Genomic DNA, 144,179 nt, shown 5'->3' with positions numbered 1-144,179 from the left:
TGTTCTCAGCTGTAAGGGGCTAAGCTTTAAAGTTGCAATGAAGTGATGGCAGGAACTGGCGTGTGGATGAAGACAGGACACATTCAACTGGACAGAGACTCTGGAAATTTGAATGGACCAGGAAAATGTGTCCGATGTGTGGTCTTGCTCAACTGAAGTCAGAGAGTATAAACAAGGAAAACAGTGAGTAGAAGGGAGCAAACCCTCTCAGTAACTGTAACAGTGCATCTGTTACAGAATTCCCATTCTTTGGGGGTGGTGGTGGTGGGAATTAAATGAGATTTCTTCCTGGCAGAATTCTTTTATTGTTTTGGAGGGGGGATTAGTTTCAGAGGACATCAGATGGATTCATTTGTGGGTATGGTTTTAAGCTTTAGAAATAGGTACTACTTTGTGATAAATAGACAGGGAACTATTATTGAGGAGACATGATGCTGTTACAGGCTAACACAATGCTATGCAGGCATTAAATAATCCGAAGATGATTAACAAATAAACAGGGAACTTGCAGTTCCCCTGTAGCGTTGACGGTTTTCTTAAGACATTTGTGGTATTGAGTGAGGAGGACATTTAGGTGCAGACCAGGAGATGTCCATGTGAGGTTTCACAGTTTCATTCTGTTTTCAAGTAGGCTTTGATTGTTCCCTAAGCAAGGATAACAAATAGTAGCAGAGAAGATGGTGTGTCTCAATCTGGCAGTGTGTGCTTCAAACATCCTCAGCCAAATTCTTAACAAAAAACAAGTTCCAAACATGATCAGTTAGCTGTTTCAGACCTTGGCTTATGGTTAGCATTTTGAGGAGTACTGCCTAGTCTTTGCAAAATGAGTTATATAAAAATGTTTGTAGATCAACTGTAAATCTGCAAGTTGCTCAGTCAAGAAGCAAAAACCTGTCTCTTGCTGAAGCTAGTTTGCTCTGGTAGAATACCCACGAGAAGGGATCTGTTTGGAGGGAATGGTAGTGGTGATAAGGATTTAGAATCAAGCATGCCTTAAAGGTAAGGGAGGTGTTCGAGGGAAAGGTGTGCAAATGCTTGAAGGCTGATGACATGAGCAAAGCAGAGGTGGGCAGTTGAAAAGCGCATGTAGGTAGGTGTAAACCCTAGTCTAGGGTTCAGCTGTCCAAGGCTTGGTTATGAAGCACAGATGCAAGTCCTTTGCTTAGATTTGTTGAAGAAATTGTTGAGCTGAGAGTACGTCTCATAAAGCCATGTAACAATTCAACTGTTTTTGTTTTTTCGAAGATAGTAATGACAACTCACAGAGATGAGAAGTTCAAATTGAGGCATGAGGGGGAAAGATTTTTTTGGAGAGTTAGAAGATAGCAATTAGAAAAAATACTGAATATCAGTCTGTTCCAAGGAATAATGGGAGGCAGCCTTGCTCCATGTGTCTCGTGACTGTCAAGCCAGCAGAGATGTGTGACATCAAGGCAGGTAAGTATATAAATTCTCAGCTTGGCAATGCGTTAGTTCTGTCTATATGCTGGTCACATGATTAGCTAATAGGTAATGGTTGTATATGGTACTTGCAGAGTGACTATGGTAGAAACTATTAAAACAAAGGATCTGGTAGAGAGGAAGGGAGACCAGAGAGGTGAGAGAAATATGCAAAGAGTATTGAAGCTGAGGACTAGATTATTACCCAGGAAAAAAGAGGAGTAAGTAGATGAAAGGATTTAGTAGAGCTGGTGACTTAGAGAGGTGGCATAGGAAGATAATCGTAGCAAGCTGTATTTTTATAGAGATTAGGGATGCTCTGAATGTTACAAAAGTTAGGAAAGTTTAGAAACTTTAGAGAGCAATTTTGGGAATGGGACAGCATCTAAATGCACAGAGCAAAAAGCTGGGAAGAGTGAAAGCTGCCGTTTTGGAGCTCCTCCGAGTGGATGAAAGTGGTGGAATGAGCAGGAGTGCTGACAGGGTGAGGAGGAGACAGCATTGGGAGCACTGTCTGTTGCATCAGACTTACCTGGTGAGAACAGGAGGATGTTTTCCTGAAACAGCAGAAAAAGGAAGATGAGAATAATGTCTGTCTTCATCCTTGTTAACAGACTACGTTTCATGTTTGTTTAAAGGTTTTCAAAGGAGAACCTGCTTTGAAAACCTGTAGCTTTATGTTGTAGATGAATTCTGATTAACAGCAGTGTTCTAAAATTTATATCTTTCTGAGACAAAGGGATTTAATGCAAAAACACAACAGGGGGTTAGGTTGTATATGTTTCTTCAGAAACATTCACATAACAATTTTATTTCTGTCTATACTGAAAATCCTGCTTTGACACCTCAAAACTGGTTTCCAGGAGTCTTGCTGGAAATTGAAGCCATTGGTAGCTTCCTCTGTGGAAGCTCCAGTGAAGTTGATGGATTATGAAGTTATTTTAAACGTTTGTGGTGCTTTGAGATGAGAAAGAATCCATGCTATTAATATTTAGTTAATAATTTATTGCAAGCGGCTCTGGTTCCTCAACACTGTGAAAATGTGAAGTCCTGCTCAAATGTTATGGAGATTTTCTCTAATACTGTAATAGATTCTGATTTCAGTTACTATCTCCAGTGCTGCTATTAGGATGTGATACTGTCTTTACCAGCTTCTGATTTCTGCTGCTTGCACGGGTATTGTTTCCTGTTTCTGTGTTTTGTTCTGTCTTGCCAAAAGCGACGATTCTTTTCTTACTGACTTGTCTGTAAGCAGCTGCAGTGATTAGAGCTGCTTCATCCAGATTTCATTTTATAGAGGCATGAAAATGTCTGTTTCAAAAATGATGCTTAAGTATTTATGATGCTTGCATTTAAAAAAAAAAAAAAAAATCACACTGGAGTAAATTAGTTTTTAAGGCACTCCTTGACCTGATGCAACTGCAGGTGAAGTTTAGTGCGTTTCCTCAGATTGAGCAGAACTAATGGTGAAATAGGTGCTTACCTTGAATTCAGCAACCGATCTGTAACCCTGTAATAGGAACATCTGGAGGAATAAATAAGGAGTGTAGTAGTCTGCTCTCCTCCAGAGTCACATACTGTCTTATTATGAGAGTTTAACCCCCCAAAACTTTTCAGCTGCATCAGTGCAACAAAACACGGTCAATCAAAAGCAGTAAAACCTGGTTCCTTTCATTCCTAGAAGTAAAGACTAGCAGTCCTGCAAGTCAAGCGGAGATGCCATCTGGTTTGCTGCAAAAGTGCTGTCCTACAAGACAGGATTGGTTTTGTGAAGGTTTAAGGATATTTGCACATAACATATACATTCATAAAAGGCTTCTAGAAATTTAGTGGAGATAGAAACAAACTTCTAGAAATTGCATCTGTAGATGCAAACAAACATCTAGAAACAAACTTCTAGAAATTGCACCCCTGTAGGGTGCTTAAAGCTCAACCAAGACTTGAAAGATGTCTGCTGCCTGAAAAATGTTACCTGAATTTTGTTGACAGATCAGCCTCCTATGGAATACAGATGTCCTTTGATTAAGCATCTGGATAGAAACATGTAATTAAGATCAACTGCTGAAGACTAAGTCTGTCTTGATTTCAAAAATCTTGTTCACATTCAGAAAGCCTTAACCTGTTTCTTATACACACTGACCAAAACTTTCCCCTTCTCATCCAAAATAAATCCCTGCAGCTACATATCACACTGGCCTATAACCTTTTTGGTCCCATTGCACAGTGGCCTTACCATGTTTTCTTTGATTTTTTTTTTTTTGTTGTTGTCTGATATAATCCAAGTTAGCCTCCTATAGTTTAGATGTTTGTACTGTCACTGTTCAAGCAGTTCTTTTGGGAGAGATGTTTTTTTCCTAGTTGTTACTAGGAAATTAGTACATGACTGAAAATGTCATATTTTGGAATTTTTTACTGTTGTGAATTTATGTATATTTCTCTTTGTATGATGGTAACAGTGAAAATTAAAGTTAAACACAAAGTTAGCGTGAAGCAATCATATTTAAAATATTGTATCACCATCTTCTGATACAATCTTACATGGTGCCTCTAAGGTTTGCTTGGGAATATGTGTAAGCAGCGTAGTTCAGTTGCTGTTTGTGGAATATGGTCAGTTGATGAAAAGGACTCGAACCTAAAATGAGATAATATTTTGCTTATATTGAAAGACTTTTTTAGATTAGCACTCCTTTCTTAGACAAAAAATAATTTTTTTAAGTTTCTGGTTGAAATCTCTTTATAACTTTCTAGTTTTTGTTTGCTCTTTCCAATGGCAGCACTCATTTTTTCTAAATTATTCACACCAAGGTTTCTTGGGAGTCTCTCTTGTCAGGTAAGTTTACTGTTCCATTGGTTATGGTCCTTCTCTATCTCTAATCTTTTCCAAACATGCATGATTATATTGTATGCAATGTTTCAGCTGAGGCTTTAACAGTGCCTCAGGGAATAAGTATTAGTCTTTCCCAATAGCTCTATCTTTGTTTGCTCCGTTTGCCAGAATGCAAGTGCCTTTGGATGCTTAACTTTCTCCTTGTACAGAATTCACAGTGTGTGAGTGTAAACATGCACTTTCATGCCTCTTTATAAACTGAAAATTCTGGTTTTCAGACTTAAGATAATTTTTCCTATATCTTAAACTTACAGCTTTAATCACATTCAATTTCTTAATTTAGACCATCTTTTCCCCCCTGTCCCAGAACAAAGCCTTAATTAAGTAATTTAAAATTTGAGGCGAGGTGTCCATAATTCTCTTATTATGTCTTGGAAATATGTGAGAACGATTTTGGGCTTTTTCAGTGCACTTGTAGCTGATTTGTAAATCCATTTCACTTTCCCATCTGAAATAGGTGTCCTTGCTACTTGTATTTATGCCACCTTGATAAGCGTTCTAATGTATGTACATATAACTGTTGCAGGATCAGACATAGTTTTCCAGTAGTATCACAAGTGCACTGTTTTAATTTAACTTTCTGCTTCAACAGTTTGTTCAAGCAAAAATTCTACAAGATTGAACTGTATTTTCCAGCACTGAAGAATGAATTCTTGACTGAATAAATAAAGCAGAAGTATATTGACTTACACATGCACCCCACTCGAGGGGGAAAAGAGTTTCAATTGCTGCTGGTTTTTTTTTAATGTTGTGCAAGCCAGTCTTTTTGCAAGCAGGTATTTGCTGATGAAGTTACAACAGTAATAATTTGTGAATAGTATTCACTGTTCACAAACAGTCAGTAGTTACAATACAAAATAAAAATAAATAAATAGTTACAGTACAAAATAAAAATAAATCTATTTGCAAAAGAAAAAGGTCAATAGATTTTTTTTTTAATTTTTTTTTTTAACATAACCTTGCTTCTTAATTACCTTTTTAGGCTGTACTCATTTGGGACTCTTCCTGATTGACTCCCTGAAGCTGTGAGTCCAGCTGGCAAGTTGGTCTTGGTCATACTGTGGTGAACCTCTTTATATTGTGAATACTGAAGGTATTTTGTGCTTTGCTCATACCTCCAAGAACTTAATGATTTAAATCCTCATTGCAGTGATTATCATAAATAAGAAGTGTTTGCCTCAGAGGTCAAGTTTGAGAGAGTGAGAAAGGGGCCTGAAGCCTTCTTAGATTTTTACGACAATTTGCAAACTTATGCCTCTGCTTACCAATACCCAGACAACTAAGCCCCTGGTGGTGGACAAAGTCAGGACCAAAATTCCTGCTGATTTCAGAGCAAGAAGTAGAGTTTATGAATAACAGAAACTCCAGTATAAAACAAACCTGAATGACTACTATTTGCAGCACAGTCTGAAGTAAAGCGTTCAACAGAGGTGCAATGAAAGGCTAGCAGTAGGAATACTGGGAAGGTTATTGGTTGGGTTGGAGCTTATATGCTTTCTGCTGTGGAGCAGATCAGATTTCAAGATAGGTGGAGGAGGGGATACAACTGTGGTAAGATAATTGTCGTAATGAGTATATACTGAGTTGGGATCTAGATGGAGCGTTGTCTTTGCGTGGAAACGTGTACCCATAATGAAATATCTGAGTAGATAACAGAATTGGGTAATGAATTAAAAAAAAAAATGCAAACAAAATAAACTACCGTGAAAGATCTGCTCTACAAATCAGCTCTAACAAGCTTGTGAATTGCCTGCTCTTCATTTTAGATGTCTTTCCCTATGTCCACATTCTGCTGCGAAGGGTGAGAAAGCTGCTAACTGGACTGTGTTGGGTTCACTCAGTGAAGAGGCTGAATTATAGTTCTCAATTTGCATGAGGGTTCTTTCTGTACTCTGCTTTTTGATATTCCAGTGACATCCCTGGGAACCTTCTGCTTTCATAGAGTCACTGAAATCTGTAGTTGTCTTATTGCTTAAGATCAGTCTTTCCCAACAATTAAACCTTCTTTTAGTGGGAAGTCGAGATTTGACTTCTGCGTTTTGCCTTGCTCCTTTTCTTTTTCTCACCTCATGAGTTTCGTTTTACTTTTTCACTTAGTTTCTGTCCTTTTTTTTTTTTTCCCCTGTTGCTTTCCCTGAAGCAATTCCTTGAGTTCCCTGTGACCCCCTAATCTCTTTTATACAGATTAGAATAACCGAGCAATGAATTTTGATGATGAAGTAAAGCAGTCCTGTGTTTTAGAACTTGTATTCCATCAAGGCTGACTATCAGATGTATGAACTGCATTTCCAGTCCTTATTTCAGGCTGTCTGCACTCTTGGGAAGACCTTGCCCACCGTACTGGTTACATTTGGCTTGCATGTGGTAATAAAACTTGCAAGTATTGAGACACCTGCACTTATCTAACAAAAGGTCTGCATGTCTTCGGGGAGCTGGAGATCCACTAAGAGGAGTGCACGCAGCTGTCAGGCAGACACTTGGCATCAGGCCTGGGTGCGCTGTAATGACAGTGAAGGTGGTGAGATGGGGCAGCATGGGGAGGTGTGCAGGGATGCGTGATGTGGGCTGAGCCAGGCAGCACTGGTAGAGTTGTGAAGGCCCCTGTGGGGAAATAGATCAGCTCTACTTGACATTGTTGGCATAAACAAGAGATGTTTTCTGCCTTTCCATCTGGCCCACTGAATGCATGAAGAAAATGTGACTTGCATCAGCTCAAGCTTCCAGGTGCTTATTGATGCTCTCTTCCTGGTAGCTTGTGTATGGTATATATCGTTACTTCTGAATTTGACTTTATACATTGACATTCTATTTCTAATGCTACATATTGACATATATCTATTTACATATTCTATTTCTTTGACTTTGCATATTTCTGATTCCTAGGGAGTAAGACTTCTCCATGATGTGCCACCTGCACTGGGAAAGTTGATTTTTCTTGCTTCAAATAACAAGCATGGTTGTCAGTCTTGATTGTACTGATGACAGCTGGACTATGGCTTATAAAAAGGTCCAGTAACTTTCTTCTGGGAGTCTGTAAAATATGCTCTGTGTAGTGTCTTGTGTGTGTGTGACAACAGAAGTGTAATGTTCTTCTGCTTCTTGCCTCTAACATATGGTTTCCATAGACACATCTGTTAAGCACTCAACTTAGCTATTATTGGGTTTGGTCCATAGCTGAAGAGTCTTTTAAGACCATGCAATCTGAGAACAAATAGCTAGAAAATATATAGCATCTCCATGGGTAAAGTATAAAAGTATATCCTACTAAATATCATATTAAAGCTGCATCCTCAGTCAGACTTGAATTTTGAAGAGCAAATTTGTAGCAAAAATGTCTGAAAAATCTCTGCCTCCTGTAACTCCGTATGGTTGTGTCATGGCCTCGCTCAGGCTGTAGATGGCACCGTTGCTGCACACGAAAAGCCGTCTTGGGCTTGCTCTTCCAGTCGCCTAACTCCTAAGAGAACTGTGATCCTGCAGGCTTTTGAAAGCATGTATTGATGATAGGATTTGGTAAGGGTTTGATGAAGCACCCCTCTCCCTAAAATTAGTATTTGGAAAAAGCATGGAGAGAGGTGTTGAATTTTTTATTTGTTGTTCCTTTGTGCGATGGTGCCTTGAAATGCATTGGTTACACAGCTCTTTTTCTCTGATAGTACTGATAAAGACTGGGTCTCTTATTTTGGTTTCCAGTGACAGCTGCATGTGACAAGGAATTTCTTAAAGATATCCTTATCTTCATCTTTCGAGTTTCTGTGATATTTTCTGTGATACTGCTAACAAGGCTACTATAGCCATGATGTATTTTGGAGGATACTGAAGTTGAAAGCCCACACTTTTCTGATTTTTGTCGGCTTAAACATCTAAATCCACTCTTGGAACTTTAAAATTATTTTTTTCCCTGCAGAATGAGGATGTCACTGGCAGGAAGGGGAATGGGTCTGCTCTGATGTGGGAGAGGGTGCAGTATGAGGTCCTTCGGGCTTAGCCACAGCCTGAAACAGTGGAAGGACAAAAACCTGAGCTAAGGAGTTAGAGCTGATAAGTGACCAAGGATCAGCAGTATAAATCAAATAGAAACTGGTTTCATTGTTTTTTTTTCAAGTCTTACCTGAGATGTTTTAAGTTTTCCTTTCTGAGAAGAACATCTGAAAGTCATCCCCTTTGCTTTGGAAAACTTCTGTTTTCCAAAACAAACAAATACCACACTTAGGTCTGTCTGTCTTGTTTTTGAAATTGAGTACTTGAAACATAAATTAGTGAATAGATCTACAAAGAAATGGAGATCAAGGCTCTCTGAAATCCTTCAGACAACTCATTTCGAAACTCCCTGGGGTGTACTAAAAGGCCCATAGCTGTAGACATCCTGCTTCCCAAATCTGGTGATATAGTGGGGGGAAGCCAAAGGGGAAATGGAGGTGGGGGGAAATAAAGAGTTATTTATTAGCAAACAGAAGAAATCTTAGTTCTGCAATGGTGAACTTACAAATGTAAAGGGTCTCAAAAAGTGATCTGTTTTTATTACAGTCTCCACAGATTTTCATTAAAACATGTTATGACCAAAAAAGGCCTCTAAAATCTCAAAGGCACTGGGGGAGCATTGCTATTAAAGTTAAAAAAGCAAAAAATACTTTTGTATAGGGAAACAAACATCAGTTTGTCAAGATCGGCTGTAAAATATGAGTCTTGCCATAGTGATGTAAGTTAAAACTCCACAAATACTAGGGCAAATGAACAAATTATTATTTGAACCTGTTAAAAGTGTAAATGGACGATAAGATTCATGGCTATCCAAGGTAATGCAAACCATGAGAAAAAGTGGGAAGTCTTTGTCATAATTTACACCATGCTCCTGAAATGATAAGAGTTGTTGATGTATGTTTATAAAGTCTGAAGTGGAATAAAACCGCTTTACTGATGAGGGGGGAGGAGCACAGAAGGACACAGCTACAGAAGTGGTTTGTTTTCTTTGTTTGCAGAGTAACCTGAAGAGGCAAAGGATCTTGCTGAGTTTACAGTAATTAGCTGTTTGGAATGGAAATAGTTGATAATCACATGAAAAACACTGGGTTTTGGGGTGTTTTTTTTAAGGAACATATTAAGAACATGTTACTTTTCTTAGCATGAGGTATTTTCCTCTCCAAAGTAAACTTAATACAGTTTTGAGGTGAAAGAGAAAAATATCAAGAAAGCCATTAATTCTTTCATCACCTATAAAGAGGATCCAAAACAGCCAGCAGTAAAGGAAACTTTAGTCCTACTGGTTTATCTTGGGTCAGATGTTCTTGGAAAGCAATGATATCTCAGTTGCTTGTTCCAGTCAATGGTTATGGGCCATGCTGGTTTGCTTCCACTGCTTTTGCAGTAGCCATCTTACTACTTCCTGTTTCTTAATATATTTGAGATCGCAAATGCTCCTAGAGCTTTTGTTTCTAGAAGCTGTGCTGCAGTTGTTGGTATCTGGCTCATTTATGTCTGACAGATGACTGAGCTACTGAGAAACTACCTCTGCATAAAATACATGAAGCCTTATGCTAAATAGTCTTATTTTTACTCATCTCTGCAGAATAACTTAGTTGCTTATTCTAGGAAGTGTAAAATAACTGCCTCTTAGTGATTGTATTTGGACATGTTATAGGCTGTTACTACTGCTATCATGGCTGTAATGTACAAATGAATCAGATAAAACACTTTAAGTCCACCTAAGACCACAGTCACATTTTGTATTAACTGTGTGCTAGGTAAATAGACCTGATATATGTGCTATACTTTTTATTAAATAGCCTCTATATTATACTGATGTGTGTGTATGTATATTATATATCCTAAACTTTTTGTCCCATAAAGCCAATATTTGGCCTATAAGAAAGATGGCACACAAAGCCCTCATATTTCCCATATATAAGCTAGTTACAGCTATATTCCCAAGTTAAGTGGAGACACTTTAAATTTGGTTTTTTTTTTCTATTGGCAGCAGAGGTCGTTTCTATGTAAAATTTCTAATGGCATTTAAAATTATTTGAATTCAAAGGCTATGCATAAATATAGATTTACTTATTTCTTTCTTTTTTTCCTTTGGTCATATGCATGGGACTTGGTGTCAGCCAGCATGGCTGTTCCTTGGAGTGGAACCGCCCATAGCGAGTGAGCAGCCTCCCTGCAGGAGTGCTCAGAAGTCTTTTTTCAGCTGGCCTGAACTCTTTCCTCGTATCTGGAAAGTCTCTTCAGTCTCAGAAATCATCATGGGAAGCTCTGGGAGTGTCTGTCCTCTTTCTAGCTTTCCTCCTAATCTTTTATTCAGCAGCACGTAAATCTTCTAGTTCTGTCATATAATTGTTAGCTTTTTGTGGGTGGCCAGCAGCTAAGCACCCACACAGCCACTTGATCACTTCCCCCCAACATGCTCCCCCCAGTCTTTATTGCTGAGATGTTTCTGGGAAGCTTTGGTAAGTTTTCTACCCAGAAACATCTCGATATGCCATGAAGACCCTTACCTTCTGCTGTTTCTTCAAGCTCTTGGCTGTTCAGATATGACCTTTTAGAGATGTTTTCCTGGCACAATCTTTTATTTCAGGGTCTGTAAGGACAGAATACAATATTTAGTAGACTTAAGCCTGAAGCATGAATCCACAGCCCTCATTCTTATTTTAGGTGTGTGATTTAATGTGGTTTTGTGATGACAAAATGGCCAAAACTCTCCTATGTGTTTTCATGCTTAAAGTCTCTTTGTCCAGGCTGGATTGTGTAGTGAGGACAAGGTTCATTAGCAGTTACATTGCCTGATATTGCTTTGCAAAGATTTGATGGATTGTCTTGGCCTTCCTGCTTCTTGTGAAAAATGAAATAAGGGGAAAGTGATCATTTAAGGGATTCTATCACACAAGTAAAGAACAGTCCCTAAAAGCTAAAAATGAATCAACTGAGGTCAGTGCTGTGGATCACAGCATGGGCACACAGGACTTGGCTGTTTGCATCATGTGGCATGCTCTTTGGAAGCTGACATGTAGCACAGGGGTGGGGTGAGTTGAATTCTGCAGCAATTAATTATAGTGCACTGGCTGATAGGCAATAAGCTGTGTAAGTCATTACACCTGGTGTACTTGAGTTGTCTTGGATCAGGTGAGTGCTAGGTCAGTGATATGCCTCTGCACTGTTCATCTGTGAGTAAATATGTCCTCTACTAAGGCTGTAAATCATACTGATTTTTTCAGAGAATAGGAAAAATTAAGCACTGAAATGTAAGCTCTACTTGAGAGCTCTGTGTCTAAGATGGTTCTCAAATGTCAGTTAACCCTTATCTCAAGTGAGATGTGATTTTTTTTTTTCTTTTTTTTTTTCCAAGAAAGGGAAATATGGGGGAAGGTGGAAGGGGTGGTAATTTTTTTTTATCCAACACAGTAGTTTTGAATTCAATTTTGTTCATAAACTGTTCAGTAGAAAGGGCCTTATGCAATAACTGTAAATGAGGATACTAGCATGCCATCATATCTGACGATAACAGATATCTGCAGAACATCTGTGTAGCTTTCAGGGATAGGTGAGATTGGTAAAAGATGGATATAAAACTGTGAATGATGAAAATGAGACAAAACATCTGTCCTGGTATTAGCATGGAACTGAGGCAGAGCTCATGATTGATTTTGTTCCTCTTTCTGTATTAGGAGTCTGAAAAGGGGGGCAGTGCATCTTCTGCTGACTCCCACTATGTAAAACATAAAATCCATAGCAAATTTTTTGAGCTACATCATTAAATGTTGATACCTAAAGTTGACTTGCATTTCCCATTGATCTATACGTACTTGCGTCATTCACTCTTCAAATCATTGCCTAGCTGCTTAATGCGCCACAACTTGAAGTATAGGTCTGCCCAAAGCACGCTTATGCTCAGACAGTAATTCTTTTTCATATTTTCGAAGCTGTTTGTAACATGCTTCATAAGAAGAGGAAGCAAAGATAGGGCAGGGTTTGAGGAGGGTTTTGGCTGATGCATCTCTAGTGACACCTTGTGGGATGTTTCACAGAACTGTCTAACTTGTTTTTGAGGAAGAAATAAACTGAAAGGCTTGTTGGGCAAACAGTTACCCAAATACTCCGCGTGGGATATGGTTAAACTTCTGCACTCGTCTATAGTTTTTCAGGATTGTCTTGTAACTTGTAGTTAGTAGACAGGATGAAATACACAACATCAAAGATGCTGTTTGGCAACTAAGGACAACAGAGAACTGAAAGATGATGCTTTCATTGTCAGATTGTATGGTGACTGCTGATTTTCCTTCAGTGCAGTTTCTAGAATTGCTAATTTATAAGCCAAATATTCAGGTTTTAAATTGAGATTTCAGAACTGATAAAGCAAGTTATTTGAGTAAGTAGTTAATCAAATCAGCTAAGCAGAAATCTAGCAATTCTTAGGATTTTCATTGCTATAGAAATTTATACATTATAAGCAAAAAATGTTAGACTGTTTTTCCTAATCTTAATTGATTTCATTGTTGTTAATATTCTCTACTGATGTCTCTTGGAATAATTTATGCTCTAACTCCAGCATAAAGTCTCATTTTATACCTTTTTAATTAGAATGCGGGAAGAAGACAGCCATGCAAACTTGTCTTTGGGTGAAAAAAAAGCTGAAATATTTGCATGTTGCTTTTTTTTTTTAACCTGTTCAGTTTAAAGTTAGGGGCTACCTCCTCAAGACATCCATCCTTAAACATCATCAAAGTGATTTCTTCACTTTCTTCAACGTATAATATTACTTAGATCAAAAAGTTCATGCTCAGTCCCACAGTCCAGAAGTGGATTTGAGTTTTCTCAGGTACTGGTCAGGACTGTGCAATTTATTATGCACTGACAATGTCTGTACAGGCATCTAACAACTTGCTTCTCTCTTGAATTGTCTGATCTTGTACTCAGGCCTTCCAACAGACTTAGAGGGTTGGCATACTCCGTGAGTGTGCTGGGTACATTGCCTTGTAAGAAACATTTTGCTGTTGCTACAGAGGCAGTTGGGATGGAGACTCTGTAGCCTGGTAAATAGGGCTTTTGCCATTAGTAGTAAAAGACTATAGGCATTGTACTGGCCTAACAATGCAGTGTCTCAGGGCTTATCTGGCCTTTAGCTAGCTTTTGTGTGGATGTTGCTTAATAGCTAGGCAACTGTTTATTCCTAACGTATCTGAGTTTTGCTCTGTAAAAACTATTTATATAAATATCTGAGAACATTGATGTAATCAGTTAATAAACAGTAATCCTTATGTTAGTTGGGGTTGGGGTGGGCTGTGTTGTAATTTGAAACTTAAACTCATAGCTGAGTACGAGAGAGCTGTCTGTGTTAAAAAAAACATCAACATAACCCACAGGGACCCCCAGCACCAGTGATGAACTCCTCCCAGTGAAGAACTTGGGATGTTGCTGATAAGCTGCCATACCCCCTTGGTGTTTTGGCATGAAGAAGACTGGTGCTGTTGCCTTCAGGACCCAGAGGGACACTGAAAGAGCAAGTATAATGCCAGAGGAAAAAAAAGAGTAGGTACTAGGAAGCTTGTGTATGTAAATCTAAACTGTATTATTAACCATAAGTGAACTAATAAGTGAACTAAAACTTCTGTTTTAGTTAGACTGCTAAGATTTTAAGTGGATGAAATGTTTCCCTGGATTTTTAGACTGATAGCATGTACATCACTCTTTATAGAACGGCTGAAAATAATTACTGTTCTTACTGAATTCTTTGGTTATACAATCAGACCCCAGTCCTGCTTCCTGGAACAAAAAAATACCAAAACATTTAACTGATCTTCAACAAACAGGAGTTAAAGTAGAAACTCTATAAATAGCCTCCTGGCTTTTGATTTTTGACAGAGACTCACACACACATCCCACCCCCCCCCGCAAGGTGAGAGGATAAAGTAATTTGAAGCAACTTTGCAGTGTGGACCCAGCCACTAATTCAACAAGACTTCAAATTAGACTCATCTTCTAATGACACCTTCTCAGTAATGAGCAATAGAGGTAATGCATCTGAAATAAGCAGGTTCTTATAACTGACACTGAAACTTATTTTTTTCTTGAAACATTAAACACAGTGCAGACCAGCACCAAAAAAGAAAAAGAGTTGATGAAGACATATTTGACTGTTCAAAGCACTTTGGCATGCTTCTTCAACTTAGTTTCCTTGTTTTCTACTGCACCAAGGAAGAGTAACTTCCTTTTCATTTCTTCAGCTATGAAATCTAGTAACTCAGCAGCTTTAAAAATAACAACTATCATGGTTTCATCGTCACTGGCTATATGCCACTAATGTTCTTCCTAGATTTTGGGGACTAGCAGTAGTCTTAAATCCATAAGAAGGCTGTAGGTTGAAAGTTGACTTTTTTTCTCTGCAGGGCACTTGAGTGATATGAAAAACAACAGTTAGATGCTTGTTTCTGTTCCAGTGAGGGTAATAGTGAACTTTACCTCCCAGTTCAGTGGGTTCAGGACCATGCTGTAGCTGCAGGACAGATGCAGGATAGAAGAGGGCTGGAGAAGGCAATTCTTAAAGGTGATGAAAATCCAAATGTGCACAGCTGATGAGGCAAGCCTGAGCAGTGGAGAGTGGTAAAAGGTGAGTGGTAAAACCAGTTTTTATTTCTTTTGCAGGCTAATATTTGAGAAAATGAATGTTTTGCTGAGCCAAGTCTGTTGAACCCCAGAAATAGCAGTCCTGTGTGCATGTGGCATACCTATTTATAGCAAGAAAATATGTTATAAGACCTTCTTTAAAATAAAAAATAACTGTTAGTAAAGAATAAGATTAATTATGGTAATAAATAATAGGAGAAATACTGTGGCTGCACTAAACATGCCTTCCAAATTTCTGCTTCATTTGCTTTTCTGTATATAGAGAGCGTTCTTCTGCTCTCTGCTGTTATTTCTGGGTAATTTGGTACTAAATTTTGTTTGTGTTTTTTTTTTTTCTTCACAATGTGTTGGCCTCTTCTTTGGCATAACAAGACTTAGCTTCGTTATGTAAAATGCACTGAGTTTTAAGTCAGCCAACTCAAATATCTGGCTCAGTTAATATCACAGAAAAGCTTAGTGATATAAGTGGTGCAAGGCCTACATGAAATGGTGTCACTGAGCTTATTTTTACATATTATCTCCTTAATAAATGCTAACATTTTCTGTGAAGGAAAAAATATCTTTCCTAACAAATTTTATTTTCGTGTGGTGCTTTGAGGATAACTTGGATGTTGTCTTCAGTACAGCTCTGAAAACCGCTGCAAACCCTGAAAACATGAATGTCAACCTGTTAAATGGTTGATCCCTCCAGTTATTTTTTTACATGCTAAGTACATTAAAAATGTCTTTTAAATGCCTGCTGGTGATGCTAAATGAGGGTATGAGAAAAATAGCACAATAGGGGAATTGAAGAATAGCAGAATTCCTTTTTAACACTTGAATCAATATATGACATCACTGGGGTGATTAGTGTAACTAATGCAAAGGGGCAAAATTATATTGATTTTCATAGTGAATGGTATATTTTATATTTAGGTGTTAAATACACACACTCATGCTCTTTCTAGTGAATGTATATCTATCTGGTATTCAGTCAATTCAGTTTGCTGGTTTGATGATAAGCTTTTTCTGAGAGACAGCCTGATGAATGGCATGAATAGGAATTCATTGCTTCCCAGAAACATGTTAAATATAAGCTACAGATGTATACTTTCTCATGTTGAATTTGCTGTTCCTTGAGGTGCTACACATTTTACTCTGTGTATGCGTAGACATATAGTATTATTTAGAAATAAATTTTCTCTTTTTAAAAAAATACATTTAGATTCACCTTAGAGTGAAACATTCAGAAATAGAAATTATGAGAATCAGTTGCTGCTGACATGATTTAGATGGACTCAGTACATAGCTCATTGTCCTGTCCAGTAAATGTTTGCTGTTCTGAGAAAAAACTGCTAGGGGAAAAAAACCCCAAACAATTAAAAATTTTTTTTCTGTTCAAGACCAAGTATTTAAAAAACTTTAATCAACATCTCACTATCCAAGAATGCATTTTTTAGAGCCTTCTGGTGATTTCCACCTACTGATTTTAGGGACCTTTTTCCCTATTTAGTGGTACTGGAGTAACTGTTTTGGCTAGATGTGTGGAAGACCTGTTTTCTGTCTCTTGCTCTCATTTTGTGAAAAGTGTAAAGCCTGGGGATATCTGAAGTCTGTACAGCACCACTTATGAAATGGATCTATTTTCTGTCCTCGGACTTATACACTGATTGCAGCTTCACCCATCTGGCATCTCAGCCTGCTGCCTTGCCCCAGTCAGAAGAACATGAATCCCAGCTAACCATGGGGGAACAGAGCAGGCAAGACTGAGCAGGCTAAAAGAGGCCAAAACAAGTTCTTACACTAGCAAGAGCCTGATCTCCAGCAGCTCACCTCTTTGCAAAGGGCTCTTGATGTGAATTCTCACAGTGGAGCTTTTTGCTGGCAGAAGGTCCTCACTTGGCATGAGCTTTACCATTTTGTGGGGCACCACAGAAGAATACTGCGGAACAGACCTCAGCAGCTCTGATCCCAGAACGGCTTGCAATCAACTGTGTTTTGGATGTATGGCTAGTTGGTTTCAGCTGAATTTTGAAGCCAATTACAATGGTTTTCCAGAAGTGAAGCAGTAACACTGGAGGAGAATGACCAAGCAGAGGCTATGCTGCATGAGCACTCAGAGCAGGTAGACAACTGGGGGAATGCAAAATGAGATGCTGCCTGGCAGGCAGGCAGGCATTTAAGCCGTGGATGCGATCAGAGCCCAACATAACAAAGTCTGTTCTACTTTGGCGGGGGAAAAGTGGTTGTCTTTATCTGGAGTGCATGATTTAACACAATTGTAGTAACAGTTAGGACCTTCTTCAGGGAATATTTTTGCAGAAAAATGCTGACTTGGTGAAATTGAAGCTAGTCCCACTGTCCCTTGCCATGAAGAAAGGTAACGAGATGTAACGAGGAATGAGGGATGACTGGACCACTGCTGCAGGAGGGATGGAGGTGAGGAGGATGCTGTCCCCAGGTGCTGCTCTGCAGGGATTCAGCAGCTGGTTGAGACACTAATGCAGCAAGGGCAGCAACAAATTCGGAGCGAGGCTGTTACTTCCCAACACTTGCCTTTTGTCATGCTTGGGGTAGGGAGGTGAGAGCATCTGGCTGTGCAGGGGGCTGGAAAGGGGGCAGATGGGTGGGCAGCAGGTTCCAGTGTCTTCCTGTGCCTCACCTCACCTGAAGGCAGAAGCGCTGGTCTCGGTGTACTTCTCTGCAAGGGGCTGGGGGCTGCAGTACTTGTCCCGTGTGTGTGAAGAGTGGCAAAGGAAAGGCTAGCTGTTCTCTGAGCTAGAGTGCCCAAAGCATGCATATTGATTGGTCTGAGGCCAGTGGTTAGATGGCCTTCTCCTCCCCTTTTTCACTAGAAAATTAATTCTGCACCTAATAAAACTTCTGTTGTAATTACTATGTTTCTGCAGAAGAGTTGTGGTTTTAATGAATTATAATTTTCAAACACACCAGTCTTTAGAAAATTTTTGACCAGCTCTATTGCTGGGCCTACAAGTGAGGAGACTATACTAGGGGAGATATAGCAACATGAATTGCTTGAAGAAGAGAAATTGGAAGAGAAGACTGAAGAGAGATTTAAAAAAGATTTACTATTTCTTTCTTGCCCAGCAGAATATTTATCTGCCTGTGTATAAGTATAATGAATGTAAATTTAGCTTGGTCCTTTACTGACTGAGAAGGAAGAATCAGAGACTTCTAGAAAATGCTGTGGATTTTCTTCCGGGATAGCTGTACTGTTTGTGGTTTGGTTTTTTTTTTTTTTTTTTTTACTTTGAACACACAGCCTTTACTTCCCTTGCATGCCTTGTGCCTCTGGCATTCTTCCCTCCCCTTCCTTAACTACCCCAGGCCTCTTTGCTCCTATGGGGCTGTGTGAGTAGTCCTTTATTTGATGCCCTTGTTTCCATTATTAGTTTTCTTTGTTTCCATGTCTTTCTCTAGATGCAAGCACTGGGCCATCTGAGCCTGAGAAAAGTAAAAAGGGGTCTCTAATACCTGAATCTAGAACTCAGTCCAGTTCTATTAAAAAGCCATCCACAAAATGCTGCTATGAAAGAATAACAGTTTTACAAAAGGGTGAGTTTGACCTCTTAAAATTTATACAGTCATTAAGATTTCATAAACAAGTTGGTGGAAGTGTTGGCCAGTTCTCCTGCAGCAGCTGCTGTGGTGAAATGAAGCTGTTTGATAGCCCTCGTATTGCTTCCTTTTAATTAACATATATTCGCGCTGTCTGCTTACATCTCTCTGTCTGGCATTTGAAAGTGAGATATTTGAATTGTTGCTAAATTTCATGGTGTTTTGGTTTTGTGCTAACAGCACAGGTAGATAGCAGAGGCAGAAGACAGATTGACTTTCTGGTATTGCCTCCTGTTCCTATCTCTCTGTAGTGAAGCAGTAGAATTTCCATAGCTAAGCTCAGTGCCAAGATGACACCTAAGTACAACTATACTCAGTCAGCAGTAATATCTTTTGTTGGAGGGTCGAGTACAGCAGGAATATTAAGCTGTGCAATTTTCTTACACCTCCTGGATGGAAGGAGTCAGGAGACACATGATGTGACTTGTCGAGGCAGCACTGTGGTTCTGTGGCAGAACAACCCTCAGTTTATCCTCTGCCTGCTGATCTTCCCCCCAGTAACATGACACCACTGCAAACGTACTGATGTGCCAGTGCTCAGTGAGAACCTCATGCCCTGGGCAGTCACCCAGTTACTAAAAATCCTAATTGCTGGCATTTGTATTCAAGTCAGAAGGCGTCCCCTGTTTTGTACAGCCTACGTATGAAACATCCCACGTAGTTTGTAACCATCCTCCTGCTTTCACTGTGTGTGGGAGTTTATCTTTACTAGAAACAGTAATTGCAAAAATGCCCTTCGTACTTACTGAAAGCAGTAGACTGCTCCGCTCTGACTCATGGAGCGAGCCCAGGTATTGGGTAGCGGCTTGTTGCTTGATAACATGTTTCTCTATTGTCTTGTGCAATAGAAGCCTAGCTCTGTGTCAGATACAATATTGTAGGTGGTGCGTATGACAGTTCTGTCTCTACCAGAATCTAGAATGAAGCAAAAACTACAAAACTGCTGCTGGCTGATGAAAGCAGCCTTTCATTGGCTCAGCTGGGTTTCAGAGTGAAGGCTCACATTTCAGCATGTCTTCTAGTTTCAGTTTTAGAATAACAAATCCAGTTTGGATCATGCACCTCTAGCTGAAATAAGCGCCATCATTTTTGTTCTGTAATCATATTGCTTCCCTACTGGATCCTTAGGCTCCTTCTTTGCTGTCATTTTAGCTGATTTTTGTTTTCTCTAATGTTCATTGGTGTTTTACTTCAGTAGGAAATCCCCTTTTTAAAATGCCTTGTAATGAGTCACTGCTGCTGTTTGCTTCAAACTGAAGGGGATTCCAACTATAAAATTGTATTATTGCTAAAATATAATCCTGTTCCATTGCGTAGGTTGTAGTTTAAAGCAGCAAAAGGTTTGCGAGAGTTGTAGGGTAACCAAGCAATGTGGTTGCTAGTTTTGTGTATTAAATTGGGGATTAATGGCAATTCCAGTAAGAAGTAAGCAGCTTAGAAAATTAATAGATCAAAACCAATCTCAAACTGAAAATATTATTCAGCACTTATGTATCTCTGAAGTTCTGTACAAAAACCAACCCCAAGCCATAACAGTTTATGTGTTCCCAGTAATGAATACTAAGATTTCTTCAGCAAGAAGCACAGTTTGGTTTGGTCTTTTTTTTTGGTGTGTGTGTATATGTTCATTATGGATTAAAAATTAAATAGCTTTAAAAATCTTCCTTTAGAGTATGGAAGATTGCTTTGAGTTTCCATCTTTCATTGTAAATCTGATTATCCTCGTCTCTATATTACTGTTGGTTTAGCCCCTGTTGCTTTAAGCTGCAGTCTTCTGAAACCAATCGTCTGTCACTTTCTTTTGTCTGGAGTAACTGCTGCAACTCTGTCATGCTGGAGTTTTGGTGACATTTCAAATCTGTGTGTGCCTGTGCATGCACAGAGGCAATGGAAACTTCAATTTGCCGTAGTCTTTGGTCCTGCCCTCCTCATGTCCGCAGAGATACGCAGGCAATCCAGGTGTATTCTCTGAATGCTTTCTTGGCCCTCCCTTTCAGCTCTGGATTTCCTTCCTTATTTTTAGAGTTTACCTGAGAGCCTCTACAGGCTATAATCTAGACTCCCCCATTCTGCTGGTGGCAGCTACCTCCACACTCAGCACTAGGTGAGACAACTTGTTGTCTGCTGCTTTTGGACTCTGAAAGTCCTCCCAGCAATTTTTTCTTTTTCCTTGTCTCTTTCTAGTTTTATCTGTCACTTAAACAGAACTCAGCAGTTCCAATTTTACTCTAGGCTGTCTAGGAATGCAAAAAAACCCCAAAACAACAACCCCACTAAAGGCACCACTTAAAAGCAAATTGTATCAATGTCTTCAATATTAAGATATAGAAGGTGGTTATATATTGAGATATGGTGTTTACTGAGCATTGAAAAGGACCATGAGGTTGCTGAAGGCCCCACAGTAACACTCGAGGAGTCTCACTACTGTTTTTACAGCATATTGCTGTAAAGGAAATAAGTTAATAAAAGCCCCAAAGATGTACAATTTCCCATAGCCTTTGACTAATGCTTTGAGAGAAAGAACATTTCAAAAAATATTCTTAACCGAAGGTGAGGGGATTTCCTTAGGAAGAATGCTTTTAAGGGGCCTGGCTCTGAACCTGTGACCTCAGGAGGCAGTTGTTTCCTAACAGCGTGAGGAGTGTCTGTACTGGTGAACGGGAGGACATAGACAGCTCCATCCCTCAAACCCCAAAATGTTTTTGGGTTTACCTGTGTTCAAAGGTATTTAAGTGCTAAAGACTCAGAATCTTATACCAATGCCCTAAATCGCCTGATTTGCTTAGCAGCCACCCTCGTTAGGGTAACAGGGCTGCCCCACTCAAGTGGGTCCCAGTGGAGACGCTCTGGGTCTGGAAGCTGACAGGCTTGGCTGGTGCAGGTCAGGCTTCTCCCGTGAAGGTAACTGGTGTGTAAAGCTGGACTTACCCATTACCCCATGCAGGTGAGGGTGTCTCAGGGTCCGGCAGTGCAGAGTTGTCTTACATTATGCTGAGCAGAAACCGTTGAGTCCCATTAGTGCAACACCCACATGGGTCTGGGGGGCCAAAACCAGGTTTGGGCAGAGTGATTTGTCTGTGTCTCCAGGGTCCAGAGGCCTGACTGCAGAACTGAGACATTTATTTGAACTGGCAGCATGGCGGCCCAAGCTGAGTTCAGAGGAGTCCAGTTAGGAATCTGCATCTGTGGTCTGGCTCGGATTCAAGCCTGGATAAAATGTGGCTACTGGGAGCTGACTGGTTGAGTGCACTCTTGACAGTTCCATATGGTGTTTAGGTGCATAGCACAGGGTCTGGCTTGTTTGGAAAATTTGGACCTGAGTGCTTTTGTCACTTTCGAAAAGGGAAAAAATTCCATACATTTGAAAGTAGCACCCCATTTATGTAGTGAGATCTCTACATAGACAATTAAGGTCACCCTTGCACTTTGATTAGGCTATGAACTGCTAATAGTCAGATATTTTCTTTTCATTTCCATGACCATTACTATTTTTATCCTGTGGTAGAATGTCTCATCTGAATAATCTTCTCGTATGTATTCAGTTGCTTTTCAATGTCCATCTTCGGTTTGCAAATGCTGAATACGCTTTTTTTAGGAAATTAGGTTGAACTAAACTTGAATGCTTGCAAACATTTGGAACATTTATGGGTAGTAATGGGATATTTATCAGATTCACTGTCTCTGTGCAGTGGTTTAAGGCTTCCTTAAAAGTAGGATGCACAGAAAGGTACTGCAAAATTTTAGAGAAAGGTTATAATTAATAGGTAGATATCTATCCCTACTCTATAAAATAATCAGTAATTAATCTTTTTCTAGGTTGTAATTGCCAGGAAAGTACATAAGGGAAGTAAAACTGTATGTTTGTTACAGCATCCTAGTGCTCCAAGCACTTGTCTTTTTTTTTTTTTTTCCCTTTTTAAGGGAAAAAAGAAAAGAAATAAAAAAAGGATCTTATCTCCACTAGAGAAAATGGCTTTTCCTTACATCATTTATAAAAATTAATCATTTTAACAACATTTTTCTTTACTGTTCAAAGAATTTTTACATTTTTCTTGATTGTTCCCCAATGCCTATGCACTGCCTCTGTTTTATGAGTAAAATCTGAATAACACAAGGGTACAGTTTCCATAAAATTAAGGTCAGATGAGGTGGAAATAACAGCCTAAGATCAGGAGTTCCTTCATTTTTACAGTCCTTTCTTTTGGTAACAGGAAACAGCTCTAAGGCAGTTTTCTTGTACGACGATATGTAGGAATGTTTGCCTTTATAGGTTATTTGTGTGTGTGTGTCTGCATGCCTATGTGATGGAGACCTGCATTAGAAATATTTGGGTCTGGCTTCTAACAAGAGAGCTCTCTCTCTAATGTGGTTATTAGTTTTACCACACACTTGTATGTATTGCACAACCATATAGCAAAGTTGTAAGCAGATATTACTCTTGATTTCACAAAAAGGGAAAATTAGATTCATATGCTCTAGTGGGGGGGAAACTTCTGCTTCAGCGTTATGATGAATATTACTGGTTGTGACAAGGCCACCAGATTCTCTAGATAAGCTGAGAAAGAGTCCAATTCTCATCTGAAATGCAGTAGATGTATCACTTCTCATCACTTCCCCCTCCTCCAATGTGCCTTTCTTCCTGTCCACCAACCACCAGGATACCTGCTATGAGATGCCTTCACTTCCCCTGTTTGCCCTTGATCAGCTGCAAACCCAGGCAAAGGCATCTTCCTCTATTCAGCCACCTATACTGATGATAAACACGAGCTCTTGCTGGGTACGTCAGGTCTTACTTCCTTTTTCCTTTCATTTTTAGCCCAGACTCTTGTAGCTTCTGTTGCTCAGCTGACAATTTACAACCTGTAATACTGGTGGTGGCTGACAAAGGCAGGCTAAGCTGATTGTTCAAGGGAGCATCTTTTCTGTACAATACTGGTTTATATTATTGTGTATTACCTTATTTAGTATAATTCTAGTTATTCTTTACCATGATCATCAACTTCCAATGGTACTTTAGTTACTATGACGAAAACATCCTCTGTACTTGAATTCCACAGAGCTCTATAATGAGGGACAGGCAAAGATAGTGAAGGGAGTGGCTAGGAGGGGACACATTTTTGTACAGTCTATCTTAGAAGAACAGGTTAGCATCAAGAGTGACCACCTTACGCTTAGGATGGGCAGTTGATGGGGTTTCTGGTAATCCTTCATTCTTTTCATGATCTTGAACTCTACTTTGAACATCTTTCATTCTATCCTTGGCCCTTTCTGTAGAGGTATCCACTGTTCCAGGTGAACAGAGTAACTCACTGCACTCCCTTGCTGCTGAGAAGAAAATCAGACACCTGGAACTTTAGTTTTGTGGTAGATCATCTTGTTGAGAAAATTATCTGTACTATTTTGTAGTAGTATAAGGTATGTAAGTCCTCCAGGCTCTATGCTATTTCTTGGCTGAACCACAACAATAAGATTAAGCAAAGGCAGAAAAGTATCTGCAACTTGCAGTTTTCAGCAGTCCCTGAATCTTGGTGAAAATGCTTTGCCTCATTCAAAAAAAGACTATCTCCATGAGGTAAAGGTCACGTTTCTGTCAAACCACCGGATGTTGCTTTAAAATTTCACTGACATACAGAGTAGGTGAAGTGCTAAGGCTTGGACAACAGGCCCAAGCCAGAGTTGACCTACAGATGAATCCTGTATATTTTATAACTGATAACCATTGTGCTAGTAGGTATTGTACTAAGTTATAACAACCCACTTATGCTGATATAAAAAGTGCTAAAGCATTGAAATACTGAAGCCTGAACAACAGGCCCCAAGCCAAAGCTGCTAACTTAGTATGTAATCATTAACAAAGTATGTAAGCTCACTAGTGAAAGATGCAGCTTAGAATATAATCAGTAGTGAGGACGAAATGCTGAGAGAATGTATCCAACTTCCCTTGTTTAGCCTTGTTCAAGGCTGAGAACCCACGTATTTGGCCTTGTTAGAAACTCCCTTGGTCTCCCTCCCCGAGCCCTGGCCAGGCTTTGGGTGGAATCCAACAGGAGAATGAAACCAGAAATTTTCTGCTCAAAACAAAGGTGCCAGCTATTCTGGCTTGCCGATCTCAAGTATATAAGGCTGGACCCGCTCACGGCGACCTTGGATGCTTCACCTATGGGTGGACGCACCACGTAGGATTTCCCACTTGCCGGGATGGGCTCTCCAAATCCTCGCTGTAACCGGGGCTGCCCAGCGACTGTGGATCTGGATGATGGTAACATATGCAAGTGGTGATGTATCTTTCTTAATCACTGTTCTCTCTCTCAGGTAGTAATGATTTGATGCATTACCCTGTATTTTCCTGTTTGTTGCTTTAGGTGCATTATTCTGCCTTTTTTTTACTGCATGTTTTACTCTGTTACATTATTTGGTTATCACTAGTAAAATACGCCTACTCTTTTCACTCTGGTGTCCGAGTTTAATTGGTATTCTTAATCAGCAAAACATAAATTGGTGTCAGAAGTGGGATCCGGCAAAAAATGCCATTATTTAAATTCAAAGGTAATTTGTCAAGTCCACCAAATACTCCTGGTTGGGAAAATCCTTACTATAGTTCACGGGCCTAGGAGTGGGTTCAGGTCAGAGGACTGTGTGAACAATGGGAGAGCTGGTTGAAAGAAGCCAAACCATTAGATGTTCTAAACTATATGAGAAGGATACCTATTGAAAAGGAAAAGAGACTACAAATTCAAGTAAATGAGGATGGATTTTGTTAACTGCATGTAGAAAACAACACCAGAGTAAAGAGAAGCTGTTGTTAGAGCTCTCCCAGATGGAGTGACAGATATGTGATTTACGGAGTCAAATAGTGATGTTGTAATGCTAGAATAAGTTGCTTGCTGATAAGTTGGATACTTATCAGACAGTGGCAGAGAAAGCCACAGTGCGAGTAGCACAATATAGGTATAGGAAAAGGAGAGGGCTGGATTTGTTGTGTAATTTGACCATTGGCACCGATATTGACTCTGAGACTTGGAACTTGTATATTGTACGTATGGTGTTAAATTTGGATTTGTCGTTTGTCATAACTGTCCTAGTGGTACTTGTGGTTATAATTGTAATTCTGTGGTGTTTGTGTAAATGGTGTAAGGGAGCTCATTGTGTGGTAATATAAGATCGATCTGTTTAATCTAGGAGTGTGTGTGAGTGTGAGACACGGTACTACTGTAAAAATGATATCATGACTCTTTTGATTACTGAGATAGGAAATCTCCTTTGTGATGCGATAGAAAAATACAGCAGCTGGATGACCTTGGGGAGTGGGACCCCCAAAAGAGTGCAGGGAATCGAGATACTCAAGACAGCCCTAAAGACAGTGAAAATAGGACTTGCGTAAGGAAATATTTATGGTTTTGCTAAAAGACGGCATGTCTCGTGAAAAAAAATTGACAGTGTTCCAACTAACGAACTGTGGTGAATATATACACAGAGAGGGCTGAATAAACCTACAAGAGAGTGCAGAGTTCTAAAACTAAGAATCCAGGGACAACTCAGCCTACGGCACCCCTTCTCGAACCTCAACGGGACCCTCCATCTGCCCACAGAAGGCCCCCCCCCCACCCCGTAAGTGGATCACTGCTTCCGGGGGTGAAAGACGATTAGGCACCATTTTCTGAGTTGTACCCTTTGCACGAGGCAAAGGAAGTGAATCAATATTATGATCAGTACGAATGAATTAATGGCCGAGCTCCAGGGCAGTGGGTGCAGAAGGACCGACGACCCCCTGTGAAGCTTAAATTTTTTTTTTATTTATTTATTTTTTTTTTTAGAACAAGCAGTCCCCGCAAACTGTAAATACACTGATTGACACTGGAGCGGAGGCCTCCTTAATGTATTGGAATCACAAGAAATTTAAAGGACAACTTGTAATTATTACAGTTTTAGGAGGAAAATAAATTAAAACTGTACAAACACAAATAGAAATGAAAATAAGAAACCTCCCAAAATGATTATATTCAATCATGATTGTCCCTGTTCCTGGATATATAAAAGGTATAGACATTCTAAAAAGATTGACTTTAAATCTTTCTGATGGTCAGTATCAATTTGGAGTTAAACCCTGTATTAGTGCCTGAGCTATTACAGTTGGTAAAGTAAAAATGCCTCCTGCGCAGATCCCGGCTGCAACTAAGTTAGTCATAATGAAGCAATATAGAATTCCGGGACGACATGAAGAGATACCACAGACAATTAGAGATTTGTTAGATGTAGGAGCTTTAAAGCCAACCACAACAGCATGGAACAATCTGATATGGCCTGTCAAGAAAAGTGATGGATCCTGGAGAATGATGGTGGATTGTAGAGAACTAAACAAACGTACTCCACCGCTTGCAGCAGCTGTGCCAGACACTGTCACTTTTAATAGAAAAAGTTCAGAAACATCTGGGTACACTGTAATAGATTTGGCTAATGCCTTTTTTACCATTTCAATTGCAGAAGAGCATTGGGACCAATTCACCTTGACTTGGCAGGGCTGGCAATACACTTTCACTAGATTACCACAAGGATGGTTGCATAGCCCCACTATCTGTCATAGAATTGTAGCTGAACATTTAGATGAAATACAGCTGCCTCCTCACACACAATGAAGTCACTATATAGATGATATTTTGATTCAAAGAAATGATGAGGAGGAGGTACAACACGTTCTTGAATTAGTGGTAGAGCACATGAAACAGAAGGGTTGGGAAATTAACCCTGCAAAAATCCAAGGACCGTCTCAGGTGGTGAAGTTTCTAGGAATTCAGTGGCATTGTGGGCATCGAGAAATACTGCCTAAAGCCCAACAAAATGTTTTTGATTTTGCTGTACCGCAAGACTGGGGGGGGGCGGGGGGAAGAAGCTCAAAGATTTATTGGGCTATTCGGCTTCTGGAGGCAACATATTCCCCATTTGGGATAAATTTTAACCCCTTTGTATAAGGTGACAAGGAAAAAATATGAATTTGAATGGGGAAATGAACAGCAAGCTGCTTTTGAATTAGCTAAAGAAACCATTCAAAAGGCTTTAGATTTATGGCCTCTGCAGAGAGGAGAAGTGGAGTTAAATGTGTCACTGAATGGATGCCCAAAGATCACAGCATTCTGTCCAAAGGCTCCAACAATCATGCCAGCCCCACGTGGCCCTGACCACCCCAGAAGTCCATCTCCTTTTCCAGGACAACCTGTCGTAGTCAAAACTCCCCATGGTGGGAACAGTACCGTTGGTATTGGATACCCCAATAAACAAGTATACCTGGAAATCCAAAGATGCTCATGGAAAGGAGCACAAAATTAATACAAGGTAGATTATCCCATCTTTCGAATTATAACGCAATTCTGGTTCTCAAAATGAACTGAGAAGCTTTTCTTTCATTTTTCTTGCAGGTAAAACCCCCCGGAGACAGATATCCTGAATCACGGCAGGGGATCCTTATGTAAATTTAAATTTTTGAATAGTGTTGGTGTTCATTGTCTTATTAATGTTTTTAGGATGTATTGTCTATCATTACAAAATTGCTTTGGGTGACCATTCTCCTCTCCCTTGGTTCTGGGGGAAGCTCCGGCTTCCTAAGTATTAACCAAGAATGGGAGGAAAACGAATTTGTGGTTTTAGGTCATTCTGTTGCCAGTATTATGAGCAAACAATAGACACCATATCAGGGGAAGGTCCCTTGGCTAATGGGGCCTGGACTTTAGAAGGTCATTACTGAGCCCATGAAGGTGAGATGGAAATACCAAGGCCTAAACTATACATGCACTCTGGGCTGGAGCGTGGGAATACATTTTCCTGCTGCGTAGGTGTCCTGGTTTAGCCAGGATAGGGTTAAGTTTCCCCAGCAGTGGGGGGGGAGCTCTAGCTGGGTTATTCAGATACCACGTGGACATCACATCCTGGCGCCGAAGCGAGATGGGTTGGTTAACGTGTGTTATGCCATTGCGCTTCTCACTGCTGTATTGGTAGATATTTTGCTCTGTCCATTGTTATTACTGTTATTCTTACTGTTATTGTTTGTTGTGTTGCTGTTGCACTGTTGTATTAAACCTCTCCTTATCTCAGCCCCGGGGCTTTGTATTTCACTCCCTTTGTGGGGGCGGGGCAGCAGCTGCATGGTCTCAGACCCCGGCAGGGACTAAACCACCACAGTAGGCAGACCCCAGCTCCAGCGAGCCAGACCACCATCTTCAGCCCTGCAATTGACAACAACAACCAGAATTTATCCCCTTTTGATACTTAATTTTGTGGCAGTTGCTCTGTTAGCTCTTGCTGTATTTTCTCTTGTGGTATGTATGTGTTCGTCTTGTCAGTGTCCATGTAAACTGTCTTATAATTGTACTTATTCATGTAGACAACCACCTTCTTCCCCCAATTCCCAAGGACCGGGAGCACATCCTTAGGCCCAGCCTCACACACATTTTAGTTAAAAATGTTTAGTTAAAATATTATTGATTGACATGTTTATTGTTACTGTTACCTTTATTATATGTTTGGTTAAAATGTTAACCATTGTTAGTGTTAATATTGTTTTATTTGTTATTTGTAGTGTTATTACTCATTTACCTTTGTTTAAATCCGGGATAGAAGTTTCTAGGCCCAGATGACGCATGTGCTTTAGGATAAGGGGGCGTGGAAACTGATTTTCCCTCTGCGTATGCTGACCCCAACTTCAGCAAACCAGGGCAGCAGACCGCGTAGACTGCCAGGGCCGCAAACACTCAGTGGTACATTGCCAGAACCGTGGAAAAATAATGGATCACATGTTAGTGGTGATTCCAATTTACTATATAGCCTTAACTTTGTTAGCTATTATCTTAATTACTCTTCTAATAGTTATTTCTTGTCCTTATAAATGTCCACCATGTAAACTGCTGTTGTGTTCTACTAATTTCTCCCAACCTTAAAATCGGTTTATAGAATGTTTTGGTTTTGTAGAGTTAGTTAATTTTGAGCTTGACATATTTGTTAGAGATGTTGTTAGCTATATGCTTGTTAACTGAAGATACTCATATTTGTTAAAGATATTATTAATTACATGTTTATTAATGGAAAATTTATATATCTGTTACAAATGTTATTAGTTATACGTTAGCCAAAAATGTTATTAGTTATCATGTTGTGTGCTATTTCTATCCTTTTTCTCTTTATATATCTATCCTTTGGACCACCACGAGGACAGCAATGTCGAGCCACAGGGTAGTGTAAAAAAACTAATGTCACTAACCATAGAAATGGTTTGAGAGCCATGATTCACCTGTAGGTCAAAGGACCGAATGAAGTGCTAAGGCTTGGACAACAGGCCCAAGCCAGAGTTGACCTACAGATGAATCCTGTATATTTTATAACTGATAACCATTGTGCTAGTAGGTATTGTACTAAGTTATAACAACCCACTTATGCTGATATAAAAAGTGCTAAAGCATTGAAATACTGAAGCCTGAACAACAGGCCCCAAGCCAAAGCTGCTAACTTAGTATGTAATCATTAACAAAGTATGTAAGCTCACTAGTGAAAGATGCAGCTTAGAATATAATCAGTAGTGAGGACGAAATGCTGAGAGAATGTATCCAACTTCCCTTGTTTAGCCTTGTTCAAGGCTGAGAACCCACGTATTTGGCCTTGTTAGAAACTCCCTTGGTCTCCCTCCCCGAGCCCTGGCCAGGCTTTGGGTGGAATCCAACAGGAGAATGAAACCAGAAATTTTCTGCTCAAAACAAAGGTGCCAGCTATTCTGGCTTGCCGATCTCAAGTATATAAGGCTGGACCCGCTCACGGCGACCTTGGATGCTTCACCTATGGGTGGACGCACCGCGTAGGATTTCCCACTTGCCGGGATGGGCTCTCCAAATCCTCGCTGTAACCGGGGCTGCCCAGCGACTGTGGATCTGGATGATGGTAACATATGCAAGTGGTGATGTATCTTTCTTAATCACTGTTCTCTCTCTCAGGTAGTAATGATTTGATGCATTACCCTGTATTTTCCTGTTTGTTGCTTTAGGTGCATTATTCTGCCTTTTTTTACTGCATGTTTTACTCTGTTACATTATTTGGTTATCACTAGTAAAATACGCCTACTCTTTTCACTCTGGTGTCCGAGTTTAATTGGTATTCTTAATCAGCAAAACGGTAGGAAATTCAGTATGGCTTCAGGGTTGGCTTTTCTCTCTTGTTAATTGGCAAGCAGGTTAAACTATGTATGGATAGGAAAGAAATCTTTCTGAAGCTTATGCAGAAAGAGAAATCCCTTTCATGGAGGATTCAGGCATTGCCTAAAATTAAATTTAATTCCAGTTTGGACCAGATTTTAAACACTGCAGTGTTTCAGTAAAAAAAGTAGTGGTAGAAACCAATGGGTGGGCAACCAGCTGGAGAACAAGGTGGCCTTATTGGACAGAAAAATGGTCTGTAGTCAAATTTCCTTGACTCTAAGCTGTGTGGAATTGACAAATGTGATGGAAGTGATGTTCTGCTGGAACCTGCAGCTTTACAGGCCTGCTGTAAAGCCTGTTTTCATACTTGCTATTGTATCAACTTCATGAGCATCTTCAAGAAAATCCAGTGAAATAGCATAAGAATATATGTGAGTAATAATAAAGAATTGATTAAATTGCCATCTAAGACCTCATAAAGGAGCTGTGGCATTTCTAATTTTTCTGTAAGGAGGGGAGAATTTATTGTGGGTGGTCTTTCATTCGTGGCTAAGCAGTAAGCCACACAGGAAGCACAAAAACAATGGGTGGGAAGTGCCTTGACTTTTAGTACATCTCAGGCAAAAACTGTCTGAGTCCAAATTACAATCAAAGTGCTTCACTAAAACTTAGGGTAGAACTGGGTATCAGTATCTTCTTCCCTGGGAAAGTCACTTCTGTGAGCACAAAAATGTATTTCAGTTCTGTATGAAGTGTGCGTAAGAGGCACCCTCACCTTTAACTCTTTAGTTTAACTCAAAAACATGACAGCTGGCACTGACTATCTCATATTGCCACTTCTTGATCTGGGGCATCGGGACCTGGTTAAGAAACATATAAATAAAAATGAGGATAGCAGCCAACCTATTTCTGTGTGAAGCAGTAGAGAGTATTTTAGCTTGACAAAAATGTGTGTGGGAGCAGTTCTCATTCATGCACCGAAAAGAGAGGACAACAGCTGTAGACAGCCAGCGAGTAATGCTCGTGTTGAGAACAGCAGGCTGCCTTGTTTCAGCAGAATGAATTCCTAATGCCCTAAGTGTGGTATCAAAGTATAAACTTAAAACTAAATCTCAGAAACTTCCTGGACAGCAAATCTGTCTTCCTCTCCAGAATACTGGAGTCCCAAGCTGTTTTGAGCACTTTCAAAATTGCTTTTTTTCAGTCTCCTTTATTCCTTGTCATGATCTTTTCTCCCCTGAATAATACTTACACAGCAATTAAGCCCTTTACAAGTCACCTAGGATCCGGTACTTTAAGCTGCTGTCTTTGCATTTTATTAAATTTTCTCTAACTCATTTCCTTATTTTTCCCCTATGGAAAGCCCCTAAACAAACAGTTCTTCAGTGGACAATAAAATAATTTGAATGGCTGCCATCCAATCTGGACTTTCTCTAGATAAGTGGCTTGGGTATGCATAAGAAGCAATGAAATTTTTATTATTCAGTTATGTGTGGAGTAGCCAAAGGGGTTTTCCTTTTCTGAATGGGGGGAGTGGGGAGGTCAGATAAAAAGATGCATATGTGATTTCTGCTGTACCCCCACAATTTTCCACTGGAGGTTAAGAGAAAGGGTTCCCCCTTCAATTTTTCCATTGACAACTTTTCTCTGCCTCCACAAAACATTTTGTTGTGCCTGCTTTGCTGTGATGAAAATGTCATTACTTTCATATCACTAACATTTACAGGATCTAAAAATGAAACAATGTAATTGTTTGAGTCAAGGTGGCTGTTAAGCTGTTGTTAACAGGAAAGGAAGAGCCCATGTCTTCATCTCCATTTCTCTGGAAGCAGCAAGGATGCTGTTCCCTATCAGTATCTGCAGAAGGCAGCTGTTGCTGCAGCAGACAGAAGAGTGCATCCCTTCCCATGTGTGCTTTGGACGTGGCTGTTGAGAGGTGCTACAAGTAGCCCAGCACGGCAGTATATGTGTGTGGCTCAGAATAACTCCATTTAAAAGGTTTGTAAGCATTTTGTGTTTTATTTAGGGAATGCTTCCCAGAATAAATTGGCATCTTTGGTCACTTCTTATCTGAAAGGCTGCACACCATCCCATGAGTTAAGAGAAGGCACCTGACCTTAAAGGCTTAACAGTCCTGGCTTTGCCTGGACCTGGATGAGGAGAAAGCTGATTATTCCTGGCCTCCCTGGCAGAAACCAGTCATGCAGCTGAACGGGTGATGGATATTAAACCCAGGAACAGTACAGATGGAAAGTTTAATTTAGCCCCATCATTGTTGCTGAGCTGACAGATGATGACAAAATAACAACAACAACCCCCTGAACTATTTCCAGTCCTGTGGAAATTAAGCATGTTGGTCAGCTGAAAGTCAAAAGCTGTGTTTGAGGGCAGTGAAAGCCAAAAACGTAGACGGCTGAATTAACCATACTCTATGTGAATGCATTGGAAGAAGTAATGCTATGCCCTTTTTAGTCAGTCAACTGGTGGAAAAAGCATTTCCCCTCAGAGGTGTATCTCTTGGCTTTGATTTCTTTTGCTGCTTGGAAGGATTTGAGCACATGCCACTTGCCTCCTGAGACAGTGCTCTAAAAGTTTGCTACTGAGCTTTTGCTGGTGGGTTGCTTTCAAACCTCCCCTGTGGAGGCTGTTCTGCTTTTTATGAATGCTTATATAAAACTAAACTAGAGATCAGAGTAAGAAAATGACCCATGTGGAGCTGAGTGAATAGAATGCTGTTCTGAGAAGTGGAAGATAGTGGTGCCATTGGTGTTTTTTGTTTTGTTTTGTTTTTTTCATTTTATTTATTTTAACCAAGTAGACAGTAAATCTGAACTCTGTTGGTAAGTGGGTGAACCATCAAACTAAAGTCATTAACCTTTTCTTCGACAAAGTAACAGTAAATACTTCATATGTAGTGGAAGGCTATTATTGCAAAAGACTGGAGAAATCACCTTGCAACTCCAGCAGTTAAAACATTTATCCAGGAGGTGCAAACACAATTAAATTCCCTTCAGGGAAAGATGGGGAAAGAGTTGAACCTTGGTCTCCCACATCCTGACCCTGGCCTGTTTCCTCTGCTATAGTTGCAAATGCCTCCAGAATAGGATTTTTTCAACAAAACTGCAGTGAGTTGAACATGAATTTGCAAATGATTACTGTCTGGGTGCATGTGAGAAGCAGAGTGTAAATGATTTGACAGAAGAAGATCCACCCTGCTCTACTGAGCAGCTGTGATATTTCTGCTAGGAGGATGAAAATGCTCTCAGGGCTGTTAGATCACTAGTATTTCCAACCCAGAAGACAACAGGAGTCTCCTAAAAATGTCAGAATGGTTTTTACTCCTTGGTGCAAAACTGCACAGGTTTTGTTGTCATCAAAACCAAAACTAATACAAGAATCAGGCTTAAAGATGAAGCTTTTTCTGAACATACTGATCATGAATCTTTCACTTCTAGGTAACAGTGTGACAATGTTAATTTTTATCATCTGTGAAACTTGATTATCAACTCCTGTGTGCAGTGGACTGTAGCCTGAAATGAATAGTATACTCTTGAAAATGCTGCATCACTTCTTGTTCGGGTGAAGGGAAGACGTTTCTGCAGTCTCCACCTCTATACGCCCTCTTCCTCAGACAGAAAATCAGATATGATAATCTAGTGTTTCTGTTTGGGGCAGAGCTGAATGTCACTTCTGATGAGGAGACTGTAGCTGGTTGAACTGAGCTCCGATTCTGTAGGGAAACCTTTAGAATAAATTCTAATTAAAAATCATTCCTAGAAATGGGTCCCTGACCTATCTGCCCCTTACAGTAAATTATTCTACTAGATTAATACTTGTGTTCTATACCTTTTGAGTTGATGCAACTTTTCCACCATGCTAGACCGCCGCTTTTCCCACAGAGCAGCTTTTGCTGGTGTGTGGGTGTACCATTGTGTCACTGTTCCATGGTAATCTGAAGAACGAGAGGGAATCCTCTGTGGTCTCTTACAAGCAGTGCTTTCAAGTAGATCTGTGTGGGCTGTGTTTGTTTGAGAGATATGAATATGCTCTCAACGTTAGAATGACTTTAAGAAAGGGGTTTCCCTAAGCCTGGGGTGTAGGTTAAACCTTGAGAGAGAGAGATAGATATATATTTGCCTCCAAACCGCTTAGTTCTCATTTGATTCAGAGAGCCGTTATTGAGACTAGTACATCCTAACCTAGCAGCACGGACACGAACACCTTCCCTAAATATGGTGAGTAACTTCTGCATCAATTTGAAGCGCCTATCAGTGAGTCTCTGCCTAGCCTCAAAGTGAAGTCATGCCTCTTTTCCCTTGTCATCTACCAAAGATGCCTCAAATCCAAAACCTGATATTTTTTTTTTTCCTAAATGACTTTTTAATTTCTTCATCATTGTTATATGGAATAGTTATAGCAGAGTTCTTTTGCTTTCTTTTCTTGCACAAAGCTGCACAATGAAAGGTACAGGAATAGTAGAGAATTATTGACATATAGAGCATTTAAGGCTATGTCAAACAATTATTTTGCAGTAAATCTAGTGATACAAAGATTCAGTGAACCTGCAGTGGGTTTGACCCACATTCTTTCCTTGGATAATGCTTCTTCTGAGACCTTTGGAAGTTTTACCTGTTCTGTAGAGTTTGGGATGTTCCCTGTGCTATCGACTCTGACTGGAGCAGGCACAGGATTCCCTTAACTGGATCTGTCATTAGGAGATGGGCCCTTTATGCACATCTGCTACAAATTGTTTTCTCTAATCCATACAGCATTTGAGGGTGGGCTAGGACTCTGGGGTAGGTTTTTTGCTTGGCTTGTTGCTGTAAATTGGCATTAATGCTGTGTCTCAGAAAAAGTTTTGATGCGTTCCAACCCTGAGTAAGGAATACTTGGAACCACAGTATTATAAATTTCAAGTAGTATGTTTCAGATTAGTAAGTACAAATGAGGTGAGCTATGAGGACTAGTGAGATGAGGTTTGTGTAGAGGGAGAAGAAAACAAACATGCGTCTGTGTTTTTCCCCTCCTTGTTTTAATTGCTTTGATAAAAACCTAAAACTTCAGTACTTCTATCCATTGTAGTGAGAACCAACCTTTCTTTTTTCAGGACCATCAGTGTTTGCTGCCAGAGGGCATGTATACCTGTTGTGCTAGGGCAGCTGTAGGAACTTCAGACCACTTTACCTCCCCCCTTTCAAAAAGAAGCAAAAGTCAGTACACCTGTGAAGATTACAAAATGCTCACAGTAAACCATTTAGAAGCCTGAAGAAAGAGAGCTTTGTAAAAGGTTATCTTCCCTTGACTTGCTTCTGGATCCTTAGTATGCTGCCAGCAGAGTCCGAATTTCTAGCAGCAGTGGTACTGCATTTCCAGAAGTGTGGGTACACTAGAACGCATGGAAAGCAACATGCGTTTCTGAGTTGCTTAGGACTGGTGTTCCTGCCAGCCAAGCAATGCCAAGGGTTTTTTTGCAATTGGCTTGTTAGATTGTTCCTACCTTTCTATGGGATCTTCTTTCTCTTTTTTGTCCTGGGATTTTGAAGCTTGTCTGGAGAGCATAAAATTTAAATAAAATAGAGCTGCATTCCTCATCTAAATCAGCTCCTTCTGACCTTCTCACTGTTAAACTCCTGTTCTTGTAGTTGCACAACTTTTTGTAGGTAGGTCTGCCTATATCTTGAATTCTTTTCTCACAACCTTGCTTCCTTCCCAGCCATGTGGGGCCTGTAATTGGAGCGATCTCCTTTCTCTTACTGTGCTACTTCTTTATACTGCAGAGACTTGATTCCAAAGTCATTGGAGTTGATAGATCCTAAATATTTCCTCTCTTGGCTTGGATTGCACAAGAGAGATCCATCTTTCCTATGGCAACATCACAGTTTCACTGTAGTGGGATCTCCATTAAAAATTGTTCAAATACTGCCCGTCTTGGGCATTATCAATGAATATCATAGATCTCAATCTTGCTTTTATCCTGCAGCATTTTTCCTTTTTAGTTCTGTATTTTATCTCTCAGCAAGTTTCCTGTCTATACTTTAGCAGTGAATAATAATAATAATAGTAAAGAACCATTTTTTTTACTGCATAATTTAAATCTGACATTTAACAAATGCCAAAATGCTTCCTTCCTATCTTGCCCACCTCCAAATAATTTGTCGTGCTAATTAAAGTTGGGTACAGATCATGAGAAAATACTGTTGGAAAGGCTCATGCAGTGCTGTTCCATGAAATATGCCTAGTTTGCAAGTGTTTTTCTGAAGGTCTGTATACTTGGCAGATTTCTGTATATTTGACAGATCTGTGATTGCTTGATAAATTAATTTTAAACAAATCAAAGATATTTATTGTTGAGGGGTTTGTTATCAACATATTTTATACTTTTTTTGAACTGATTTGTATTCTGTTAACAACAACTTGCTTTCACAGAAAATGCATAAAATACGTATGCTGAAAGTATCATTGACTTGGCCCCCAGACCTACGTACAATAATTGGCTTTGGTTGATCCTAAAATTTTCCAATGGAGAAAAGATCTCTTCTAAACCTATTAAAAATAAGAAGTATAGATGCAGTATCAGTGACAGGCTGCATTTAAATATCAGATGGACTCAAATAACTTGAAAGTTAAAATTTGTTTCACAACACAGGAAAATGTTGGGAATTTCTTTAGGTGACATCTTTGGTTGTCATCATACATCTAGCAATTTCTTAAGATGTTGTAAACCTCCCCAAAACAGAAAAGTTTAAATTCTCCCAACTCCCAAACTCATAACCTTATAATAATTAGAGGTTAGTATTTTCATTTTTTTTATGGCCTTTAATGATGGGAGAGAGAGGGTGACTACAGGAATCCAGAGAAGTATTGAGGGTGTTTTGAGGTATGCTGTGTGTGACTTTGATGGCTTGATGACATTTATGACTTTCTCTGGTCACTTCTTATGCAACTCTTTTGCATGTTGGAAGTGTAGTCATGATATTCTTGGCACTGAACTTAAGCCTTTCAAATTAGCTGTATGCTTTACACTCACCTGTGCAGATGCCCATGTGGAGGGACTGACATGGTAAGCTCTAGAAGTCTGCCACCTGAGCCCTGGGCATGACTGTTCTTGCTTTTTGATAACATTTGTACTGCTGATTTCTACTTGGAAGAAGGGATTTATACTCATTGGGGAATAATTTTCTCAGTTTTAGATGTAGTTGTTCATTCCAAAGATCTTTAAGAAATTGCTAAATGGATTGTTTTCCAAAGAGAAAAATATGCCTGAAAAGTGTTTTCTCTCTCTTTAGATTTAAGAAAAAAAGAGGTATATTGATTTTTAACAAGCTGATCTAGTGTAAAACAGTGTTTTGTACCCACTGCTTAAACTAGTTTGTGTGTGTCAATGGAAGCATTTTCACACAGATGGTGGTGGCAGACCAGCACTTGTAGGACTGAAGAGCTATACAGCAAGCACTGTCTCTGTGCGAAGTCACCCTGCTACATCCAGTACGACAAAGCAAATGCAGAGATTACGCTGCACATTTTCCTTCCCTGGACCAGAGCCAAAGAAGCTGCAGTGCAGAGCCTCTCTGGAGTCCCATCTGCTCTGTGTCGAAAGCCAGGTGTTCAACTCTGAGTAGAAATAGTGTGTTCAGCCTTTAATTGGCTCATTCCTTGGTCTGGTCCACTTCAAGGGGTTTCTGCTGGTTTGGGTTTTAATTTGCTTCAATTGCTGCATAGTTTGAGACTATCTCAAGAAGCTTAAATAGACTGCTTATCAAGCTGTGGATATCACAGTTCTGTGGGAGGGCATCTGTGAATTAAGTCCTTTGTGGTGATTGTTGTTCTGAATCTACTGTTACCCTAACCAAGGAGAATTGTACTTAATGGTGAGATCAGTTTTAAGTGTTCAACATTAAATCTTCCTGCATCACACAGGGCAGGTACCAGTTTCATTTTATCTGAACCAAGTCAGGCAAGACATAATGGAGGAACCAAACTACTCTTTATTTTTGGCAAAAGTCAAGCTTCAGACTTTAAATTTTGGTTAAAAACTATCTAATATTGAAGTTTCAGCACTTTATCAGGAAATAACAGCAGGAGAGATCTGGCAGATCTCGCTGGGTTTGTGGCTTTTTCTCATAGTGCGTTTACATGACTGAAGCTGTGTTTTCAGCAAAGAATGCTGGATGCAAAAGCAGAAAGACATGTAATGCAATGGCTGGTTCAAGGCTGGCTGCACTGCACGCTAGCACTATTACGAGTACCAAAGTTGGGAATATCTAGGTGAGAGGAGATCCCAGAAATGTTCTATGTTTGACTTGTTCATAGGAAAAAAAAATCTTGAAGGCTTTAGTCCTGTTTCAGATAACTTTCAGTGAGTGTTGCTTAGGATCTCTTTCATCAAATGCTTTTTTACTTCTTCAGTTGTTCTTCCATTTTGATCACATTTACGGTAAGAATCTGTCTCTCCCTCCCACTCCTCCTACACAACAGCCACACACAGATAACGTGTAACCTGCTGGCTTGTTTATCAACAGCATTTATGATCACGTCTGTTCCACTTTGTTTCAGAGCTATTTTGCAATATGGGTAATACTTAAATGAGGTAAGTTTACTTGGCATGGCTGTGACGGGCTCTGGATCTTTCGCAATGCAAAAATGGGTATCACTGAAAGGATAACTTGTTAATGGCTTTATTCCTCATATATAATTTGCTAGTATGTATTTCTATTTATTTGGCTTACTATCTGTTTTCTGCTTCCTCCACTGTGACAATATGTCTGTTTATGGTGGTGGTCTGTAAAACTGAATCGTTGAGCTGATTTAGACAGGAAAAACAAAACAAAGCAAAGATCTCCTTTCCCTTCTCTGCCTCTTCTAGGCTGGCTCATTTCTAACATTGGTTTTACATTGCATTCCCACAAAATATTGCTTTGGTACAACTCAAGAACAAGTGAATTACAGAGTGGGTTTGGGGAAAATGAGCAAATGTTTGGGAAAATAGGGTGCTCTTAAGCTAGAACTAGACTTGGAGAAAGAAAAAGAGAATGTGACAGAGCAGTGCAGGATTTAACATTTACAATACAGATGTTTATGAAGTGCATTTAGGATAACATTTTGTAACTCCAGTGTGAGTGCCTTGTCTGGCTGTGATTGTTTTTATAATTAAGATTTCATTAGAATTGGTGAGTCTTGTCATCCTTGAGCAATGATGGGTTTTTTCTCTCCAAATGTGTTTTTGCATGTGAAGAACTTATTTGTTTTTAATGCAAATTATTACTCGAACCAAAAAGTGCTTTTTGGGCCTGTTTGGGTATATCTAGGAAGTACTTAGGGCTTGGATCACTGATAAATTTGGTGGGCAAGCACGAGGGAATTTTGCCCACTTTTTACCAAACATTTTCAATTATTGCAAAAACCCATAAATCTGTGAGCAAAACTGATCCTGTTTTACTTCAGGGTGTTCCTGCTCTTAAAAGCCTTAACAGAAAGCAGAAAATTTATGTAATTCTGAGCAATCCTTTACATGACCATTATAACCCCCTATTTTCTACAGAGCCTTAATTCTTTGAAGGAGCTGAATTTTATCCATCTTGGCTTCAGTTTGTCTGATCTAATAAAAACCTACAGCATTAAATTGCATATTATAGTTGTAAAAACTTATGGTTGTTTTAATAACAAACACTTGCACATGGTACAATAACCTAGTTGCATCTCTTTAGTTCAGATTCATAACTGTAGATTTAGATTTAGCACAATGTTCTGCCAACACATTGCAGTAAATTTTTTGTTGTGAAGACTAAAAAAATATTTTAAAAAATAAATAAGAAAAAAAGCCTTTCAGAACTGACACGCTTTACCAAAAAATCCATAAGAAATGAAAGTCAAAGCCATTACTCTGTATCAACAGTTCCTTGCACATCAGTAGTTTGGGAAGCAGTGGAGGCAAATCAAAATGGGTGGCAATACTGCTTAGCTGGCACTAGCCTGGCTGTGCTTAGCTGGGTGGATCATGCCAGCTATCACTGCAGATAACTTTTTCTTACTTTTTCACATATCTTGGACTGGATAGAAGAAGGTGGATGTACTCCCATGCTACCATAACAAAATGGCTTCTGATAGCTGGGCTGTCATGTGTAGACATGCGTTAAATGAAGGTGCCCAGCACTCAGGGACATGCTGCAAAATCTGCATATGACTAAGAGTCAGGAGATCTGTACAATGGACCTTGTCGAGCCCCTCCCACCCCAGCAGATGTTAGCAGCAGGACTTCTGGAGAACTGCTTGTTTATGCTGTCTGGGTGTGTAGCTGAGCCATGCAGTGATTTGGGAACTGTCGGCTTTAGCAGCAACTTTCCTGGCTTGGCAGAGCATGCCATGGAAGACCTGGAGCACCCACTGTGCTGACCTGGAGCACCCACTATGCTGTCCCAGAGCAATCCCCAGCAGGGAGTGTGCAGCACCCCTTCTCTGCATGCCCCTGAATCTGGCTTGCATCCTGTCACTGCAGAACCAGGAAGTGACGTGTCTAATAGATAAATGCCACCTCCGATGTTCTTCACTGTTTGGTTTTTTTTCCAGTTTTTCAGAACTTTCTTTGCTTCTTTCATGAACTTTGCAAACATAGGTATCTTCTTTTCAGTAATATCTAACCTTTTAACCTGGCCTATTTTTCAGCACACGGACTGCAGTACTGTGTGTAACTTGGCAAATGCATCTGAGCGTGCTGAAAAGTCTAAGCCTAGTGGGATGAATTAGAGATGGAGTAGCAGTCTGAATTCTGTGTTGGTTTTTTGTTGTGTTTTTTTTTTTTTTCCTTCAGACAAATATGGTCAGATTTTGTTTAGTCATTTTATTTTTTGTTGTTTCAGTGGAAGTAAGGAACGTTCATTCTAGGTCAACATTTTTCACCTAAAAGCCAAGTTTCGGCACTCCAAAATAAGGCTTAATTCTCATTAGTACCCAGTGTCTGCAGCTCCCATTGAAATCAAACAAATACAGCTTTCCATACGTGTTTTTGTTATGATTAAACAGACACTCATAAAACTCAGACAAGCTGGAATCAAGTTTCACATGAAACTGAATTGACATTTTTTCTTAATAGGATCCTTGTAATTAGTGATTACCAGATGCATTTAAAATGTGTGAAATGCCTGCAGGAATGGGAATTAAGAAGGGGGAGGGATGCCAAACACCTCAGATCTTCTCCTGGCAACCTTTCATTTTAAATTTCTGCTCTGCACATAGATGAAGCAGCATGGTTTCTATAAAATGTTCAGCTGTGGTTTCACATTAAGTTGATGTTACCAATAAAGAGAGTGACTTGTAATTGAAAACTTACTTGGTTATAAATAGCAGGTTTCACTCTTGATGGCTTCCCACTTTATTTCAGTGGTCACATTGCTATCCTTATGATAGGTGTTATGAAATCACTTTGGTCAAGATAAGCTCTAACCTGCCCGTGTTCTAATTCCAGCAACTATTGTAATGCTATTGTTTCTCATTTTGATCTAAGGAGAACAATATGACTTCTGGGCTCCTTTTCTGATGAACTAGAAATGTTCCACATAGCCTGAAAAAACATACCCAAGGCTGTTACCAGCCTGCAGCACAGGAGCAGAATGACTTCTCTGGATGAGGTGGTGTTGACTCACTCTTTGTACCATCTGTTTTCCTGCTTGTGATGGAGAGGTTGTGGTAACTCATAAAATTCAGAAAGCTTGACTGCTTCCTGTTTGAAGTTTTCATCCTAAAGAAAATATGTAAATGGGGACTGCTTACTGTTACCCTGATGCATGTCCTTTTCTCTGGGAAGGGTGTGGGTTTTTTTCCCCTCTCCTTTCTCTTTGGAAATACAGTGCTGGGCGGTAGCTGGTCCTGACCAGAGGGAAGCTTGTTAGGAGTGTGTATAGTTCTTAAACAATGTAGTTGTGCACAATAACTCACACATGGCTCCTTTTCTTTTCTCTCCAAGTGATCTAGATCAGACTCATTACTCAGATTCTCAAATCTGGAGCAGTATTATTACTGGACCCTTCCATGAAGCATATGAATTTTCTGGTCAATGTGAGAACATGCTTTAACTCTAGAGTATTTGAGATAATTGATTCTTTAGGATGAAGAACAAAACCCCTTTTTGCAACACTTCCAGTGTTCCTGTGACTGCTGATAGCTTTGATCCTTGGGGAGATTCTTGCCACCGTAGCCAGGGACTGTTATGGTTTCTACCCTTGCAAAACTGTCCCTGACAGAGTGGTGGACTTAAGAGAGGATGATGCTGGGAAGGAGGAAGTAGATTCTTGGCTTACTTGTCAGCCATTTATGGTATATGAAGAGGAAAACAGAAATACAGGCAAGACATGGTTATTTCTTCTCACTGTAATAATATATTTAAATTTTTCTTCCTAGATTGTTAATCTTTTTATTTCCCCTTTAAGTCTGTTTTGGTTTTTTTTTCTCCCTGTTTCTAATAGATTCACTGTGAGCGGCTCAAAAGGGAGAATAAAGATGCAGAGGATCATCTAGAATTGTGCCCCCATCAGTGTGTTGAGATGGAAAGGTATTAACTATCTTAATTTTATGTGGAGAAACATATTTTGTTTTTATTTTTTAAAAAGTAATTTACATTACATTATTGGAAATACATAGTTGAGTGTTTCCTGCATATGTCGATCAATTTATCTTCCAGAGACCCAGGTTAATACTTTTTTCTGCTTTAATCTGTCCTGTGGAGATCTGTATCAGTTCTGTTTAAATAAGTGAAACATGGAAATTTTCTGTACTGAGAAGAGCAAAATCATAAAGAATAGTGTAGATTGGAAGGGACCTCTGGAAGTCATCTCGACCAACCTCCTGCTCAAAGGAGGGCTAGTTAGGTCAGGTTACTCAGGGCCTGTCTAGGTGAGTTTTAGTTATCTCCAAGTATGGAGATTTCACAACCTCTTTGGGCACCTGCTTCTTCACAAACTAGTATTAGTTTTACTGATAATGGCAGTAAAAGAGGTTGTACTGCAGGATGTAGAGATAAAGAGGTCACATTATGGCTACAGCCTCTAATGAGGCTGTGGTTATGGCTACCCCTTTCTAAGACTGTTAGTGAGTAATAAGGAGCTTTAAGAAAATTAATAGTGATGAGTATTTCAGTGAATACTGCTGTATTCAGCAAGATAAAAAAAAAATCGAAGTAGCTGAGAATGATTAACAGATAGCTTTAACAAATATTACGTATAATGTGTGGATTTGAGAGAGAGATAAAAAATATAGTTTTAAGGTAACTGTAGACTCTTTGGGGAATCTGAAGAAATAATACCCTATCCTCATTTCTTCCTCTAAGAAGCATTTTTTCCCAGGTTGGTTTATTGTGAAATAACTGGATTTGAAATCCCTTGAAGACTAGGATTTCCCATTTATTCAAGACATTGTAAGATGCTGCCAGTGTAGTTTGACTCCAGACTGCCTGTGTGAAAGGAGGGAGGCACCAGGTTCCCGTCTGGTGATGGCATCCCTGGTGAAGCTGGCTGCCAGTCACTGGCAGTTCAAGCCCTGGACCTGTGACTCAGTCATGCAGCAAGCTTCCCCTGCCTCTCAGCTTGGCTGCCTAACAGCTACCACAGGCAAGAAGTTGGCTTGATGTAACAGAGCTGGTTGTCCTCTGTCAGCTTCTGTATGTTAAATTACTTGACTGCATTTCCAAATGGTGTTCATCTATTTATTCTACTTGCACTGTTAGTAGATCACTGGAAATATCTCAGGTCTGTGTGGGAGACACTGACCCAAATGAATCATGGACTTGTTTTCCTCCAAGGGTGCAGCCCAACTGTGAGACCAGGTCAGTAAGGCGTTGGTGACGCATCCACATCCTGGCCAAGGCTGAACTAGGAGGCAACATGGGCTGTGCATAGGTCTTGCTCTACTTGTGGTGATGCTTGATTCAGGAAAAGAATGAATAGTGCTGTAACGTACCAGTTAAAAATGTCAACCATGTAATTGTATCAGAATTGCAGCTTTCCACAGAAATGAGTACATACAAGATCTGAATAGACTTGTGATGCTCATGCTGTATTTGTGGAGCAAGCAGCCAGTTAAGCTGTATCTGTGGGGCAAGCAGCCAGTCCAAAAAAAAGTGCCTACTGAGGCTAGTACAGTGTCCTAAAAGGGTTGCAAGCTTTTCTAGCTATTGCTCTTCATAGAAAAATAGCAGACACTTGAAAACACCTAGATTTGTCTCCCTTCTTGTTTTTTAACTCTGTTTTCATTTCTTTCAACACTTTCCTGCCATCTCCTCCCAGCTTTCTGCACGTGTGCACTTCAGTGGGTGAACTCATATGCTCAGAAAGCACGTGGTACTTGGTGGCTTTGCTTGACCAAGCTTTCCATTTGATTTGTTTTCATGGCAAAACTTCAATTTGCTTGCCACTCGTGATCCACAGGCAGCTACATGAGTCTTGGGTGATGAGTTTGGGTGACTGTGCTCTATTTACTGCTTCTCCAATGAGACAGTCATCTGTAACTTGCTCATGGCTCATTTGAAGCCCAAGAAAGTTGGTGAAAATCATTTAATTGGCTTTCCTGAAGCTTGAGTTCAGCCCAAATGCTGTCCATCAGGAAGAAATTAAATTATGGTCTTGGATCTTCTGCTTAATTATACTACCAAGTGAAAGGGGAATGATGTTATTTTCCTGACATACAGGCTGTATAGGGTACAGAAGTGAGGTGGCAGCATTGAAACCCGGTCCCAAGGGACAGGAACCTCCAGGCATGGAGAAGAGCACCGTGTGATCAGTAACGTGTCATTTAATGTGAACTAGATAGTTGTTATTGTCTTGCATGTTGCATATTTGTTGAGGGGAATAGTCAAAGACTGGGAGACACTAAGTGCCTGTAGATCAGTAGCTCTACTTCTCTGTTCGCTGAGATGGGACAGATTATAGGTGCAGCTTCACTTAATCACTGGGCCCTTTTTTTTGTTGGCTTATTTTCAGAGAAACCAGATGTGTTTCCATTAAGAACATGCACCTCTTTTGTTGTTGTGATTTGTGTAATTCTTAAAATTAAGCAAAACTATTAAAGAATAATTGTTTCTGTTCACATTAACAGCACACAGCTTCTCCAGATGTGGCATTTGACAGCCAAACAGCTGCTGGCTATTAAACGTGCCTTAAAAGCTCCATTCCTTTGTCGTAAAGGGAACAGAAGTGTAGGAACGTTTATGGGGTGATAGGCAGATGTTTTGGCAACATCAGATTTGAGCGAAAGTTTAAGTGGTTTCTCTGCTGTAGTCGCAGTACGTACATGTTTTAACCCCTGTCATACACCTTGCCTTATGGAGCTCTTTTCTTAGGACTGGAGTGAGATTATTTCTAATCTCACACTTACCTCCCAAGCAACACTGCCAGCACTTTTTTTTGCAACATCTGGGACGTCTCACTCCAAAGACAATGCAGTTCTTCTGCTAGGTGGATCTCAGCTTCTGCTGGTGGCTGCCTTTCCCAGCTACACTTCTGAAATTCTGGGTGCATTTTTTTTGGTGAAACTTGAGTTAAAAAATTAAGTTGGAAATAATTTGAAATAATGTGTTTCTTTTTTGAAAATTTTCTTTTTAAGTATATCCTCATAATCATCAAAGGCAGGTGTTCTTTTTGTGTTTGTGCCAGTGCAGTATGCTTTATGCCCAATAAACTGTTTTTTATAGTGGTACATGTGAGGTGGAACGTAGAACTAGTGGAGCTCAATTTCAAGAGATCTGGCTCAAATTCCCAAACCTAAACTCTGAGCGGAGATCCACTTGCTGGGTGTTGAGTACTGGAATAACACCACTGATCCTTAGGGAGCTGGACCACATTGTAACTATTCTCTGTCAGCTCAGAATCTACTAAACTTGTAAGAGCTCATGAGGCTGCAAATTTTTTTTTTCTGTAACAAAAGTCTTTTTGTTTTCTTGGCAAAATTTTGTTCTTCCCATTGCTTGTTGGACCGGAAATTCTTTGTCATTTAGTCTTAACTGGATAAGATTTTAATATAAAAATCTCAATGTATTTACATGAAAAAAATCTAATATTCTACAAAACTGAAAGAGAGCAAAAATCCTGTAAAATTATATGCAACATAATAGGCTAGTTCTACAGATAAACTGTCATTTTAAAGAATTATATGCCTAATTTTATTCCTATTTTAAATCTATTTCTAGTACAAATTAAATATTCTGTAATCCAGGTCTCATTCTCTCCCATATTCTAAAGGCCTTTTTCTGAATTGAAGTGCGTTATAATAAATAGGGGAGATGTTAGCTGAAATGGTTTGCCTTGAAATCTGCCACCAGCTCATCCTCCATAATTCAAATGCAGAAATTTATTTCTTTCTATGAATCTGCTCCTTAGGCTTAGCAAGCAAGAATTCTACATCCCAAATGCCCACCCAAAGGGATGTAGCATATGTTTAACCTCTAGACTCTGGAATTCATTTCCCGTCAAAATATGACTCCGTGGTGTTGGCGTCTGGCTGTAAATCCTGGCTTAAAACCTTTTTTCACAATTGTTTATGGTGTGTATTTGTGCTTTCACCAATAACAGGAGAATGACCCCAGCACACCAGCCTTGAAATGATTATTTCAAATAGAGTTATATGCCTTTGGTACTAATATTTTGCAATAAATGCCTTGGGACATGTTGTAGGTATGTCCATAGTTGCCACATAACTGCTATTAGTAAGTAATAATGCCAGTTTCCAGTGAAAGCCAAGGAGAGCCAAGAGCTCACAAATGGTACCAGCTGCAGAGCTGGGACTCTGCATGGGGCTTGTACGTGGCTATTTGATAAACATGTATTTCTTGGTCATCAATCTATGCTGCTACAAGCCCAAAGTGTGTGGCTCGTCAAAAGAACGTGGGGCAGGCCATCAGGAGCTGAACTGGTTGCTGCACCATTATGAAAGTGTGTATTAGCGGGAGTTGTTCTGTCTTCTGCTGCTTCTCCTGACCAGGAAAAGATGGACTGTAAGGAGGAGCCCCTGATGCTATTAGAAGCCACTGGTGTCCACACCTCACACTTCCTTTCTGGTGCCATCATATTCTGGCTTTAGTGATAGTTTTGGGCCAAATACAGGTTTTGCTCTGGTTCAGTTACATGCAATTCTCTGTGCATGTACAACTGGCACTTCATTGCCTAACCCTGTGAGGACAGACAGACCAGCATGGTTTATTTAGCTGGGTGGCATTGATCTGCGTGGGAATTTCAGTCCCATTCACGTACAAAGCATGTGCTGGGCACAATTTTTGTTCTGGCTCCCAGCTGAAAAACTGAATTGCTGTAAAAAGCATGCAACCATTTATAAAGAATTAACTATAAAAAGCCCATAGAGCCTAGAAATTGAAATGGTGCAAGATGTACCATGGAGCAAAAAGTGAAAACCATTTTAAAGGCAGCTAGGTGAATATATGGGAGAAATGAAAATCTCTTTAATGAGGTGCACAGTTAGTCTCTAGCAGTGAAACTTGCATGGATATGGCAGTTTGCAAACCAAACCAAACCAACCTAATTTCTTATTCTCGGAGGACATGGCTACAAGGATATTAGCTGCTACTTTTCAGATATGACATAGAAATTGCATAAGGTTGGGATCTCTCCTTTATCTGAAAGCTGATAAAATTTATGCTGGGAGACCAGCTTCCCTCTTTATGTCTGTAGGTTCTGCTTCCAAGTGAAGTATCCTGATTTTCCCAAAAAAAGGAAATTTAGCAACTAAATCAAAGTTTACAAAGACGAGTTAATATTCTAATCTTTTACTGGCTTCTGCATTAATCATAGCATGCTATGTAAGTAGGATGAGTTGTGTGGGTTTTATACCTTCATATACTTTAGAAAGCTTTTTCACATAGAACGGATATACTTCGTCCCACATGACCACATGAAAATGTTTTTGATATTCTCTGATTAATCTTACAAAACATAAAAAACTATATCTCCCAAATTTGAATGGATTTAATTTTTCTGATTTTTTTCTCTGCAGGGCTTGCCTATTTGCATAATTTAATTATTAAAACCCAAAATACCTAATTTTAGAAAATGTTGGCAACAGTGTAGAACAGTAAGGATATTAATGGTGCAGAAACGTACCCGTGAACTTCACAAAACCAAAAGTAGTTGTGAAAAAAATTGCTTTCTGCAGAAGCTAAATGCCGTGTGCCCTCTAGAGCTCACCAGGGGAAGCTCAGGTAATCATCAAGAACTGTCTTGTTCTGGGGTAGCTCCTAATCACCAGTATCTTGAAGACATACTCAAGCACTCGGATCATCTGTGTGCTCTGAAAGTCTGGACTGTAAAATGGATCTATGCACCGAGTATGATTAAAGTTTTATGTCACAATAAATATATCCTTCCAGTTATCAAAGTGGCTAATATTAAAATACAGATAAACAGAGTAATAGTTTCTGGTCGAAGACCTGAGTCTTAAAAACTGAAGGGGAACAGAAATGCACTGAGAAATCCAGTCAGTGAAGTAATTTTCTGACTTTAATGATGATGTCAAAACACAGATATTATGGAGCAGCAATTAATTTATAGGGATTTGAGTCTTTTGCAGTTCCCTTTCTTTTACCCGAGTACAGCTGGTTCCTGCTCTTGCCCAGATACTCCTAAGCCCAGAAAGGAGAATGGAGAGAGACAGAGTGGAAGCAACCAGAGGTGAACATCATTTACACAGCATCAGACAAACTGTGGAGAGCAGAGGAATGAACACTTCCTGGCTGAAAAGAAATATTTAAAGCCAAAGCACCATCTTTATGGCGCATTTTCCAGCTTGATTCATGCTCTGATATCAGGAGGCTGTGGTCACACATCTCCTCTTGCTGTGGCTGAACCAGCAGCAGATATGAATGCAGGCTACCTAAATACTTGCTGCTGCACTCCTGCCAGAGATTGCTGCCCGTATTTTACTGCCCTCAGGACTGCACCTAGACATTGCTCCTTTATTTTGAACAGTTGTTTTAGTCTAAGATGCTTTATTTGACTTAAAAGAGTTTAAAAACCCCTGACTACTTTGACCAAGTCAGGTGAGTGAGTTGTGCTGGCAGCTCGGGATAGTAATTTGCGGTAGAGAGGTAGTGAAGATGGAAAGTGGCTGGGGCTGTAGAGGGGTTAATCTCTTGCTGGCCTTGCTGCAGCTGGAGCAGGATGTGTGACTGCTAGCCTGAGCAATGAGCAGAATACCCTTTACCAGAAGTCACTTGTAGGCCAGAGTGTTTTTTTCTCAGCTAAGCAGTAAGCTGGCTGCTCTACTGATCTCACACAGGAGGTGTGTGGAGCAAGAAAAGAGGAGAGCAACTAGCCTACCCAAGCACAGATAAAAAAACCTGAAGTTTTGAAAACTCAGGCTGGAAGTATTGGCTTGTGGTTTTAGCAGCTCTGTCCGAAATCCCTCAGTATGGCTCAGTAATGTTTCACCTCGCTTTACTTAACCCCTCCCTTCCTTTCGTTGCATTTCTGGGGGCTCTAAGGAGGCTGCAGCAATAATTTCTCCCTTACTGAGCAAATATAATTGCATGCACTTTACCTAAAACTGCACCATGAGTGACTGTTTATGTGCTGTGGTTTTTCAGTTCTTCCAAGCATCCTCAAAAGCACCGAGTGCTCTGCAGAGTGTATATCCAGTTCTGTTATACAAAGCAATCTCAGGCTGGGTTGGGTGTAGGAGTCCAAGTGAGCTGAAGATGCTGTTTTCCAGGGAAGTGCACTTGGGAGAAAAGGGGTGTTGCTACTTATCATGCACAGTTTGCATTACGTAGCTGATTAAAAATGAAGGCTGTAAGCAGAGTGCTTGGTCATACTGCTGCCTGAGAATTTATTTTCTGGGAACCTTAACACAGAATTGCTTAAAAAAGTGCTGCTTGCACTGGTCTATCCAGGATTTTGCAATATCTAATGAGACAGAAAAGGGCTGGATTTCTTTCGCAAGCTGTTTTCCTTCTGTAGACTTCCTCACAAGCTGTCATGCGGTGCCTGTGCTGCTAGGCTCACCTGCCACCCACACGCAGCTGAGGCTTCGAAAACTGCCATGAGTGTTCAGAGTAGCTGCAGCCTGCTGCACCGCCTTGAGGTTCATGAAGATGTACATCGAGAAGGTCTTCCTCTTCATCGTCATAGCTTTGAAAGGGAGTTATGGCCAGTTAAAGTGGTCTAACAAAAGATCACTCTCTTCCGTTGGGTACTCTGTTTCTTTGAACTTGCACTAGTTGCTATATTGGTTTAAAAAAAAAAAAAAAAAGGCAAAAGGTTAGTACAAAGCAGTATCTTTCTGCAGAGAAGAAAATCATGTGATGTATTCTAGTGCTTCAGGACCTTCCAGTGCTAAAAACCCTTGGTCTTGATTCCTTGTGTAAAAGACCTGTTTCCCTATGCCATAGGTCTAGCTCAAAACACATCCAAATATCTTGTTTCTGCCATGAAACTTTGTTTTTGGTGCAGGCAGGCTTCATGGCAGCTCTGAAACTTCCATGAAATTCCAGTTTGTCCAACTACTAGGTGGCAAGTCAAAAAAAAGCTCTTAAGTTTTGGTTGTTCTTATTTGCTATCATTGGTATTTTATTGTAGAACCTCTGCAAGTGATTTTGCATTCATGCTTAATGAAAATACATTTCTGTTATAGTCTCTGTGTTGTAAATAATGAGAATAAAATGAATCATTTTATGTTATTAGCACAAAATTCACCACACTTATTTACTCTTATGATTAGGATAGATGGGTTTGTTTATTGGATAATTTTATCAATTGCCCTTCAAGAGTTTCCTCAGAACCTGCAGTGCAGTCGCTGTGGATTGTCTGTCTAAATGGCAATAACTGATAAATTCTTACTGCTTTCAGTTTTTCTGGTAGTTAAAATGAAGAATTTAGTATTTTCTGACTAAATCAAGAAGTAATCTTGCTATAACAGGTTGGTAATACTTTCGAGCCTTGCAGTTTACTTTCTGGGCATGTATTACATTTCAAGTTTAAGCTGACTAGGCAATGAAGGTCTGAGTTAGCAAAAGACATGAGTATTTGTCAAAAACTTGGGTTGGGTCTAGGGCTTTTGGGGTTTGTTTTAATTATGCCTCAGTCTATTCTCTGAATGTCACATTCCACCGTTACAGTGTATCAAGTGAACAGCCCTAATTGATAGTTCTGTGAATTTGGAGCAAGTTCCTAAGTGCATGTAAGTCCTGTGTGTCCTTAGCAGAGAGACTGAAAGAGAAGAATTTTCCCACCAAACAAATACCATTTTAGTGTTCACAACAGCAATTTTTACAAGAGATGAATATCTTTAAAAGGAACTTTCAGGAAAAAAAAAATGAAAATACATTGCAGGTATCTATTACGAAGTGTTACAGAAAACAAAAAGTGCCATCAAAAAACTTTGTGACCTGAGCACCTGGTTTTGGGGTTTTGGAGTTCGAAACCAATTTAACCGTTTTGATTGCATTTTTGTTAAAGTTGAATATAAAATTCTTGAAACTGCAGGTGGGTGGGTGGGGTTGAGAGCACATGACAATCTTCATATAATCCCACAAAAGGTTGACTTGGATTTTGTAGACACAAGGTAGTAAAATTCATAAAGACTGCTTTTTTAAATATTTTAAATGAATTTCTGCCACAGAGCACTTGGACATTGCCTGTGTGACACTATTCTAGTGCTCTCTGCATACCAGGAAGGAAGGTAGCAGGAGCTCAGTGCAGGACGAGCTCTGCTGTCTGTGTTGTCACATTCAGAAGACAGCTGACAAAATTTACCTTCTCTATGCTTCAAGTTTTGATGTAAAGCTTAACATTGCTATTTCTTTCTAAACAGGTGTGAAAGCAAAGAGCTTGATGTTGAAATAAGGAACCTGATAGAGAAGAATAACACTTACCAGTCATGCAAGGACCCCGAACCTATTGCCCAAGAGAGTCCAAACCCTCAGAGAACTTCGTGTTCCCTTAAGGTAAATGCAGTCTGCTTTTGCAAGTTTATCTGCCAGGAAGGAACATTCAGGCAATGTTCCCTGGGTGACTGGATTATGCATGAAACTTTTTGATTTCTGAAATGATGCAATGAACATGCTACACCTTTTTTTTTCCCAATACAGCTATTTTCTCTTATGAGGAAGACTGAGTGAGAAGACATGTTTTATAGTGCTTTAAAAGGTCAGCTAAACCCACTGGTTATCCGAAGTGCCACCCTCTGTAGCCAGCTATGTGTTTTGGATAACACAGAGCCACAAAACTGTATACCCCAAGAGCACTGACATTTCTTTAGGTTGTTGTGTTTGGTAGTTCTGATTTAACTGAGCATGAGCAGAGGTGGGGGGGACAAAGATCTTTGGGAGTGTCAGAAAGGCTTTTAGATAAATAGGAAGAAAGAAAAAGATGATTCAAACCCACACTTCTGCGGTATTACAAACAGAAAATTGTAAGCCACCTGCCATAATGGTCGTCTTTGCTTGCAGTGAAGCAGCGGTTAACAAGCATGACAGAAACTTGTTCTAGGTTTCCCTCTGTTTCCCTCCTCTCCCCTGAAATAGCAAGCTGCTTTTTACCATGCAGTAGGAGGACGAAAGGGAATTCCTGTTTTCTGCAAACTGGGAAAGGGAAGAGAGACGTGCGGAGGAGAGAAGTGATTAAGCCATGAATGCCATCCAACTGCAAGGGATGACACACTTACCTGACTGTGAGACTCTACGATGGGGCGGGGGAAAGAAACCTCTGAAGGCTGCACCCCAGGCATGATGCAGGAAATTGATGAGGAGGTAAACGAGAGATGACTCTTCTATGAAATCTGAAATTACACATAGCTCCTTTCACATGTAAACCGCCACCTCCAAAATGACTCATGACCTTGGGGCATGAAGCTGAACTGAGCCTGAGGAGATGTCCCAGAGTGAGACTAGTAGGATTAGAAACAGTGAGAGAGAAGCCACAGGAAGGAACGGGGATTCCCAGCCCCAGGGGAGGGATAAGCATGGTGAAACAGAAGTCAGTGCAGAATCAAGTAGCATTGAGCTCTGAAATTACAGGGCAGAACAACAGTTGCAGTAGAAGATGCTAGAAGTACGTGTATCAGATTGTGTGTTTTGGAAAAGGAGGTAATATTTTTAAAAAACCTAGTATACTTTCAGTTATGAATGTTATAAAATATTAAAAAAAGCCAGAAAATGTCAGTTTGTGAAATGAAAAGCTGACTTATACTTAACATGAGGGGGAAATTCTATATTTAGGAATTAGGAAAAAGTTAATAATGCAACAAAAGTGTACCTTTCCCTATAGTGTTGGTTGTTCATCAGGAGGTTATTTGGCAGACCCAGCAAGTCATTTTTATTCTGTAACTTTTATTTTCTGAAGAGTATAAATTGCATGCTGCAAAATGGCATTTCCTTCTGAGCTTAAATCACTTTTGAGACTGGCATCTGGAAACATCTGGAAACAAATTCCCTTTTTCACCAGGATTTTTTTCCATAAAAACGTATAACATAATTGTAGTTTTAAAGGCTAATATTTGAGAGGGTGAAAATGTAGGTCTGAAGAATGAACTAATTCTCAACACATCCTGCAGCCTATGATTACTTTATCCGTAGTACTTTAATTGCAGTTCATGATGATGCTATATCCCCTGCTCTGGGAGAGGGAAAAGAGGGAGGAGATTACAGAGAAACATCCTTACAGGGAGGTCACAGCAGTTAGACCCTGTTGATGTACTCAGGTCCCTGACACGCACGTGTGGTTCACTGGTCTAATATAAGGGACTTCAGTGTCTGTGCCCTGCATGTAGTTTGTCTAGGTGAGCAAACTGTCTGTGGTTTTTTAAGTGTTAAGCTGAAACGAGAGGTGAGACATTAGTGTGCCATCATTATTTTACACAGATTTAAGCTCTTTAATTTAACTTACACGTTTAATGTAATGTGTTTATTTATGCTAGCGACATTGACCAAAAAAGGGAAATTTACAATGAAAACTTTTACTGATTAGAACAATTGATAATTTCTAATTCACATCTACTTATCTATTCTGCTGTCTCCTGTAACATCACTTATTGCTGCGATGTGCAGCAGGAGTGTATATGAACAAGAAGCATTGCAAGCTCCAGTCCTGCAGAGGCCATAGTCTGTGAAAATGCCTGTCCTCAAAACGTGCCTCAGGAAGGAAAGGGTTCCTTGTTCTGTCTTCTACAGAGGGGGAAACTGAAGGCCAAAAGGATCAAGCAATTTGCTATTTTAATATAAGAAATCAAAGAAACATACTTCTTACCACAAAAAAGCAGCTTCCTTTTTCAAATGTAAGAATAAAGCTGATTACATTCAACTGGGACAAGCTAGACTAAATATTATATGTCAAAATATAAATATTACTAAAAAGTACTCATGCAGAGTGTTTTCAGTATGTTTAGGGCTTCATTAAGATTTTACACTCAAGAAGGATGTTTTCTGGGGGAGGTGAGGATGGATAAAAGCATCAAATAGGAAGGGAAGAATAGTAACTAAAATAATTAATGGTGTGTCAACATAAAATAAAGTTGACAGATAATATATTTTATGAGATCAATTGGTAAAAAACCCACAATAAACATTCAAGCACCTAAACTGGTTTGGGTATGAAGTGAGAAAGAGAAAATTTTCATTTAAGGGCTATCTGTACTTCTGACAACTATGTTGTAAAACTCAAAATAGTCTATTTGTTACAGTTACAAATTATCATCCAATTATTGTTCCATGAACCTGGGATTTTCATCATCAGGCCCAAGTTTGCAAATGTACTTAGGTACTTGAATAGCCATGCCCTTGCGATTAGTCTCATTGGCGATGATGGAAAACAGTGGATAAAGGAAATCCTGAAACAGAAGCCTGTGCTATATTTTTCTTCCTCTGAAACCACATCTTGTTCTAATTTTATCTGTTTCCCACATATTAAAGCACACATTTGCATCTGCACATATTTTTCTGTCAGAGTGAGTACCTAGCTGAGCAGCACAAAAGGTTGAGGCTGACATACTTACTTAAGGGAAAATCCCTTTCTAGCACACTTCTTGCGGTGAAGCACATGGACCAGGTTTAGACAGGAAGAGGTAGATTCTTCTGGTTTAAGAGCTGATTTTATTCTTTGACTAAAATATCTCATTTTTTACCATTTCACCATGTGCACCAGAACGAGAAAAGGGATTGCAATGGATATTGTAGCAAGCACTGCTGGCATAAGAACAGCTTCAGGAATAAAGCCAAAAGTAAAGCTCAACCAAACTGTAAGCAAACAGAAGGCTCCCTAGAAAGCCACCAAATTTTAACACAAGTAATCTCAGAATAAATGTAGCTTCTACAATTCTGCAACTGAACAGTACAACCAACCAACGCCACCCCCCACCCCCCCCCCCCCGCCCCAACCTCACAACAGATACCTAATTGGCTAGGAAGAAAAAAAAAAAAAAAATTTTAGGATTTTGTCATCATCAAGGAAAGATTCACTTTTACTTGAATCAAGCATTTTAATGGTTCTTGGTTTCACTGCAGTCACTGAACAGACGGAATTTTCAGAAGTGACAAGTGGCTTTCATTATCTTAATTTGTGAGTGCCTATTTTGTAATACTGTAACAGAAGCCTTTTCCAGAATAAAGATCCAGCACTCTGAAAATGAAAACTTTTATCTTCTTGTGGTGCTGATGCTTGTGAGAGGATTCAGTGTGGGCTGCAGCTCCAAGGCTTTAATTTTTCTCCTGTTGCAAGCTTCCAGAGATGACTAAAAAGCTTTTACACTCAGAATGGTCAGGTCTTCCTAGAATACAAAGTAAAATAATTCTTATTTTAAAACAGGGTAAAAAAACCCCCAACCTCAAAGCTGCTACTCATAGAAATGGCAGAGTATCATAGAAATAGAATAGACATTAATAAAAGGCTTCTAAGCAGTTCAGCCCACTTTTGCCCTTGCAGGCAGGGTTGTATGCTGCCACTTGTGAGTTAATTCAGTGAGTTCTGAGGGGCAGCAAATACTGCCTGGTCCTGTTTACTTCCTGGGAAGGTTTTTGCATGTCTGGTGGATGACTGGCTGGAGCAATAATACAGCAGTCTCTGTAGGAGCTTCTGCCTCCCAGCTCCCAGCCAGGAATTCCTGGCAGCCATGCTCCCAACTATCTGAAACTTTCTTTCCTGAGTGTGCTCAAACTGATTGCCATGGAATATGATGTTTCCCCCTTCACCTCAGCCTTTAAAGTAATACAAGACAGCTGTGAACAAAAGTGAAAGATAAAACAGGTTGACATCTGTCATAATCATCAGAACTGCGTGATGAGTTTTGAAAAATACGTGGCCAATTCTCTTTTGTCACCATTGCCATAGCATGGGCAAAGATGATAAATGCCAGGGATAATGCTTCACAGGCTAAGTATATGAGCATGAATGGGGAGAAAAAAGGAGTGTGAAGAGTGAAAGTTGGGTAAAAGTCTTACTAAGAATTCATGCTGATTAAGAGAATTTAAATGTTTTAAATTATGATTCACAGACATTACAGAACTTTTCAGACTAGTAGTCAAACTTGCAAGTGCAGGTTTGCTCACTGTAATATTTTCTTAATGCATCTTATCATGTTTTGATCAATCACTGTAATAAAGATGGAGCAGTGGAAGCCAATGAACAGAAGGGCTCATGTAGACAGTAAGGAGGTATTTTTATGATACACATAGAAGAGAAATTGTCAACCACTCTTGTAGGAGGAGCCAGATCTGATAAGCTCTCCAAAGACAGAAAGTGTTCATTCTTGTATTAACTTCGCTTTCTTAAGCTGATGAACTTCACTGGCTCTTCTGGAGAGCAGATTCTGCTTGGTTTCTCTCCTTTGTTTTCCATGTTTACTTGAACTATGCTCAAATGTAAAGAAAAGTTTGTTTATAGTCAGTGGTGGCTGATGCTACAATTACATGTCACAGCCCAGCAGCAGGAGTAATGATGTTATGTTTCCTCATTTGGGATGGATAGAAGCAACGTGCGAAGGCAGTGACTTTCTGGAGAGAGAGTGGAAGTAAGGGATGAGAAATGAATGAAAAGATACTGTGAGTTACTTACACTTTTTCTCTAAAATGTGTGATGGACCCCAGCTAGATAAAGGTACCAAGTTTCTATTTCTCCACTCAGAGACTATTCCCTACAATCTGTTTTCTCATGATTTCTTTTTCTAGTGTGGCCAGTAAATACCATGACACAGATGGACTTGTAATTTAAAGAAGAGGAAGAGATGAAATAGCGAAATTAAGATTCATGCAAGCGTTAGACTGGGATTCGTAAAACTTGCTGACCAGTTTGTCACATAACATTTAGCAAGTCTTGATTTTGCATGTTAGTGGCTAAAGTAAGTGTGATTTCACCACAGTAAGATCTGATGTTTAGTTGTCTGATAAGAGAACGACTAGATTTTCCCCACAAGCCCTTTACTGCAGCATTAGAGATGATGCTAATTTGCATGGCAGTGTCCAGCATGTATATGGTCAGGAGTACTGCCACATCTGAGGTGCCATTTCAGTCCCTGGCTGCAAGAGTGGCTCAGGCAGCTCCTGGGGAGCACTTGCCTTCGTTAGCACTTGTGTTTCCTAGAGAGATATTTCCTATCAAGTTTCTTAAAAGGCATTTGATTTTAGGCACTGTGCGAAGGGGCATCAGCGTTATCCATATGAATGCTAAGTTTGCCTAGCTAGGCACTGAAGAGTACTTAATGTCATTTCTGTTCTGTCATATTTTGTATAAAATACTTGTAGTGAAGAGCAATAGCTAAGATAGTGCAAGAAAATTTGGCACTGTTTTTAACGTATATACATAGAGTGGAAGGCCAGTAACAAAGCTAAGAGCTTCCGCACAAGCATGTCTAGCTCAGAGCTTATTGATTGTTAGCAGGGAGCAATGAAATGCATCTTGCAAACAAGATGGTAATGTTAGGTGAAAGATTTGCCCAGTAAAGGAGTCCAGTATAAATTACATTCACTGACAATACCAGACTGTATGCAAACAACAGCTATTTCAGTAAACAGCTAAACTTGACTCAAAACTCTTATACATAGCCTTAGTGTGGGGAGGGACAATAGCTGTTGCTGCTCAGTCACTCTGGTAGGTTCACAGAGAGTGAAAATGGACAAGTGTGCAGGTCATTTTAGCATGGAAGTGGGGAGACATGGAGATGCTGTTGCTGTTCTTGCCTCTACTCTTCTAGGAGCTTCACCTTTTCCCCCAGGTCTCCCCAGCTCTCTCACAGTGTCATGCTGGGGGGGAAGGAACTGTGTGGCAGCTAGTTAAAATCCCTATAAATGTCACTTTCAAATCCTCCAGTTCAAGAGAGAATTATTCCCTTTCAGTGGTCGTTAATATGGTCATTAAGATATCAGCAACAAAGGAGTTGGTGTCCTAATGTCCACCCAGCTTTTCAGGAAACTACTCAGTTTTCCAGGAAACTGTTTGAAACTAAATAACTGTAACAACTGTGTGTACTCCAGGGTCTTAGCCTCATCCTCTCTTCAAAGTAATTTGAGCACTAATCTTTCAAGTGGGAGCTGTGATTCATGAGTAGGGCTGTGCCTTGGGTTTGCTCTTCTGTCCCTGCTGCAGGGACTGCACACTGTTGTGAGGAACCAAGAAACTGAGGCTGGTTTACCTTAGCAGGCTAGACCATAAAATGCAGCTGTTCAACCTCAGCTTTCTCCCAAAGCTTAGCTGCTGCTGGAATGGGGATGAGACTGCTGAGCGTGGGAGGTGGGGTAGGGGAAGGTGCCTGTGCTTGAAAATCATTGCCCTCAAGAGCAGACATGCAGGGTGGAAGTTTTCTGATTGTATTTTTATGAATCAGATGCTCAGTGTTGGTACTTTATAGACAGAGACAGACTCTGTTCTCTGTTTGTAATCTATAGGACTGTGGCAGGCCAGCACAAGGTAGTGGGACATTGTAAGAAGGTGATAGATAATTGCTGTTCGGGTCATTTGTGGCTAGTTGCAATACACTCTCCTTCAGCAGCTGACTTTTGACTCTTCATGTGCCCTAACTTTAGTACAGTCAGAGCACAAAATTATGCAGTGACAGCCTGCTAATGGCTGCTGCAGATGCGACTGTGACACAGATGGACAGACTGTGGGTGAAAGGAGACGTCATCATTCTCTGATCTGACGCTAACATCTGGATGACCTTTAGCGTTCAGTTGGTCTGTTTCCCTACGTGTATCACAGGGTTATTGCCTACTTCTGCAAAGAGCTTTGAAGTCATTAGGTATAGGCTTTGATTTGACATAAACATTTAATAATATTATAATACTTGGTCTTATTTCTAAAATGCTTGGTACTTCCTCTTCCTTCTCCACTATGGGGATTTTACAGTTTTAACTATTATTGCAGGTAGCACAGTATGCTTATCCATTTTTGAAGTTGGCCTTCTGGCCTCCTGTTTCACTCAACCTTGCTTTGGTGGTACAGAGACCTATTTTGTTTCATTGCCTGACAGTTACTGTCTTGTATTTCTTACAATATATTAATCACTACAGAAAGATCAAGAAATGCAATTGTGGAAATTGCTGTTGTGTTATCAGCCAGTAGTTCTTTCTTCTTTAGACTAATGCTGTACCTGGAAGGGGTATGCTCAAAGACCAGTTTTGGTATAGGTACAGATGAAATTCTTTTATTTTTTGTTGGGCAGGATGACTCTTACATAGAATCTAAAATGTCTTTATTAAAATAACATTTTTTTTAAAAAAATTTCTCACTTTATACCCCACAAGTTTTCCAGCTGCTCCATAAACCAGGAAAAAATAAAAAGAACCTCAGGGCAGGGAGGATATATTTCATATGCAAATATAAAATGGTAGTTTTCTTCCAAATTGGGTTTTCTATCTTGCAGAAGAAGAGTTGCTTAGTCACACATTATGAAACAGTGATCTGGAATGTGGCTGTTAAATTCCAGCATTTCACAGGATTGCTTTACTTTATCTAAATCTTTTTTTTGGAAATTGAAAGAACTCCCAGAGACTTATATTTTTGTATGTCAAATACAAAGTCTAGTTTTCATTCCATTCCTTGAAAAGGAAATAAGTGACTTCTGCCCCCACTCAAAAAGCCTCAGACCCAGGGATCTTTCCACAGTAAGGAAAATTATTTTTCTTTCATGCTTCCTTCTCCATCATTATTCAGAATTCCAAGACTAAAGATGACAATACTTTGCACTTTTCTGTTTCGTCCTGACTTTGTATGTGAACTATGTGGAAACCTTTTCTTTGTTAATCTTTCCTGTGAGTTTAACTTCGTAAGGTTAACCTCTTTTTCCAAATGGGAAACTAAGACACAAGTTTGTAATGTTGGGTCCCTTGAGTACTCAAGTGAAGACTTGAGTAGCTTGAAGCTAGATCCATGCTTAGATAAGGTAAGTACTAGAACTGCAAATACAGTGTTCTTAGGAGAAGAATAACACCACCAGTCATTCTTCATCTTTGTGCAGCATTTTTTCAGGGGAAGTAAATCAGTTTTCCAACTATGGTTTCCCCTAAATACCTTGGGGTTTGTACGGGTGTGCTCTTCCCCGTAGCTGTTAACAGGCTTTGCTATTACTCCTTTATAAGCATGACTCACTAATTTTTCTATCAGGATAGTTCACACACTGTCTTAGTGTCACTTAATACTTGTCATACTTAGGTACGTCCTTTTATACAACTGGAAGCAGGGATAGAAAACCCTGTCCTCTTATTTACTGAAAAAACATACCCTTTCTTCCCTTATACATGCAATTTCCTCTCTTGGGGTAAACTGGCCGGTTGATTGTGATTTACATGCACCCTAAGCAGAGTACTGCCTTGCCCGGCATATTAGTCATAGGCAGTGTGCTTCAACCCTTCTGGGAAGCCCCGGCCAGGAAGAAGGAAAAGGTTAAAATCAAAATTCCACCGCTTATTTCTGAACCTCAGCTGCTTCCACAGGCAGCGCTTGTGGATCTTCTGGGTCTTAATACAATTTTCCTGTTCCTTTAACTAGCATAAAATCTCTCTTTTATTGTCCTTCTTCTTCCAAAGACCCGTAGTGAAACAAATGCTCAAGGCCGTCTTGGATGCACGTGGGCAGGTGTGAGTGACATGGAAGCCCCAGCAGACCCCCTGGAAGTAAGTGACTGTTTTGGCTGTCCTCTGAAGTGCTGTCTGATTAACAGGAATGGCTTGAGCTGGTGGAGGTATCATGCATTTCACTCTGTAGAGTGACAATTATGGGCTCATTTGCGTGTTCCAGTAGATGTGTCTGAATGATTTACGGTATTTAAGAGTAGACGGAAATGTTAGAAATATTTTTGGATACGGCATTCTTAGAAAGAAAACCTTCCCTAGCAGGTTTTTTTCCCCCCTGAAAGTATCTGGTCATTTTAATTTGTTGTTACACAAAGGGTAGAAAGTGGTTCATTTTAGTGACCCAACAACGTCTGTGAGCAGTATTCGGACCAGTTGGTGCCAAGTGTATGTACAGCTGTTAGATTTGTGAGTTGTCCTGTTCACATCAAATATTTTAAATATGTACTTAAATACATGCCTAAGGCCCAGATTTTGAAAGCAATTCAGCACATGAATGACGCCATTGACTGTCAGGTAATTGCTTCAGATACTTTAAGTTAAACATGTTGATGAACTTCTAGAGAAGAGGGATTAAGTGTTTTTTGGCATGAAAGTCAACTGCTCCACATCAGAGCTCAGCAGGACTGGCCATGTGACAAATGCATGGTCAGGATTTTTGCCTGTGAAAAGATGCAACAAAACTATTCTTTGATCTTCTTCATTGGTATTTGGCTTTAAATTCTCTAGCTGAAGAAAATAAATTTATTTTAGATTTAAGACCTCAGAAGTGCTCACAGTTTTATTCCAGTTTCTCATATATTGGTTGAGAATTTAGGGAGAAAAAAAAATCCCTCACCAGGTATCTGAACACAGTATGTTTTATTTTTATGAGCATGTATCTTTTTTCCAGTACAGTTCTCTTGATATCTATCTATCTATCTATCTATCTATCTATCTATCTATCTATCTATCTATGTATAACAGATCACGTTTGTTTTCGTGACAATCCATAGAAACTTCTCGGGAATTATGATATACAACGTTGCCATTATAAGAATGAGGGTTTAGCTGCTGTTGTCCTGCATGGGCAAAACTCCACACTTTAAAAAATGGAACAGTTGCAGACTGGTTTCCTAATTTCTCCAAATGGCCTATTCATTTTCTGTATTGCTTGTTTTGAACCCATTGTGCTAAAGTTTATTGCCTTGGGCCTGCAAGCACTTACCAGGGGCGATACTACTAATTATTCTTAGTGCTTGTAAATGAAGGGAATTACTTACGCCCACTTCAACTTATGCTCAACTTCTGTGGCTTGTACTACTTGTTTGTATTACCATATGTTAGATAATTAAAATCCTATTTTGTGTTCTATGTCTCAGATGGTACAAATAGACATAATTTTATTTATTTCAGTGTCCATTTGCATAATGCTTCAATTAAAACAGACTAAGCAGGGTTAAAGCAGATGTATACTTCAGAATCTGCTGTCAGCAGGTGTAAAGGTACTGAAATATAAATACAACGTAAGAAAATGTTGCTGTTTCAGTTTCTTTACATGCACATGGCAGGGTGAATAGAAGTTTTATATGATAATCTTGACTTGAAGAGAGGATTCAGTTTTGAACATTTCTTTTCTCCAGTTAAGGCACATATTACTGACCAAAAAGAAGACTGTATCAGCCAGTTCTCAGGAACAACAGATCCTCTCACTGGAAAGACAGAGACGAGAGGTAATCTTAAGTTTACCCTTAACCTTTACAGATATAACCTCTAAGACAGACATTACGATATCAGTAATATGTCCAGGGCAGGAAATCACTGTGTGTGTTATCACTGTTACTTACACTGTGTTTATGCTACAGTTGGTTTTACCCTCTAGTCCACAAGGCCTATATTTTTCCTGTGGGAATCTCATCCTGCACTCTTGTAAGATGATTTCTGCTTTGCATTTCTTCAGAGCCCAAAGTGTGCAAGCACTTAAAATTATGTTTGAACTAGTTCCTATAGTTGTACTTCTCTCTACCGAGCTAGGCAGAGTTATATTTGGAGAACTGTTCCTAAAAACAAACGATGACTTATTGTAATGTGGCTATGACTCTAGAAGAGCAGAGATTTATCTGGTACAAAGGGCAAATTTTCTTAATGATCACTATTGTAAAGGTCAGGGAACCACTGTGAGTAGTACCCAGGGGAGTCTTGGTCACAGGTAGCAGCAAGCTGGAAGCTGTTCTTTTGCTGAGCATCCTAAAGAGTAACCCTATATCCTACAAAGAAAAGTGCTTCAGAGGAACCTATTTGGTGCTCTCCAACAAAAATGCGTGCACGCTGACTTCACTCCTACCACTTAACATGCGTGGTGTTAGCTGATCTTCCCATCTTGCATGCCTACGCTTACTTGGTTTAGTGGTACTGAGAAAGGCAAGCAGGCTTTGCACCCAGTAGTACTTGCAGCCAATGGGAGTCTTCAGTTCACGTGTTTGAAGTCAGAGACCTTCTAATTGGAAATACGTTTATGGAACTAATGAGAAAGTCCTTGGCCATTTAGGAGTTGCAGCTCGGGATTAGTACAGCGTTGCAAATGATTCACCTGTAGCTTATTGTCTATTTGCATGTTTCTTGAATGTTACTTCCTGAACGTTCATGTGCTTTAAGTGAAATACAAAAGTGCTGGCAGATGGGCCATAAAGCTTGCCAAACCTTAAACTTGCTTTTTCTGAAATGAACTGGCCAGATGATGAGGAGGTTGTGAACACTCATAACTAGAGGATTAGAATGCCAGTGTATTTTTTTTATTTATTGACAGTGTTGAAATAAGGGTTATTTACTGTGACTTCCTGATAATTACAGCTTCTGGAGGTGAACAAGCAATGGGATCATCAATTTAGAAGTACGAAACAGCTTTATGAAAAACAGGTAACAATGTTGACTACTTCTATTGGAATATGTATGCCACCTGCTGATAGTTAAGTCTGTGCTTAAATACCAACCAGCCATAGCTATACTAAATATCTTAGGGGGAGGAAGCATCATGTTTCCTTTGTCTTTAGCTCACAAATTTAAAAAAGCTTCATCACATAAAAGTGATGCTAACATGTGTACAGTCTTCAGTGGGACAAAATAGCTGGAGAAGCAGAGCATCTCTAAAATGGTAGGGACCAGCGTGGACATGACAGCAGTGATCTTCATGCCCTCCACAAGGTAATAAAAATTGCTCATACTTCAGAGAACAATTAATTGAAAATTAGCCTGCAGTTCCTGGTGTGCCCAGCCACTGATCTACATCACGTATCTCTTGATTCTTGTTCCATCTCTTGTGGCTGGCTTGTGAAGCCTGGAAGCTCACTGGGGCTCCCTGTAATGGGGGAGCTCTCACATAAATCCTCCGTGAATGCTGTCTCCTATAAGCAGAGAGACTTTTTTGGTTTTGAGAAACTGCTCTCTACAGAACCTCTTATTAAAAAAAAAAAAAAACCAACAAAAAAACCCCTTTTTATTTCCTTTTTTGTCAAGATTCTATTGGCATAACTTTCATTCCTTGCTTGTGGCTGTGTGGTATCCTTGCTGCAGACATTATAATCAGCTGCCTAGTGAAGCTGACTGCTTCACTGGTATTCCAAAAACCAAGTTGTTTCATTGACTACACTTCTCATCTCCTGTTTCCTTCTATGAAAAGGAAGTTGCAGAATGATCTTGTGTGCTTATCAGGAAAATTTTCTGTCTAATATTTTCCAGTAAGCTTTACTGAGATCTGGATCATTTCTTGGATTTCTTTTTGATTCTTTCCCGAGAGAGAAGAATTTAAATGGCTCTTCCTCATTTAATATAGGACTTTTTATGGCTCTGGCTAGATCACTGGGATGTGCACTACTGCAGAGGGGGTCCAAATTGCAAAAGGAAAAAAAAATGCATTAAAATGGAAAATTCATGTGGAGGGACAGACCCATGGTAGCTGTCCTTTGACAGCAAAGCAGTGTGAGACCAAACTGGGTTAACACCAACAGAGAATTTGCCCAGGATCATGAAAAGTGTCCACTGTAGACAGAGCAGTGGAGCTTGGAGGTGGGGAGGGGAAAGTCAGTGGCTGGGGACTTTACACGCAGCCAGATCCACTCATTTACACCAATCTGCTGAGAGCTGAAAGGATTTGAAGGCACCTTCGAGGATCCCTAGTCAGCCCGCCATGGTCTGTCACTTGCTTTTCAGCTGGCAGAAATGAAAGCAAAACTGGACATGTCAGAGAGGAGAGTCAGTGAGCTGGAGGAAGAGAGACATCGACAGCATCCAGAAGATGAGAGGTTACGAGTCCTGGGCAGAGAGAGGCCATTGCAGGAAACGGTAGGAGGGTGCACTCTGTTACCCCGTTTGTGCTCGGTGTTGAATGCTGTCTTGCCTTTCCTCTTTCTCTTCTCGCGAATGGCAGGGCGTGGGTTGTCGCACAGCCATGAGATGAGATTGCGGTGTTGAGTGCTCTTGAATATTGTCCCCAAGGCAGTGGCTGATCTCCTGTCTGATCAGAGAACTATGCATATAGAGTGAGTCATTTCAATAGAAATTGTCAGAGAGCACAGCGTTAGTGTGCATGGGGGAGTAAGAGCAGATTGATATGAATACTGCAGAGATTTCCTTCCTCGCTGTTCAGTTTGGGGTGAACTCCTTTGTGAACAAAAATGCTATAGTGATTTCAGATGGAATAGGAATGTCATTGCAGATGCTATATGAAGTGTTTGACAATAAATACTTGAGGGAATGAGTTCAGCTCCAGACACCCAGATTTTGGTATTGACAGTATAGGCTTTTATACGTGTGCTAGCTATCTCGGCTCCCCCGCAAATATTAGCGATGTAGTTGGTGCAGTTATTAGGGCTGAAAGTACCCGGGCTGATCAGCTGCTCTAGAGCGGTGTTCACCTCACCCGGAGAGTGGTTGGGCACTTCTCTCAGGTCTCCTTAGGCCCTGGCTCTTGTGTAGGCATTCGCATCTAAAGTTAGATCCCAAAGCTAAAATCCCACTACAGTAAAACCACCAGCCTGAGTGACTGGCATATGTATGCCCAACGTATACACAAAACTTTGTGCCCTGTTTTCCAAGCACCAGAGTGGTGCTTCCTCTTCTCATTCTGCTTCATGGTATCACACACTTCATAAACTCTTGTAAGAGTTTCTGGATGGTGCTCTGACACCTGAAGTCAGGCTTCTCTATTCACTTGATAACGTGAAACAAAGCTGAAAACAAGTGGCAATCTCATCACTTACATCTTATCTGAGCCTGGAAGTTAGCTGCTACAGGAAAAGAAATGCAAAGCCCTTAGCTTTTATCTTCATAAGCAGAACATTCATCTTACTTGCTTATCCATTAGGTATGGTCTCAGCTAAGTACATGCTCAATTTCCAACCAATAAGACCATTTACATGTTATAAAGCAAACTATGTTGTTATGTATTTTCTGAATCACTGCCTATATTTGCTCCAAGTGTGGATTTGATGCGAGACAATCCATCTTCCTGTTCACGTTACTAAGGTTTTTACTGCCTGCTCGTTAGTATACAATAGCTGTGAAAAATAGCCCTAGCTACATTTTTGAGCAGTACACTCCCAGTTTTTTTTACTACATGCATGAATAACGAACTAAATAACAATATAATCCAAAAATCTCTTATGGGGACAGGTTAACTTACATGGAACTGCAGCCTTAGATCAGTGATTCTTTACAATTTGTAGACTCAGCCAGTAAGTACTTCTATTTACGCTGAATTCCTTTACTTTTTGGATATCATGCAGGAATGCAGGAGATCTACACCTTTGCATAGGTAACTCCTGAAAGTATAGATTTTTGAATGAGCAACAAGGATTGTAATGCCCATATCGGCAGCTGTGCTAACTCAGGTTATCCTATGCTGCCCACGGGGCAGGATGAAGGAAGAGCAGTACCCAGGGATGATTCAGAAAAATGCATAAAGATATATGTTCAGCTTGAAAGCACGTGAGCAGGCTTGTTGCTTTAAAGTTCAGCAGATGCGGAAGAGGCCCAAGCTGACAGATCTACCAAGATTAGATTTTTAGGGCTTTATATTTTGTTGGGTTTGTTTTTGTTGGTTGGTTTTTTTTTTTTTCCCCTGCAGCAACTAACATTCCTCATTACCTGCATTTGGTTTTATGTATGCATGTGTGTATATATTTTTTTTCTTTTCTTGAAAAGTAACAACTCTTTAAAATGTTTTACTTACCCTGCCCATAGCCATGGAGCTGGAATGGGCTGTACAGAACAATTACCAGAGCAAAGTACTAAGATGTTTGTTCTCTACTTGCTTATCTAGTCCAGCAGCCTGACAATACCTTTTAAATTTGCTTACTCAGAGTGGCAGTTCTCTGGGTGCTCTGCTGAGCCATTTAGGAAAACCAGTAGCACCAAACAACCCTGAGACAGATTACATGCTGCTGCAGTTGTACAGAGCTTTTTTTTTTTTTTTTTTTTTTAATGCATCTGGAAGTATGGCTCTCACAGAATGATAATGTTGAGAACTTTATCTGTCTCCATGTCCTCCATGGCTCACGGAGCAAAACTGACTGTTTGGGCAATTTAAATTTTTTTTTTTTTTCCCCCCCTCTGGGCATGACTATATACCCATAGACAGGAGTCAAAGACCAACCCAGTCACTGGAAAGTCTAGGTGCCATAACACCTAAGATTCAGTGTCAAATAAGAAGCAATAAGACATAAAAAATTCAGATGGTTCAAAAGCCTGAACAAAGTGGAAATTTTTAGTTATAAATGATCATGTTCCTGGAGGTGTCAGCCTCCAAGAAAAAGAATGTGTGCTAGGAGATAGGAAAAGATGATGGCAAAGGTGAGGAGAAGAGCATAGCTAAAAGCCTATTTGGATTTTAGTGTTTTGTTTTGTTTTTCTTTAATATCTTAAAAACATACTTGCACATGCCAGCCTGAGCTAGCTTCAGAGTGAGTTCCTATACTTAATGCAGAGATACCCCGCTAGTCTTGCCCAGTTTTTGGAGAAAATTGAATGTTCCAACTAACTTAGAACAAATGAAAATAAAGCTACCTCATGTGTAAGCAACGGTTTCTCAAGAGTGTTTTCCACTGGCTCAGCACATGGGTGATGCGCTGCTTGTGAGCTTGAACCACAGATGCCTAGTAGCTGACTGCATGGAGATATGCCTGTTGCACAGAAAAAAAAGCTTTCATATGGTGTCCTGTGCGTGTGATTGTTGGATCTCATTTTTTTAATCATATAAAGCAGCTGCAGAAGAATATTTGAAATACTTTCTATTTTTTTGTAGAATGGGCCATTTTGTTTCATATGGTTAAACAACTTTGGTCTAAGTCTGGCAAAAGCGGGTCAGTGAGGAATGCATTACCATGTGAGAGAAGCTTACACAATGCCATTTGCTTCAGGGTCTGATTCACTGTAAATTGAAAATAGCCATGCTGAAAGCCATAGGAGAAGAGAATCAAACTTAAAGTTTGGCCAACCTGTCCTAATTCGTCCTATAACACGATCTTGAAAGACTACTGCATAAATCCTGTTGCAAGTAGGGACATCTTCCTGGTAGTTTGCTGGGGTGGCAATGATGTAGGCACATGCACTAGGAAGGGTCAAGCTCAAGTCAACAACAACTGTGATGGGGTCAAAGAAAGTGGATTTTCAGGCCTTGGTTTGTAGCTTGGTAATTCTTGAGCAGGCTGAGACCTGCCTCAGTCTCTTGTGTAGCAGAAAAGTCCCTCAGGCTATGTGGTACTGAGATGTGATTTTGTCTTTAATGTTGTCTGACACCGGGAATGACTGGGACCCCTCCAGCATTTAGACCCGGCCTTACACTATGAGTACATAAGAGTAATGCAGGTTTGGGATAATCATCTGTATGGTACTGACCTGCTTGGCCTGCCAGCGTTCTCATGCCTTTGTGCAACTGCAGGCTGTAGAAAGCTGCGATTTAGTCTGATATGTTGTCTCTGTCTCATCATATGGTGAGTGGTCAAAATGAATTCAGCAGACTTTATCATATCTGGGTTTTACTAACCATCCGCCTTCCTGTTGCCTCCCTTCCCAGCTGTGTTTGGGACAACAAAAATGCAGCACATCTGCCAGACAGCAGATACGCTGAAAATTGTTCTTGAAAAATGGTTCCATCTGCATTTCAGCAGCAACTCTCTGTATTTTTGCATGCCAGAAAGAAACAAAGGCCCTTAGGGAAGCTCTCCAGGAAACGAAGGAAGAGAACAAGCTCCTGAAGCAGAAGAACGCCTCAATGATCAGAAAGAAAGAACACTATGAGTGTGAAATAAGCCGTCTCAATAAGGTATGAACAAGAGTGAGACACTGAGCAGGATCTCTTCCTTTAATTCTAAGGTCTCTGTTGTCAAGCAGTGACACTACCAGCGACCCATTTTTTCAATCCTGGGTGAACAACCTGTCCATGGTAGCAAACTCATGATCACCATTCAGGAGCTGGGGAAACAAGCAAGAACTTACTTTAGCTAATACCTGTGCATGCTGCTCTTGGCAGGTAGTAGGGTTGCATTGTAAAGAGGAAAGTTAAGAGGGTCTTCAGCTTCTCCTGTGAAACCTCTCTATGTGTTAAGCTCTTTCTACATTCTCACTCCTTAGAACAAAAGGGAAATGGTACAAAGACACTTCCATATGCATCCAGTGAAACACTGTAATTAAAAAAAAATTCAGACAGTTTAAAAACTGTTGTTTTACATATATTCTGTGTTTGAGAATAATAGCTTCTCTTCACAAGACATACTCTTGTCTTAGTTTTTATATACATATATAAGTTTTATGTGTATATATGTCTCATTGAGGAAATTGCCATAAAATAGCTAAATGGGATTGTTTTTTTTTTTAACCAAGGGAAAGTAATAAATGTAACTTTGTTTAATCAAAAGATCACATAAAGCAGTGGGTGTTTTCTAACAATTTTGTATTTCATGGTGAACCACAAACACTTCCTGAGGAAATGCACTGCAGTAACCATTGCTGTGTAACTTTTAAGTGATACACAAGCTAAAGGGCCATGATGTGCTAAAGTCAAGGCAAACCAGTGATGTTGCCATATTAAAAAATCTGACAAAACCATATGATCTCTAGTTCTTTTTGAAATGCATTGACAGAACTTGCTCAAACCCTCAGGGTAACTTTCATTCAGGGTCTTGTTTGTAAAATGACTTATTTCAATATTTTATTTTGCTGTCTTATGATGTGGTTGGAACTAATTCAGATGGGTAAATAAACCATTCTTTTAAAGGAAACATCAACTTCATATAACACGCTTTCCCATGAGTAATTTACTGATCTTCTGTGTATTTGTGTCCTTCAAGTCTTGTGTCATGAATGCATGTAAGACTGGAAGGGACCCTCTGTGCCTTTTTAAGTATAGTCCTCTGCTATTGCAAGTTCAGTGACTTGAAGTTCTTACAAATTCTCTGAAATCAAACAACTTTTTCTTTAAAAATACTTAAGCTCCTTCTACAGTGTTTCTGTTGGAAGGCTGTTCTGGAATGGAAATCCTTCTTTCATTAGATGCTTTCATCTGTTTCAGTTGGGCTGAATTTATTCTGGCCAGATGATAGTCATTTGTTCTTCTGGTAGTAGTGTTGAACAGATTTGCTTCAGTCCTTGTGTGAAGCAGAACTGTCCTCTGGTGAAAATACAATTGCTCTCAGGGGGGCTTGCTCTTTCCCTATAGGTACAGAAGGCAATTGCATTTTCACTGGAGGACAATTTAGCGAAGTTGACCCAACTCTGTTGGTCTTTTAAGATACAACTATGCCTACTAATGTGCATGTTTTTTCATCTCAGTTATTTTAAATTGCTTAGTTCTCAGTTTATGGAAGATACTATTACTTGTTTCTAAGTACATTAACCTTTTTACTTGAAGTACATTGACCTTTTTACTTTTGGCTTCATCCAACTTTGATCTGGTCATCCAGAGTACCCAAAGTATGGAGTCTGATCTGATACTACTTTGATGTCTGCAGCATGAAAGGGATGTTGCAATGCTGTAATAGTTTGCAACACTATAACCCAAGATTATTGGCTTTCCTGTTGCTGTTTCCTTGTTCACCATATAGTTCAAGTACAAGCCAAATTTCTGATTTATTTCATAACTTTGCTGCAGTGCCATCTCAACTGTTATTTAAACATAGACTAATAAGCTCTAATGTATTTCCTCTGAAAAGAAAATCTGTTTTTTTATGAAAGACATCGGGTTAAAGAGTGCTTGACTTAATCCCATTTCTTATGTCTATAAGGCAATTCTCTTCAAAATTTCCTCCCAAACCTAACACACTCCTGAGGTTAGATTAAGAGGTTTCTAGGTGCATGAACCACTTACCCTTTTCATAGCTTTGGAAACCAAGCTAGTTATATTTCAGTCATACAGTTCCATTTTTGATGTTGAAAAATTCAGAAAACCTCTGTGCTCCTTGTCTTGCAATTTCAGGTTTCAGTTCTCAGTATTTCTGAATGAATGCTATTTAACACCACATTAAGTTAAGATCAGTTTAACTCAGTGAGCTGTGAGTTCTTTCTCGTCGGTACATCTTCCTTGCTGTTAGCTATCCTGCTACTGCCACAGTGGTAGCTTTTGTTTGGATGAAATCCTTTCTCCAGTCCCTAAAGGCATTGTAATTTTTCTTCTTGAAATTATTCATCTAGCTGTCGCTCGAGCATTTTCCTAAACAATTTTTTCAGCTTCCTTCAGATATGATTTTCTGCGGGACAGGGGAGTGGTTTGTTTGGTTGGGGTTTTTTGTACTTTGACTTTTAATGAAGCAGAAACAGCCAAATGATCTGAAAAAATTGCATACAGGACCAATTATAGAAGGTGCCTAGAAGTTCTTTGCCATTTCTCAGATTTTCTAATTTGAAATTACAATCTTAGTTACATATTTAAAATAGCTTATTTACTTTAAATTTCAAGTGTCTCATGATCACTTTATTCGCAGTTGTTTTTTAAAACCAGTAGAACAGTAATATCTTCATTTCTTCTATAAATGACTCTAAAACAGTCCCACCTTTTGTCATTTCAGAGTGATGGGAATTTTGAAAGAAAAATACTCCAGTTATATCTTTGAGTATTAGCTTTAGTAGTGTCTAGTCTCCATTTTATACTTGGGAACCCAAATCTCCTATAATGACATAATTCTCAAAAATTTGCTATTGATCTAATAGCAACATTACAAAATTTTACTCCCCACCTCCACCCCCACCCCCCCTACCTATAGCACTTCTCAGAACGTCTCTTACAATCTTTACTCAAAGATTTTGGTCTGGGTTTAATATGACCCTAAACCAATTCAGCTTTGTTCATACTGCAGTTTCTTATTTTATTTGAAATGATAAAATGGGATCTCACAGTTTTGCTTCCAAATGCAGTTTAAAAAAATCTTCAAAAAAACAATCAAATAAAAAAAACTGAAGAATTGCCTAATATGTCTATATCATGATATGATTCTAGGAAGTGAGCTGCAAGAAAAATAGTCAATATAGTGTCATTTGTTCAAGAATTAGGAGAAGCATCAACAGCTTATGAATATACATACTTAAATTGTAAAAGTGTGTTACCATTTGGTAACATCAGGGTGACCATGATCAGTTAGATACGTCTTAGTGAAGGAGTTTTAACAGAAGACAGAGCCATATAAGAAGTGGGTCCAGCAGATGACTGGGAAAATTGTATGTTGTGAAGGAAGAAGGGCACTCAGTTATCTTTGAATTAGGGCATCTGAAACACTTTGTTTTGAGGGTGGTCAAATATTAGAAGTAGCTGTCTGGAGAGGCCATGAAATCACCCTCCTCAGAGGTGCTCAGTACTCAGTTGACAGGCCCTGAGCAACCTGATCTTCCTGGCGGGGCTCTGAGCAAGGACTTGGAGCTCCAGAGTTCCCCTGCCACCCAAATGAGTCTCGTGATTCTGTGGTTGTCAGCAAGATTGAGATGTATCCTGCATAGGCAGGGAGAAGAAGAAAAGCACGTTTCACTCATCTTTGTCCTCGGCGGTACACTTAACAAACCACGTGCCTGGGAAAGGATCTGGGTTGCAGTCAGCCAAGGAACGTATCGTACGTACCACGATATTGTCAAACTTCACTGACTCTTGCTGCTGCTGGTGATCCATGCCCAATCTAAATGCCAATGTGAAACTCTTTATTATTTGTTTTACTGTTTGTTTAGAGCACTGCAAAGTCATAACCTAAAACAGATTAGAAGTGGCTCAAAGGGGCAAAAGGAGGATTAATCGGTAAGCTATCTGTATTTTCATCCTCCCATGTTTATGTTCAACCTTACTTATGTAGTGACATGGCACATAAACTTTGTCACTATTATACCAATTTCTCTTCTGTGTAATTCTTAGGGACAGTAGTTCATCAGATTAAAAGCCTCCCTTTTTTCTCTTCTGTTCTCTTCATGGAAAGTGCTAATTTTTTTCTTATTTTTTTGTTGGCCTTTTGATAATTAATACTAATCCTTGGGTTACTTTAAATACCTGTTTTTCTGCTTGGCCACTTCCCCCTCTGCGTCTTCCCCCTCCAAATTATCTTCCCTCTTTTCCTTATGGCATGAATAGACTGTGACCAGCAAGGGAGAGCTGAGGATCATTAGCAGGAATCAAACTTTCTAAAATGGATGAAGTTAGCTGAGTCTGTATCTTATGTGAGAGACATTTAAAAGTACTGAATGGTATTTGTTCTAGAGTAAAATAATGTATGTATGTGTAGTGTATGATTATAGACAGAGAGGTGTATTAAAGAGTGTTTTAAAAATTATTCTGTTCCAAGGGAGAGCTGTCTAATACTGTTAAAAATAACAAAATCTGCAAAGAACTATGGCAGAAATTGAGAAATAGAGTAAGAGCGTTACCAGTCTAGTGTGTATTCATAACTCCCTCTAGTGACAAGCTATAGAGACTACATAACTTTCTCTCAACCAGAGGGTTTACTTCCGTTTCAGTTGAAGAAATTTGTACTCTTAGTGCAAAAAAAGTTTCAGTCAGACTTTACTGTAGTCACATTTTTTTAGGGCATCTTTGAATATTGCTTTTATGTTCTTGGTTTTTTTGTTTGCTTGGTTTTGGCCTCAGCTGACTTCAGACACCTGTCTTTTGTTTTCTCAAATTCTGACTTGCACAGGGAAATGGTGTTTATGAATGAGATTTGCAGCTGTGATTTCCATAAGTAAATGTTGGTCATAGTTACAGGTAAAAGCACTGTCTCAAATTCATGGATGTAGCGTGGGCTCTTTGAAATAATAGAGTTCTCTATTCTTAGAGAGGCCAGGAAAGGGCTAAGCAGGACTGACATCCTGGACTTCCAAAGGGCTGACTTTGTCTTGTTTAGGCACCTGTTTGACAGGATCCCTTGGGAGATGGTCCTGAAGGGTATAGGGGTCCAGGAAGGATGGGCACTCTTTAAGAAGGAAGTGTTTATGGCTCAGGAGATGGCAGTCCCCAGGTGCTCTAAGAGGAGCAGGCGGCAGAGAAAACCACCCTGGCTGAACAGGGAGCTTTGGCTGCAACACAAGGAGAAAAGGAAAGTTTACAGCCTTTGGAGGAAGGGGCTAGCCACTCACAGTGATTACAAAGAGGCTGTGAGGCTATGCAGGGCAGAAATCAGGAGGTCCAAAGCCCAGCTGGAAATTAATCTGGCTTCAGCAATCAAAGATAACAAGAAATGTTTCTATAAGTATGTCAATAGCAAAAGAAAGACCAGGGAGAGTCTCCATCCCCTGCTAGATGCTGAAGGAAACTTGGTAGCAAGTGATGAGGGGAAGGATGAGGTACTTAATGCCTTCTTTGCCTCAGTCTTTAATAAAAGACTAGTTGTATTGAGGGAATCCAGCCTCCTCAGCCAGATGATAGAGACTGGGAGAACGACCCCCCCCGCAATCCAGGAGAGAGTCAGTGACCTACTGCATCACGTAGACACACACAAGTCTATGGGACCAGATGGGATACACCCAAGGGTGCTGAAGGAGCTGGCTGGGGTGCTCACCAAGCCGCTCTCCATCATTTACCAGCAGTCTTGGCTGACCGGGGAGGTCCCGACAGATTGGAAACTGGCCAATGTGACACCCATATATAAGAAGGGTCGGAAGGATGATCCAGGAAATTACAGGCCTGTCAGCTTGACTTCGGTACCCGGGAAGCTGATGGAGCAGCTCATCCAGAGTACCATCACACAGCACATGTGGGACAACCAGATGATCAGGCCCAGTCAGCATGGGTTTATGAAAGGCAGGTCCTGCTTGACAAACCTGATCTCCTTCTACGACAGGGTGACCCGCTTATTGGATGAGGGAAAGGCTGTGGATGTAGTTTACTTCGACTTCAGTAAGGCCTTTGACACTGTTTCCCACAGCATTCTCCTGGCAAAACTGGCTGCTCGAGGCTTGGATGATCGCACGCTTTGCTGGGTAAAAAACTGGCTGGATGGCTGGGCCCAAAGAGTTGTGGTGAATGGAGTTAAATCCAGTTGGAGGCCAGTCACGAGTGGTGTCCCCCAGGGCTCGGTTTTGGGGCCACTCCTGTTTAACATCTTTATTGATGACCTAGACGAGGGGATCGAGTGCACCCTCAGTAAGTTTGCAGATGACACCAAGCTGGGTGGGAGTGTTGATCTGCTCGAGGGTAGGGAGGCTCTGCAGAGAGACCTGGACAGGCTGGAGCGATGGGCTAAGGCCAACTGTAGGAGCTTCAATAATGCCAAATGCCGGGTGCTGCACTTGGGCCACAACAACCCCCAGCAGTGCTACAGGCTTGGGGAGGAGTGGCTGGAGAGCTGCCAGTCAGAGAGGGACCTGGGGGTGTTGATTGACAGCTGGCTGAACATGAGCCAGCAGTGTGCCCAGATGGCCAAGAAGGCCAATGGCATCCTGGCTTGTATCAGAAATAGCGTGGCCAGCAGGGACAGGGAGGTGATCTTACCCCTGTACTTGGCACTGGCGAGGCCACACCTCGATTACTGTGTTCAGTTTTGGGCTCCTCACTACAAAAAGGACATTGAATTACTCGAGCGTGTCCAGAGAAGGGCAACGAAGCTGGTGAAGGGTCTGGAGCACATGTCGTACGAGGAGCGGCTGAGGGAACTGGGGTTGTTTAGTCTGGAGAAGAGGAGGCTGAGGGGAGACCTCATCGCCCTCTACAACTACCTGAAAGGAGGTTGCAGAGAGCTGGGGATGAGCCTCTTTAACCAAGTAATGAGTGATAAGACAGGAGGTAATGGCCTCAAGTTGCGCCAGGGAAGGTTTAGACTGGATATTAGGAAGTATTTCTTTACAGAATGGGTTGTTAGGCGTTGGAATGGGCTGCCCAGGGAGGTGGTGGAGTCCCCATCCCTGGAGGTGTTTAAGAGTAGGGTTGACATAGCGCTGAGGGATATGGTGTAGTTGGGAACTGTTAATGCTGGGTTAATGGTTGGACTAGATGATCTTCAAGGTCCTTTCCAACCTAGATGATTCTGTGATTCTGTGAAAATTTGGACCTAGTCATGCATACATGTTATTCATGGGCTTTATATCCAGTGTATATAATTGAAGCATCTGCAAGTGAAAGGAAACCCCCCACAAGTTTGTGACTCACTCTAATCTGTTTATTTAGAGAGCAATCATTCTAATAATTTTAAAGGATTTTTTTTTTTTAGGTAGTGAATCTCTGTTTAGTAATTTTGCTGTTTGACATTGCAGGCCCTTGTGGATGTGTTGAAAAAGCAGCACTCACTTGTTCTTGGGCCTCCTCCAGAGAAGGGTGACAGAAACAGCCTTGAGGACATGAGAACCCAACTCGAAGTTCTCAGACAACAGGTGAGAACAGCTGGAAGTAAGCCTGGGTGGCTTTCATACAGCATAATTTTGCCCTCTGTCCCAAGAATTGTGCCTGGTAGACTGCCGATGTAGAGCTTTTGAAAGGAAGAACCAATTTAGCCATAGCCCATTCAAATGGTGTTTCCTAAGATGTTGTCATCACAACAGTGTCCATGAAGTGAAACTGAGTCCTTCCAAAGGACTGGAGCAAGGACTTGTGTAGGACTTGAAGTAGCAGAATGGCTCTTCTGACTCTTGAAGACGTCCTGTCAGCTCTCTGCTAGGGGCTGAATTTCATCCAGAGGGAATGCTAAATTTCACGAGTTACTGATTGTGTCTTCTGCTCCTTTTTTCTCAGAAGTTGAAAGTTTAGTGAATTATCTAAGAATCCTAGTCTTGGAAAACTAGTGTTGGCATTGCAGTTTTTCAAAGTGTGAGGCAAAACTTTTGCATCCGTAACCTGCATACCAATCACTATAGAGAAGTGTATTTATTTTTTTTAATCTTTGTTGTGAGCAGTTCAAGTGTTTTGTGCACTCTTTTTCTTTCCATATGAAAGAATCTGTTTAAAAACATGATACTTTTCAGATAATTTTACATTCTAGGTCTGTCATCCTGGACAGTGTTAGGGTTAACATTATTGACACACAAATGGATGTGATCAGAATGGGAATTTTATTCAATGGGAATAAAATACTTGTTTCTGTCACGTTTGACAGCAGAGCCAGATTTTGCTCTCTAATGTAATGCTTGCCACATGCTGGAGAATAAAATCCTGCACTTGATTGTACAGTAATGAGTTATTTCATTCTACACAATAAAATAGAGTAAACCAATTTTTTTTCAGAATTCTCATGGGGTATCCATTTTATGAATGTCTTTTTCTAGTTGTATAAATCAGTACAGTGAGTCCAGACTTCCTTCTGCACGAAACGGAGCAGAAGGCTCTAACTGTACAGAGGAGGGACTCTTGGGACAAACAGCGACGTGACAGAGTCTCACCAGAGCTTGGCTGTCATCAGCCCATCCCTGGCCACGACAGAAGAGATGAAGGCATTCATTCCTTGGGAGGTGTCCCCCTCTTTCTCAGGGCAACAAGAATATATGGCAAAAGTGTGACAAAGTGGTTCCCTTGCAGCTTCAGCAGATCGTGCAGCTGGGGAGTGGGAGGGAGGTGGGACAGGAGAGAGGGAATTGGGAGAGAAGAAATGAGGAAATACTGAGAAGTGTGTAGGTGGACAGGGATACAAGTGACCTAGATTTCTGCAAGTGACAGCTTTGCCTCTGCTTCAGAAGGTCAGGAGCTGAGTCTGTGGAGCTGAGTCCCACATGGCCACACAGAAAGCCTTTGCTCCTTCTACACAGTGTTATTCAGGAAGGGGGTTATGTCTAGTGTGGAGGACCGTTGGGTCTGAAAAAAACCTTGCAAAAATTAGCTGCAACAGGCAAGTTGCGAAAATAATTTATAGAGCTCTGTGTTGACCTTTTTTCTTCCCCTGAGGTATTAACATTTTTTTAGTGCTGTGAAGTCATAGTGCTGCTGCCAGCAAAAAGAAAACTCGATCTGTACGATGGGCAAGGCTTGAGCCACAGCAAGCAAGTTCTTTGGGAATAGACTGTCAGCGGGCTTTAGTGACTGACCAAGAGGACATGAAAGGACTTCTGAAAGTTGTGGCGGTGGTTCCCACCCCAAAGTGCTTTTGCTGATATTTGTCAGTAGAAGTGCCACCAGCTTCTTACCAGGTGGATGCCTGCCCATTAGCTGAAGAATTAAGCCAGTTGGCTTAACACCAATTAATTTACAAACTTCTGTTTTACTTCTGAATCTGTGCGCTCGCTGCCTGTGCCTGGGGTGGTCAGATATTTTTTAATGGGATGAAGCGTTATGATTCCTGGAGATGTAAAAAGAGCTAAACCACTGCATTCTTTAATATTTGAAAGGCAGCTTATCTTCTAGGAACAGGGTCAAACCTCTGTATTTCCATTTTGAATTGTGTATATAACATTCCCCTCCGCTTCTACACTGGGGCGGATAGGTTCTTTGGGCTGCAGTTTGAGAAGATGAGTTAGAAATCCTATATTGCAGACAAAAGGCATGTGGGCCAATTATTTTTTTCACATACAGTTGCTAACATCTGGGGCACAATAGCCTCCTACAGGTTGTTTTTTTTCCACAGTGCTCTAGTCAAGGTCCAAATTCCTTGACAGTCCTGACTAGTCCAAGTCTTCTGGTCATTACTATGTGTCCACAGCTCTAAATACTATCACTTATTCTGCACAGATTAGTCCTTTGGGCCACACCTTGGTTAGACAGCTAACAGAGTGGGTAAGGTAAAGCTGCAGACAACTATGACAAGGAGTAAAGCAAAGCAGGCTCAAGGCCAACAGTGTTCAGTGGGCTATAAAAAGGCAGTGTGTTATTTCATGATAGTGGCTCATCTTTAGGTTGGATAAGGTGATAACGTTCTGTCAGACTGCATGCTAGAAGTCAGATTTTTGTACCGTGCCAGCACCTCCCATCTCCACCAGGATGCTAACTGCTTGCATCTGAGATACACGGGGGAGTTAAAAGTGCTCATAATTGAAGAGAAATTAGGTTAAAATGTTGGTAAAATGTTTGTCCTGCACCTGGTTATCCCTTAAAAAGGTCAATGTCTTTAGTATTTGCTCTCTTATTTCTAATACTTAAAACTGATATCCACCTTTTAAATTACAAAGATCTATGAATACTGAAGCTGTGGACAGTTTTGATTGATAGGTGCCATTGGAGAATAGCCATTGCTTGTCATTTTGTACTGGTCATAAAAAGATGAGGGAAACTTTTGGTTGCAGGATTGTGAAGAGGACAGATCCCTTTGGAAAGCACCCTGCTGCTTGGCCAGTGTTTAAAAAGCAATGAAACAACAAAGCGGATGAAAATTTCCATTGTGGTTCTACTGAAATTCACATTCTTGGTTATAATGATTGCAGGTACAAATATATGAAGAAGACTTCAGAAAGGAGAGATCTGACAGAGAAAGACTTAATGAAGAGAAAGAAGAATTGCAGAAAATTAATGAGAGATTACAGTCACAACTGAATAAACTAAACTCTCAGGTATGAATCAAAAGAAAATTACCATTGCCAGAACATGTGTATCTTATTTTTATCTTCTCACTTTCCATGCAACCCAAGGCTTTCTGGCTTCCGTTAATTGACATTGGATTTTATATAAGGTCACCACCTGGGATGAAATCATTCTGAAGTAATGCAGTAAGAAGATGAGAAATGATTAGAGATGACTTCCAAATTAAGTAGATGAAGGGAGTATTTATTGCAAAAACTCTTTAAACATATCTTGAAATGGAGAGGGGTGAACCAAAAACAAATCCAGAGAGCTGTTGATTGTTTCACTGGCACTTGATATAAGAGTTCTAACATCAAACCAACTTTTGAAATAAAAAGCTTCTGTAATTAATCCTGACCTCTGCACTGGAATTACAGAGTAATGTTAATGTCACTGAGGGAAAAAAATTGTCTCCATCCAGATTAGCTGAACAGCCGCTGCAATAATTTTTTGTTGCAACATCCTTTTTATCTTTTCACAGTAGTGTCAGTATTCTGTTCACAGACATTCAGGAAGCCATAGTAAAATCATGGCATGCAAAACTCTGAGCTTTCTCAATCCCCATTTAAAAATGATGAAATTTTGAGGTTTCCTGTCTTGACAGAATTGTGCAATGTTTTAGAAGAATGGCTGATTACCAAAATGTTCTGTGATGATTTATTGTCCTCCCCAACATTGTTGTGAAACAGAAACTTCAGTATTAGCTTACTCTCAACCAACCTATGCATCAATACTAGTAGGGTATTGCAATAGTACCAGAGGCAAGATGCTGTCAAGCGCCCCTCACTCCCATCAGCTTCAGTGGGATTGAAGAGCAGGTTGGGCATCCTGGCCAATGCTGGGCCCTGCTGCAGTATGACCCCAGACTTGTCAGTGCTTTTATGGGTGCTTGGAAGCATTTCATGCAAGTGTAAAAATAGTAACGGCAGAGGGAATGCCATGATTTGCCACTCAGGGCATCCCAAGCATATAGAAATACCTGGACAAATCTGTTAGCATTGCATGCAGTAACTTTCAGGTATATTTCCACCACCCACCAGCCCACTCCTGAGTTAGTGAGGTAAAGAAATTCTTTTGTAGGAGACAGAGTACTCAAAGACACCTTCTTCCTATATATTTTTGCATTGCCTAGAGATTGTAAAAGACTACATTTCTTGCACAACCCCAACCAGTCAATGGATGCTGTGAGAACATCTCCCAGCAGTGACAGTGAAAAGGGGGACTACAAATGGGGCTAAAAGACCTTTCCCACTCCTCCCCAGCTGCTCTGAACCAAGAGAAATGCCAACAGCACTGCGGATGTACAACATACCCAAAGGGCTGTACAAGTGCTGTGTAATATATACAGCTTGACTGTCCCTGCATTGCACTGACAGTTTACACTAGAGATGATCTTATTTGTCTCTTCCTGCCTTGGGATTTGATTAAGCAGAGCTTGTGAAGGATTTTAAACTTGAGAGGAGCCATATAGAATATTTATTAGTTTGTTTTCTTAAGTCAAATTATTTAGTTGTGACTCATAGAATCAGAATAGAATTATAGAATGTTAATCAGCTTTTACCCCTCCTTGCTCTGTCCTTAGGCAAATTCCTGTTGACTCTGCTGGGACACAGAGGGCCTAAGAAAAGGCATACCCAAATCTTGAGGCCATCAACTTTGGTCCTTTACAAAAATTATTTATTTTTCTTGTTATGCAAGTGCCTGTCCATGTAGTTCTGCTTCAAATTATTGAAAGCTACTGTGTGTAATGTTCTTTGAAAATAGAAAACACCCAGAAATGTGCTTGCCATATCTTGACACCAATATTTTCTCACAAAAAATGTAGACTCTGGTGTGGCACAAGTCAGTTTTCTTACATAATTTTTTAAATCATGAACAGTTTGAAGGGGCTAAATGAGCAACATTGCGACCAGTGCTGAGAGAGGAGGGTTGCTTGCCCGTTGCTTTTTACTGGTGAATTTGTACGTGAATATTCTGTTGGTCATCGTATCCCACTGCTAATGCATTTATTCTTGCTTTTCTTATTTTTGACAGACAAAAGACCTCCCAGTACAGTCTGAGAGGCCCAGCTACCCACCTCCACTCTTCCTCTCACCGTGTGTTAATTATGGGAGTTGTGGCTTGGTTCTTCACTATCAAGATCCTCGAGTACATCCAGCATCTCGCAGAGCACATGAGCAACAACAGCACTCGGTAAGGTTCCCACTGTCTCCCATTTCACAAGGGCACTGATTTTCTCACAGCATGGTGACCACAGGAGAATAACCTCGTGCTATCACAGTGCCATCCTCACCAGTAACCAAATCTATTGTTTCCTAGTTCATTATTGGTTTCAGATCAAGATTTTGTACTGGTTTTAGAATTAGCCCTAGTCTGGAACAGTCTTGGTGGTCTCTGTACAGTCTCACTTCCCTTACCACCTGCCCCAAAATGCTGATTTTTCTCTTGATAGTTGTGTTTGTTTCTTCCTTGCCGTTCCAGGGTCTTTGGTACTGAATTGCAGAGTGCTGCCATGTGCAAATCAAAGCATAACCAACAGAAATCTGTTCACAAAGAGGAAAAATTGCAGAAATTTAAATGTATGGCTGATGACTTGTACTTTAATTATATACTCATATATTTTACAATTACTTTGGCAAATACTGTTTATCTACAATACCACTAAGAAGAAAAAGGAGATTATTACACATTTGTTTTCAATGATACTGGTGGTCATTCCTTAATTAAAAAAATAAGGTTGTTTGATTGGACTCTTGCTGATTTCTTAGATTAATTTACTTGCACAATACACATTCAGAGCCTTTTGTAGCTATATAGTTACCCAAATTCATAAATATGGATCTGCTCTCTGGATCCCAGTTGTGGGCCTTCAATATAAATGGTAGTGACAAAAATGAAAACATAGCTGTGGTCAGCATTATTCTGGTCTTCCTTCTATTCAGTCTAAGAAAGCTTGTTCACTAATGTGTCTCATTTCCATGTCTTACACTGGGTATTTCTTTCTCTGGCCCTGTCTTTGGAAAATGACTTTCCTTCTTCACTCACAGCTTTTGTATTCATAAGTAGTATAACTGTCCTGCCATCAGGCAATGCTGCTGTAGCCAGACTGCACTATCCCAGGTTTCCTGTACGCCTTCTGGGACAGGCAGACAAGCTATGGGCAGGATTCACAACGTTGCTATTAAACTGTAGGGGTGGAATCCCAGATGCTGTTGCTTGTACCCAGTAGTATCTTCCTTCTGGCATGCTGCTGTGAAACAGGATTACGTGAGGCATAAGGTCCTACGGAGAGTTAGGAACTTTGGCTGTGAATTCTTTAGGAATGCAATTTTCCCAAACAAGCCTGTGTATTGCAAAAAAATAAAATGAAAAAATCAGCAGAAGTGGAAGTTATATCTGAGTGTGGCTAACACAATGGGAAATTTGCCTCTTTTCCTGGCACACAACAGGGCCCTGTCTTTCTCCACCTGAAGAACAGCTTTGCTCTAGGGCAGGTTGTGTGAGGGAGAGTTATCTATTTCAAGGAAAATACCGCTTCAAAGAACGATATTTTTGAAGTGCTTTGGGTTATCTAAGTTGGCTGTGCCTATTCAAATCTAGTGAGAATACATTTAAACATGGTGAATGTCATTTTAAATACACAATATCTGTTTCTGGTTATAAAGCTGTCACATGTGGAAAGATGCTCATTATTTGAGAAATTATAGCCGAATTTTTGCAAAATGCATAGAAGTCTTTCAGACTGTAGAAATCCAGCAGGAAAGCTGTGGTCGAACAAGTAATTTCTATGCTTCAGGAGTGTGCTTATCTGCCTATTTATCAGAGTTGGAAGTATTGCAGAATGTTTTTCACTGCAATTTGAACACTGTCCCAGATTATTTTGGCTCTTCTCCCTGAACTTTCATCATCTGGGTTTCTAATTCTGCGAGGGATCACTGGGTTTACAACTTTGCCATTCCTGCTGGAGCGCCGGGGTCAGTTTGACTGGTTGCTTTGTAACTCCCAGTTTCATTCTGAGTTTTCTTTGAAATTCTTTGTGTGAGTGCAGTGTTGCTGCTCTGAGCTTTTGATACCTCCCTGAGCAATTTGTTAGCAATGAAGAAAGGTGTTAGAATTTAATGAGTGTCCTGAGTTAAAGTACGTAATCCTGTGTGTTTAGTCTGTGCTTTTGCTTTTTCGTTCTTTTAATGTCTTACACCTTTTCATTCCTTTTTACATTGTTAGTAGAAACATTTTGTTTAGTCTGACATGAAATAAACCTCTTTTCTGAAATTCATTCAAGTTTGCATAGTGTAAGTACATATGAAAGAGTAGATCAGAGAACAGAAAAATCATTAGAATCTCAAAAAAGCAGTGCAAATAAGTGTATTTTGAGCCATCGGTGGAAAAACTACCTGTGCTTAAACCAAAAGCAGAGTCTTGCTTCGTATCAAAGCCTATTTTGTTTGCCCCCAAGCACAGAATTAGTAAATAATACCCGTGGATGTGGATAGTATAATTTAAGTGAAAATAGGCTAGCTCCTTTTTTCCTGACAGTGTATGAGAGTGATTATTGCTATGTAACTTATAAATGACATCATACATAAAAGTTAAATCTATTTTCTGAATCTACAGCTTCATCTTGCCATCGCAATTTAGGCAAAACTTCTATAGAAGTCTACAAAATTTCTTCCCTACAACTTGAAATCTCTAAGAGTCTCCTTGGAACTACTCGGGATTTTGTCAGAGTAATTTCTGCAAAACAAGAATTATTTTCCCAGTTTAACTAATTTTAAGCAGCAATTACCTGGAATTTGACAAGCTTGCATGTAGTACTTAAACCAGATAGACAGTTTAATATAGGTTCAACTGAAATGTCTGGTCCCAAAATTGTTTTCTCTGTGGTAATTTGCTACTCATTTACCACAGTGTGTGGTATAAACTATAATACAGTATTTCTTTCTTCCAGGATTTCCCTAGACAAAACTATGTTTGCATGGACATAACCTTCCCAATACTTCCTCTTATAAGAAAGGTGGGAATTTTTCCCATCCCACAGAATTTTCAAGAAGTTATTTGATAATAGCTAATGTTATAGTAACACTAATGCTAACCTGTCAGGAAGGGAGGAGAGGAGAGAACTTTATTCAATGGGTTATTCCTGTCACACTGAAACATGTTACAGATGTTACATGTATTCAGACTGGAACAGCTTCACCTGTCAGGTCGATGTGTACCAGGTTTCTCTGCAGTTCTTTAGTACTGAGGATGTGATGCCTGCTAGTATCTTCTGGTGTGCTTTTCCTTAGCCCTCTTAAAATCTGATTTGTTTCCATTAATGCTTCTTTTGATTTGTGGGATCTAGAAAGGTTTACACCAATATTTCTAATCAGGACAGCATCTAAACAACGTGTCATAAAAAAGGAAGCAAGCTGAAAGACTTGAGCAGTGGAAATATAAAGCTAAATATAAGATTTTTTTATAAACTACTTTTGTATGATTAATAAAAAACCTTCACAGCACAATTATATTTTTATCATGTCACTATTCTTTTGTTTGAAGTGCCTATGAAGTCCATATTGCTGTAATAATGTTTTATTGTTCTGTGCAGCCAGACTATCAGTGGTATGCTCCTGACCAGTTTCCGCCAGATGTGCAGCACAAGGCAAATGGTAAGACAACAGCTGTACAGAGCATATTTTAAATGCACTTTTTTAAAGTGGGGGGCTTTGAGGGATGTAGGGTAAACTTTGTTATTTATCTGTTGAGTGCTTACGTGACAGCTTTGCCTCGGAGAGCCAAGGTTGGTGTATGTGCAACACAGGTGAGGTTTCTAATATAATACCATCTACATTACGGCTTTCAACTTTGTTGCAATTCATAAAATGTCTATATTACATATTATAGGATCACACATTTGCCTCATTAAACAACTAGTAATAGTCCTAAAGAAAAGATATTCTCAGAGTTGTCCTTAGAGCTTCTGTTGCTCCAGCTAAGACTAAATTTAATGATGTGCCGAACCTGGGGGCCAAGATGGGGCAGATTTTAGAAGCCCTTGGTAACACACTACAGGCTTTAGGGTGTTGTTTCACCTTAAAGGCAAAACGCCCTTTGCTATTCTTGATCTGCTCTGATAGTTCAAGGTGCCTGGTCTGAAAATAAAACCATGTAAATGGGCGAAGTTAATTAGTTGCCCAAGTGTCAGTGTAAACTATCTTTTGGAAACCAGGAGGAGTACCTGATTGTACCTGGATTTGAAATCATGCCAAGTTCCTGGGTGTTTTGAAGTACTTGCATCAGACCACTTCAAAAAATGGCTGCCAGAGAGCACAAGGAAAAAGGGACATTGTTCTGGGTGGAATCCACCCCTCCAGATCTTCTTCTTCAGAAACTCCCCTAAGCCACCTCTTTTCTTTGAAAAGTGGTTGGGAATTATTGCACCTAAATTTTTGTGTTTTGCTCTGTTATCCTGTCTCGTGGCCCTTTTGTAGAGATACTATCTCAGATGAATGATAACATCATCCTGGGCTGCAGTGGGACCAGCAAAGTTTGCTGGTCAGCACTGTGGGAGTGTGAGTGCTTCATGTGTCTGCCATTTCACAGTGCGAGTGGGTACCATATGGGGTGGCAGGGACTCATCACCAAAATCTGTTTTGTAACATCTAGAAGATGATGGCTACAGAGGAATCATTCCATTATTTATTGTCATCCACATTTGCACTGAAGAGAGGGCAGGGTGGGAATGTAGCTTGCCGAAATGGAGGATGAGCTTCCCATAATTACATGGTGTCTGTTTGGAGGGTTCTGATGTGGTCGTAGGGAAAGTGGTGCTGTGACTGCAAGAGAGGACAGGAGATTAATTTTGTAGTTCCTCCCACTTAAATTCAGAGTGATTTACTGCACCAGAGAACACAGGGAGGATGTTTATAACAGTGAATGAAACGAGTCCGGCCACCAACTGCAGCTGTGGTCCAAGGCAGTGCACTTAGGGGATCTGAAGAAAAAGAGTTGTTCTTTCATCTGGCTTGATTATATGACTTGACTTCTGGCACCCTGAAAAAGCTTTTTTTAAATCCATGCTCTGTCTTTCTATTACTGTTCCTTGTCCAGAACATCCAAATACCTTCTTCTCAATGGGATAGTGAGTAGAACACTTGGAGACTTTTCTCTTCCCTTTTTTCTTCAGTCCCCATAAAGAGGAATTCACAATGAGTCCCATCATAGCGCTGTGTAAGATGTCTGCTTTAACATCTTCGGGGCTCTTATTTTTTTTATCTTTGTTAAGACAAAGGTTATTTTATTAGCCATTAATCAGAGAGAAGTCCTATTTCTACTATCAGTTAAAAGGCACTAGCCTGGGTCTATACATTATATACAGGCATCTATATTAAATCTGCATTTAAGTGTTTTGAGAAAGGTTTCAAAGATAGAAACTCCAAGAATATGTGATGAAATTATTCTGGATGTTCCAATTTCTTTGTTCTATTTTGTACAAGGGCTAATTACAATGGTGGGTTTAAATGAGCTAGTATGTGCAGCAGTTCCTGAGTCTCATTTCTCCTCTTTCATTTCCTCATTAGGTGATAAACTGACCAATAAATCTTATCTCTTCTGAGATAGGACTTCATTATAGAAAAACAAAACAGCAGTGCAGCAACTTTTAGGCATGAGGCAGTTTCCTTCAGGAATGCTATTTCAGTAGATTGATGCTTCTAGGGAAAACCCTTAAGTTTTCCTTAACTGAACAAATTTTCCTTTGACACTGGGTATTTTTTCTTAGAGAATAATTGCAAAATACAGGTCACAGGTTGTAAATTTAGAGCTGAACAGAAGTGAAATGAATCAGAAAACTGGTATTTTTTTATGATATGCCATCAAAAAAAGCCTATTTTAAAGGTATCTGAAATCTATGAGAGTCTCTACGTTAACTCTAGCTACTTTGCTATAATGTCATTTGGACTGCAAATGTATATTGTCACCAAGGAGGAATTATGAATTTTTTCTGCAGCTTTGTATAGATGTACCCAGTCTGTGTTTTCCTCCCTCTCTCGCCTGCTTTGTGAGGAAGAAAGTTGTTTGCGCCCAGGTGCTTTGGCATTTGACTTAGGTTCTCCAGGTCCTTCTGTAACCAGCTGTAATCTCCTGTTTTCTGTTTCTTGTGTAACTGTATCTGTACTTCTGACTGGCACCACTTTTCTTAGCTGCTCCTGTGTTCAAAGAAGGCTGTCTTAAAGGACTGCTGCTTCTGTGAAGCCTAGTTTGTCTTTCTATTTTCTGTAAGAAACATGTCTTTGCCTTTATCTACAGAAATAGGATGACCACTGAAATATTTTTAAAATTAAAGATAAAATCTTCAGAAATTTGATCAATCCTATTTGATCCTATTTTCCAAAGTTTCTACTCCAGTCTCTTATTTTCTCCACACTTCTGTGATTCGGTAGTTGGCAGAGGATTACTTATGCACAAGTCTGAGGAGCAATGTTGCCTCCAGGACTGAACTTTCATGATAGTATGATGATTTGAATCTAGGACATTTTGGTTTGAGCCCTTTCTAATTAGCCTGGAAATAACTTCATCAGAATACAGGGAGGATGAGAGGAATAGGGGGGCAAAATGAACAAAACAACCCAAACAAACAAAACCAAAACTCTTCTATTTTCCATTAAGCCTTTCTTTCCAAAATGAGAATGAACAAGAGATGTTCCACAGTAGCAAGACAATGGTAATTATCTAAATGAAATCCTTGCAGTTTAGCTTTATAAAGAGAGTGAAGCTAAAGGGAGCTGCTAAGATTACAGCTATGAAGTATGGCTTTATGCAAAAACCTTATGTTTCTGTTCAGAGTTTGGAGTAGTGAACACCACTTGTTACTTATCAGGGCTACATCAGCTCCCTCTTTCTCAAGAAATGTGCCAGTTAATTGAGGTTCAGCCATGTGCTGAGCAGTTCTTCGACTAAAACACCTTGGAGCTACCCTATGCTTCTTGTTTAAGTAATCTGTGTGTCTCTCTTTTGTAGCTAGAGTATCTAGGGGCCATTTAAGGATTTAATCCTACTGAAAAGACCGTAAGGAGTTGGTTTTAGTGATCTACCTCTCTGTTTTACAGTTAAGTATCTACGGACCAGTTAAGAATCTGAATGAAGAGAAGGGTCTTGTAGCCCTTGTGGTGCATAAGGCTGAAGTTGCTCTGGAGAGAGACAGCTATTCCCAGAGCTGCCACAGGCTGGCTATTGTGGCTTGAGAGATCCGTCCTCAGCCATGAAATCACATCAGCATGCCCTTCAAACACAGAGTTCGGAGTGTGATGCAACAGCGTGCTCGAGTATCTTATCCCTGCCTTGGTTCATGTAGGGCATGGAAATGTGGTTGTAGGAGTCAGTGTGTAGGAATATGTGGAGGTGACCAAACATGACTAGCAAGCCTTGTATGTGTGTTTGATTACATTTACTTAACATTTTTACTTCTCTGTTTGCCTAAATAAGTAAAAAAAAGCCTACTGGCTCTGTGTACACATCTGGCATCCAGGAAGATATTCTGTGGATAAGTCTTGACCTTTCTTTATATTTTTGATTCAGTAATCAAGATTTAAATTATTTTATCAATTCTTTTATTTGTCTACAGTTGCCCATAGTTATTGTTGAATTGCCTTCTTTAACCAGAGTTGATGATCCCCCTGGCTGCATAAAGCCCACTCAACTTGTTTTTAAAAACATATCTCTGGCCTTAGGGAGTTTACTTTAAAGTTAACAAAGAACCATTCAGGGCCCCTCTGACTTTGGGACCTTAGAACCAGTTTTAGTAGGCTTCATAGGTAAAAAACCACAGCCTCTCCACTGGTAAGCATGGAGGCAACTTTGACCTCCCAGGGGTTGCATGGGACAGTGAAGAACTGGTAACCACATAAAATATAATTTTCCAAAAAGGATGGGAAAATAAATTCTGTCCTTGATGATGTGTTTAGTGAGTCAATGTATTCCACACCCTTGCCCATGCACAGTGCAACAGGTACTAAAGGCATGCCCATGGTTTGGGGTGGCTTTCCTGCCAGGCTGCATGGCAGGATGCAGCTGCCTGCCATCTGTATGTCTGCATGGCCACAGGAAGGTGAGGGTTTAACTCGGTTCCTCTCCTCCTGCTCTTTCATGCTGCAATCTAATCAAGAGTTCAGTTTTCCATGTCACCACTGGGATCTGAACTTAATCCAGAAATATTCAACAGGCGGTTTGCAAATACGAGGGTGTGGGCTGTATTCAGGTTTATTGGTCTGATTTTACTAGCATTTTCTTCCCATTTGTATCCAGAAAGTTTCATGTAGCACCTCTTGTTAAACTTCTTAAAAACTCAGATAACTCATACCAGAGTTCAGCTTGTCTGTGAACATAAGTATGTCTTCTCCCTATCTCCCCAAATATGGAATACTCCAGCTGAAAGCAGGCAGGGTGAAGAGATGGGTGGGAGCATTTTGTGTCCAGCCATGCTCTGTAGGTGGGCTACAATGGAGAACAGTCTGTCAGGGAAAGACCGCTCAGGTAGTCCTCACAGGGCAACCGCCTGTCTGCAGAAGAGGATTAGGGGAAATCATCAGGCTTCCAAAAAAGTAAAGGGGTTTCCTTGAAAGTCACAATAAAGAGAGAAGGGCAATGTGGAAAGGTAAGCAATGGGAGGCAGGTAGAGGTTAAGGAAGAAGATGGTGAGGTGAGAGATTGTCTCACTGCACTGGCAATGTATTTCCAAGAGAATAACTCTTTCTGCCTACCTCTGGGCTGCTCCCTTCCCAGGTACTTTGCTGTGCAGAAAGCCTAGTCCTAAACTGTGCTTAAACTCTGCCAGTTTAGCCTTGTTTGACCAGCAGTGCTCCTTTGGAGGGATATTAGCTCCTAAGTCTCTCGGTGCTCTGTCACTCAGCGTTCCTGGAACTGGTTTCCAGTCTTTTCGTTCTTGGTTGTGGGGTGGTTTTTTGGTTTTGTTTTTGGTTTTTTTTTGTTGTTGTTGTTTTTATTTTTATTTTTATTTTTTTAAATCTTTTTCAAGAGCAAAGCAGAAAGATTTCCAGCAAGTGTACTTAATGTCACTTCATTTGGCAAGCTATGTTGACTTCCTTCCTTATCCAACTGTGAAAAATTGAAAAGACAGTTGAAAAAAAGATTGATTTTGGAGATTTTCCCTGAACCCAGTTTTTTAATGAAAAATTCTCTGGAAAAGAGGTTTATTGCTCAAAGCCTACTCAGAGCAAGAACCCTTTTGCATGCCACAACTGCTGGCATGTATTACCTTTTTCACTTCCAAAATTAATCTTACTGTATTTGTTTTCTTGGCAGAAAGCTTCTCAGTACATGTATTTAAGAACCCCAGTTACTCCTTCAGAATATCAGATATAACTACCGGATTTCTTTGACCTAAACTCTATGTTTTTGTTTTGGATTCAGCTATGCCAGGCACAGGGAGAAGCCAAAACGTAGCCCTTCACATACCTCTCAGTTCAAGGGGTAGCTCTGGAGGGAGAGGTGACAGCAGCTGGTCACCACCTTGTCTTGGCATGCCTAGGGAAAGCAGAAATCAACCTGCAAAGCCCTAAGGATGCCCAGATGAACACGTGAAGAAGCATGATGTGTCCACTTTCATTATAATATCATCTCTTGTTCCCTTCCATACTCTGCTGCTTTCCAGATTTTTGCCCTCAAGGTACCTACTTTGCTGCTAATGTTGTTATAATTACAGCTAATTGAAGAAGAGGGGGGAGAAGTGTGCGGTTTTCCACTGAAAATAATGATATCTGTAGGGAGGGGGGAAAAAATGAAAAACTGAAAAAATGGATTTGTGGAGGTCTTCAATGAAAACCAGACAGGAAAAAAGTCAATTAACTGACATCTTAATTTTCCTGGAAAAAATCCCAGATCCTAAACATTTTTGGTATTAGCCATGTCCTCAGTGTATACATTACATCAGAAATTATCAGTGCTCCCAGCTAGTCAAGACAGATTTAATTAACAGCTTGCCATCCCCACTGGGAATGAAAATGTGATTATTTTCAGGATTTTTACTGATACAACTTGATTTCTGCTGATGCGGTGTAACAAAAAGGCCATTAGCACACCTTTAATTTCTAACTCCAGAACATGAGAAGTTGCCTTTTTTAGAAAGGTGTTGCTTTTACAAGTCAACTTGAGCTAAAGATCACAGAATATGTTGTAGTTTTTCAGACTACCAGACAGAAAAATCTCATGTGAAGAACAGGATATGTAATTTAAACAGCTGCATGATTTGATAATTTTATTTCTATGAAACAATGTATCAAAATTTATCATTCAGTGCCTGTTAGATTTTAAATGGCTTCACACACACTGGCATTTTTTTTCCTTCGAGATTGAAACATAGGGAAGAATCAAAGCATTTAAGGGGATGTTGATGGTGGTCTTCTGGTGATGGGTGACATGGTGGCTGTTTTCATTAAATCATTCTCTTTCCTGGTGGCTTGATGAAGCATCTGTCTGGTATCTGGAAGTATCCTTAATTCCTCATTGATCATCTAAGGAACCGATGTAAAAATTCACTCCATGCCATTTGCTTGTTAAAGTAGCAGCGAAGTGCCACCTACCCTCGTTACATGGAGTCCACTTTCCTTTGCCTGTTGTATGTGTTTTAAGTGTAAAAGTACTCTGTGCTGGGCTCTGAAGCCTGCTTATACTGCAGATTACCCAGACGGTTTTCTGAATGGTTAATGCTGTCCTAGGTGAGAGGCATTCTTTGGTTTTGGGAACTACGTATTATCATGTTAGCTTTTCTTCTCTGGCAGACCGTGCCTGCAGTGCAGTGGTATCTGCTGGTTTGCACCAGCTGGGCAAGAACTTTAGGAGACAAAAGCATCTTGTCATAAGCAGGGTGACCTCAGTGTTGTCCCAGTGGGACTTGGAACTGGGAAGGAACAGAAATAATTGAAGGATATCCCCACTGTATAGCTGCTTGAGATGTCTGAATATCCAAGTCTTCTCTTTTCTTTTTCCAAATTACGTTGTTATATGAATGCCAACATTTGATGTGAAGCTTGGAAGCACATTTCTTGTTAGAAAAGTTTTTTTCCGCTGTTTTTGTTGTTATAAGGGGCTATTTGCATGAAATGAAGCAGACACACAAATATCTATATTTATCTACCGTGTACAGAGAACCAGTCTGCTAGCTGTTGCTATTCCAGGCTTTTGTGAACAAATAACATGAATTTTAGCTCTGATAGTACCTGCAAGGAAAAGGTGTCATCAAAATCGATGATTCACAGTACTGCTGCTTTCTACAAACGTGGACCTTTTGGATCAAGTTTTCTTTCATATACATTTGGATATCATCAGCACTGTGGGTTTGGAAGTGAATGATGGGGTTACTGTGTAGCAGCTGCAGAGCAATTCTCCTAGGCAAATTCAAAACCCTGCTGGAAATATTTCACTCTTAATGTTTTTCTTGTAAGCAAAATACTGTGTGCACTTGTGTGTGCTACTAGCGATGTGTTACAGCATTTCCAGAATCTTTTGAAACTTCAGGAAGGAAGTATGTGTTACACCAGCAATAGTGTATTTCCTTTCTTCAATTTTATTTTGTTTTGCTAGCTCGAGTGAGTTACTATCAAACACATCTTTGAACCACAGACACCTACTTAGCTGTAGGTACTACTACCTAATTCTTTCCTCTGTCATACTTAGCTACTCTCTTGGGTGCACCTAATGCTAATGTATACCTATGAGCACTGCTGAATGTCAGCTGTTCTTTTTAGAGGTCCTGAAAGATTTTACATGGGGGCTTTAGGTCATTAGACCCTACTGTTTGTTCTTATCGACAATCGGGACTAGATGAAAGTTGAGAGAGACTACTAGTGCACTGTATGATAACCCTACCCTCTTTTGCTGCTTCACATTTACTGCCATTTGTATTGGATTGATTACAGACTTGTAATGTTGTACAGTATTGGCTCCGGGGGTGCATGTGTATGTGTTACAAAATAGAGGGAAATTAATCATAAGCAAGTTGTATTTCTCAATGTCAAAATAATTTGTATTGATTTATTTTTGCAGATTCATCCTCGGAGAAGGGAGCCCATCACTGACAGCCTATGACCTGGAGAAGTGTAGACCAAAGGCTGCAAGCTAGTCTTGCAACTTTGTTACTCTGCTTTGTTCTGGGTTTTTTTTGCCCCTAGCTCCTTATCTCTTCAGTGCATGTTATTTATGCCTGGTGAAATCCCTGCGAGGACAATAGAAAAGCAGATCATACAGGGTAGTGATCCTCAGGATCCAGTTAAACTCTGCTGGGAAGCATTTTTGCCCTTTGTTCTGAAGATGCTGTTTGTGCTGCCTATGAGAATCTGTTAAAAAGCCTTATGAGAAAAGATGCAGCTATTGCTGGGGTTTCAGAGACAAGTCACATCTGGTTTGAATTCAAGACCTTATAAGCCCAATAATGTTGTGATATTTTTTGTTTGAGAATCATAGTCTTTTTTTTATTTGATTCCAGGGAATGATTTGTTGATATACCATCTTGAATTCTGTACTCTTTCTTGATCGTTTAGTAAAAAGGAAATATGCTTCACTGTTTTAACACATCTGTGTAATTATAAGCAGGGTACCACTGATGCCATGCCAGGTAGAAGGTGCCTACTCCCTTTTTTGAGTCAAGGCCAGCTATCCTTTTGTTTTGGCCCCAGAAATATATAAAAAATGTAATCACTTTTTTTCTGTGTGTACTTATTTGTATCAGAAGAATTTTAGTAGAAATATTTAATGGGTTTAACTTCTCAGTGAAAATGGCTTTATATTTCCAAATTATTCTTGTAATGAATCTGAACATCATTGTGTAACCTCTAACCTGAGAATAAAACCTGGATTTTGAAATGAAATTGTATTTAGACCATGAAATATTTCCAGAAAATTGTGGTGAATGGGTGTTCAGCAAGCATTACTTGATAATCTACTTGCAAGATTGTCTGTTCCTTTCAGGCTTTTAAGGCGGCTGTTGGGAGACAGGTACCCGAACCTACAGGGATCCCACCTGAAAGAAGTAAGTGAGAGTTTTGCACCATAAGGCCACATGAGATGTCCTGTGTGCTTTCCTTATAGTTCAGAAGTAGTTAATCTGAGTTCAAGTTCTCACACAAACAGCTTTTAGGGCTGTGCAAAGACAGAGTCATCAGTTATGAGATCGCCTGCCTGTGTCATTTCTGCTTTTAGAACACAGATATTTCCATTTTCATCAATATACAAAGGCCTGTGCATTAAAATAATAACATACAGGTTTAAACATGTTCAGCATTTGATCTTGGACACAATGGGGAACAGTCCATGGGAAAGGATTTTTCTGATTTTGACTACGCTGGTGAAAGAGACGAGACTCCTAACTAACAATATGGACTCACGAAGAACACAAGCAAAGCACCGAGCGAACCGGCCTCTGGAGAGAAATTGCTTTTTCATGAACTATTGAAAATTAGAGTTTGACTGTAGCATTAGCTACAGAATAAACTCCTGAGTCTCTGTTAGAGAGAGGAATTTTTATCTCTGCATGAATTTGAAGCTGGCTTACAGACACTATAGCAGCAGATAGTTTAACTAGAAAACAATACAACCACGCTACTCCTGATTAGTGATTTGGCTAATAAGGGTGAGATCACGGAAAATGCTAATGCGGTGCCTTCGGAAAATCCAATTATAATGTAACCTAATTCAATGTGAGCTCTCAGCAGGTGACCAGTGCTGTGGGCAGAGCACCCCGCACTCAAAGATGTTGTGAATCCTTAAAACAGATGAGCTTCTGTGTGGCTGGTAGCGGAGGCAACAAACCCCTGTTTCATTCATTGCCACTGTTTTCCCCAACTAAACCGCAAAGGTTTGTGCCTTCCATTTGTGGTGCTTAACTCATTATCTCACAACTTGTGCAAGCATTATCCGGCCCAAGCGGATGATTCAACATGAGCCATTCACAGCAAGAAAATAGAGTTTGCAGGGCTATATTTTTTTCCTCTGTTTAGTCACAGGCTTTTAATGCTTGGCTGTCTTGGGCACAAGACTGTAAACCTTGACTCACACAGATCCTCATTATGCTAAGTGTGGGGTATTCCTTGTATGATATGATAGAGAATTTGTATCTCTTAAAATGAATATAAAATGCCTGTGCTGCTGATTTTCCTCTTGATGTTCTTGTAATGATATATGTTTCCCAAATGCAGGTCCTGTCATCTATTTGAATTAGCATTGTCAGACTCAAACACCCCCAAATGATACACTTGCTGCAGTAACCCAGACAGGTTTGAGGGGGTGAGTCATGTTAGTTAAAATCAACTGCAGTACTCAGGCATTTTTCCTTCCTCAAGCTTTGCGGAAACTGGGTATCAGCACTCCCAGTTCTTCCTCTGGCCTTTTAAAGAACCTTCTGGTGTTTTCCAATCTTTCTTACATATTTTATTTTCCAAACACCTGCCAAATTTTCCATCTGATTCTTTCTATTTAGCTTTTTCCATTATTTCTGTGTATCAGTAGTGTGCGGACCAATTTCACAGTAAGGGCTAATGTGTTTGTGAAAGGCCTCTTATTTTTCCTTCCTTTTTTTGTAGGAGCTGCTCAGGGTTTGGGAATACTGGAATTACTATGCACATTGCAAGAGGAGCAATTCATATATGGAGAGTAACTTTCTTTTCATACCAGACCAGGCACTTATTTGAATACCCAAACCTGTAACAGCAGTAATGAGCTACACCCACAGTTTGTGCCCCCTGATTTCCTCTCCCACAGTGACTTGGGGAAACAAGCCAAGCATAAAGTGATTTTCTGCCAAAACTTTTCAGCAGTTTAAGGGGATGTTTTCACTTGTCTAGCAGAAAGACCAATGTGTCCTGCATCGATGCTGGCCAGCCTTGCCCACCAGGCAAGATGTATCAGGAGCGCTTGACTCATATCCCTGTGCAACTCTGTTATAAGGACTCAACTGCCATATTAAAAAAGGTGATGAACTTTTAGGTATACATTAAGGAAGTGACCCGTAATGAAGCTCAGCGTGTTAAAATGCTGAGGGGGTCCAGGCATGTGCTATGATCAGCCCTTGGAAAGCCTCATTAGTTTTGGTGGGAGCATGCATGTTGATATAAGTTTGTACAGATTCTGAATGGCAAGTTATGACATCTAATAGACACACAAAATTTTATTAAATAACAAATTCTAGAGAACATTTTATGCATGCTTTGGCATGGGTTTCTGTAGACTTTTCTTCTAAACTGAACTTTTCCCATTGGTTGCAGTGTTATATACTAAACTTGTTGTGGAGAAATTTTGATTTCTATGAATGAGAGCAAGTCTTCATATGTCAAATTATCTGCTTACAATATTACTTTACATTATTTTCAACACGATACACTGGATTCACTAAATGATGTTTTGATTACCATGACAGTAATTATCCAATGTTAGAATAGGAGCACATTTGAACTCATGGAGTCATTAACACAAATGAGGTACTTAAAAGCTTGAAGTCTTTGGGGAATTTTTGTGCCATCTTTTTTCTTCTTTTTTTTTTTTTTTTTTTTTTTTGTGGAGCTAACAGATGTGACATCAGTATTTTGCTGACTTGAAGTTTTTTGTTTTGTTTCACCACTACTTTACTTCCCAGGTATTTTAAGCTCTGTGTTTTGTTAAAAATGCATGGTTTTTTAAGATTGTCTTTCTCGTTCGAAGGCCTGAAGTGCTATTGGTGACAGTCATACCAACGCTTATTCCATTCTATTTCTATAGATATTTCTTTCTACTCTTATACATAGATAATGTGTGGTATGAAGATTTAATTGGTGGTAAGTTGTCCGTCACTAAATAGCATCCCTCGTTAGTCTCAAACTGTCATTTGTTTTAGGAAGGAAAAATTGTTACTTTGAAATTGCTGGTAAAAGCTGGGAGCTATTTTAATTGCCTCAGAAACTGGGTACAAGAGGAAGTGGATTTATGATAATGCTGTAGGCAAAGCACATGGGATGCCCCAAATACACACCTATGCTATCCTATAATAGGAAAGCTAGATATCACAGCTGAGGATGATTTGATAGATTAGAGGCAAAATCCTGAATTACATTACTTTCCTCCTTGAATTCATTCACTAGTTTTTTTATCTTTTATTGCACCAATATTAGATTTCTTGTCCAAATAATAAACCTTCATATCTCATTCATCTCCCACATCACATTTCACACTCTTAGGCTCTTCCTCTTGCCTTCCAGAGCACTTCTTTTGTGTCCTATATAAGATGATGTTGGTATTGCAGTCTTCAGCTTCTGCCTGTCAGAAACACTTCTGTCTTCCTTCAAATCTCTCCTGTAACCCCACTTCCCAACTTCTCTGCATGATTAATTTCTAAACCTTCTTTACTTGCAATGGGCTGTCAAATTCTGGCATACCATTCTTGTTTGTCTTTTAATAATATCTAGGAGAAAGTCAGGGTTTTGTTTTCTAGATCCACTGGCAAAGAATGCCATTCCACAATCCTGTAAAAGGGATTAATTTGTTATCCACTGCAATGCAAAGTGTTATGTTGTTACATATAGTTTCATGAGTTATAGTAAGAACACATCAATGGAAATATTTTCTTCTGAGATTAAACAAATTATATAAATAGTAGAGCTAGAAATGCATGGTGAATGCTGTGGATGAAAGATGCACTGTATGCTTTGGCTCTGTTTCCCCACACCAAAAGACTTACACTTCATTAGCTCTACTTTCTACTACCAGCCTCCTACCAGTCTCTGCTCTGTCAGTATTTCACTTTACATGACAACATGTTTTGGGAGAAGTAGGATTATTAGATGCCCGAAATTTCTGGTCTTCATCCCCCTTTCCCTTTCTGTAGTCTAGAATAGCATGAGAAAAAGCTGGTGGTGTATGATGATACCTTTTGGTCAAGCAAGCTCAGCTGCTCCAGCTCCTCCTACTCTTCCCCCTATAATAGACTGGGAATGCAGCCTTACCCTAATGAGCTGGAAATTCTGCCTTGCTCATACCACCCTGTGCTGAGCTTGGAGAGTATTTCTAATCAGGTTGAAGATCTCCCTCTTGTTTAAAAAAAAAATCCTCAAGTTTTAAAAATGGTTTCTGTATTTTAACTTTGTTGTGAGAATGACAGAAGAATTTCTCTGATTTTTGCAGATGCAAGTTTAAAGGTCTGCAAGACACCACATGGTGGAAAGTATTTTTTTGATTAATAAAACACTTTCTCACCAGGAGCCAGGATGTTGGCTAATGCTGTGTTTTCACTTACGGCAGCAACAGCCTCACTTCCACCTGCCCTATAAATGGGGAACCCCCAGGTGCTTCCTGTTCAAGGGCTGCTTATGCGAGAGCAAAGGGTCCACTCTGGCCACCGACCGTGAAATGGGCTGGTGGTGGAGAGAGGAGGGCAATGAGGGCAGGCAGGTAGGGTACATGATGGGGCACAGTTCCTGATACAATCTCTTGATCACTGTAGGAGTTAAGATCTTTCAAGACTGAGACCACAGGTTGCAACTTTGTTGGTCTAATGGGAGGTATCAGACCAAGGAGGGTCTGGGGCTCTTCCCATGGCCAAGGGAAAGGATTTGGTGAAAGGAAATCCCGTGAAGCAAAAACAGGACCTGTGCTGCTAATGTTTGTATCGCATGATTAAGAGAAAAGTTACAGCTTTAATAAAGAGTAAAGCTCCTTTGTTGGAATTTTCACTATCAGGTTGGTTTCTTTCATTTAATTATTTGGTTTAGTTGAGAAGAGAGAGAGAGAGACGTTTTAATTTTCCTGGAGGAGGTTTTCATTTTGTGCCTTCCTGTGTTTAGGCATCCTGTATCTCAGCCCTTAGTCATGTAAATCCCAAGTTAATCCATTTAAGGCAATGCCATTACCCTGTAGAGCTGGCGCATGCATAGGTCCTTTGCAAATTATTTACAAAATCAGCTATCTCTGACTAAATATAACACTCACTTAAAACTGTTACTTAAGGCTAGGCATAAAGCACCAGGCAGATTATTTCCCCATGCTAAAAATTGGCAAAGACTTGCATTTTCTGAAGATTGAACTAAGAGCTGGTCCTTTTGTAATTCCTACTCTTTTCCCCCTCTTTCTCCGCAATGCCAGAGTTGCAGCCTGTCCTTTGTAGTCATGACCCAGCACGCAATCTGTAGAAATAAAGTGTCAGAAGAAACAATCCTAGTTGTGCTGAATGGAAGGACTAGCAATGATACCAGAAAAAACATGGTCATGAACACCAAAGAGCAGGATATTTCAAATAAAATTCTTTCTGTGTTAATGACCTGTTCAGACACCAAAACAGTTTTGGAGGGGTGGTCAGTCCCCCCACATTTTCAGCCTTCTTTTAGGAGGGAACATTATGGCCGTACAAGAGAAAAAACGGTCACTTATGAAATAATATAACAATATTCTCTTACATTGGCAGTAGCAAGGCAGGAATTACTTTATTCCCTGTTATAATTCCCCTGTGGTGAAGAGTTAGTGAGGGTGGGGATACCAAACAGGGGACTTGGAGCCTCCAGTGATGTACTTGCTCTAGAAGGGAAGGGAACTTGCTAAAATCAAGTTTGAGGCATGAATATTGCATTACAGTTAACTAAAAGCAGGCTTGAGTCTGGCTCAGTAATCCCAGCAAAACTGGTTGCTCACAGGGATTGTTCCTAATCCTTAAATGACAATTAAAATTCAAAGCGTGTGTGTGATGTTGTTATCTCACTGTTCATGACTTCTGAAGAGACGTTGACTTCCCTGAGGATTTGGGTGTGGTTGGGTCAGGGCGCTGTAGCTGCTTTTCTGTTTCTGTCTGATAAATTAATAACTCGGGATGTTGAAACACAGCTAAGAAAAAGCTGCAAAACCAGAAAACCTCACCACCGAATCAAACCCACTGTTACAGGGTGACCTCTGTGAACCACAATTCTGCATTACAAGATACCTGTTGGGCAACTGAAAAAAAAATCCCCAGGAAAAAAAAAAAAAAGGGCAATTAATCTGAATGTGCTGTTAATTTAATAGTATTCCCGTGGGGAGCCTTAGACAGTGCTACTATTCACAAGCTTACCATAACTTCCTACTGTTCCACAGATGCTTGTGACAGGCTCTACTTTTCATGCTCATTCCTCTGAAGTCCTTTACTTTGGAGTCACAGCAAACCATCTATTTGTATTTTATGAGGCAAACGAGGTTTATGGAAAGTAAAATTCCCATTGGAAGTGAATTTAGAAAGGTGGTGCTGTACTGCCAGGGAACTTTTCCAAATAATTGAATTCTTATTAATAGAAGTTTTCACTTTGATGAATGCAAACATTCAAGCTATAGCATGTTGAGAGGCTCTCTGTATCTGAAAGCACAGATAAGAGACGTGGGAAAGGCAAACAAAAAAACCTCTGCGTAGTACCAGGGAGGGGGAGGATATTAATAAGGAAGAAACATCCCTTATGAGGTTCTTGTTTGCTCTATTCATTCGGCCTATTCCGCCCAATTTTGTTTAGCTTCTGTACGTAAACATCACTTCTGTTTACAAGCAGTATTTCATTTTGGTTTTAGAACAGCTTAATCTTATGAAGACTGTAAGCCTTTCTTCATCTGAGAAGAAAATGATGCAGACTTTGCACCTTGATTTATGTAGGGCATAACACTGACGTGATGTTTCATGACTGCTAAGCAGATGCCATTCATCTTGGTCAATCATTCTCAAAGATATTACATTTCAGTTGCAGGCATCTAAATCTCCATTAAATTCTTCAGGCTACTTTAAACTTCTACAGATTAGTCCCTGAAATTCCGCAGACTTTCTGCCTCTGATGTCCCCAGAAACCCAGTGGGGCTCCGCAGAGCCAGACTGATTTTGGCTTTGCTAAACTGCATGGGTTTTCCTTGCTCCATAGGAAAAATGTGTGTACATAATTCAGGTTCTTCCAGGTGGTCTAAGGGCTGTACATACAGGTGGTGACATTCATGCACACATGAACACATCCCAGTTTGTCCTTATGTGCATACTTATATTATACATGCAGAAAATAAGTGTTCAGCTATGAAGGTATGAGTGCAAGAGCTAAAATATAAATATTCATGCTTTTTCCTCCAGGAAAGAAATCTAGCAGGATTGCTAAAACTTTTAACCTGGCCATATAACAAGAGTCAGTTTGCTGTGTCCCCAGGGGAGAGCATTGTAGTAAGAGAAAATGAAGATTTCTTTTTAACCTGGAGCTCTACTTCACCAGGCTCTAATTTTTAAGTCTTCCCAGGCTGAGAAGCTTCGCCTGTGTTAACAATGCATTGTATTCAGGGCTGGCAGAGTCTGCTCCCTGCCACCATGCTTGCTTTCTCAGCACCGGCTTTCTGTTTATACACTGGTGCGCGAAAAGTGCATTTCCATTGGTTTTTATTTACTCTTTTATATGAGTATTTTGAGTTTACTAGAACAGTTTAATTGGGCTCTGAAGCGGTCTGTCCCGCTCACAAAAGCATACTGTTGTTCCACTTCTGTTTTTCTTTTGGGATGAGGGGCCTCCAGAGCTAAACCACAGTCTCCTCTTTGCCCGCAGGCTGTGGCACGACTTGCGGTGCACCTCTGTGAGTGTTGCTGGAGCGGTGATGGGCAGCAGACACCTTTCCACTCCTCGGCCTCCTTCACCCAGCCACGCGTGGTGTTTCAGCAGGAGGGAGAAGGTCAGTGCCTCTCCAGTGGAGCTATGCTCGCAGCCAAGAGGAAGGCTGGATTTGTCTGAAATTACATAATTTTAAACAAGCCTGAAAAACCCCTCCCGGCAATTTAAACACCTTTCCCTTGTGGTGAGAAAGTACAGTATAAAAACTGGCTTCCCCAAAGTCTTCCTGGGCCATTCCCTCACCTCACTAAGCTGGTTCTCATTGTGCAAGGCACAAGCTCTTCATTAAAGGGCGTGGATTATTTTTAGGAGTTTCCAAACACAGGTATGACCCTGCCTTACCCTTGCAGAGGGAGGGAGGGACCCAAGCAGAACAGGCCCATGCTCTTTGCCTGGTTTTCTACGGAGCAGTGTTTATGAAGCTGTGCTGGCTGCATGCATGTATGTGTCTGCCAGGCCTTCCCAGTCACCTTGTAATATCTATGAAACATCATATTTGCCAGCTTCAGTCAAATTTGATAGAAAGCCAGCAGGTCTCATGGGTGCTAGCTTCCTAGATGTGGGTGGGGGGAAGATAGGGGAACCTCTTGGCTTGATTAGACATCAGAGAATCCGCACAGGACCTTAGTTAGGTGAGGCCTGTCCCTAGGAGGCCCAGCTTCAGTGACGCAGGGCCACGGTGCCTGTTTGATCTCCATCCCTGGTCCCACAGGTTGCAGAGCTGGTGAGACTTTTCTGAGGGAGAGATGCAGGCCATAACAAATAAATGTGGGATGTGTATGTTATGCACTGTGTATGCTCAGATAATTATGGCATTAGTATGATGTTTTTCTTGATATTATAGTCTGTGTGATCTGAATCTTGCAGAATTAGGCATGTGATGAACTTCTGCCTGAGTGGTTACACTAGAGACATACAGACGTTTTTCTGATCTATGTATTGTTTCTGTAGGAGTATTTTATTTCATACTTTTCATTTTGTATAGGAACAGCTGTCTTTCAGAAGGCTGTCTGATAAAGCCATAAAGGCTTTATCATAAAAGGTGGGTAAGTGTGATCAATCTTTATTTCCATTATTGTCATATAACACAAGGCAGGGTTACATAAAGTTACGCTCATGTAACATGGTAGGTTGGTTTTCCAGTGTTTCCCATTGACTAGTGTTTCAGTGAGAGAAAGCTCCATCTTTATTCAGCGCTCTGACGACGTATCACAAGGGGAATGCACACCAAAATAGCATAATCTCATGTATAAAATTAAGCCTGGTGCATTCCTCTATTTAGGGAACTGAGGCTTTTATATTTTATATTTTTGGTAGTCATTCATTGATGAAGTTGTATGTCAGTAGAGCAGGAAAATAACATAAAATGTCAGTAATATATGTGCACATTCATGTATGTATATATAAAAATCAGGACATGTTCAGAAGATGGAGTCCAACCTGTCTGTTTTCATCAGTGGGAACTTTGAATAAGGGTATCAAAATATAGTCACTGCCGTACAGACTCATCTCTGCTTTGGAGATCGTAAAATTCTTCAAACAACTGCATATGTGACTTTATGCTGGGAAGGAGCTTTACTGACTCTAGAGGGAATGAGCACATAAAATGTAGAACATTTGTAACCCAGTTCGAGGCCAATTTAGGTGAAATCTATAATGTCATCAACAAACAGGAGGACATTATAAAATAGAACATGATAAATGAGTTTATGGGCTGGCAGCTAATCTATTATTCAATTATTCAATAAATTGAAGCGCTTTGATGCTGGTCTTCCCTTGATTCAGCAATGGGATTTTTGTGGACATGATCATCATCAGCTTAATGGTTTCACAGAGAAACCACGCTATCTTCTCTGGAAAAGTGAGACGTAATAAGCAGTACCTGAGGACGCTGCCTTGTCTGCGTAGTGCCAGTCCTTTACTGAAGCGACACTGCGTTGCTGTGCTGAACTGTAGTTGGTGCTAATGCTGTCTCCTTCTCTAGTTCTCCATTATTCCTATTTCTTTCTTAACAGGAGTAAAATGTCATTTGAAAGCATTTGTGCTGCATCTTATCCCGCTTTCAAAGATTATGATGGTGATGGGGAAAATGAGTGGCTTCTAAGCTGTATGTTTCCTATTTGGCTTTTGCTTGGTTTTAAAATCCTTTTTCCTTTCCCTTTCTCCTTGCTGAGCCAATGCTCACAAATCTTAAAAGCAACCTTGCACCCTTGAAAGACCTGTTCTCTCAGCAATGCTGGGGATATTGCCAGGTAGGGGATGTCCTTATTTTTTGGGACTTGTCCTTGGGACAACTGGTAGCATCTATAAAAGGAACAAGCTTTAGAAAACTCTTTTCTCTTAGGATATTATTAATAGCAGGAATAATTAATAAATAGATATTGTTTTGTAGGTTTAACTAATAGAGCACAGGTGCTCTAGGAAAAATACTGACAGTTCAGTGCAGTATGCACAGGTGCTCTAGGAACAATACTGACAGTTTAAGCAATTTAAAAGGCTAGGTAATGAAAAGCTAAACATAGATTAAATATATGTTAAATAGGACATTTTGAGTCTTTTCTCAGAAGTCTAAAAGTGAATTAGGATGAAGATTGTTCAGGAGATAAGTAACCATGATGACCAAAGACTGCATCAGTGAGCAGTGGTGTCCAAAGAGGAATTGGAACGGAATGATAAGAACTAGTCGAAACTGTGGAATACAATAGACTTTTGAAATTGATGATGAATTGAGAGATGAAAGTTCCTGGAAAATCACCAAAGACTCTTTGTATTGTATGTTATATCATATATATAGAGGGCACTTTTTGTTAGCTGTTGCTGCTCACTGAGGTGATGGCCCAACTCTGAGTTGTTAATAAAGCAAGCCTAGAGATACCCACAGTCTGGTGAAATCCTTTAACAGCATCAACTGTTGGTTGTATGCGAAGGCACTGCATGACTTTGCCCTCTCTGCCTGTGTTAGCTGGTTAGCACTGTGCAAATAGTCTGTATACGGTGTGATGGAGCGCTTTCCTCTCTCAGGGGGTATGTTTGCCACAGGGACCTCCTTTTCTAAGTTTGGATTCTGATTATTTCCAGAAATATTAGCAAAAGAGGAAATAAAAAGGGAGAACTACCCATGGACCCCAGGAGAAAGTAGATTCCTGTAAGAAACTTGGAGCTTGTGAAATTTTTGCCTGCATGTTTCTTGTCTTCAGTGTAAGAGTTTTTTAAGCAGTGATCTTAGTAACATTCCTCAGAGCCTTCCGGCACAGCAGGTTATGGTGTTTACAGACAGTAAATGCCGATTCTGTGTGGAGAGGTGGAAGAAGAAACGGGTTGGAAAATATTTCATTGGCTTGTACAAAAAACCTTAAAGCTGGTGCTGAGAAAAATAATTATCTTTAAGCAAACAATTCCATTTGGAATAGTAATACCCCAAAAGTATTTCCAGCCACTTAGTTCAGGGGTGCTCTTTCCACTCTGACTCTGATTTAGTTGACTCCCTGTGTTCCTCCAGCTGGTGTTGTAAAAATGAGAGGAAAGATTAAATAAATGTATCCCGTCAATTCCTCCTTGGCCCTTAGAGCTTTGGTAGTAAGCTCATCTGCACAGATTTCTTAATGTCTTGAGGCAACGTCTCCCATGGGCTCTCCTGAGGACCACACACAGACATTCAGTTCTCTTCTTGCATTTTACTGTTAATTGCCCATCTTCTAACAAGCAGTCCTTGAGCTTATCAAGAGTCACAAATAACTTCTTTTGAATAGCTCTGATGTGCTTAGCTACAAGGAAATTGTAAACAGAGAGCGTCTCTGTTGTGCCTTTTGCTCCTTGCAAAATCTGAATGCTATGAAAAAACAGACAAACTAGTCAGGCCTGTTGACTTCACACACACATCTGAGGCTATGTGCAAGCTGTTCACATGGCCATATGAATCCTGCTAGCCAATTTGTGGAGGCTCCTACCACAGACAACACAGCGAGGGCTTCTGAAGGCAAACAAGTTACGTCCATTCCCACATGCTGTATTCTCTAGTCAGATACAAATTTCTGCTGTTATATAAGATGCTGGTCTTTAAGCTTTGCATAATTGTATTCTATATCATTTCCATCTTGTGTGTTTTTAAATTTTGCTTTCCTGGCCAATGCAATTTATTACAATTAACTTTTAATCTTCTGCCTTGGTCTTTATTCACTTGAGATGGGAAACAATTCTAGATCTTTGAAATAGATGTCCCACTTAGACTCAACAAAGTATCTTTAACAGGATCCAGTGTTTAATAAGAGAGGATTAAAAACTACGGTAACATCCTAAAGTGCAAACTTGGGAACTTTGTTGTTTCTGAGCTGTGCTGATTCCTGTCAATGCAGCTGGGTGCAGTAGCTGGAAAAGGTGCTGAGGGATCAGGGCTCCTGCCGCTGGTTCGCCATGCAGCCAGAAACAAGTCCCACCTGGCTCAGTTTGTTGTTTAAAGACAGTCACCTAGCGCCATCTGAGATGCCACTGGGTATCCAAAACATCTGCAGATATGGTACTGGGCAATGGGAGGCTTATGCCCTTCAGTACGGGCAGCTATGGCCAAATAAGACCCCCAGGGATGTCTCGAAGGGTGTTAGGTGCCTCTTCAGGAAACTGTGTAGCCTTTAGTCTCCCTGTGTCTTGTTTTCACCATCGGTAAAGACCATGATACTGGTTGCACAGGGAATGTTGTAAGGCTTGACATCAGAAACTGCATTTAAGACAACTCCATAGGTTATTTTCAGAGCACAGAAAGTCAGAGACTCTCTCTGACACAAATCTGGTTACAGCTTTCCTCTGCAAGAGCTGAACAGCCAAACAGGGTGAGCTTTCAGTTAGCTGTCCTCTGAACACACAGTCAGGGTGGACCAAAGCAAGACCAATTCTGTGGCAAGGGGCTGATGCTGGACAGCCGGTCCTGTGTTGAAGGAGTTTGCAACTCTGGATTTGACCCTGAGGACCGAAATCAATCCCCTGGAGTAAGTCATGGCTGAAATTCCCATGTATCGTTGGGGCACCTGAATTTTTCCCCGAGAGGGCTGGCTGGATGCTTCGACGTTTTGGGAAAGCCCACCAGATGGAGCTCTTGTTTGAGGGATAAAGCTCCGGCGGGTTGCTGCAGAAGCGGAGAAAATAGGACATAAACCTCGTTTTTATTGGATTGTTTCACGTAACGGGGTTGAATTGAGCAAGCCTGGCTTTCCAGGCGCTGGCTTTTAACAGGAAACGTTCGATGCTAAAGATGCTGGAAAAGGAAGTGTATTCTTGCAGCTAGAAGTGCTTGAAGCTTTCACTGATGTTTTTACTTTCTTTTGCCAACTTGTTTTGCAGAACTGTTTTAGTACTCATTCCCTCAAATCTTTCTGTCCCTTAGTATGCTTCCCGTATTTAATTATAATAATTACACCCCTTAGCTATTAAACCCATATAAAATCAAAGCGCCGGAAAACTTGCTTAATGGTTTAGAGGAAAAAAAATGTATGACTGGGGTGTGAGAAGGAAGAGTACTCAACCTTAAACTTAGTTACCTAAACGACAGCTAATAAAACTTCGGAGTGTGGCAAAGCAGAATTAGCATGTCTTAGTCTGTGAAGTTTTCTGAAAGACGTGATGTGTGAATTCAGAGGTCCAGCTACACGCCATTGCCGCCAGGACTGTGCTGGTTTGGTGGCTAATAAAACTTTGGAGTGTGGCAAAGAAAGCAGAATTAAGCATGTCTTAGTTTGTGAAGTTTTCTGAAAGATGTAATGTGTGAATTCAGAGGGCCAGCTACATGCCATTGCCACCAGGACCACGCTGGTTTGGCATGCACATCACCTCTCAGATTTGTGCCTCAAAAGCTTTTAAAAACACATTTTTAGAAGCACATTTGTTATTCCTGTAATCAAACAACTACACTAATACATCAGAGTGCAATGTAAACACTCTAGCTATGAGGACATTATGCTTATCTTCAACATGGGTGGTATGAGCACTGATGAGATTTGGTCCCTGCTCCATGCAGTGTGAGGAAGTAATAAGCCACGTTCTTTGTGGAAAGACAAATGAATGGATCTCACTAATTTTACCTTCTAATGAGACAGTTAAGTCATTGCAGCCCACCTCTGTTCTCCGTAACGCAACGTAGCCATCCTGATGGCACCGGGGATGTCCTGGGGGTAACTTAAAGCTGAATTTGACTCACTTGGTATTGGATTTATATTAAGCTCCTCCAACCAACCGAAAAACGCATTAATTTTTTGGCCTCGAGTTTCAGACAATATGAAGCCGGCCTACTGCCTTGTACCACGGGATTTCTGCGTTCATGAGATGAAAAACAGTCAGATGATCTTTTATTCTAAATCATGTAGGATGAACTTCCCTTCAATAATGCCTTTAGACGAACCATTTTATAGCTCGCCATCCCACTCTGTTGTTGCCTGGAGCTCTTCTCCGCTCTGTGTAAGTGAATGCCAGCACACAAAACATCGCTGCTAATTGCTGGGTGCTGTTGGAGAGACTTGGATAAGAAAAAAGGAGAATACATGAGTTAACGTAGCTGGATGTATACTTCAAGTGCTGTGTGGCGGCTAGTTGTAGTTTACAGTAGCCAGATGTTGCACCATGCTTAATTTAACCTCTTTTTATTGTTACATCCCATAGTGCAGACTTTAAAAATGAATAAAGTTGAAACCTGGGGCTCCCCAGAGGAGAAACCTTAAGAGTTTGTTTCCTCATTGGTCCTCATCCATAATTACGGAGAATCTAATCTTAGCTCCAATATATTTCAGATTCTCCCAGCAATGGTATCATCTAGTCAATGACTGACGATTTCCCTCTTGCTCTTTCTTTCTCAGGATTTTCTGTCTATTAAGTAAATTGAATATTCCTATTTCCTAGGAATCATCGGTGTCTGCTGATTAAATACACTTAGTAACATGGGTCAATGCTTCTTCAGGGCTATTCTATCAAGAGAGCACCATGCCTACTGCGCACAGCAATGTTATGTGCCGTAGATGTACAAAAATGCTAAGAATTCTGAGCATCTTCACGTTACACTCAGCTTGGGATCTTCTGGGAAAGTCCAAAGGGAAAAATGTAGTCATGAGGGTGATTTGGGTTTTTCTGCTGAACAGAGTTTGTAATTTATTTTTTTTTCTTCTTGTCATTGATTAACCAGAAGGGAAGAAGTCTTGGTCTTCAAATGGCAGCTGAGGATATCAAAGGTTGGTCTTTACCTTGATGGAGGAAGGAGAAGAAGAAGAAGAGGAAGTTGATGCTGTGGATTTTTCAGTGGCCTGGAAGGAATTAGGACACTACAGACTCTCCTTGTCTGTCCTGTGTGAAGGCAAATCCTTCTCAGTCAGCTGTAGTCAGATAAACCCCAAATCAGTTCTTCAAATCGGTTCTAGTTTTCTGCCATGTAAGTTGCAATCTTTTGTATTTCACAGGTAAGTACTTCAGGAGTCCTCAAATTGGCCCTAAAAATTGCAATTACTACTTTTGCACTGAGGTTTTATGAGGAGCAGACTGTATTATTTGTCCACGTGTGTGTATGTATAGCTGAAGTTTAGGGCATGTGAAGCATTAAATAATAATAAAAAAAGTTAGTGTTAAGTTTTAAGTACCATTTTTGAACAGCTGATTCTTGTTGCCAAGGAAAGAATTTGTTGCTCCACTGTGTGAGTGTGTAATACTGTGGTTGAAAATAGTGTCTTGAATAAACACTTTGCGGTGACCTGTCTAAAACATTTATTCTTAGAAGACAGGAATATAACAAGAACTTAAGTCTGGGCTGTGTCTGTGGGAACACCTAGTCACTTAAGAATTAAAGGGTACGTGTTCTAGATCAAAGTAGCCTATACTTAATAATACGTCTAATTATCATACCATTCTCCTTTATTAAATTCATTTGTTTTAATTAGAGGAATAGATATTTTGCATCAGAGTTTAAGGGGTCTGTTGGGCACTTGCGATTAAATCAATGGTTTGTTAACAATTTTATCTGGAAAGTAGATTAGATTATTTAAATTCCGTGAAATAGCAGCATTTTTCTTTTCTCAGGAGAATAAAGTTATCATTAAGAAATAATGCTTGGAGCATGAGAGCTCTGCTTGTCATTATTTTTCACATGCAGATTTGGGATTTTACAGCAAAATCACTCTTCATTAATCTGCTTTTATAATACTATATCAAATGTGGCAAAATAAAACAAGTGCTAGAGTAGTGTCTAACAGCAGGTGTTTTCCAATGACGGTATGGGAAATGCCAGTGCTGGCTACTCGGACCATAGTTTAGATTTGTGTTTTATTTTTGTGCTGTTGGAGCAAAAAAATCTTGTTAATCAGTTCATAAAACAGTAGGATTAAAAAGAATGCACTGGAGGTGTAAAACAGTCAACACCAAGAGATTTTAAAGTTTAGCTTAAGAAATAAAACATAATTGGATAAAATAGGCAAGTAATGAGTTAAGGGCAACCCAAATGTGTAATTTCTTGGGGTCAGTGGCAATGCGTCAGTTTACACTGCAGCTGGGTAAAGCCTAGAGGGCATGTAACAGGGTGTCACAAAATTGTATTAACCACACTCTGCTGTTGAGGTGTCTTGTTTTATCCTTCTCCCACCAGCACTTTTAAGTGATGCAGGAGAAATATTGAGTTAAATGGCAAGCTGCACGCCAACTGCTGCACGTGCTTTTGATTTTTCTCAAGACGGGGTAAAGAAAATGTCTCTTATTAGAACAAGAAACCATAACTGAGGTGAGAAGGGAGCCGGCAGACTGCGTGCAGGATGCTTGATCTGCCGTGCTGCGGGTCGCAGTAGCTCCGTTTTTTTGGTGGAAGTGTGCTGGGCGCTGCTCCTTGCCTGCCTGCCTGCCCAGGCTGCACTTGGCGAAGCAGTAGCGCACTGGGGAAAGATGTCCTCATGGGCTTGTGCTTTGCCCAGCCCTGAAAGGCCATCACCTCTCACACAGGTCACTCTGCTTCAAGCAGCACCCATTTGCTGCCTAATGGGCAGAAGAAAAACTGGACCTCTTCTGACTCAGATGAAATCTGTGGCTCAGCCTCAGGCAAGCAAAACCCAGTAAGCAACATCAGTGTTTCTGCTGAGAGTAGGAGCATCATCTCTGTGCTCACAGTAAATGATTTCAGGTTTATCACTTATCTGCATGCTGTTGCTGCTCGGGCTCCACCTGGGCATTCACGTGTTGCTCCGTTGGGGAAGGCAGTGGCAGCTACCGAGCCAGACGCTTCCTAGACGCCTCTCGAGGCCCCTGCTGCCCAGCCCACTGCTCTTCTGAGAGAGTGAGCACTGTGTGATGCTGCATAACTAAAACCCATCATGGCCTATGAGGCATAATTGATTGATAAGTCCAGTTTAGCATCTCCGTTTCTGAGGTTAATAAGTAATGATACCCTTTCCCTAGCAACAAATGTTAAACGATGGATTACTGATAACAGATCTTCAGATCTGCATCACAATGGGAACCACATAATTGGGTGAAAAAAACAATATATACATGCAATTAAGCACACACATGCAAGCACACACAGTGTCATCTGTCCTCCACACCAAATGCACAGCAGCACTGGGTGCTAAAATTTGCAATGAATTATTTATATGATGAATTATCCCTCTTTCTCTCCTCCTAGAATATCCAATTGCCTATTTCCATTTTTGTTTCAGAAAGATTTATTATTCAGATTTATTCACTGGATAGCTTATTAAACATTTCCTCCTCTTTTTCTCCATAATACATAACATGCATCTTGTTTTCTCGTAGCACCTATCCATCCGTTCTAATAGTCTCCCAGTATGGTGAAACTGCGAAGAGCGCAATTGTTACCCAGACAGTTTACAGTCGCCTTTGTGAACCAATTACAGATGTTCCAAATTCAGATATTAATTTGCTCACTTAAGTCAAAACAGTTTCAGCCCCTGAGTAAATGATCCACAGCTACAGACGAAGATTGTGACTGCATGCGAACGAATAATTTGGTTCGCATCAGTATTTAGTGTGCAGGTCTTGAAATTCATTATTGTGCCCATTTTTGCTGGTAAAACTCAGTTCTTGGGAAGTCTTTGAGAGGGTGGAAGGACAAGGTGAGCGCTCAGAGCCAAGTCATTTAGAGGTTTGCTGATCATCTGCCCTTTTAGTTTCTCAGTCTTGCCGCACTGGCATAAAGAACAGCATTTTACAGTCAACGACTTCTCGCGCTGGGTGTTGTACGCTGCCATGCCTGGGACTTGTTCCTGTAAAGATTGTACAAACATGACTCATCTCTGGATTCAGGGAGTAGCATTGCAATAGCAATTTCCTACATGCTGTGATAGTACCTGGGACAGTTAAATGGATTTAAAAGGAATCACCTACCCACAAGAATTTTCCATTTTTTGGGCTTTCTTTGTTTGGTTTCCATTTAACTGGCTCCCAGACATTCAAGTAATTTTTAACATTTGAATCCTAAATTCGCCTTCCATATCTGTGTTTAGTACCTTTTGTACCTTGTAAATTTTGAGAACTGTGAATCTTGTTCTGAAAGTGTTTTAACTGTTCCTCTGGCTGGGAGTTGCTCTGTGCTACGCTTTAAATCACGATAGAGATTTACACTTGCGATAGAGGTAGAACTGCAAGCATCCAAAAAAAAGAGTTATCTATGCGCAGAGGAGTCGGTATTCACATACCTCAGTAAATAATATCCCAGGGATGTCATCCTGCTTCCCCTGGAATCACAAACAGTAATACCCTCTAAGAACAATAGCACTAAAACTGTCCTCGGGTTAAAAATAATCGGTTTGCCTGTGTGTGAAGCGCACAGTCTCAAGAGCTCTTTGGCTGGGTAGCAATATTTTACCTCTAATGACCTCAAACCGGAGCCAGCCATTTTTGCAGGCTCTACAGAGTACTGTTGTGCCACGAATTGTACCCGAAGGTAGCTGCCTGCCTTCACCTGAGCACATCCCTCTCTCCTGGCTCCTGCATGCCCCAAAGGTGGGGAAAAAATAGGCAGAATACACTGCATTTTCTTTACTAATTTTGGCTTTCTTATTTAGTCAGATTCTCCCATTTTGGATGATTGAATCTCTGCATCTTCTGCAGCAGAAGAGGAGCACGTGTAGTTTGCCGAGATTTTTTTTTCACTGAGGTGTTGCAGTTGGAGGCAAACGATCTTCTAGAAAGGAAGAAGTTGGGATGCTGTGTGCGAATACCAGGTATTTTTAGGTTTTCTTTAAATATGCACAAATAAATTCTAAACTTCTGTGTCTTTCCTCCTTTCCCCAAACTCCTACCCCTGAACCTCTTTGAAAACGATAGATATAGTTGTGAAATATGTAAAAACAGGGATGTGAGAACAGAAGGATAACTGGATGGGGGGTCCCATGGGGGTCTTTTTCTTAATCCTGGGTTTCTTTGGGTGAACTTATATTTTTGAGCAGACCCTTGGGCAGAGCGCTCGCTGGCTTGCAGCGAGTGACCCGGCTACTCCGTGAGCTGACAGAGCGGGAGGTAAGTGGCAGTAACTAATGGCAAATAGCAGAGCTCTGGACGGCTACGTGTCCCTGAAGACGTGAGCTCTTTTGGGGGTTGTGTCTTCACAGAGCGAAGCTGATTGTCACCCTACAGAATATGGCAGTTTGCATCCCTTCACTGAGGCTTCGCTGTCACATTTGCTCAGCTTGCTGAAAAGGATGTTTGGTTTTGTTTCTGCTCCCCAAATCTGTTGAAGTAGTAGGGAAGGAATGATTACCTTCAGGGAAATTACCCATCAGCTGCTATTGCTAATAAGTTGTTTAATGCTTGTGTAGCACTTGACGTTTTTATGACTGATGTGCCGAAAAAGAAACAAAAAAACCAGGGGGTTTGTTTTTAAATGGCAAAGGATACTTTCTGCCTTTTCGTTGCAGCTCCCAGGCAATAGTAAGAAAAATGTCCCTCGCTCCCCCAACCTGAAATCTGCCTGTGATCCAAACGTAACGAGGGAGAGAAGGTGAGAGGTTCCACATGTAGCTTCGGGACCCGTTTGCTAAATTGCAGGAGGGTTTAATAAATGCCGTTTCTCACGCATCCTTGACCACCCCTCCAGCCCTCTCTCCCGCGTCCATCGCCCTTGGGATGCTCCGCAGCGTTCCCACAACCCTTCAAGCAGCGGCTGCGTGAAAAAGAAAAGCGGGAGCGCTGCCCTCCCTCCTGTCTCTCCCAGCGTACCCCGTGTGTGTGTGTGTGTCCCCTCGCTGAGTCCCCCCGGCCCCACTTCCAGGCAGGATCCCACTTCCAAGATGGATGTTGAGCGGCTTCTCGCCGCGCAGCCACAGCGGCGGAGCCGAGCGCGGCACAAAGCGGGGCGGCGCGGCGCTGCCCCCCGCGGCTCTGCCGGGGCGGGGGGGGAAGCGGGGGGCCTCTCCCCCCCGGGGGCCCGGGGCTCCCCCGCGGGCCCGCCCCTCCGCGGAGCGGCGCGGTGGCGGGGCGGGGCGGCCGCGCCCGCGGGGCACCCCCTGCCCGCCCGCCCGCCCCGGCGGCAGCAGCGAGACGCGCCGGGCGCCGCCGCTCCGCGCCCCTCCGCGCCCCTCCGGCAAACTTTTGCCGGCGCTCAGCCGCCCCGCGGTTCCTCCGGGGAGGCGAAGTCGGGGCCGTGCCCTCGCCCCGGCCGGCAGCGGGTGCCCTGGGGAGGGGGCTCCCGGCTCCTTTTCCCTGCTTTTTATTGTTTTTCCTCCTTTTTTTTTTTTTTTTTTTTTTTTTTTTTTTCCCCGCGGGGAGGGGTGGGGAAGGCAAGGGGCTATAAAGCGCGAAGGGACGTGCGTGACACAATCCCCGTTGCAGCCCGTCCCCGCCGGAGCGGGGGGGTTAGGTAAACACCCGCCCCCCTAAAATAAAAAATAGCCCCCCGCCCTCCACCCCCGGGAGGGACGGGACGGGACGGGACAGGACCGGACGCCGCAAGGTAAGGCACCGGCACCGGGCTGGGGAAGCGGGGCCGCCCGCGCAGACCCCCCGGTGGCCGTCGGGGCGGCGGGGGCGGACGGGGGGCGCGGTGCACCCCCCCCATCAGCAGAGGGGACCCCTCGGTCAAAGCGGGGCGGGGGACGCGCCGCACCGAGCGGCCACCCCGGCGCGGTGTCTCCAGCCCCGCGTCCCGGCCCCGCGCTGCCGCGGCTTTTGCCGGGATGCTGCCGGTAGGAGCTCGGCTCCCCGCCGGCTCCCCCCTTCCCCTCTGAGGTTTGTTTTCCTCCTCCCCCCCCCCCCCCCCCCCCCCCCCCCCGTTTTTGCTCTCTTTCGGTGCCCCGCAGCCTGCGCTGCCGCCGGGAACCCCGGCGCCCGGAGCGGGTGTGTGCCGGGCAGGCAACGGCTCCGTCTTCGCCAGCATCATACTTGGTTTTTCGGGGGGGACGGGAAAAAAAAAAAAAGAAAAAAAAAAAAAAAAAAGGAAAGAAAACAAAAAGTGGCTACCAAAAAAAAGTAAACGGAAAACTCAACGGTGGGATGTAAGTGCTGAGATTTGCTACGTGCAGCTTGGGTCGTGTTTTTATTGCGACCGCGGAGAGACAATGGCTACAAAGCGTTGTTTAATCACTTGCAGATATAACTTTTATGCATTTAAACGTTCACAGTTAAAGGCTAGCGCAGATTTTTGAAAAGTGGTGATTCTCTGAGCGGTTTTGTTCTGGATGTATTTATCACTCGAGCGGTGACGTGCCCTGCTTTCCTCAGAGCGGTTAGCTTGGTGCCAGGGATGAGCGTGATCGTGTCCGTGCCGTGCTGCCCCGGGCAGTTCTGGAAATCCTTCCAGCGGGCACCTCCGGGAGCACGGCAGCCTCTGGGAGGCTGGTTTCAGGGCGCGGGTTGTGAAGCTCGTAGCGTCCCTTGGACTTTTGCTTCCCACCGAAGGATCTGGTTAGCATCCAGTTACAATCTTTAATTAAAACGCTTAAACAGTATCGCTGTTCTTGTGGCTTGACTGAGCTGCAGGAGGCGAGCTCAGAGGGGAGGCGAGGTCCCCAGCATAAATACACAGACCTCCCTGGACCGGCTGGCTGTTTGCGAGCAGATGCCATGCGACGTTCAGTGGCACAAGTGTGGCACTGTGTCTCCGTCGGAGCATCCTACCTTCAGGCTGCGTTGGCAGCCCCATCCAGCACCGTTGTACGATGGGCTTCCAGCCTAGGTGTACCGATTTCTTGCTTGGTCAAGCCAGCGAAGTTGTATCTGTGTAAAACTGGAAGAGACAAGAGCGATTTGAGGGTGAATTCCTCCCTGGGCGGTTGGCGGTGAGTGATTTATATGCTAGTGACCCTGGCGGGGCACTGCTGGCTTGGCCATAACCTGGTTTCCGTAAAAATAATGCTCAGGTGTTAGACATCGTCAGCACCCTTGGCCATGCTGTAAGGGAGCAGGGAGAAAAACTTTGTGATTCTGTTCAGGCTACTTGGAAAATCGCTGATTCTTAGCTATTTTAGGAATGGCATTTCAGATTGCTTCTTTTGAGGAATGCCTCATCCTCCCAGTCTCGCTCTCCTACCTCATAGCAAAATGTGTACCTGCGAGAGGGGAGCTGCCGCTGTCAGCTTTCTAGTACCACTAAAAGTCTCCGTGAGTACTTAGAGTCATGCCTAGGATTTAAAACTTGTTAATATTTGAAGGAGGAGAAGACTTTTTAAAACACTGATGGATTTTTATGTTCTAATTCGACCATTAAAAATGTAATGAAGCAGAAGTGTGTCGTAGTGCATCACGTGTGGGTACTGTATGCATTTGGGGTCCCGTGGCTGTGTTTCATCATGTTGTGAGATGAACAATCCCTGTTTCATGTGGAATTTCTGTGTCAGCAGATAATGAGCCCCTCTTAATTTGAAAGAGCTTTGTAGTATGTCTGAAAAATCCGTTCAGCTTTGTCATGTTTCTGTGATGAAGGACTGCGGGTGCATCACGCTGTCCTTGTTTCTGTGTGGCCCTGGACAGAAAACTCGGACTTTTCCGCTCCGGAGGGCGGGCACTGCAGCGTGTCATCACAGCCCTGCCAGCGAGGGGATGCGAGAGGAGCTGGCTGTTCCCTGGCGCCAGCAGCCACACCTGGCAGGCGGTGGCACACGCGTGACGTGCTGCTGGCGTCATCGGCCAGCGGGTCACCTCACGCCCCAGCCCCGCCCCAGGGGGAGTTCGGGCTTGGGTGCTCAGATGTGCAGTTTGAGAGGGAATTTGAACACTGTGTGGGATCCCACAGAGATTAATACAGGCGCCTTTTTTTAATTTTGAGAAGGTTGTCATGGAGGTGAGGCAGAGCTGCGTAGGATCGCCCTGCACGCCTGTTTTGTTGTGGATGACTACTTCGGAAACACCAAGGAAAAGCATTTAGGTTTCCCCAATGTTTATAAATACAATATGGTGCAAACTGTCAAGCAAGCTGTTCAAAATCACGTAACGCCTGTGCTGCCTTCCCTGTTCAGCTCGAATGCCTTCACCACACTCATCTGACGTTTAAAGCTGCCGGCACGCAGCTCTGGCCCATCTGCCGCGGTTTTTCCAGCGCGCCTCTCCTCCTTCTGCGAGCTGGGCTGGGGACACAGCAGTACGGGCAGGGTCAGTGCTGTGGCTCCTCTCGCGCCACGACCTGCTCATTGGAGCCTTGGGCCTCCTTCGGCGCCGTGCTGCTCCTGGCCGGCTCGGCGAGAGCCCAGGCTGCCCCAAAGCGTCCCGGCTCCTATGCCAAAACTGTGTGTAGGAGCAGAAACAGCGTCTTCAGGTCCGCTTTGTCCTCCTTAGATTTGTCCACCTAAGGTTTGTCCACCTTGGAGGTCCCCTGAAAATGAAGGGATAAAGCCCTTCCTGGGAGGTGCCCTGAAGCTAGCGATGGGCGGGTCACTGGTGCCAGGGGAGCAGGGGCTCACCTTGGCTGCGCAATGTGGTTTTGAGCCTCCAGCAGCGCGGTGGCTGCCGTTCCCCGTCTCCCGGCTTCAGAAGGGCTGGATGGGGCCTGTTTGCCCACCGTTTCACTCTGAAGTGTGCCAGGGTCTTCTGCCTTAATATGTATAAAAAGATGAGAAGTTTATTAAACTCAGACCCTGCTTTTTCTTCTACAATTTACATTCCGAAAGGCTGGTAATAAACAGTTTATTAAAAAGAAATCCTGATTTATTTCTGCAAATGGTTACGTTTCAAGCTGGTACCAAACGGGTTTGTAGGAGACCACCTTTTATGCTTCCCATGGCAGTTTAAAAGATTGCTAGAAAAATAATCCAGAATCTAAGCAGGTTTGGATAAAGGCAAGCCAGGACTGTACGTCAGGGTATGTGGTGCTTTTATGCAGCAAAGCGGCGGATTTTACCACAGAACATCTGGGTACTGGCTTCAGTTACAGCACAGATTTTAGTGGGATAGCAAGTCTTGTTTGGCTTTGTGTTCATTTTGAAGTCACTAAACTTTATATGAATCATAAAACTGTAAGCCCATTACTTCACTGTTTTCAAGGGGCTATTTCAGTCCTCCGTCAGGGCCTTGCATCTTTCCAGAGCTGGTTTTGTTTTACTGAGTGGGTATTTATCTTTTCGGTCACCAGCTTGCTTTCACAGGAGACAGATTTACTAATTTGTACCGATGGACACACCAGAGATGGTGGGTTTCCATTCGACCTTGCACATTCGAACGTGCACATTTTCTGCGTTAAGGGCAGTCTAATGAAAACTGCACATTTCTCATTCTGTGCATTCAAAGGGGCTGATGTTATTAACGTGGAAGACTATATAGCTGCTCTGGGCTACCAGTTCAACCACTCATGAGAGTTAAAGTAATGGGGGAGGTTTTGCTTTCTTTTTCTGTTTGATTATAAAATGCAGAGAAGAGTAGATCTGACTGAAGGAGGGGAGGGCCTCTTTCACGTAAGAAAACAAGTTTTCAAGTCCTTACAAAAGGGTGCAAATACTGGTGGGAATGCCCAGCATCGAGGAGGATAACCTCGACTAATTATAGATAAAGAAATACGTGTTTGGAATATAAGGCTTGTGTGGGAGTGTATAGGCAGCCCGTAAGACTAATGGTTACCTTGCTTACAGAGAATCCGGTGTCATATCGAATGCTGTTGAGCTCTGTATTTTGGTGTCACTGACTGTACAGGCAGGAGTGAAAGGAGAATAAATCAGAATTATGTTAAAGGAAAGAGAATATCTTAGGTAAGACCAGTGAGAAGGGACTCAAGTCCTGCTTGAGCTCTGCTAAATAGGAGCAGTGCAGTGAGTGAGCATTGCCTTGCAGAAAAGGCAGAGTACAGAAGCTGCGTTCACCACTTTGTTTTACATTATGTCTGAGAATACGCTACTTCTGTGACAAAAATCTTCATTAAATCAAACGGGGATAGCTTCTGCCTGAGAAGATGATTCAAATAAGCTAATGCTTATGGATGGATGGAAGGAGCTTTGAAGGCTGAGGAGATGTGATGTTTGAAAACTTTAACAAGATGTCATTAGGAGAGGAAGTATTTACCCTTAGATCGGGAAATAGGTCAGGGTAATAAATCATAACTCCAGGAGAATGTGCTTAAAGCTGGAAATAAATTAAGAGGGAGAGAGAGTAAATATTAAAAAGAAGTTTGTTCTTTCAGAATTAATTTTCTAATTTCCAGTATGCAAGGACACCCACTGAACAGGAGAAAGATAAGTGTTAACACAGAGCTGTAACAGGAACCAGCCCAAAATGTCATGACTGCATAGATGGCTTTGATTGCACCCTGGGGAGCACGTCAGTCGTGTGGGATGCATCAGAAGCAGGCAAAACATCGTCTTTTTCAGTTCATGTGCGAGATAGCTGATACTACAACTTCACCAAAAATGTGATGATCTGCTGGGGGATGGGTTTTAAATGCTGTTCAAGTAATCAGCAACATGAGCGGTCTGAGAACCCAGCCCTCCTGTCCACGACTGCTTTGATAAACAAAAGTATACCTGAGTTACCAGAGGGATGCAGGCAAATCCTATGCTGAGCATCTTTTGGTAGGCTGTGTCTTTCCACCTGGGCAGGGGTGAGCGAGCGCTCAAGTAACTGCAGTGTTTTCAGCGTTTCTCACAGATTGCTGAAGAGCATGCGGGGTTGTTCAGGTTTTAGCCTGAATCAAGACCAGTCTGGTTTTAGGGTAATTAAATTCAGTAGTTGGAGAGATGTTTGTTGCTTGTGTGACAGCTGAGATAAGAAGCAGTGGGTACTTACGGCGAGCACCTGGAAATCTGAAAAACAAAAGGCAATAATTTATCTTTCCTACTTCATTCCCCGCTCTGCGGGTCCGGATATGAGTGCCCCTCCAGCGTGACCCTCGCACGCTCACAACGTGACACGCCACTGAGGCCGACACTTCCCCTGTGATTTACAGGGGAAAAGCATTGTTTGCCTAATTGAGCATATTTCTTTCTTTTTTTTTTTTATTTAAGGAAAAGTAACTTTAAAGGGGTTGAAACTTTATTAGGATGTGAGAAAAAGGATGCTTTTCATCCTTCTCACTTTTAGCTTGCTCAGTACCAAAATACAGCAGCGCTAGACCAGCCGCAGCTCCTGCTGCAAAGGTGGGGAGGCAGGCGGGAGGCGCGACGGGATCGCAGGTTCTTCGCACATGTCTGCAGGGATTATTAAACAGGGTAGATGGTTTTCACAAAACGACTAGCATGTCGTGAAGACGTGAGCTCTCTCTCCCTCTGTCTCTCTCCTACTACTTTGTTTAGGTGCAGCAAATTTACGGCTAATTTGTTTATAGTCAAACAGTCTAAACGTGTCTCAGCATTTTGAAATCCAGAAACCTGATGCAAATTAAGCAGTTTACAGATCGGGATGATGATGGTGCAGGAAAGCCAAGTGTCTTGAAGCTGCCAGCTGGTCTCTGGATGTGAAGGAAAACATCAGTGAGCAGCGTTAACGGTTTCTAGTCCCCATTCTTTTTTTCTTTTGGCTTCTAAATCTGCATTTAATTCCCTGTGGGTTTTTTTTCTCCTGGGTAAGAATTACTTACTTGAGTATGATTTGTAGGACTAATAGGATCTTATCCTTATTTGGGGAAGACCCTAGGGGCTCTCTGAAACTGATTTTTCAGTAATGAGAAATAATGAATAAAAATCTAATAGTCCTAGGGGGTATTAAAGTTACAATTTTGCAGGGAAGATTTAATGTCAGTCAATTAAAACTTTTATAATCCTGTTATAGTACAATAGTTGAAAAAATGCATTCTAGGAAAAATAAGTAGGTTTAAACACCCTTTCACATCATGTGAACAAGTCTAACTTAATTTAACATTTGAATTAAGCAAGTATTTTAAAGGAAGAGTATAAGACATTTCTTGCAAGTGTGTGATAGCAGGGCAGCAGGCTCAGGGAAAGAAATGTGTTATGTTAATTTATGGAGCACGTTCTAATTCCCATTCATTTAAGAAAAAGCAGTTACAAAGTGTTTGTAAGAAAATCCAGGCAATTAGGGCTTTAACTAGAAAATGCAAAATTCATACACATCAGTGAGATGTACTTCCAGTAGGCCAAAAACACACTTCTGGCTCAGCCTTTTGCTCGCTCGCTTCATGGCCATCCCCACTCAGCACTACAGACTCGGTGTGGTTTTGTTCAGCCGGGGACTGTGAAGACCCCGACTCATGTCCCTCAGTGAAATGTGCACGTGGGGAGCGAAGTGGGACCCGGGGGGATCGTTCCTGTGGGCAGAGCCCCCTGCCCAGCTCCAGCCCAAACCTCTTGGGCCTGCTGAAATGCCTTGGGGCAACGAAGTACCAACAAACAGATACCTTTTTGAATTTACAGCTTTTTGGTTTTTACAATGCAGTATTAACGGTGGTGTTGAAATGACACTTTGTCCTTTAGCAGTAACTTTCATCTCAGGATCTCACAGCCTTTCGCAGTCGCTAGCAAAGGGACACCCCCAGAAGGCAGCGCTGGGTCCCACGCCACAGCTCTCGCCATGTCTTTCCCCTTCGGGAAAGAAATGCCCTTGGCACGCATTTCACCCATCTCTGAAGGCAGAAATTCCATCCTTCCCCTTCCCCTTCCCCTTCCCCTTCCCCTTCCCCTTCCCCTTCCCCTTCCCCTTCCCCTTCCCCTTCCCCTTCCCCTTCCCCTTCCCCTTCCCCTTCCCCTTCCCCTTCCCCTTCCCCTTCCCCTTCCCCTTCCCCTTCCCCTTCCCCTTCCCCTCCTTGCTGTCAACCAAGGATGTATGGTTTCCATAAGAAGGCCTGAAGGTTTGGGGTTGTTTGGATGTTCGCTCACCCACGACAATCTGACCTATCAGCCCATATGTGTTCCCTCTGCTTTTGTTCACAGTAACTAAAGGACTAACCTTTCACCTGCCAGTCTGGACAAATAAACACTGGCCCAGCAGTAGGGTGGAGCTGAAACTGACCCTTTCGATAATCTCATTTTTGAGATCCCTTATCACAGCTCTGCAGTTGACCCTGGCAGGTTTCAAACTCTTGTGGCACGTCCCTTCAGAGCGCCCGTCTTTTTGCACTTGGGAAAGACTTTACAGCTTGGTCATGCAGAAGTCTACCGGTTAGAAAATCCAGAAAGTGTTAGAAAGCCACCTTGAAGACTGGCAGCTTCCACACGTGCTCCTATCCTGCTTTGGTATGATGGGCTGGCGGCTAGCGAGCTGTGGTTGGACTCGTGGAGTCTCGTAACCTCTTCAGACCAATGCGTGTGTCAGCTCTGACCGTAGGCCCACCTGTGGCAGCAGTCTGCATGGCTGTGCCTCACCATCTCTCTGGGCAGGGACCGTTTTGCCCTTTGAAGGCAAATCCTTTCTCCGTCATGTGGCTCCTCAGCCCTGGAGATGTTCAGTGATGCTGGGTGAGCAGTGTCTGCTGAGCAGCTCAGGGCAGGCACAGGGGCTGCCTGGGTCCATAGCTCCTCCAGCACCTGGCCACGCTTGTGCCGAATCTTGAGCAACCTTGGGAGCCACCCCTGCAGCAGATGGTCTCTCTCCTCCTGCAAGGGTCCCCTCATGAACATTGGGAGTGCTCACTGCTGTCATTTGTCCCAGTGACTAGTGGGAGGATTAGGAAATGGGGGCCCGAGCCTCCACGCATGGGGCTGGGCAGGATGAATCTCACCCCCTGCTCTGCAAAGGTCAGGCCGTCAGGGGAAGCAGAAGTTTAGATTTTCTCTGAAGGTGGTGGGAAGTGTCAGGCACCACAGTGAGTGACCGCAGGTAGCTGCATTGAGAAATTCAGAGCAGCTAATGTCCTTTGCTAACAATTTGCACTAATTTACTGAGTTGTCCTCTATAGGAATCTGTGTCTTTTTTTCAAGCAGGATGCTAAGGAAATCAGTGCTGGTAGGGAATATTTAGCCAGCGTGAGCATTCCTACTTTTTCTTGCCCCTACCCACATCGTGTATAGAAGTGAGCATGCAAAAGAGGTAATTTTCTGAATGACACAAAGGAGAAGTGGTGAGGCTGATGGTCCTCCCTGTGATGTGGTTCACTTGCAATGGGCCATCCTGTTCTCTCACCCATCGCAGCCTCTGGGGAAGTCACTGTAGCTAATGGTGTGGCAAAGAAACTGTATGTGCTGCTTTCTAGGGACAGTGGGGATCAGCATGGGAGACGATATCCATGCTGAGTCTTGGAAAGTCTTTGCTGTTGTAACTGCAGCTGAGGTCTGCCCGTATTAATGCTGAGTGCAGTGGTAGAAATATGTAAATATCAATTTCTTTAGCACTACATTTGATACTTTCCATTTTCAAACACTTGACAAACGTTTACATATTTTCAGCAACCCTTTTCCAACTAGGAAAAATGTGACACAGCTTCTGTGAATTACCATGATATGTAACAAATCATTAGGAGAGCACCTTAAAGGTTCATTAAGGACTTGTAGAGCCTAAGATTTCCTTTGCATGCCTTTAAAGCTGAAGGCAGATAATATTAAAACTGAATCCAATTTTGGACACTAAATCCAATCAGAAAAATTTGGATTCTCATGATAATTAAGGAATTGCAAATTTTGGGGGATCACCAATCAGCATAACATGTATTATTGTGGTCATAAGTAATGTGGGCTAGACTCTTGATTCAGTAGAAAAAGTCATAGTTCCTTTGAAGTCAGCTGAGGATCTGGATTGCATGATTCAGGTGTAACTAAAAGCAACACAGGGATAAGACTGAAAAAATATAGGAAAGAACAGAATAAAATAGAAGGAACTATTTTCCCCTGTTCATATAAATTGTATTTTTTCATCCCATATCTAGTTAACTATGAGTGTTCTTGGACTGCAGAAACCTAGAATCCAACCTTACAATTGCATTTCACGCCAGATGCCTGCTGCTGTTTCTGTTTGAGTTCCTGTTGCTGTGTCTTTGCTCCGAAGATATCCACCGCCCCTGCAGACCACTGCGGACACCATCCCGGCAGCAGCGCAGGGATGCAGTTGCTTCCGCGGGAATCGGAGAATCGCCTCATGGGCATGAGCACTGCAATAGGGGTTGTTACTGGAGCTGGTGTCCTGCTTTGCTATTCCAGATGCCACAGGGCTTTCTGGAGAGCTGCTGCTTTTACTCTCCGTGCTATTGCAGGCATTACTGGTTGTTACTGGTTAGCCTGGAAGCACTGAGAAACACCAGGCAGTAAAAGCGAAGATACGGTAAAGTTGCAAATGAGAATTTTGGAGTAGCTGTTGCAGGAAAACTGTGTGTAGAGGTAGGGAAGTGGGCATGAATACTAATGTGCTTGGGCTGGCTGTGGTTTGTAATCCTGTGTACATGTGTGGTGTTGTTCCTGACACTGAAGAAAACTGCATGTCTGATGGAAGCTGAGGGAATTCACCTCTGTGCACTTAAAAGGGTTTCAAAGTAGTCAGCAATTTTTCCTTTTTAATTGTCTACCAGAAAGTAGGAGGGAAGAAATGTATAAGCGATTCCAGTGTGCTCATGGCACAGCTTTCTACAAAACATTGCTGGAGCTGCCGGAGGCTCGGCTTCCCCTGCTCCTGCCCTGCCAGTTGTGCCAGTGACCCGCAGCCCCTTGCCTGCCGCTGCCCCTCCCGCAGCCCCCGGCCCTGCGCGAGCCCCTCATTGTCTCCCCTTTAACAAACACCTTGTTGGCGGTGGGCAGCTGCCAGGCGAGGGGTGTTCCCCAAGCCCTAGCAGTGGCTCAAGCAACTTTAACTCCTGCAGGAGTTAATGACTTTGGGTTTATGTTTTAGCACTTTCCAAAGGTCCTTCTGACCTCCAGCCATAAGCCCCAATGGTTTGAGGGTGCAATGGCAGGATGCACAGACCCCGATTCTGCTCCAGCTCTATCATACCCTGATACTTCAGTCCTCCCTGTCCCTCGTGGGTTTTGGCAAGGGCACTTGCTCATAATGTCATTCAGAAGTATTCCAGAGAAACAGTGGGAAACTCTGTACCAAATACCAACATGCTTGTGTTGGTTGTAATTTGTAATTGTTTGTATGTGTTCCTCCCTGCTAATCCCCTTGCTGAAATTCATTATGGAGAGACAGTAACATACACTCAGAGAGCTGTGCTGAAGGCAGAATGACTTGGCCAAGGAAAGTAGCTATTGTTTTATGATTAAAGGAAGGGATTATATTGGGATTTCCTTGAACAAGGAAAGCTGCTGCCCCACTTTTATTGCTTGTAACAAGGGGATAATAATTACTCTCCATTATAAAACACCTCCAGATCTTGTGATGAAAGATTTGTGGTAGAGCTGTGTGGCATTCAGGGTTGGTTATCTTAAATGGCCTGGAGTTGTGCAAACCAAGATTTCTCTGCCTTATCTTTCTCCTACCGGGGCTCAACCCCTGCTGAGACTATGGAGAAAATTCCCCTTCTCCGAGCTGGGCATCTGACAGGAGATGTTCCTCTGGAAGAGCTGGCACCAGTCACCCATCCTGTGATGCTTGTCCTCTCTGGGAGCGATGTCTGACCACCTGGGGATTTTGTGCGGGCTTGGGAGGATGAGCAGATATGACGGTAAGGACAGAGGCCAGCCTGTGCTGGAGTGGCCAAGGGAAGCGGAGCTCGGCACGGGGAGCGAGCCGCCAACTGGCTGCCACCCCCTTCTCCAGCACGTCACTTCTTCCCGTGCTGCTGCCATCCCCTCGCAAGGAGAGGTATGAGAGAACAACTGAGCATTGTAACAGAGGTCGCTGGGGACTCACTGTTTGTTTGGTTTTGACGCTCACTGCTGAGTTGCATGGGCCGAGATGACTGTGAAGGAGAGAAGCGCTGGTATGTGGTCTCTGATTAAAAAAAGAAAAACTACGAGGCATTTCCTCAAGTGTCCCAAACGGCATCTCCTGGCTCAGCTGGTTTTTGAAGCATCCAACTACCACCAGCTCCAGGATGGCGATTTCAATGTAATCAGAGTTGAATCTGTTTCCACTCAAAGTGGAAAAATAAATAAGGCTCAGTTTAGAAACAAAATAGTCCATGTAAAATTTGATTTTTGATACCATATCTCCCTGAGCATGTTTGCTTTTCAACATATCTAATTTGAGACAGCTCCACATTTCACAATGTTACCCCTTCGGAGTTAACCTCTCCCCTAAGTTGTAGTTTGTTGCCACTGTTGTTCATTAAGATTTGGTGGAAATGTAGCCTTATTTCTTCATACCTTCTTATTTTTACATAGCTGGATTTTTTTCCCCATGCTACTGTAATTTGCTTTGCTAAAACAATGCTCCCAGCAAAGGAAAATCGCAGGTTGAATTGGAATTGCAAGAGGCGGTAGGTTAATCCACAGATTATTGACATGGTGGACCCTAAATGCTTCAAAGGCACTATTATAGTCCATCATGTCCGCGTGTATTTAGAGAGCCTTAATCCACGGATTACAGGTCTGTAAAGGCTCCTGCCCTCCCGGTTACAGCTGGTCCTGCCAACGGGAGCTGCCACGTCAAGCTGGCTGTGGTGCTACACAGAAATATTTCTCTTTAAAATCCGCAGAGACGGTGACACACCCCTGCGTCCCTGTCACGGCTGCATTCCTCTTCCCCCCCCATTCCATAGGGAAAGGCTTTGGGCCAGTGCACATCCCTGGTGGAGGGGCTGGCTGGGGCTGCGCTGGCCCAGCTCCTGGCGAGGCTCCTGCAGCCCTGCCTGGCCCGGGCTTTTCCCCAGGCACGAGGCAGGACCAGACAACAAGTTTTCAAGAACACTGCTTTTTTAAAAAGAAACCAACAAAGCCCAAATGAAAAGCATACCAAACGTTTTCCAGATCCTTTAGGGAATAGTAAGTATTAAATGGCAGGCCTTCACTTTTACCCTCTGATCTCCCCCTAAACAAACAAACCAAACAGCTCTCAGTAAATACTTAAAATTTCAAAGGCATTATTTTTCCTTGTTTGCACATTAAAAATAACTAATTGTATTACAGTTGAAATGGGTGGGTGCTTTTAAACTCCTCTTTTGCTGAGGTGATAACTCTGTATGCTGAGGTGCCTATATTTGTGTTATATATCTCTGGAAATGAAGTGTATAATGGAAAAGCTCACAGCCTCTTTATTTGCAGTGTTCCTATAATAAGTCAAAGAATTCACACAGTGCCCTTTTATTTCCGAAGCTGGACTTAAATCACGTCAATAAATCTACAGACTTATTATGAGATGCAGCATGGGTAATGTAAACAACCAAAAAAACCTCCAACACACCAGAGTTTAAAAATAGGATGTAAGGAGGAAAAAAAGTTAACCATCCATACAATAAAAAGAGAAGAAATGCAACACAAAAGCACTGTGGAAGGCAGTGCCTTGAAATTATCCTCACTAAATTACAGTCATGCACTTTCCACTCTCTGTAATTAAACATTAGGGTTTATTTATTCCAGATGCATTTGCTTCAAACCCAGATCTTTTGTTTTGTTTTGTTATTGTAAATCCTTTACAGGTCTCTGTGACCTGCAGACAGCTGAGAATCAAAGCAAATGATTTCCATAGATCAAGACACTTGAAGATGACTTGTGAGTAGTACTGGCATTGCATGTGGTGAATCTAATAGTCTTGCTCCCTTTTTACAGAGTGTAGGTATATTCAGTGACATTGAGCCTTCCTGTGAGTGCCCGTGTCTGTGCGTGAAATAAATGCACAGTGAAACCTGAACACGATTACACAACTGCTTTGATCCCAAACAGCCAAACAAAATGGATTCTTGGCTTGCTGGGTGGGATTTCTGTGATGGGATGTAAGCAGGGAGCGTCTGATACCTCCTGGGGTACAACCTGTGCAATTGCGGTATTTTGCTGGAAAAAAAATGGCTTGCTTTGGGCAGACACAGAATACTGTAGGCTTGGTCAGCGAAATCAAAAATTAGGTGATTTTATCTGCCCCTGAGGCTGCCCATTTCTGACTTTGGTTGAGGATGTACCCACCCCGCTGATCCCACAGCCTGCGGGGAAGAGCCCGTGAGGTGCTGCTGCAGTTCTGGCTGATTTGTCCCCTAACTCAGAACCTAAGTTCTGCAACCAGTTGCAAATTCCATTATCCTCACCATTTCTGCTTATAATTGCAGTTTACAGATAGTTGCAGACCTTTCGTATAGATGTAGTTTGTTACGCAGAGGTCTTAAAGGCTGAACAGAGGACTTCCGTACGTGGGATTTTGGAAGGGTTGTGTAAGGCTCACTGCCCGAGTGGAAATCATTAAAAAGGAATGAATTGTAATCATCATAAAATCTATGATCCGATTTAACGATAATTTTCATGTATATGCTTATAGCTCAGATTTATCAAATGGTCAGACTGCTGCTTTATTTATACTTTCTGAAGGGAAAAAACCCACAACCTCTGGCAAGGTGGTAAATTTAGAGGTGTTTAAAATAATTTATATCCCACTCCAAATGTACAGCATGCATTTTTAATCTGTTGCTCTATCTAGATAAATACATATAGCTTCATTAAGTAAGCCTCTTCCCAGGTGTTGCTGTTGCTACCAGAATGTTTGTGCAGCCCAGGAGCTGCTCAGCTGGGGACAGGACCGCTGCCTTCCAGGTTAAAATAAAAGGAAACCCCGGCCACCTGCCACGACCACCGCTGTCCTGGCAGCATGCAGCCTGCCCAGGCTTGGTGGCCCTGCGGCCAGTGAGCAAAACTGGGTGGCCCTGTCCGGCTGGAAGGTGGGCTGGGAGCAGCCCTGCCTGGGGGGAGATGGGGACCCCCTGGGTGCTCCCTGCTCGCAGTCTGCCTCCCCCAAGTGGGCCAGTGTGCAGGGGGGATGGAAAAAGAGAAAAGAAAGAAAAAAGAAAATTTTTTTCCCTTTCTTTTGGAAATGAAAGAATGTACAAGCAAGCCATATTTTCTCAAGGATGTTTTTAGTCTCTGGTTGCTGGCCTAGAGCTGCTGGCATCTGCGTGTGCCATCCTGGTCCCTCAAGCTGCGTCAGGTTTTTACCTTTCATTTTGTGCCGTGCTCATGGTTGCTGCGTGGGATCTCCCTCACCTCTAGCAGTGTCGGGAAGGTAGGTGTCCTGGCACGGCCGGGCTGACAAACGATCCCTCTCCCCTGTGCCCGAGTGTTACCTCCTGGAGTGCCAGCTTTCTACTGAATCCCCTGCTCTGCCCCTGCTCCAGCGTCAGCCTTGCCCATGGGGATGGGGCCGCAGGGTTACCTTTGCGCTCTGTTCAGAGAGTTTGGGGAAAAAGTGAGAGGTAAAGATGGGCCATTAGAGGGCACTTTTGCAATCCTGGAGAAGGAAAACGGTGCTTATTATTTCACTTAGGACTGTTTATTTTGGCGCTCTCTTAAATTCAGTGATAAACAGCAGGCAAATCCCTCCAGTCAGCAGGAATATATCAATAAAATATTGACTCAGAGTTTAAAAGAAAAGAAAACAAGACGAACTTGTAGAAAAAGGAATAAAAGGCATTTAGGAGGTGGCACAGTCTGGAGAATAAAAAAATCACACAACGTATTTCATGTAATTTGTATGGCTTTACAGTGCAGCGCTTAGGCCTCAGCTTGTACCTGGCTTCTAAAAACGAAACCAGCTCAGAGCATGGCACACCAAGACAAGAAAATTGTTTGTTGGAGGTGTCTGAGGGCTGGGTGGGAGAGCACGAATTCACGCACTCAATCTAGTGAGTGCATTCTCTGAGGGACTCTGTCAAAGTCATTGCCCAGTGGTGAACTTGCCCAGAAAGAAACATGGGGCCAATAAATGATATTTTTGCTTTCCCCTTGATGTTTTGTGTGAGTAAACTATAGAGGATTTAGCTTTAAACTCTGCCAAATTATAATGAGTGCACTGCAAAAAATAAATCGGCTTATTAACTGGTGTGAAAGGGTGGTATAACACTGACAGCATGGTTTCCAGAAACTGTGAGTGAGTTTTGGATGCCTCTTTGCTGTTGAGACGTCCTGCTTTTGGAAGTGTTGTGCATGAAAATTGGGCCCATTTTAAGCCTCTGAGGTTGGATATGTCAAAATGAAAGCACTCAATCCTATTTGCTTGTAAAGGAGCAAAGATTATAAAACTTTTCTTTTTCAGTAACCTTGAGAGGTTTGCCAAGCTATTTCATGTATGGGATGGGCCAGTGCTGCTGGCCCAGGCTGGGCAGGAATCACAGAACTAACCTTAATGTGTCTTTTGTGGTTATTTTTAGGCTGAAATGCTTTTACAGTTAGGCAAAGAATTTAAAGACAAATCTGTACTTTGACACTACACCATGGTTGTTAACGGGGACAGGAGTTTTTTAAGTGAATTAGCTAGTGAAATTATTTAAAAAGTGAAGTTTAGCCTGGGTAGTCCTACAATCAAAATGCGTTTATTTTAATAGAGGTTACATTGCACTGTAAATGACTATGGGAATATACAAGATTGCAATTTCAGGGGGTTCATGCGGAGGACGCTGTCTGCACAAAGTGTCAGAGTTTCTTACCTAACCAAATAATCTGCTGTAACTGTTGTGATTAAGTTGGAAGGAATTTCTTCCCTGTTGGCCAACGATAATACTTGAAAAATCAATAAACAGCGTGTTAGAGCACACGAAACTCATCCTGCTTTGTGTCAGAGGAGGTTTCTGCTGACTTTGGTGACTCAAGTCAGCAAGTATTTTGACTTACGATCTTTGCTCCGAAAGGTCAAATGTCATTAACTTTGCTGATAAGTATCAACACTTCAGTCTGAATTCGAGGAAATATGTCTGTTGTCATCAAAAGCTAAGTCAGAACCTGGCTGGGATAAATTTTGACAAACTCTGGGAAAGCTAAATCGGGATTTAACTATAAGTAGCAATTGCACGTCTTAGTAAAGTCCTTTACTACTTTCCCATCTGTAGGGCAGAGCACTGCTGTAACCTGTTATTAAAACATCCTGAACAATAACAAAGTGCACAATTTGAGACCTGTGAGCGCTGGAGCTGAAGCATTACAAGCCCTGCCATCGGGGAACCGTGGCTGTGTGTTGCTCTTGACAGGTTATAGCTGAATAAATAAGGGCGCAGCCTTCTCCAACTACAAAATAACGTTTGGCAGCCTCGGCACAAGCAGGGCTTCCCTGCCAGACAAGCAGGGTCATCGACCAGCAAGCTCGCCGCAGGGCCCTCCAGCACACTTGCCGCCCTCTCGCATGGGGCTCTTCCACGGTCTCTGTGCCCACCTGGGACACAACCATGGGGGAAACTCTGCCAGGTGAACCTCAAGCATTCGCTTTCATCTTTCCCGTGGTTTTCCACTCAGGAAGGGGAGGATCTGGTGGCAAATACAGGAATATGTGGTGGGCTGGGGAGGGAGAAAGCTAAGGAAGGCGTAGCAGCCCTTGGTGTGAGGGAAGGCACGAGTGAAAGGAGGAGAAGATAAAATTGCATCCTGTCAAGGGAGTTTTCAGTACATGTCACTTGTGGCTTATGGTTACTTCGGGGTTTGCTACATATTTTCTCCTCCTTCTTGCATCACCAGTTTCAGTGAGAAAATAGGGAGATGAAGGACAGGGACCGAGGTGGGCAGCACAAGTTAGAGAAAACAGTAGAAAGTGGAGTGGGAATGAGCTGATGTAATGGGGCCAGGGACAACAGAGAGGAGGGGAGGGGGTGAGCGGGGGGAAACTGTATTGTGGGTAGAAGGAGTAATTAAATAATGATGTTAGAGGCAGAGGAAGCAATATGAGGGCAAAAATAGCCGTCCATGAGCCTTGCTGGTGTCAGGAGACCTTCTGTCCTGCGCGTGGGTGGCCGTCTTTAGCTGTACTGGGAGAAGGACAGACTGCAGGACAGGCAGATGCTGGAGCCTCCTCTCACAGTGGGGCTAGAGGCAGCAGGCAGGGAGGATTTGGGAAGATTTTGTCAGGAGCTCAGGGGTGAAAAAGAGGACGAGACCCCATGCTGCCTGTGGTGAACTTCCACATTTGGGATGCTGGTGCCTGCAGCGAGCTTCAGTGATGATGAGAGGGGCAGAGGCTGGCAGGCTGCTGGCCACTGGCCTCCATGAAGAGGAGAGTGGGAAGAGGCACGCGGGGATTTTGGGGCTGTTGGGGAGCGGGTCTTGCTGAAAGCTCCCAAAGGGCCAGAGCATGTGGGCTGGGGTGAGGAGGAGGTCCCGTGCCTTGACTACAACGGCCTCCAGTGGCTCCTTTGGGGTTTTTGGAAGGTAAAGCCATGGGAGGGGGGAGGAGGTGGCTGCCAGGGCTTCCCTCAGGGGTGCTGCTTTATATTTTCATGAAGTGCTTGAAGGGGAAGAGCAATTTTATTATGGCTTAGACTATGCCGCTTCTCAAGGAGCTTTATATTTACTATTTTTACATAAAATATTAGAGAAAAATCAAGTGGAGGAGAAAAAAATGCCCAGTCTCAACAGCAGAGTTGATCTTAAAGGTAAAAAGAGTTTGTTATAAAGCCATAGTCAACTGACAGCACAGTACAAGGAATGGTGCATGACTGCACATTCAGCCAAGTAACAAGATAAAACTGTTCCTGCCAGCTCAGCTTTTTATTATGCTTCTTCCCAAAGTCAGTGGCTACCACAATTTAGGTAATGGCCTAAACCTCTTTTTTCTATTTTTAAAAATGTTATAATTTAGCAATTTAAACTTGCTATACTTGTACCAGAAATGGGCTTTTTTTACCCCCTACCACCCCCCCCATACCAGAGCTATTACAGATGAGATCATCTACTGTACCGAAAGGAGATTTCCAGCCTGTCCCACTGTATATGTTAGGGTAGTCATTACTGACCTAGTTGTAGACATAATAATGAAGGGCTGAGATTATGAATTATTATGCCTAATTTGTAAGGGATTCTCTGCTTTTGTGTTTTGCAATTCCCATCAGGCTTGAGGATTAAGCCCTGCTGAATTGCATGCTAATACCAATGTGCTTTGAATATGTGTGGGCTTATATCACATGTTTTCCTAATTCACTATTTTTATAAGGAACAATTTCATTGGAAATATTTACTTTTCAAAGGATTGCTGGAAGCCCCACCAAAATCTCTGAAGGAAAGCGAATTTGATGTACCCTCCATCTGCTCTGTGCTTACTCTAGCTCTCATGTCCAGCGAGCTCTATTTCTGCTATGGCAAAACATCAAACTATAGCTCTACCAATGCAGGTGGAAGGCTTTTGCTCTTAATAAGAGGGAGAGATACCAATTTGCAAGCAGTGCATGGGCTTGCTTTCAATTACAGTTCAAGATGGAAAAATCTTATTTACATACTTTATCCAAGCGCTGTGACGATGCGAGCTTATTCCTTACAGTATGTATTGCTCGTGCTTGTACGGCAGTACAGTGAAAGTGCCTGCAAAACATAAAAAGCATGTGACATTGTTATAGGTATGCCCGTGTTTCAGCAGTCAAACAGCCCACAGGAGCCGCAAGAGTTTGCAGCTAGTCGAGTCAGCGACCGTGGGTCATGAACAAACTGGTGCTTTGCTGCGGTCTCACCCACCAGTGTGGGACAAGCTGGCGGCAGCTCCGGCTGCCCGTGGTGCGGCCCTCCTCAGGTGGGACTCCCTGTCGTTGCTGTAGGATGCTCCTGCTGCGCTGCCCGCTGCTGCTGCTGCTGCTGCCGCTCGGCTCCAGGCCCCAGAAATTACCAACCAGAGATGAGGAGCTCTTCCAAATGCAGATCCGGGACAAAGCATTTTTTCATGATTCGTCAGTCATCCCAGATGGAGCTGAAATTAGCAGCTACCTCTTCCGAGACACCCCTAAAAGGTATTTCTGTCCAGCTCGAGTGAGGAAGTTGTACTTTGAAGATACTAGCTTTATTTGCTGGGTGTTTTGAAATAAAAACTGTATCCAAACAGAAAAATACAAATGCCAGCATTCTGTCTGGTGAAGTAAGTTGCTGTGCAACTCTTCATCCCAATCTGGCCTCCCCAGCTGAGGGTCTATCCAATTTATTTGATTTTTGGGATAAGCGCAGAGCTCCCACAGACCACAGAAGTTCCCTGAAGTGGGGCCACTAACCATGTCTGGAGGCAAAGGGAGAGGGAAGGAAATTAGAAACTACAGGCTTACCCCACCACACTTGTCTCTCTTCATTATTTCATATTGTGCTTTAAAGAAACAGCGTAAGCCAGTCTGGTCTGAACTCCCCACTTCCCAACCTCAACCCTATGGATCAGAAAATACTGAGGTTAGACTGGGGAAGAATCTGAGGCTTCAAAGAGTTCAGGGAAGACCAGCATTGCCACCTTCCTCCTCATATCACACACCTTCTTCAGCCTTCATTGGTGAGAAACAGTTTACAATAAATGAGGTGTAGTGCTTGAGGGGATGCGGAAGGACAGCTGAATGTGTGTGTATCTGTATGTGCTTCTAGGGCCCTTGCCTGGACATAGTGTTCTGTTTTGAAGAGCATATCCCTAAATTCCAGGAAAGATCCCCTTTCCCTCATTTATTCCTTTGTGACCATTTATACTGTATAGTTAGTGTAGGGCTAAAAAGTGAAGCTGATGGAGGGGAGGGCAGGGGGCCAGAAACCCTCTGCTGTGTCTTGACAAGCAAAGTGTGAACTCTACACCGTCTTAGTGGGGGGACTCCCCTTACCTCCTTAGCTCTCGCCCACCAGCCTTTCCACATTACCTCTGCACACGCTTGCCTGTAAGTAATGCTTTTGTCTCTGTTGCTCCACCAAGATCAACCTTGATTGTGTCAAGACAGTCCCTGCTAGTTGGCTGCCATCAGGATTTATTGATGTATGGGTCTGTTAAACTTCTCCTAGGTATTTCTTTGTGGTTGAAGAGGACAACACTCCCTTAGCAGTGACAGTGACACCATGCGATGCCCCTCTGGAGTGGAAACTGAGTGTGCAAGAGCTCCCAGAGGAAGCCAGTGGAGAAGGTTCAGGTAACAAACCATCAACGACTTCCCTTGCACCTCAGAGACCTGCTTTTCTTCTGGATTTGAAGCCCCTCAAAGCAGTCTCGGCGTGACGCTGAGTCTCGCAGCAGGCCCATCTTTATGATCTCCTCTTGTTTGGATCTTCAGCCCCAATCCTGCCGTTGTGCAGGAAACTGGGAGCAGGTAGCAATATGACAAGGAAAAGGTCTGTAAAAAAGTAAAAGTAAAAGCTGAGGTTATAGTGTATCCAGAGTGCACTGGATGCTGCCACAACAAACTGTGTTTGCCCAGAGTAACTTGGTTTCACAGGGGCTTTGCTGTGAGCTGGGTACACAAATAAGAACTGGAGAGACAGGGCTTGCATTGCAGCAGGGCTGAGCTTGCTTTTGAGGGGAGTCGTCTGTGGACATGGAGCTTATTTGGAAATAGCCATATAATTACTACTCAAGAGAGAAAAGGTCTTAGGCTTCCAGAGCCTTTCACATGAGTGCTAAAATGTCATACACACCACATTGTATGGTATACACACCTTTGGCCCCCACTGTATTTAGGCACAAAATTTTAGTGTGACTCAGAGGGCCAAAGCTAAGGGCCCGAGTCTGGAAACAGGCAGCAGGGTCAGTGGGAAACTGTATGGCATCTCCACATTGGATGCTTGAAGTACTCTAGTGGGAGGTATTAGCTGCCATTCATGAGACTCTGTTAATAGTGATGAGGTGCAGTTTCTATTGTGTTTGGTTTTAACCCGAGTGCCAAACCAATTTCCCTCTCTGATTTCAGATAAGCATTGATTACGTCCTCCTCAGAAGACAAAACCTTCCTTTTTCATCTCACTTTTGTATTTTATGTAGAAATGTCTGTTAGAATTTTATTTTCTCATATTTCAGATTGTGTCTGTACAAATGTTTTTCTTTGCTTGTAATCTAGGTGAACCAGAACCTCTTGAGCAACAGAAACAGCAAATTACTAATGAGGAAGGCACAGAGCTGTTCTCTTACAGAGGCAATGATGTTGAGTACTTTGTGTCCTCTAGTTCCCCATCTGGTTTGTACCAACTAGATCTGCTGTCGACAGAGAAAGATACACATTTTAAAGTGTATGCAACCACTACTCCAGAGTCGGACCAACCTTATCCTGAATTACCTTATGATCCCAGAATCGATGTCACTTCTCTGGGACGTACAACAGTGACACTGGCGTGGAAACCAAGTCCCACTGCCTCCTTACTGAAACAGCCAATTCAGTATTGCATCGTCATCAATAAAGAACACAATTTCAAAAGCCTCTGTGCTGTTGAAGCCAAGCTCAGTTCTGATGATGCTTTCATGATGGCTCCAAAACCAGGTCTGGATTTCAGTCCGTTTGACTTTGCCCATTTTGGCTTTCCCTCAGACAACAACTCTGGCAAAGAACGTGGTTTCCTAAAATCATCATCAAAGTTTGGGCGCCAAATATCCTCAAAGCCTAGAGTTGACCTACATAAAGTTTGTATCGGGAACAAGAACATCTTCACAGTGTCTGACCTGAAGCCCGATACACAGTACTACTTTGACATGTTCGCAGTAAATACCAACACTAACATGAGCACCGCATACATTGGTACCTTTGCCAGAACGAAGGAGGAGGCTAAACAGAAAACAGTCGAACTGAAGGACGGCAAAGTTACAGATGTATTCATCAAGAGAAAGGGAGCCAAATTTCTACGGTTTGCTCCCGTTTCATCTCACCAAAAAGTCACCTTCTCCATTCATTCATGCCTGGATGCTGTTCAGATCCAAGTTAGAAGAGATGGAAAACTTCTCTTGTCTCAAAACGTGGAGGGTGTGCGGCAGTTCCAGCTTCGAGGAAAAGCAAAAGCTAAATATCTCATTAGGCTGAAAGGAAGCAAAAAAGGTGCTTCTATGCTGAAGATCCTGGCTACAACAAGGCCTAACAAGCAGTCATTTCCTTCTCTTCCTGAAGACACACGAATCAAAGCCTTTGACAAACTCCGCACGTGTTCTTCGGTCACAGTGGCATGGCTGGGCACGCAGGAGAGAAACAAATTTTGCATCTACAGAAGGGAAGTGGATGACAATTACAATGAAGAGCAGAAGAAAAGAGAGCAGAACCAGTGCTTGGGTCCAGATACAAGGAAGAAATCAGAAAAGGTTCTCTGTAAATACTTCCACAGCCAGAACATCCAGAAAGCAGTGACCACAGAGACAATCAGAGGCCTGCAGCCTGGCAAGTCCTACCTGCTGGATGTTTATGTGATAGGGCACGGTGGGCAGTCTGTGAAATACCAGAGCAAATTGGTGAAAACAAGGAAGTTCTGTTAGTGCCCCTGTACATAGAATTATATGGAACTCCAGTCTGAACATAATCCTACTTCCAAGTATACGGATTGACTACTTGCACAGCTGAGAAGTTGTGACCTGTATTTGTACTGTGTAGAAAAGATATCAACTTGTATATTTATGTTTACATAAGTAATTGTCTGGAGGAACTGAGGCTGGTGCTCTCTGGTAGCATCTGGCAACGGTACTATCATGTGTCTGGTGACCCACATGTGATGCTCAGTAGATGTCCAAGGTAGCAGGAAACCTCGAAGGAACTGGCACTCCTTTGCTTCCATATTGCATGAACTGCTTCTAAATTATTTTATACTTAAAAGGCTGAGACACATCATTTTTCCAGCTTGTTATTCACACACAAAACTCACAGACATACACCCTTTCTCTCAGTGTAGATGGTAGGGTTTCTGTAAATTATTTTATAGAGTCTTGTTTGAAATGTTTATGTTTCTATGATTGTAAACTATTAAAATCTCTCCCCAATAAAATACAGATCTAAACTAAGTATTAACTGGGCTGCACATGAAGCAGTTTCATTGCTAATGTAAATTCTTACCTAGCTGATTTTCATGTTTAAATACTGTATGTATTTCATGTACAAAGTTGCCATAACGTTATATTCCTGTACATAAAATTAAAAATATTAGATTATATATTGTTTTCTTTTTTCTTGAAATTCTAAGGGGGCAAACAGACTCGGGGACAGAAGAGGCATGCTGAAACTTGAACTGGATTCAGCTAGAATGTGCCTCTCTTTTGTTGTTCTTCATCTTTTTGGGCAAGGTGACTGAAGTCCAGTAGAATTGCTGATGTTACTGAGTCAGTTAAAATCTGCAGGGGAGCGCAGGCCATTGAAGGAGGGGTATTTGTGGCATATTCGGGGTCTACAGTGATAAAAGCACTAAAGGAGCAGGACAGCACAGAGGAGTTTCACTTGTCCTGGGTGAGAATGGATCCTGTTTCGTTGTGGTTGCCAGTGCCGCCAGCACTTTGCAAGGAGCTCGCAGTCTGACTTAGAGAGACCATACAATTCAAACAAATAACACACCAGAGAACCAGTTGTTATTTTTGTTAGATGATCATTGAAAACATTTGCTTTCTGGATGCTGCTGGTTTTGACCGCAGTAATAATAAGCTGAGAGGATTATTTTTTTTCCATTGACAGGAATGGTAGTGCTAAGGAAAAATCATGTACTTTCATTTAAATTGCAGTTATTTCCATTGTGTAGATTTCTTTAAAATATTAAATGTCTGGATCTCATATTTTCTAAATTTTCTTATTTGTTTTTCCACATGTCACCTCCATTGACTCAAAAACTTGTATAGAGCTGCTTAATGGAAAACACACTTATGAGAAGCAACTAGACCAGCTCCATTTCAAGTGGCTAAGAGCAGGATACATGCTGCCTCAGGCCCAATACTGTAGTATGGGTCAGGGCCTCAGGACAGGTAACTGAGACCTTTTTTTTCTTGGTTCCATCGTATGTATCAGCCCACAGCACTCTGGCAGTGGATGTCAGGGCTTATTCAAAGACAGTCTGTCTCTTCCTTAGGTGCCTGTTCATAGAATGTCTCACTGCTGGGATTTTGGCACTTAGAGCCCCCTCGGGGCCCTGAAGATATACATGCAGAAACTGGGGCATGAGGGAAAGGGACCAAAGCCTACGTAAAGGCCCAAAGCAGATTCCTCTTAGGCTGCTCACAGGGGAGTTGGGAACTCTCTATCTCTGCAGAGGTGAGCTCCAGTTTTCCTTGGCCCCATAGTGCTGAGCTCTTCAGGTTGTCCTTTCTGCTGCCCCCAGCATGTTTCAGTTTGCAGACTGGCAGGCGGCAGCAGGGTTTTGTGGCAGTGCAAGCTCCCACGCCGTTCCACATGCTGAGTTTGCTGTGATGATTCTCCAAGAAAGAGGCAGATACTGTATGAAGACTGATCAGAAGACACCTGCTGTGGTTAATGTAATTATATAATAAACATAATAATTGAAATTTAATTTCTCCAGAGATGATCTCCTCATTTGAAAACATGTCTCTGATTTCTTAAGTGAATGGCTTCAGTAACACACATGTGCTAGATTACCATGCCAGGGCGTAGGTGAGCAGTGGATGACTACAGCTGGGAATCCCTCAAGAATGGGACTGTGGTACCAGTGTTACACCACCAGTTGCCAGGGAGATACCTTCCCTACATTTCACTGTCCAAAAAGCTACTGAATCCTTCAGTTAAAGGCAACACTTACATTTTTAAAGCATTTCTCTGTTCACTGCTGCCATTTTTATGGGGAACGGTACCCCTTCCATTGGCCTATTACAGTGTTTACTTGAAAACATATGTTTCATCACCATTCCAACTCTATTTGTTCCCTTTAGCCAGATTTCTCTGTTTGGATATTCATCCAGCTCACTTGGCTTTTCTGCCTGCTAACCACTTATGTTTGCAGTATGTCACAAAATGAAAAAAATCCCCAAGATGCGTGCATCTTCTATTTCTGAACACTACATTTTCAAAGAAAAATGTCACAACATTTGTCTTTATTCCCAGTGGAATTCTTCTTTTCCCAAACAACTAGCTCTGTTTAGTCTTCTGGACGAAACTGAGACCATACTAATATCACATCTAGCAATCATCCCATTATTATTCAGGTCTTAATGGAGTCAAGGGGAGCTGAGAGAGGCAGTTCTTATTTTGAAGGATGGAGTAAAAATAAGGGCACCAGTTTTTATACAGTGCAAATATAAGTCACCGTTAAGTGGGAGGTGACTAAAGTGGGTATTAAAGTAAAGTAGGCATAATCTACTGGGAAAGCTCCAGGCGGAGTGTTTGTGAAGCACAGCGCCCACGTAAGGAGTCACAGCATGGGTGATCAAAGAGCTTGCCTCATGCCCCATCGCTGCCAGTCAGCCTGGCCATGAATGCAGTTCAGACTGTATGTGTCTTCATCCTCTGGCTTACCTCATCACCAGTTTACAGCTTTCTGTCTACTGAGAAATAAATCTACGGACTCATTTCACACGGGCCACAGAACAACAGTAACTTTGAACTGCTGCCCTACATTGGGTCTGACTTAACTACAGATCTGGATCCTGTTATTAATCCACTGTCACATCTGTATCTCTAGTTTCACATCAAAACATATATGAAAAACTTCTTAAGGAATATAATAGGTGGATACCTGGCATAAAAGGTCAAAAAAAGCTGGTCTATCAAATACACATACAAATATATATAACCTGTAAAGGTTTTTTAAGCACAAGGCTGAGAAGTAATTAAAATAGAAACATAAGCTTGGAAATAGAAGGTTAAATGGAGTTCATAATTCGTATTGATGGTATGTGTCCCCTTGGGGAAAAAATGCCATGCTGGAATATGCAGTTGAGGAACATGCAGGGCTACAGGAAAGCAGTATACGGTGGCCCACCCTGGTGGCAGAGCCTCATTAAGGCCTATCTACTGCAGGACTGTGTAACAGAGAAGAAATCCTCTAAAGATGTTGATTGTTGTTGTTTGTTTTAAAATGAGCCATTGCATACCACAGCAAGATAATCTTCAACACCTTCATCAATCAAAGTGGAGCTTATCTAATTTTACTGATTTACTTACTGACAAATCTGGCAGCAGCCTTACAATGTAAGCATCAAAGAGCCCAAAGGACAAAATGGTCTGTGAGTTACAGAACACAAGTTAAGGTTATGATGGTAGCAAAACTGCAGAATAAATCAGTCAGTTATACACACAGACATACAACTTCGTTTCAAGAACTCCACTTGTAAAAACAATATATGGGTCTCAGAGCCATATTTGTTTGGGTTCTAAGTAGCAATTTTAAGATTGATAACATATTAGGGAGAAAGAAAACCCTTATTTGGAACAGCAGAAATGTTTTTACCTTAGCACTTGGCAAAAAAAAAAAAAGGTTGCTCAAAGTCTTTTGAATATTTAGCTTTGAAGATACCATGTTTGAATACATTCAGTTAAATGTTCAGGAACATTTAGGAAATGCATGTTATCCAATTCAGTACATAAACAATGATGAGCAACTGTGTCCCAGGAACTTTGAACTCTTCTCTCCCTCTCTCTGCTTGGAAACCTATTCATAAACCTTTGTGATAGCAGAGATCAGCCCTCAAGTTTTGTGGCAATACACACATCTCTAGTCTGACTGACCACATAGAGATTGTCCCAGATCTGCACAGCACAGCCAGTAATTTGGTTTCTCAGTACTACATCTATTAATTCAAATTATGGTGACTTCAGAGTTATTTAGAAGTAAAGACACATTTTGATAAAGCAGAGCTTTTACACTTGGCTTGTACTGAGTAGAGAATATGAGGCTGAAGACTGGTGTACATTATGAAGAGCTTTTACCATAGGTTAAAGACCAGCAGTCATCAAATGTTACTCATACTAGTAAGCTGTTGGTCTTTGACAGAGCCTTAGCAAAAGTCAGTATTCACCCACCCCTGTTTGGCTCAGTTAGAGAAGTCGTTTCTTCCATTTTGTACAAGTGGTACTCATTTTTATCTCATCTTGCAAAAAACATACTGCTACTAATCGAAACAGCAACAAACCTTGTGCTCGTGAGTGCAGTGTTTAGTTCCCAATGCCGATTGTCATGCAGTTCTGCTAATCTGGCCAGAGAGCCTTCTCAGGTTTTAAGGCTACTTTCAACAAGCACTTCAGGTCAAAGAGTTACTCCAGGGAGACCTGTTTACGTCTCAGATAAAAGAATTCAACCCCCACTTTTGGCATGAATGTATATTTTATCTTCTTGCTTGGCCACCACCAGAAACATAATTCATGCTTGAAAAGTGTGGTGTCTCCTCACAGTGTTCACTGCTTCAGAAGTGCAAGCCCATTTTGCAGAGAAGTCAAACACACTCTTGGCACAATGAATGAAATTAGCAAAAGAAGAAACTATGCTAGAAAGGGTTACTTTGCTGAAAGCACTGCATATTGGCTTTTGGTCCAGGGGACTATTCTCAAAGCGGGCTGTCTGGCAATTTCCCCCAGTTTGTGTACCAACTTAATTGGTAGCTACCTGGTACCATTAATGTCAGTTGGGTCCCTGTCTTGTAACATGATGCTCTGTGTCCACACAGGGACCTGCTGTGGCTGGAAGTCAGTGTAGGGGCAGGGGGTTCCCCTAAGCAGATCTCATTTCAGGATTTGGGCTTTAAACTATGAGGCTCTCTAGAGAGTACAAGGGCTGTGTGAATTGACAGCATTTGATAAATAACGTGTGTAGACTAATTTAAATTGTTTCTTTGGCCAAGAATATATTTGGCTATTTGGGAAAGGGAGGTTGTTTGGCTTCTTTTCCCACCAATAGTAAGCTATATTCTC

General features: G+C 41.5%; 2 protein-coding genes across 7 annotated transcripts; both read left to right on the top strand.

Annotated features, from left to right (window-relative positions):
• The first annotated feature begins 38,952 nt into the window (after positions 1-38,952).
• Positions 38,953-95,539, top strand: TNIP3 (TNFAIP3 interacting protein 3). 3 transcript variants are annotated; one of them, XM_074821489.1, is made up of 13 exons: positions 38,953-39,166; positions 43,188-43,273; positions 52,531-52,663; positions 61,727-61,813; positions 63,394-63,483; positions 64,601-64,666; positions 65,957-66,088; positions 69,939-70,067; positions 77,456-77,572; positions 80,543-80,668; positions 82,713-82,871; positions 86,273-86,329; positions 94,719-95,539. In XM_074821489.1, the coding sequence occupies exons 1-13, from the start codon at positions 39,119-39,121 to the stop codon at positions 94,758-94,760; spliced, it is 1,272 nt and encodes a 423-aa protein (XP_074677590.1). In that variant the 5' UTR covers positions 38,953-39,118; the 3' UTR covers positions 94,761-95,539. The 3 variants fall into 3 exon arrangements, with proteins under 3 accessions (XP_074677590.1, XP_074677591.1, XP_074677592.1); XM_074821490.1 differs by having other exon boundaries at positions 86,269-86,329; XM_074821491.1 differs by lacking the exon at positions 69,939-70,067.
• Positions 95,540-114,074: 18,535 nt separating this feature from the next.
• NDNF (neuron derived neurotrophic factor) lies at positions 114,075-139,491 on the top strand. 4 transcript variants are annotated; one of them, XM_074823582.1, is made up of 5 exons: positions 114,075-114,191; positions 114,313-114,471; positions 135,183-135,371; positions 136,384-136,508; positions 137,430-139,491. In XM_074823582.1, the coding sequence occupies exons 2-5, from the start codon at positions 114,452-114,454 to the stop codon at positions 138,821-138,823; spliced, it is 1,728 nt and encodes a 575-aa protein (XP_074679683.1). In that variant the 5' UTR covers positions 114,075-114,191; positions 114,313-114,451; the 3' UTR covers positions 138,824-139,491. The 4 variants fall into 4 exon arrangements, with proteins under 4 accessions (XP_074679683.1, XP_074679684.1, XP_074679685.1 ...); XM_074823583.1 differs by lacking the exon at positions 114,075-114,191 and having other exon boundaries at positions 114,302-114,471; XM_074823584.1 differs by lacking the exons at positions 114,075-114,191; positions 114,313-114,471 and adding an exon at positions 115,802-116,198.
• Positions 139,492-144,179: the final 4,688 nt, after the last annotated feature.

This window comes from Strix aluco, chromosome 4 (genome assembly GCF_031877795.1).
Source record: "Strix aluco isolate bStrAlu1 chromosome 4, bStrAlu1.hap1, whole genome shotgun sequence".
In the NCBI taxonomy this organism is placed as follows: Eukaryota; Metazoa; Chordata; class Aves; order Strigiformes; family Strigidae; genus Strix; species Strix aluco.
Note: the sequence above shows the minus strand (reverse complement) of the source record. Positions and strands in the feature narration are given on the sequence as shown.

Coding starts and splice junctions, on each gene's coding strand:
- TNIP3 (XM_074821489.1), top strand. CDS start 39,119: ATGCTTTTTTACTTCTTCAGTTGTTCTTCCATTTTGATCACATTTACG. Junction 64,667..65,956: donor AACAGCTTTATGAAAAACAG/GTAACAATGTTG, acceptor CTTGCTTTTCAG/CTGGCAGAAATGAAAGCAAA. Junction 77,573..80,542: donor TCGAAGTTCTCAGACAACAG/GTGAGAACAGCT, acceptor TAATGATTGCAG/GTACAAATATATGAAGAAGA.
- NDNF (XM_074823582.1), top strand. CDS start 114,452: ATGCTGTGTGCGAATACCAG. Junction 114,472..135,182: donor ATGCTGTGTGCGAATACCAG/GTATTTTTAGGT, acceptor TCGTTGCTGTAG/GATGCTCCTGCTGCGCTGCC. Junction 136,509..137,429: donor AGCCAGTGGAGAAGGTTCAG/GTAACAAACCAT, acceptor CTTGTAATCTAG/GTGAACCAGAACCTCTTGAG.